A 125,449-nucleotide genomic window follows, 5' to 3' on the forward strand; every position below is an offset into this window, starting at 1 on the left:
GTCTTACCCAGGTTCCTGGACAGGCTGAGTGCCAGAGCCCATCTGTGCAGACCCGAACAGGTACCAACTTCTTCAAATGTCCAGACGCCAACACAAGGCCACAGGGATCACAGGAAATCATGGAAACATGACACCTTAATAAGAAGCCAAAAAATAAAATAAAAATGACAATGACTGACCCTAATGAAAGGGAGAGCCAGGAAACGTCTAGAGAGAATGCAGAATCATCTTCTCAAAGAAATCCAATAAACTACAAGAAAACACACATAAACAAATGAAATTTGGGAAACAATGTATGAACAACAGGAGAAAGAAATTCAGCAAAGAAATAGAAATCATTTTTCTAAAACTAGAAATCCTAACATTGAAGAATATCATGAGACAAACACTCTGCAGAAAGCTTCAGTGACAGACGGGTCCAGCAGGAGAGGCAGCAGTGGGCCAGAGACACGTCCCTTGACTCCTCCAGCAAGGGCAGCAAACAGGAAAGGGAAGGAAAACACGTGAAGAAACCCAACCAGAGCTCCAGGAGAACTTCCAGAGAAGCGATGTGCATGTTTGTCCGGGACAAATGGAGGGAGGTCATTACCGCAAACCTGTCTTACAAGAAGTGCTGAAAGGAGAGCTTCAGGTGGAGATGGACGGGTATGTGTTTAGTTAACACAAAACAGAGAAAACACAGGACTCACTGATGCTGGGAAGGATACAATCAAACTCAGAATACTCTAACGTGTGTTGATGTGCTCATCACTAACTCTAGCATAAAAGTAATAGATGTATTAAAAATAACTGTCTAGGGGCGCCTGGCTGGCTCAGTTGGAAGAGCATGTGACTCTTGACCTCAGGATCATGAGTTCAAGACCCATGCTGGGTGTAGTTTACTAAAAAAAAAACCACCTAGCTACAATATTTGTTAACGAATACACAATACAAAAAGATATATATCGTGACATCAAAAGCATAAAAAAGGGTAAGGATAAAGAGTAGTTAGTTGTTCATGTGATTGAAGTTGTTGTTGTCAAATTTAAAAATATGTTATGTTAAGGGATGCCTGGGTGGCTCAGCAGTTGAGTGTCTGCCTTCAGCTCAGGGCCTGATCCTGGGATCGAGTCCCCCATCAGGCTCTGCAGGGAGCCTGCTTCTCCCTCTGCCTACGTCTCTCTCTCTCTCTCTCTCTCTCTCTCTCTCTCTCTCTCTCTCACACATGAATAAATAAATAAATCTTTAAAAAAGGGGGGGGGGTGCCTGGGTGGCTTAGTGGTTGAGCGTCTGCCTCTGGCTCGGGTCATGGTCCTGGGGTCTTGGGATCCGGTCCCCATCAGGCTTCCCACAGGGAGTCTGCTTCTTGCTCTGCCTTATGTCTCTGTCTTTCTCTGTGTGTCTCTCACGAATAAATAAATAAAATCTTTTTAAAAAAATGTTATGTTAGCCTCACAGGAACAGTAAAGTAAAACCCTAGAGCAGATACACAAAATATAAAGGAAACGGCATCAAAGAGTAACACAGGAGAAAACCACCACTGGGATCCCTGGGTGGCACAGCGGTTTGGCGCCTGCCTTTGGCCCAGGGCGCGATCCTGGAGACTCGGGATCGAATCCCACGTCGGGCTCCTGGTGCATGGAGCCTGCTTCTCTCTCTCTGCCTATGTCTCTGCCTCTCTCTCTCTCTCTCTGTGTGACCATCATAAATAAATAAAAATTAAAAAAAAAAAAAAAGAAAACCACCACTTCACAGAGGAAGACAAGAATGGGGGAACAATTAATAAAATGGCATTAGTAATTCTCCTAATTACTTTAAATATAAATTGATTAAACTATTCAATCAAAATGCACAGTGTAGCTGAATGGATAAAAAACCAAGACTCAACTACATGCTTTCTAAAAAGAGACCCATTTCAGGGTGGGGTGACTGGGTGACGGGCACTGAGGTGGGCACTTGACGGGATGAGCACTGGGTGTTATTCTACATATATTGGCAAATTGAACACCAATAAAAAATAAATTTACAAAAAAAATAAAAAAAATAAAAAAATAAAAATGCCAGAGTTGCACGTTGCACCCGTTAAATAAACAACAAAAACTTACTTCAGAAAAAAAAAAAAAAAAAAGAGACCCATTTCAGCTTTAAGGACACACATAGGCTCACATAGTGAATGGATAGAAAAGACATTCCAGGCCAGTGGAAAACAGAACACAGCAGGGATAGCTATGCTTACATTTTAAAAAATGCACTTTAAGTCAAAAGCTGTAATAAGACAAAGAAGGTCCCTATATAATGATAAGGGGGTTAATTCACCAATACACTGAAGAGGTATTACAACTAAAAATGTATATACAGTGAGTGGTCCTGTTTTTTTTTGAAAAGAAACAAAATTGACAAACCTTTAGCCAGACTAAGAAGAAAAGAGAGACTCAAACATAATTGGGAATGAAAGAGGAGACATTACTACTGATACCACAGAAATGCAAAGGATTCTGAGAGATTACCCTGAGTATTTATGTGCCAACCAACTAGACAACCTGGAAGTAATGCACAAGTTCCTCGAAAATACAACCTACCACACTAACTCACAAAGAAACAAAATGTGAACAGACCAATAACAAGGACATTAAACAGTCATCAAAACCTCCAATGCAGAGAAGCCCAGGCCAGATGGCTTCACTGATGAATTCTTCAAAACATTTAAAGAAGAATTAATGCCAATCCTTCTCAAGCTGTCCCAAAAACCTTGAGAGAACACTCCTAAACTCATTTTACAAGGCCAGTATTACCCTGATACCAAAGCCAGATGAAAACACCATAGGAAAGGAAAGCTACAAGCTGGTATCCCAGATGACCATAGATGTGAAAATTCTTAATAAAATAACTAGCAAACCATACACCAGATCAAGTGTGGGGACACGAAGGATGCCAGGATGATTCAACATATACAAATCAATAAGCATGATACACTGTGTTAATAAAATGTAGGATAAAAATCATATGATCATCTCAATAGAGGCAGAAAAAGCATTTGGCAAAATACATCCTTTCAGGATAAAAAAGTCTCAATAAATAGGGTAGATAAGGGACATACTTCAACTTAGTAGAGGCCATATGTGACAAGCCCATAGCTAATATCACCTCAATGGTGAAAGGGTGAAAGCTTATCCTCTAAGATCAGGAACAAGATAAAGATACTCAGTCTTCTTTCTTCCAATTTTACTGAACAATAACTGATATACATCACTGTATAAGGAAAGCATACAGCATGATGGCTTGATTTACATATATTGTGAAAGAACTATCACAGTAGGTTCAGCTAACATCCACCTTCTCATATAAATACAAAAAAAAAAAAAAAGAAAAGAAAAGAAAAGAAAGAAGAAACAAGGGAAATTTCTTGTGTTGAAGACTCTTAGGATTTATCCTGTGTGTCATAAGCAGTGTTCACTGTAGTTATCATGTCTTACATCACACCCTTAGTACTTACTTGCCTTCTAACTGGAAGTCTGTACCTCTTGATGGCCTTCCTCCAGTTCCCCCTTCTCCTAACCTCCACGTCTGGTAACCACAAGTCTGAGCTCTCTCTCTCGGAGTCTGGTCTTTTGTTTTAGATTCCACATGTAAGTGATACCATATAGTATTTGTCTTTCTCTTATTTTACTTAGCATAATGCTTTCAAGGTCCATCCATATTGTTGCAAATGGTAGAATTTCCTTTTTACTGTGGCACAATAAGTAATTTCCACTGTGCACATACACCACATCTTCTCTATCCATTCATCCACCCATGGACACCTGTCTCCATGTCTTGACCATTGTAAATAATGCTGCTGTTAATATGGGGATGCAGATATCTTTTTGGGTTTTTGTTTCCTTTGGATATATTCCCATAAATGGAATTGCTGAATCATATGCCAGCTCTATTTTTTGAATCACTCTGGCTAGGACTTGCAGTAATGTGTTGAACAGAGATGGCAACAGTGGGGACCCTTCAAGAATACTCAACAGAGAAAAGATAATCTCTTCAGTAAGTGGTACTGGGGTAATTGGGTATTCATATGCCAAAGAATGAAACTGGATCCACATCTTACGCCACTCAAAAATATTAACATGAAATTGATTAAAGACTTAAATATAAGACCTGAAACCATGAAAGTCCTTGGAGAAAACAGGAGCAAAACTCCTTGACATGGGTAATGATTGTCTGGACAGGGCACCTATAGCACAGGCAACAAGATAAAAAATAAACAGTGGGACTATATGCAACTTAAAAGCTCCTGCACTGCAAAAGAAATCATCAACAAAGTGAAAAGACTACCTGCAGAATGGGAAAAAATATTTGCAAACCATCTCTATGATAAGAGATTAATACCCAAGAGACATAAAGAACTCGTACAACAGCAAAAAACCCCCAAATAACCCAATTAAAAAGTGGACAAAGGACCTCAATAAACATATCTCCAAAGATCTATGAAAGGCCAACAGGCACATGGAAAGGTGCATGACATCACTCATCCAGAGAAAAATGCAAATCAAAATCATGATGAGAAAAAAAAATCATGATAAGGGACACCTGGGTGGCTCAGTTGGTTAAGCTCTGGACTCTTGATTTTGGGTCAGGTTGTGATCTTAGGGTTGTGAGATGGAGAGCCATGTCTGGCTCTATGCTGGGCATAGAGCCTGCTTAAGAGTCTCTCTATCCTCCTAAAAAAAAAAAAAAAAAAAAAATCAAAACAAAACAAAACAAAGAGGTACCTCCTTAGACCTGCCAGAATGGCCATCAAGAGACAGGAGAACATAAATGCTGGTGAGAATGTAGAGAAAAGGGACCCCTTGTGCACTGCTTTGTAAACTGGTACAGGCACTACAGAAAACAAATGTGGAGGATCCTCAAAAAATTAAAAATAAAATTATCAAATGACCCACCAGCCCCACTTCTGGGAATACATCCGAAGGAAACAAATTTTTTCTAAGCACAACTTTCGACAAATTCTACAAGTTTTGATATGTCACTCTGTCATATTTAATTGGTAATTAAAAATACCTTTTCATTTTCATTTATTTGACTCATGGGCATTATTTAATCTGCAAACATTGACAAATGTACTCATTTTTTCTCATTATGTTTTAACTCAATCCCACTTGGTCAGAGTGCAGTCTGCAGGATCTCAGTCCTTTGATGTCTGTGGAGATCTTTACAATTTGGCATGTGGCCAATGTTGATAACGCTCCCAGGAGCACGTGAGAAACTTGAGCACTCTGTGTCTGCTGGACACGGCATTCTGCATGTCACCTGTGCCCAGTTCCTTGATCATGTCGTTCACATACCTGCCACCCTGACAATTTCTATATACCACATTTCATAACACTCGTCAAGGATGTTAAACCTGACATCTTGAAATTGTGCAGTATCTTGATCCCCTTTCTCCAGGGCAATAAAGAGTGGTTTTAAAAAAGTTTAGTTCCTTCCTGCTGGCCCCAACTTATCAATTTCTTCCAGTAGCTTATTGTACTTGAAAATTTTGATGTGAGGCAGCTTTAGGGCACAGCCCTTAGACAAACCTGTCCACCCACCTTTCTTCCTTTAAAACCTCCTCCTTGGAAGGGAGAAGAAATGTGTGGGAAATATCAGAAAGGGAGACAGAACATAGAGGCTCCTAACTCTGGGAAACGAACTAGGGGTGGTGGAAGGGGAGGAGGGCGGGGGGTGGGGGTGAATGGGTGACGGGCACTGAGGGGGGCACTTGAGGGGATGAGCACTGGGTGTTATTCTTTATGTTGGCAAATTGAACACCAATAAAAAAAATTTATTATAAAAATAAATAAATAAATAAATAAACAAACAAACAAACAAACAAACCTCCTCCTTGGGATGCCTGGGTGGCTCATTGGTTGAGCATCTGCCTTTGGCTCAGTACGTGATCCCAGGGTCCTGGGATCCAGTCCCGCATCAGGATCCCTGCATGGAGCCTGCTTCTCCCTCTACCTATGTCTCTGCCTCTCTTTGTGTGTGTCTCTCATGAATAAATAAAATCTAAAAAAAAAAAAGTCCAATAAATAAATAAAATCTCCTCCTGGATCCCAACTCCTGCTCTCAAAGAAATTCATTGCGAGTTTCTTTATAGGAGGGACGATCTGCAGGTGACACCCTCATTTTGTCTATAAAATGTTTCTGAAATATCCTTTAATTAATTTTGGGATGTGACTCATATGCCAAAAAATTGACGCTCTTCATAAGTGTGTATTTCAGCGACTTTTAGTGTATTTGCCAGCTGGGCCGACATCGTCATTTAATTCCAACACATTCTTGTGGCCTCAAACAAAACCCCACCCTTAGGGCCACTCCCCACTTGTCCTCTGCTAGCGGCTGCACCCACTAATCTGCTTCTCCTCAAGGCCTCTATGGGTTGGCCCCATCCTGAACATTTCACAGAAATAGGATTGTAACATATATGGCCTATCATGTCTGGCTTCCTTCACTCAGCACAAGGTTTTTGAGGTTCGTCTGTGTCATAGTGTTGTTAGAGCTTCGTTTCTTTTTATGCCAAATAATATTCCAAGTATGGGGATCCCTGGGTGGCTCAGCAATTCAGTGCCTGCCTTTGGCCCACATCGAGTCCCACATCGGGCTCCCTGCATGGAGCCTGCTTCTCCCTCTGCCTGTGTCTCTGCCTCTCATGAATAATAAAATCTTTAAAAATAATAATAATATTCCAAGTATGGATGGAGAGATTATATTTGGCTTACCCATTCATCTGCTGTAGATACTAGGTTGCTTCCGCTTTTTGGCTAATATGAATAATGCCACAATGACCATTTGTGCACAAGTTTATGTGTGGTCATGTGCTTTCAATTTCCTTGGGTAAATACATTACACCTAAGAGTGGAAATGCAGGATTCAATGGTAAGTGTCTCAAATATTCCTGAATAACAGTGTTCCCAAGCACTCAGATAGGAACTGAGAATTTCCTCCTCTCAACGCCTTCTCTCACTAGCCTGGGCTTCTGAGTCCTTGTGGTTGTGGAGAAGTCGGCGGTGCTTCTGCTGCTGTCCTTTTCTGGCTGCTTTCAGAATGAGCCTTGCCTTTAACACTGTGTGTGTGTTCAGGCATGATTTTATTTTTATATCTACTTGGGATCTGTTCTGTTTCTGGAATCCCTTACATGTCACCTTTCTTCTCTCCTTCTACGATTCCAGACACAGTCCTTGTTCCCATTTCCATCTACAGGAGAACAGCCCCTCCCAGGTTACTGCCCAGCCCTGGAGGGTAGATAGAGGCATGAGATACAGAGATGTCATCCCCCCTCTCAGGGGCTGCTCTCCCCGCCTGCCATTACCACTCACCCAGCCTGGTGACCCCGAATGGCATGGCATGGAGAGGTGCGGCTGCTGGGGAACAGCAACTTTGAATCCTTTCTGGAGAAAGCACTGAGTGGCCAGTACAAGTCAGTGAGCACAGTTTTGTGGCAGGTACCTCCCAGACCCCACTAACGTCACTGCCAGAACATGGCAGATGGGGAGGCCAGCCGGCGCCAGGCACAGGCCACACAAAACCACCTCTGGGATTTCTGTTTGGAGCTATCTTTCTTTTTAAAATTTCCCATGACAGGTATACATCTCTAGGTGTGCCTTTCCCTAGGAACCCCCAGGACTGTAACTATAGGGTGGGGAAAGGCATGTGCCACTCGAGGTCTGCTCGTGGGAGCTGCTGCACACTGGCATGGGCTCACACAGCATCAGGGGTGCTTGCATCCGAGAGGGCACACCACATCCAGCGCTCGGGTCCTGTTGCTGGGACTGGAAGACACAACCATAACCTTCTCATCAGCACGGCGGACTCCCCAGCACCCACCAGGAATGAGGCCGGCCTTGGGGAACCATCCCCTCTGGGGAAATGACACAAAGCTCTGTGGTCATAAATACATTTTATTTCATTAGAAATGCATAATTAACAGTGTTGAGAGCATTTCCCCCTAGAAAAGTAGGTAAGCAATATTTCCGTCAAAATCGTTAGTTGTCTTTTGCAAATACCTATTTTCATTACACTGAACAGAGCACACAGCAAAAGGCTTCTGCTACTCCACTTTTTTTTCAATTTTCTTTTTTTGTTATAAACACCATAGCAAATTAAAAAAAGCTGTTTGAACAGAGAAAAATATCAGTTCTTGATTTTCCGCATGTACTTAATGCAATCCACACTATGCTTCCCCGCTCTTTCTCTGGACGTCAACAGTGGGACTCAAGGGTCTTCTGGTGGGGACGGTGGTTGTTATTGTCACCTTCTATTCATTGGGACTCTCCCCCGCGGTGAGGCTCTCAGACGCACTTGAACAGAACATGTGCGGTCACCTCCGTGCAAAGCCGTGGGGCCAGGGCGCGTGTGGAACAGGGTGGTTGGCTGGAGCCAGCACTGAGCATGGCAGCAGCGGCTGTCTTAGGTCCTGTTGTGGATGGGCAGCCCGTCCTGCCTACTGGATCTGGATGGCTCCATGCTCAAGCTGCATTTCAGGCTGCAGGGTGGGCTGCAGGGTCTCAGCCGTCTGCAAGAGGAGAGAGACGAGGGCTTTCTATAAAAGTACCTACTAGTGCAAGTCCAGGCTGCTCACGGCTCATAAAACACCAAAGGCTTTCATGCCTGGAAGAAACCTACAGAGCGGAGCTGGGAGGGGCCAAGAGCCCTAGGCTCACCCCTGCTTTGGGAGAGGACTCTCAGGGGCCATGATCCTTCTGTTCAGAACTTCGGTTTGTCCATGCCTCCGCCACCCACCCTCCCTCACAGTGTCTGCAGCTCAGAGTCTCACCCCTGCTCACCCCTGGGGGATGCCTTCCAAGTGGCTGCACCATCCTATTTACCATTATGCCTTCTTATAAAATGTGTTCCACTGTTCCAAAAAAACCCGAGGGGCAGTTACCTTTTTCTCTTTAATGAAAGAAGTTCTAATCAACGAGTTACAGACAAAAGAATTTTAAATGTATATTTACAGTTTTAAAAGAAAGGGAAAAATTCTATTTAGAATAAGTCACCAACCATCCACGACCAGAATAGACCCTCAAACAGAGATTAACTGGGGGGTTTTCTTTAGGATCCCCCAAGCTGCCCTGGAAGGAAACCTGCTTGGGGGGCCAGGCGGGAAGACATGAGGGAAGAAGGGGCAGAAACCCAGAGCTGTAGGGCCGTGGTGGCAGCACACACTACGGCGTAAGGCTCTACTTCAGAGACACGGCACCCAGGATTGCACATGGGGCTTCGTAGAGCAGGGAGGGGTACTGCTGTTTCAGGGCGTAGTATGTGCGTCACCTGCGCAGCCTGCAGAGCCCTGGGCCGTGACCAGTAGGGGTTAGTTTAGGAGAGAAGATGAACCTGGGACACAGACAGCGGATGTTCCCTACAGATTTCCAGGGAGGTCAAGTGGAGTGAGCAGGGAGTGGCTGCAGCGGAGGGAGCAGGGGGTAACAGGCTGGGTAGAGAGCCCCTCCCCATGAACAACCAGAAAGGCAGCTTTGGACTCAGGCAAGCAGAAGGTGGCACACAGATGAGGTGGGCGCCTGCATCCTGGCCTCCTACTGAGGAGCAGCCCATCCTCTACAAAGCCAGACTCCCCCTATGGTTCCTGGGGCTCCTGGGAGGTTCTCGTCAGCCAGACCCGGCCTTCTCCAGAAATGACTTTAGGAACGTGACGCTGTCTGACCAGCAGACTGAAAGTGAACCCAACGAGAGTGGGGGGCCTGCATGCTGACAGAGACAAACATGGCCCCGTCTATAGGAGGCACCAGCGGGGATGAGATGGGAGGTGCAGGTCCTAGGGACACACGCTATGGGCCACACTGGGGGCTGCCCTGCTGCTCTATGGCCGGCTGTTTTGGAGTCCAGGCCAATGGGGTGTCCTCCACGGAAAGCACCCCTGTGGATGCAGATATTCTCTGGCCTGTTCCCATACACGCTCCAATAAGCAGGTCCCACAAACGTGCCAGGCAGGAAGAGACAAGGAATGCAGACAAGAAGCCAAGGTGGCAAGGGGTTAACATGGACACAGCCTTCCTCAATTCCAAAGTCTGTAGAATGATCACGAACTCACAGTCCAGTAACCACCACACAGCACCCCAGGTCTGAACATCCACTGTATGACCCATCCGTGCCCGCCAGGCAGCAGGGAAGAAAACCACCTCAGCACACTGACCCCACTTATGATGTGGGCATCAGATGCCAGCTACCCCGCGTGAGGAGAGCTGGGCCTGCAGGGGCCCTTCATTCCAGGACAAGCTATGCTCAAACCATCCCAGATGAGGCAGCCAGAGAGATTTCCCCTGCCCCGTGGTACTGCTGGCTCCAGTGGACTTCAGGGTGGAGTGGGCCTCTGTGGTCACTGCTGCACAAAAGCCACATAGGAGATGGACCCACACGTGCCCAGGCTGCAGTGGCCATTCACGTGGGAGTGGCCGAAGGAGTCTTGAGGGGACAGAGGGGCAACGCCTCACTACGAATGAGGAGATTAAGAAGCTCACACAGCTGGCCACCTGGTCCCAGGGTCACCTGGGGCACTCTCTTTGGCTACTCCAAGCTCATTCCTCAGCAGCCACCTCATGAGCAAGCAAAGGAGACTTTCCTTTCCTCCCAGCAGCGTGTGAGCCGAGAAAGGGGAGAGGCACTGCATGGAAATTTGGGGCTTCCATTCTGAGCATCACAAGCCAGTGGCATGGAGATACACGTGGCTCCCTGGTGCCGGGATGCAGAGGGGAGAGGGGTGGGGAGGAGCCACCAGCCTGGGTTAGAGCAGACGACAGCCCCTGCATCAGACCCCGGTCTCAGCAGGAAGGCCAGCGACTTACAGCAGCAGCCACAAGGTCTGAGAACACACAGGCAACAGGCACCTCTATTGCTCCCACCACCTACAGCCTGAGCTTTGTACCAAGGAAGACCCCCCACTCTCTCAGGACTCATCCTAGCTTACTCTCAGAGACAGGCCCCATTATTCTATAATCAACCTATGAGATGGAGAGTACACTGTCCCCTAAGGCGGCTTCTAGGAGGCTCTTCGCACTAGCATGGGGGGCCCGGGAGAGGGCATGCTGCTCGCTTGGCCAGGCACACCCACTAAGGGGCCACTCCAGACGCGTCATACCACAGAAGCAGCTCCTTATCTGACATCTCAGGAGGGGTCCAAACAGTGAGTGGATGCCAAGTGTCCCCATACTGTGGGAAAGCACGGTGGACAGGCAACGGGGACAAGACTCACAGTCCAGCAAAACCAGATGACAAGGGCTTCAGGGGCAAGGGCTCAGGGGGCAGCCGGTGCTCACCAGTCAGGTGGTGTGCTGAGGAAGCACACATGGAATGGAGGGGAAACTGCACCCCATGCACGAGCAGCCCCCAGCAAGGCCCTGTGGCTACCAGGTGGGAGGCTGGAAACCAGGCCTGAAAGGGCCCTCAGGACCAAGGGAGGTACCCCAGCCGCCCAGGGCTCTCCTGCACCTCCTCCACTTAGGGCAAGGACCCATGAGCTGCCCCTGGGAAAAGGATCAAGGCCGAGAGCTGGGGCGGGTGGGGGCTGGGGCTACACAGGCAGAGCCCGTGGTCTGCAGGAGCGCTGACCCTGGGATGGGCCCTGCTGTTCTCAGAGGAGCAATGAGGCCTCCGGTGAACGGGGACCCTCACGTTCCGCAGTTCCCAAGAGCTGGTTCTGAGGACATGGGTCGACACACCTTAATTCTTGCCTCTGAACTGAGATAAGACATGACCCAGAATATCTCCAGAATTGGCCTAACACTGGCATCTGGACGGGGATCTAACTCCTCACAGTAGGCTTTACAAAACATGAGGACTTCCTTGCCTTCCAATGATAATTTACTGTCCTTGTGGGAGAACATGAGAAGGAAAAACACCCAGGCTGTGTTCACACCTGCAAAAGCCGCAGGACCTGTCCACAGACAGGGCGTCCATTTCCAGAAAGAGGACCCACCTGAGCCGCAGTGGTGTGGTCAGTCACCGGTGCCAGCTGGACATACTGGACCTGGATGTCACTACCCTGGAGAGGCGAGCCGTCCACCCCAGCAGCAGCAGGGTCGGAAGAGGCCACGGCTATCAGCTGGGCCCCCTGCAGCACCTGGAGACACAAAGCAGACCACCATTGGCACAGACAGCAGAGGGCGGGGCGGGGGCGGGGGCTACTCTGTGGTGGACACGTGAACCAAGGGAGATCGCCCAGGACCACTTTCCACACCGTGGGGTCCACCTGTCTCACGAGTCACTTTGGAACCGCATCTGATTGGTAAGGGTACGCGCGTGAAGGTGTACACGTATGAATGCGCACGTGTGACCAAGCTGTTTTGCAACATCCACAGATCCACCTCCCTCCAACACAGACACCGTGGACAGAATGACGGCTTTTCACGCCTCTCAGGAAAAAGACCAACCAGCTCAAGCTTTCAAAGAGTAAGCTCAGAGACGGCCGAGAGGTGTCCAAGAAGGCTGGCAAGGAGACAGTGGGATGTGGGATGGAGAGGCTGAAGCACAGACACCCTTCTGGAAATCACTATTTGAGGTTCATTGGAGGAGAGACCCCAAGGGCAGCCTGGAGGTGGTATCACATCCTCAACCCATGCACGAGACACATTCACTGGCTCTTCCGGGGAGCCCCTGGAGCGCTTGACAGCCCGGGAGATGGGGAAGCCCCTGACAGTGGATGAACACAGTTAGGAAGCAAAGCAGAAATATGTGCAAGTTAGGGGACAGGGAGAGCTCAGGGTGAGGAGCTGCCGTCAGGAAGGCGGACACTCTGGTGGCTAGAGGGGAACCACCAGGGGACGGGAGAGACCGAGTCCCAGGGGGACTCCACCATGGACTGTGCCTAAAGGATGGGGCAGATAAGGACCCCGGAGACAGGCTCTGGATGACCTCACCACTCACAAGGCATCCCCACCTGGTGCTCCAATAGCAGGGCAGGTGGGTGGACACCCTGCTGCCCCGCAGGCCAGATAGGGAGGTGGGAGTGAAGGCATTCGAGGCTTGGCATTCGTAAGGGAGTTGCCACGAACTGTGGGGGTTTATACTTCGGGTTGCATCCACCACCCACCTCCAGATTCTTGTTGTTGGTCCACAGCAGGACAACGATGAGCATGCTTCCTGACCAGCCCAACCACTGCCTGCCCCCACAAAGCAAAGAGGGTGGGGGTACTCTGAGGGAGAAGGGGCTGTCCACTTTGGCAAAGGCGGGCCTGGGTACAAATCAACTGTGTATAAAAGAGTCTATAGTTTTAAAAGAGCATTATGGTCTTCCATGAGCAAAAGTTCTATTTCTCTAAAAACGAACGTTTCAGTGGAAAAAAAATACCCAGTAAATTCAAGTATTAGAATAGAAGAAAGTTACTAACTACTTTTCCTTTTGTGTCTTCAGAAACCATGTATAGACAGTTGCACATTCTAATACCAGCTAGCTGTGCTAGGAAGGCTAGCACCCCTGGACACGTACACAACCCTGGGCGAGTGGCGGGCCCAGCCTCACAAAGGCACCTGGAAAGGCAGAGAATCTTTCCTAGCTTCGGAGGAACGGAGATGCAATGTGAGAAGAGCCCTCTGGGCAACTGCTGGGTTGGAGGATGGAGGACGGGAAGGTCTGGAGGCTGGGGAAGCCAGGAAATGACCCTCCCCTGGGGCCTCCGGGTGGTGACACCCCTGTGACACCCCAACTTCAGCCCCGGAAGGCCCAAGCTGGAGGTGGACCTCCTGACCATGGAGCATGAGCGGGTGGCCACCAGTCCCTGCGGCCATAGGATACGCACATAGCATGCTTGCCTTTCCTCAGCTGCCACCTTCCAAGGAGCTGGCTTCTCGCTCCCCAAGGGCTAACCCAACAATAACAGCTCCTTTTCCATCATGAGCCATTTCTACCAATGAGTGTTTGAAAGAGAGGTTTGAAAAAACTAGAGAAAACTGAAGTCTCCTGTATTGCTCACATTTTCTTTTCCCCAAGACCTACTCTCCACCAACTTCTCGTGGTCATAAAATAAGACCCAGTCTCGCCCAGTTCTGTAGCTAGGCTTCTGCAGCCACAAGGCAGCCCCCACACGGCCCACGGGATGTCAGCCTCGGGCAGGGGCTGCCCCTGCTCCTCCCAGGTGGGCAGCCTTTCTCTCAGCTGGGGAGGGATCACGTGCGGCACGCTCCCACTGGGTGAGGTTTGGGGTGCAGGGCAGAGCTTGCACAGCGGCAGGAACTCTGCTCCATAGCACCAAGGAAAGATCAGGACAGGGGAAAGATAGAAAGGAAGGGGGTTCTCAAAAACCACACATGAATCTGCCTTTTGGTGGCTGAAGGAGGGAAAGGAGGGGCTGAACTGTCACTGGTACCCCGTGGTGAACCTCACTTGGCACAGTTTTGCTAGATCTTGGATTGAATGTAAAAGCCATGCAATGTCTTGAAACATGGGAGCAAAACGTTAGGCAATACAGTCATGGTTCTGTCACCACCACGTGCTGTGCAAGATCCCTTAATACGCTGATTTCAGGTCAAATTATCAACCATCTTTAATGAAAGCCATGCCTCCATGAAACGGTTTTCTGAGAAGGCTCTGCCTTCCTCTGTTTGGGCTGTGAGCCACAACCCCCGTGACATGGGGCATTTCATGGTGTCCTGGGGGTGAGCCGCTTCCTGTCAGAACCTACTAGTGACAAGACTTTTCACACGGTCCCCAGAGTTGATTAAATCCTGAGGACGAGAACGCCCGAAAGCTCAGAATCTCAACGTGCTACATTATGATAACGAAAGCAGGCACATTACCAGCCTGGCTGGCAAACGAAAATGAAAACGGGAAAATGTTTTCACCTGAGATTTCATCCCAACACACCTCCTCCCCATGTCCGCACTGGTTTGCTTTTGGCAATGGAAAGGAGTCAAAGTCAATGAGCGCACAGGACTGGCGGGAAAGGCCTTCCAGCCACCTTGTCAGTGCCCGTGCCCATCCTTGCACCCCGGACCCCACAGAGGAAACCCTCCCACGGGGCCCTCCCAGCGAGGACCGGGAGCATGACCAGAAGGTGACACCGTTCTTCAGGTGGGAACAGCGAGAGCCCTGAAGGGAGTCAGGCTTCTTGATGGGAGGCATGGTTTCCCCTTCAGCGGACGGAAAGCCCATTCAGACTAGACCCAGGCTGAGGCCGGTTGCAGCACAGGGAGCAGGGCCGGCTGTGGAGAGAGCTCAGCAGCTGAGACATAGGTCTCAGTGTCTTCTGTGACCTCCCGTGGCCCCGGCCTTGCCTGGCTTGCAGGCTTCCTCCTGTGGCTGCCCTCAGCTCCCCCGAAGGGCACATCCCCCCATCGCAGACACCTCTAGACACCCATTGGCAGTGACACCCTGACAGGGGCCTCGTGCTGCAGAGAGACAGCACTTCACAAATAGCAATTTGGGATGCTTTTCAGGTAGCCCTCAAAATTTGGAAAGCTCTTTTAAGGTGAGATTTTGTTAAAGTTCAGTTGTGGAAGAAGAAAGAGAGATGAAGCTGGCACTATTTCCCACTGAGCATCCTGCCCAGGGTCCCAGGCTCCCTGCCACTGAAGCTCCTCACTGGCAGAGCACCTCTTCATCTCTCTTTTTCTTTTTTTTTCTTCTCTTTTTCATTTTTACTTATTTCACATGTGTTAGCCTCGTAAAACACAGCTGACACCTTTCTCTGCCCACGTCCGCAGGAGGAGACACGGTCTCTTACCCTCATCCACAAAACAACATCAATAGCCTGCCTGAGGAGGCCTCCGGATGCGCACTGAACCTACACACAGCAGAGCCCGTTCTCACTCCGCTAAAGGGATGACACATGAAGGAGGAGTTCTAGAAGGTCAGACCAAGGGACAGCCGAGTAACAGGTCACTGGTTTCTCAGCGATTGGTACGTACTTACTAAGAGCAGGTGGTAAAGATGTGGCACTGCTCTGTGTTTAGAAGAACCTACAAGAGCTCAAGTATAGAGGGCACAGCAGCCACCACTGGCAGGCACCCCTGTGGGGTGAGGAGGAAAATCCACTCACTATCAGGCTTGTGGGGCAGTTTCTATTTTAGCCAGTGTCATCTGACAATAAAAGAATGAACCTTGTTACCTGGGTGGAGCTCAGTGCAGGATGACCTGGAAGCCCCAGCAGGATCCCTCCTTTCAAGCCCGCAGTCAGGGCAGAGAAAGGTGTCAGTGGCTGGCGCACAGCAGGCAGTGACTGGGGCATAAAGAGAGACATAGGCTAAGAGGTGAGGACCCGGTGGGTGTCGCCCCAGGGGGCCTCAGGGAGGCTCTGCAGCCTGAGCCACTCATAAGGCAGCCCGGAGGGAGTGGACATTCCAGGTATAGCTGTGCCTCCGCTCCAGCAATTATGTCCTTGAGGCAGCTGTGTTTTACGAGGCTAACACATGTGAAATAAGTAAAAATGAAAACAACACTACAAAAGTCAATCCCACAAGAATCTGATTTACTGCCTATGGTTTGAAAGCGCCTCAAAACTCTAAGCAGCCTCTTGAAATACACAGTAGGCTGGACACAATGTGTAGATTTGGACTTCATTTTAAACTAGTGAAGAATAAAACCAATTTACATCAAATCTGAAACGTAGAGCAGCAAAAAACGAGGTCACATGCTTTTGTGACATGGATCAGTATGTGCCCCGAGAAAAGCCCACTGAAAGTGCACAACCCATCCTTGATCTGCTGGGAGAACAGGAGGCCAGCACCCCACCTATTCCCTCCTGCTCTAGAATGAGCAAGAAGTCTCCAATGAGGAGTTTCCGGCTCCTTCCCACTCATTTGGGGTTTGCAACCTTCTCCCAACAGGCTCTGGAATGTAGAAAAATCTAACAGGAATGCAGTGGGCTCCCAGGTCAGCAGCCAGGAGCATCACCTCCAGGCTTCCAGCAGCCAGCAGCCTGTGGCTGACCTCAGGATGTGCCCCCCAGTCCCCCCAGAGGGCATGCATCTGAAGCAGCCCACTAAGCAAATACTAGATCTAAAAGCACTGGTTTTTTAAGTGCACACATCTGGTTTTCCTCGATATACTTCCAATTTTGAAACTCTGTTTGATACCCAACTGAAATAATGCAAAACTGGTGCAAAGCCTAAAATAAATGCAAGAAGTCCAAGGACTTTCCTGTAATGTTTAGATGTAAAATTTTGAATCCAACCAAGAATCTGCTCAGATGGAAAAAAACTGAAGCAAAACAAAAAAACCAAACCCAGACTCTCCTATCATCACAAGATACACTTTCAACACAGTTTAATTACGTGTGTGTGGCCAGGAACATAGATGAGACACGAACCTTGAAGGTGTCCTGGAACAGCGTGGTCACTCGTTCCTGACATCACCTTTTGCACCCAGCCTATTAAGGGAACAACATCAATGAAGCCAATCTTCTCAAATCTAGATGTTACTTCACGAGCAGCTTCCTCGTGACAAAAGCACAAGGCGTTGAGAGAGGGAAGCCCGTCCCAGGGATGCCCCAAATCACCACTGGCCAGGAGCTCCACCAGCCCCCAAATCTTCTTCATATATTTGCACAGCAAACGCCAAGAACGAGTTATCATTCTTAAGCTTTTAAACCGTCTGATGGGAAGAGCCATGTGTTTCCCAGGTTCTACTGCGAATGTTTTCATAAGGCAAGTCACTCATGAGCACATGGTCAGAAATGAGCACATACGGCCACTCCTCTGGGGTCGTTCCTCAGAGGTGCAGGGAACTGCCCCAGAGCCACCATCCAGATCCGCTCACAGAGAGATGCTGTGTGGCAAGCAGCAGTAACAGCAGTTTCTGCTGTCTGCTCTGGAGCTCATCCCAGCATCAGGGCACAAACCTCAAACATAATCTGGGGGAAAAGCAAACAAAACCTAAAAAAATACAATAAAGCAGAAGCGGAAGTCTGGAGATACTTGGTATTCATCTCCCATCATTCCAGATAAGGCAGCATTCCTGGGAACAAATCTTAACCATGTGCTTTAAGACCTTCCGGTAGATTGGGGTGGGGTTAATAATTCAGCCAAAATCAAATCCGAAGACCTTCAGTTTTTCCCAGGAGTTCCAGGCCCCTGGCTTCCAGAAGGGGCACAAGGGGTGGGTGGGGAGCAAGTGAGAAAGAACAGGAGGAAAATGAAAGCTCTGTGTCAGTAACGTGTGCTAGTGGGTCACCACCACTTGGGGAAGGGAGGGGTGGCTGGGGGCACCCAGCCTGCCAACCTGCACCGTCCAGGACTATGAGGAGCTGGAGGGCCAGCCACAGAAGTGCACGCTGCTTCAGCGCCCCATCCCATGGCTCTGGTCACTGCTCTAATTCAGAAAACTCACTGTTGCAGAACAAGAAAGCTTCTCGTGTTTGCTGTGTGGGGTCAAAGAAAGAACTTCTCCAAGGGGCAAGGCCATCTTTCCTAGAGTTCACCTCAGTAGGAAGTACTCGTAAGGTCTGTCTGTGCTCTAGGGACCACAGATGCCAGTGTACTTCCTCCCAGCGTGAGGGGAAGCCAGGAAATGTGAATGGCTGATCAGGCTGTAAAACACACACGGGTCTGCTGTTCATGTGGCCAGATATTCACAGTGAGCTGCTGGCTAACAGCGTCTGCGTGTTCCCTACACTGGGTGCTGTGTACTCAATCCGTGCACTGTTCCTATTCTACCCTGAGAAGAAAGGTTCAGAAATGGATTTCTATACTGAGCAAGATTAATCACACACCAGAGAAGGCCTAGCGAGGGATGACTTCCTTGCCTCTGGGATCAGTTCCAGAGGCGACTCTTGGCCCTACAGCCGAGGCTCAAAGTACACCCTGACGTACAGAAAACCGCCCCTTCCTATTCCACAATCTAAGGACAGCCAGAGCAACAGGGAGATAGGGGGTGGGTGCAGGCATCCCACCCAAGGCCCCTCCTTCACCAAGCACCTGTCACCTCAGAGCACCTTGCTCCCTGGTGCAGAGCTCGGGGCTCACCACACATCTCCGTGGCACGTGGGTCTGAGTAGGGGAGCTGTGCCTCCAACTGCATCCCCCTAAAGAAATGTCCACATCCTAACCCCTTGTACCTATATATGTGGAACCAGAGTCTGGGAGGATGAGATTAAGTTAAGCAGAAGTCACACAGGAGATGAGCCTAATCCAATGGCAACTGTCTTCCTAAGAAGACAGACATTTGGACAAGACATGGGAAGGCAGGTGCCACGTGACCACAGAGTGGAGGGATGCCACCACAGCCCAGGGTTGCCTGGAGAGGCAGGCAAGATGCCCCCCAGAACCTCCAGAAGGAATGCAGCCCCAAGAACCCTGATTTTGGACCTCTGGCCTCCCTACTGTGAGAGAACACATTTCTGTTGAAGCCAAGCAGTGGGGGTCACAGATTTTGGGATGATAGCTCAGGAAAAGACAACCCACTTTCAGACTCTCGGGTGGTTTGCCTTAACCCCACGCCGAGGGCCACCTGGTCAGTTTTCTAGTTGACTGAGCTCAGGCCTTTGGCTTCCAGAGAACATCCTGACAGCTCCTCCCCTCCCCCTCATCACGATTGGCTGCTCATACACAGGTCCTCCGGGTGGGCTCTAAGGGCAGCCTTCTCCTTATCCCCAACAGCAGGGATGTGTGCTCCCTGGATACCCTGACAGGTGTGGGGCTGAGTCTGGCTGGGTCCAGGCAGGCCTCAAGCATAGCCAGCGCACAAAAGATACCGCTGGGCGAAGCTCATGGGGAAGAACGTAGTCTGGGCCAGGCCGGGGAGAAGAGCAGCTGGACCCTGGCAGAAACCTGAAGACATGCACATCGCCTAAAGACCATCAACAGAAAGCTGCCAAAACTGAGACAAAACAAGTGAAGTTCTCTTAAAAAGCCAAATTCCCATTTTCTATTAAGAACTGGCCTCTTCTGGACCAACTCCTAATTAGTCTGCAGGAGAAAGGGAGCCTCCTCCCAACTGCTGATGGCATGCTCCTCACCCAAATCAGCACAGGGTACATGGTGACTGGACCCAACTCCCCGCTGGGGCTGTGCTGTCCCAGCACCTGCCTGTGTGTGGCAGTGTCTGAAAATCCATGGTGAGGGAGTAAGATACAGTAGGGTTACTGTCTACACAAAAGCTGTCTGGGACAAGAAGCCAAAAATGCTTCCAGGCCCAAACTCCCTTCCTGTGCCCATAGGAAAAATCGGTCACAGCAGCCCAATTCTTTCCAAGAAGAGACTGAGTGCTAGGAGTTGAATGTCTGTGTACACCCCCAAATCCCTGTGTGGAACCCCAAACCTCCAGTGTGACAGTCTGGAAATGAGGTCAGGAGGGTGAAAGCCTGGGATGTGACCAGCACCCTTCCAGAAGTGGGACACACATGGTGTCTGCACATGGGCACCAGGGAAGGCCGTGTGAGTACATCCCCAGGAAGGGGGTCCTCATCAGAAGCCCTCATGTCAACACCTGACATCAGGCCAACAGCCTCCAGGACCGTGAGAAATCAGGGGCTGCTGTGTAAGCTGCCCCATTTGCAGTCACCATTTTGGTGGTGAGAGCTGCTGGCATGCAGAGGCAGAGGACACACACGCCCTTCCTCCCAGTGACATGGGTAAGACATCCTTATAAGATGGGAGTTTCAGGAACCCTCCAATCACCATCCAATCACCACAAGGGCTGGCTCGGCAAGAGGGTGGCCAAGGCATGGATAAGTTCAGAGACAACTGGACAGATGGCGGTGAGAAAACACCCACCAGTGGACCCACAGGCACCTTGGATACATCAGTCTTGGGCTCAGACCCACTGGCACTCATTTTCTAGGATGTTCCAGTGGAATGGACCTCTGAGACATGCTGTGCACTCATGGATGGTCCTCAGAGACCTAGTCGTTTCAAGTTCAATTTTGGAAAAACCCCTCTAGTGAGGCCCTGGGTCCCAACTCCAGCAGGCACATCTCTCAGGGCACCTCAACCAGAGACTTTGCAGAGCGTTTGTTTTGGCCCTTGGATGGAGTGACACCTTGTTTCTAACCTCCAGGGTCCAGAAAGTAGAAAATAGACAGGCAAGGACATGGGCCCCCGGGCCAGGCATCCCAGGGATGGAGCAGGAGCCCAGCCCGGCATCCCAGCCCTCGTGTGCCCACACACAGGAGCAGCAGTGCCCACAGGTTTAAGGCACAGAGCACCGCTCTCAGACACGTTTGCACTGAGAACCACGTGGCCGCATGGTGCGCTCAAGGTGAGATGAATGGACTCCAGGCATCAGACACAGTGCAGACGTGTAACTTCAGGTGTAGAGAATGTCTTTCAACTTTGTCCAGAGACAAAGAGAGTAACACTTCACACTTGGCCAGTGGTGGGCTGCCTGTGGGAAGGAGCGTGTGGGCCGCTCAAGAGGCGGGAGTTCACATTTTACTTTCCAGTGTGCTCCAATATGGCCCATGGTATGCTCACGTTAGCACTGTGCCTAGAAAACGGGAAGCCAGCAGCACAAATAACCAGGTGGTAGGGCGGGGGACTTTCCTCCTGAAGGGGAGTCCATGCAGCTGAGCGGTGCCCCGGCTCAGGCTCCCGCCCCCTGCACCGTGTACTGGCCAAACCCACAGGAAGCCAGAGGAGAGTGGCCCAGACCCAGGCATGTCCTTCTCGCGCTCAGCCATAGCGGGTCTGCTCCAGAGAGCTGCCAATGGCGACGAGTATCAGGGTCACATATGTAATATTTTGGTCAATCATCATTCCACCTAAGTGTGAGCAGGACCGTCAGAGTCAAGGAGCCTGCTCGGGAGCAGCAGGACCGGCCGGGTCCTGGGGCCTCAGCCCAAGTCTGTAGCACTGGGCATCTGGCAGAGATGTCATGTTGTTTGTTGTCATTAGCTCCACTCTGCCAGGGAGGAAATGGAGCCTCAGAGGCTAACTTCTGAGCTGGGTCCACAGGCCAGTAAAAATACAAGCAAACAGAAGCAGCTCTGAGCACAGCCGTGCCAACTCCGGCCCAGCTAGCCCATAGCACATGGCCAGAGACTGTCCGTGAACAGTGAAGAGAGCGACCGCACACCAGCCACGGGGCTGGGAGCCCCCAGCACCCCCACTGGGCTTGAAACACTGAGGAAGACTGTTTAGGAGAAGCCTTGCCACCTCAGACTTCGTGGCGAGGAGAAAACAGCCGCAGGGCTCTGGTGTCTCTTAGGCCCACTCATCTCCTGCCAGAGCGCCTGCTGACCACTGCCCACGTCTCCTGTGGGTGCCGAGGAAGAGTCATCCTAGATGGACAGGCTTTCTCTCAGAGACCTGCCTGCTGGTTACACCACAAAGGCCTACTGCTACGACTTCAGCCAAGCTCCTGCTAACTGGGCCCCTCGCACAACCTCCTCAAGACACCTGTAGCTGGTGGCCTGAGTCCGGGCACATGACCTGGGAGGTTCGTGTGTCCCTCTGCCGGTGCCACTCCTGGAGGGGGGACACGTGCACGGACAGTTGGGGCAGCTATCACTGGACTGTGGGCCCCTGTCATTACTCCTCCAAAGGCTTCCATCATAAGATCGCCTGTGTGTGGTCATCTTCACCATCCTCCAGCTACAACGCCAAACGCAGAGCACAGGCCAACCCGAAGTGGCGAGCACAGGACTGTCCCTGACGCCAAGCGCACAGCGTCCAGTGCTATGCACACGTCTGGGACATAGAAACATGAAGTGAGAACAGATGCTGAAAGCAAATGCACAAGCTCACAGGAGTAGACGAAAAAGCAGAATTAAAAATCAGTCTGGGTCACTTTACAAGCTTTTTGTTTGTTTTGCTTTGGGAGTCCCCATGAAACAATGGCCTGAATTTTAAAAATAAGTGACAGTATGTGTTTGCATGTGAAAACCATTCCAAGATTATATTTCTACCCTTCACACGTGTCATGCAGAGAGCAGCCAACAGTCTGCTGGTGCCTCCCTCCTGCACACCGCACACTGGACGTCTCAGATTCTCTCTCTCTCTCTCTAGCCCAGAGCCAGGGGCACTCACGCTTCATTTGTGGACTACAAATCCTTCCAGGGAGGGTATCTCACCCAGGATTTCCAAGTACTCCCCTCAGTACCCAGGTGAGAGAAACAAGGAACCTCCTGGCTGCTCAGAACAGAGACCGTGTGATCTGTTCCTGGGTCAGAAACTGACCTCCGCTCCGCATCGCGTGACACGTCTTCATGTTGACATTTGCACCGTCCTGCTGTGGGCTGTTGCAGGTTTCTAAATGTCAATCCTCACAGAGTCCAGGACGGAGCTTCCTCCCTGCAGGTGCGTAAGTGCACACAGCACGGTATGGTCCTGTTGGGCCGTACCCTCTGTCCATGGGACACTTGTACTCAGCACAGGCTCCTGAGGAGGGACACTAGGACCTTCCCCTCCACCATCCTCCAGATTCCCCAGATCAGTGAGTGAGCGAAATCATGTAGTACGCTCTGAAGTCACTCACCAGCCCATTCACACAGCAGCGCTCCTTTGTTAACCAGGCTCCCAGGCACAATGAACCTATGATTTCTAAATAAAGATTCCTCATGAAAACACCATGAATTTAATACTCAGTGGTGCATTCTTGAAGCAGGTAAAAAGAAAAGTGGGAAGGTATCCTGGGCTTGAAAACATTTTATTCTGCTGTAATTGTCATGTGATGGTTCAAGGGCTCTGTGTGACATCACTTGGGCTCCTGTATCTTATCCATCAGGATTCAGCACATGGCATGCCTCTCACAAGTATGCTGGCCCTCCATGGCCCTCCCTGCTCGTTTCCCAAAGGACGACTACGTGTTTCCGAGGTCTCCAAACCTTAAAACCAATGTCACCCGCCTTCCCAGCCCTGACCCCCCAGTGCTTTCTCCACTGGCTACTGTCCCTTCTGTAGTATAAACCCCGAGGCTACATGGAGGGCGGGGAAGAGGCTTGGGTTTTATGCAGGGGGGGGCTGTCAGAGTGCCTGAGTTTGCACAAGGGAAGGGCCGGGTGTGATCAGAACAGGGATGAAATGGTGTTGCCTGGTTGGTTCAGTGGCTGAGCATCTGCCTTTGGCTCAGAGCATGATCCCGGGGTCCTGGGATTGAATCCCACAATGGGCTCCCCACGGGGAGCCTGCTTCTCCCTCTGCCTGTGTCTCTGCCTCTCTCTGTGTGATGAATGAATGAATGAAATCTTAAAAAAAAAAAAAGAACAGAGATGAAATGTCCTAAGAGATGACCTCTTTCATACCCTACCTCTGACAAAGGAAAAGTAAACTCCATGCAATGGCAAGGAGGCCCCCTTCCATCCACCCTCCCTCCATAAGCCAGAAACTCAGAAATCCCATTTCTGGGGCAGCAGGTTTCCTCTCAGCAGATGCCACCCAGGGGGGGATGGCTCCTGGAACAGAACCCTTGGGTGTAGAGAGCCCTTAGCTGCTCTGCGCCATCAGCCAAATCGCAGGCATGATGGCACAGGCTGTGGGCTCCCACTGTCCGTCCAGGCATGGGGATGCTCCCCCCATGACACACCAGGCTTACCTGCAAGAGACATGGACACATTTCAAAGACCATGGCAGAAAGGCCCAAGGAAATCAGTACACCTCCCTGGCACAGAGAGAGTTCAACTTGGATCCCACCAAAAAGAAATTCTGGAATTACTCAGAGGTCACTATTTTTCAGCCTACTGAGCTGTAAATTTTAAATAAGTACACCTCTATACATTTCTAGGCTGTCACTCATGATTAAAGTTACCAGGGAATACACGGCTGTGTTCCTAAATAGCTTCAAAATGAAGTGTTTCAAAATGCCTCCTACTTACATCTTACAAATAACCAACAGCTAATTTGGAATAATTATTGTTGTATTCATTTACCAACAATTATCAAGAACTGATAGCATGGTACTACACTGGGTTCTGTAAGGAACAGGAATGAATAAAATTTGTGGACCTAATGGTATTAAAACTATTTAGAGCTTAACCTTTTAAACATATTTGAAAATGATTTTAGGGTCTGCCCTTGATTTGAAGACTCCTCCTTGACTGGAGGCACCAGACCTGGATATGAATTCCACCCCAAGGAGCTCAGGCTGGGCCGTGGGTGCATGAGCAGCATAGAGTTTCTGTCCTAACAGCTGGGAGTACCTCTGAGGTAAAGCTCCTTCAGCCTCAACTATTCGTAACCCGCTCAAAGACAACCTCGTTCCAGCTACACACAATTCTGAAAACACACATTTAAGTAACCAGTGCATCCAACTTCTCTCAAGAAAGCATCATAATATCCTTCCCACCCTGTGTCCTGCATGAACCAGCCTGGTCTGCGACAACTGCAGGGAAACATGACAGGCTGTCCCCCTGAGACGACTGAAATGACTATCCTTGCTGCTCAGAGACCGAGACAGTCCAGAACCAGCTCCTGGTGCTCTGCACCCGCTTGCAGCCAGCCCATGTCACTTTGTATGACAAGCCTCTGCTGGAATCCAAGACGATTCCTGAGACCTGGAGCCAGCAGCAGGGCACACAGTGGCCCCTGTGTCCCATCCAGGCTAGCCGCCTCACATGGGGTGACCCACAGCCCTGTACACACTTGGGGCTAGCCAGAAGGCTAGGCTTCCTCAACCAGGCGACAGGAGATGCACACTTGTTTTTGTGACTTTTCTAGGATATTTTTGGAACTAATCAACACCAAACTCATTCTGCTCTGGCCTTTATAAGCTTAAATTATATTTTCCACCATCTCTAGTTAGGGAAGGCTTTTCCATAAGGGATTCATTCCCTGAACTACCTAGGTCCTCCAAGATTTCTGTTTGTGTCTGGCATGCAATGCAGAAACATATTTTCTTGAATGGAACGTTTTTATGAGAAGTGAAGTGACACAGTGTATGCTGTTGTGAGGTGGAGAATGCTCTGCCTGCTGTGGCAAACCATCTATCGTGGACCACACCTCGCAGAAATCCTACACTCCTTTACCGCCACAGACAACAACGGCCCCCACCACCCACACCTCCTGCACATACAACACATTCTCTACATATCCACGTCCTTCTTCTCACCCACTTCAAAAAGAGTCGTGCACATAAAATGCTGGATACTTCCTGTCTCTGCTAATCTCTTCCCCAGCTGAGTTTAGAAGGCCCCATTTCACGGAAAAAATTCTGAAAGCTACTAAAATTTACTTTCAAGTATAAGGAGGAATACAAATGCCAAAGAAGTCAAGAGAGGTTTAAAAGTTTAAAGAATGCCAAGCTATTGTTAAGTATTGGTAAAGTCACCTCACAAGGGCAGTGGGAGCAGCCTGGATTTATCGCTGTGTTGCTTAGCTTTGATACAAACAAATTGTGTGCCTGCCTGGTGCATTCGTCATTACAGAGATGGGCTTACTACCAGAACACACACAAAACTCTCCAGGTGTTCACATCAATGGAGACTGTTTAGCTTACAGACCTATTAAACTTTTCTCATACACATTTTAGAACATTAGGTACAGCTACTTAAAAAAAAAAAAATAGTATCACAACACACATCTAGCTGAAATAGTACTAAACCATTCTGTGATTCATGGTCTTAGCAACATGACTAAAGCCCAAGTTTTATGGATTTCCCATGTGGCTAAAAATCTCCCACATGTAGAGAAATAATTGACCCAGATTTCAATGTTTCAACAGATAGGATATTGCCTAGCAACAGAGTTTGGTACAAAGTGAGTGTTTAAACCTTTCTCAATCTGCAGCCCATAGCAGACATGCTGAGGAACTGTGCTAAAAGCCAAAAGGAAGTACTGCCGTTGTGGGGTCACCAAATAGGACTCAGAAGGTCCTATGTAGAGAGGATAGATCAGAACACAGCTCAAGAAAATAAAGAATCCCTCTCAACCCCAAGTGGTGGCGGCAGTGGCGGTGGCAACAGTAGCGGTGAGGCTGTTCTAGAGAACTGGAGGCAGTTTGGGGCTTCAGGGGTCATAGGATCCGTCCCGGGTTTTACCTCCCTGCATAATCCTGTCCCCACATGTAGAATAGGTACCAACACCCACCTAGTTCCTGAACCTCTCTCCTCACCTCCCCAGGAATGCCACAGGAGACGTTATGATGCAGGAGAAAACATGTCCAGCCCCAGAAAGGGGTGCCTGAAGCCCTGCGGGCAGGAGGCTCCCCACTCACGGTTGGGAAGCCTGCTACATGATGTCCAAGGTTAAAGTGACCTCTAGCTCCTTGTTCTTGGTTGTGTTTTGATCTTTAACAACAACTTAGGATCAACTACAAGAAAAAAAGGCCTTGGCGCCCTCTCAGGACTGAGTGCCTGTCCCTGGGTGAAGAGCCCAGCAAGCAGAGAAGAGCCGCGGATGCGGTGCTCCAACATGAACTGGAGGGCAGCCAGTGGCGGCCAGCTATCCAAAAACAGATCGCTCTTGGAGCATTATTTCTAGTCACATGAATACATGTTTAGGGCTGTGCTTTGCTTTCTTAAACTCCCAAAGAAATGACATAAATGGAATGAAAAGATATCTGAGAAATTATATAAGTTTAAATTTTAAAAATCTAAACTTTGTAAATGCAAAAAAGACTTTGTAAATGCAAAAAAGACTTCAGACTTTCAGCAGTTCAATGATTATTTCACAACATATAATTAGAAAAATGCATCCGACTTTGATCATCAGCCAAGCTGCCCCAACAAAGCACACCGTTAATAAATCCCATGAAGTTTCTTAATGTGGATTTGTGCCACATGGGTGGGCTGCTGTCTGCCTGAGGTCACGACACTGGTGCTGACAGACTTACCCTCAACCCATCAGCTCAAACAGGGAGGGTCATTTCTGGGGCCCGTAATGTGCTGTGTGATTCATCTAGTAAAGGTCTCCCTAAAAATACTTAGGTGTCCTTCACTGCAGTCCTGCCACTGCCGCCCATGCTTCCTGCACCCCAGCTGTACACGTGGGCTGAGCCCTCCCTGGCACAGCATGGGCCCCCCCCTTGAAGGAGCTCAGAGTCAAGGCACACTGGGCGCAGAGGGGATGCCGAGAGATGCTGTGACCCTCCTTGCCTCATCCTTTCCAGCTCCAGATGACAGCACAGACATTCCACACCACCCATAAAGAAGGCAGGGTCATCAAAGGGGCTGGCGGGTCTATAGCTTCAGTTATATCACCTCTTGGAACCCTGCCACCTTGTGCAAGGCCCGGGGCCACAAGGGGAGCCTGCACAAAGGAGGATGGCCTCACTGAGCCCCCGGGTGTGGCCCAGCCCAGCTCCAGCCCTGGATGTGGGCCCTACAACAGGCCAGACAGCTCAGACTCCAGATGACCCACCCCAGTGATGCCACTGCACCCAGCAAAACCATGGAGATAGGCGGGATAATGACTGGTTGTGGTCATCAGCCCTAGTTTTGGGGCAGTATGTTGCACATCAAGAGGTAACTAAAGCAAGAGTGACAGTTCAACTCCTTACACAGGGAAGCACCCCTGTGCCTACAGCCCTAGTAGTGTCTCCGTGCCTACAGCCCGACTAACATCCCTGTCCCATTGCCTACAGCCCGAGTAGCATTCCTGTCCCCAAGCCTACATTCCCTACTAGCATCCCCATCCCCATGCCTACAGCTCTACTATAAGGTTTTCAGCGCCTGCAACTTAGCATCAAATAGTTCTAATTACAACATACACACTGTTACCCAAACTTATGGATTTCTGCTTATTTGTACTTGCATGTAATTGAAGCATGACTCACTCATGACTGGTTCTAATTCAGGAAGATTTAGACTAGACTCTCCCACTCTACCATGCCAATGTCAATTAATGTCTGCCATCTTTAGAGATCTGGTCCCTTTCTGTCCAACCATCACTCCCACTTACATGACCAGTGGAGATGAGCCACTGGCAACACAAGATGCTCAAGCAATCAAGGAGTGGATGTGTCAAGAGCAGTAGATACACTAAATGAAAAGTATCTTGTCTGTATTTAACTCCCTTTACCCCAGTTGATCCTGCCTTAAAAATCCAAACAAACCCACAAGACAAGATTTATATTCTTGCTAACATGACTGAAATGCTCGGCTGGCAAAGACCCCACTCTGCCCTACACGGTGCTCTCAATCTGAGCACTATGACATTATGCTCTAATTCAAACAACACATTTCCTATGCCTTATGTAATCTAAACCCCCCCAAGAAAACAAGTACTTTAGAGAAGGAAGAGGGGAAAAAATAAAATATTTTCATTTTAGCAACATAATGAGTTACAGGAGATGTCTGGTCTTGATGTGAAGTCATGTGGCTGGGAGCTCCATGTCTCCAGCATGAGACCTCAGAGCACTCCTGCTTCCACCGTAGTCCCAGAGCCAGGCCCATCTCCTCCTGGGACCCCACACAACACCCACTGCAAAGCAGGGCACATCCTGCAGCTTTGTAACCACCTTCTGCCCCGCTTGTCACAACGATGCAAACTTTAATATCTTATGCTTTCATATCACAATTTGTTTTGTGGAAGCCAATTCAACACTGAGAGTATTTTCAGAATAAAAATCCTTTCTTTCTGGTCACTTCTTTCTTCCACTACTCAAACTGAACCTCTCTGCATGAAGTCCGTACTTCCACATGTAATTCTATGACTGCATCACCATCTCTTAAACAGAGTATAATTATTTAGTTGTTCTTCCAACTGATTAGATAAATCTGAAAAATTGTCAGTTGGCAAACCTTCAACTAGATAAAAGTAATCAGAATCAAAGCATGTATAGTATCTTTTGCTATCTAAACCCAGAGGGTCTAAATATTCCCTACAAAGACTTGGCAACATTTTTATCCAAAACTCACCATTCAAATTAAAAAACTGTTGTAACAAATTCACAATCAACTATGGTGTGGCATGTGATTTCTTGAGAGGCTGAAGCCTCTCCTGTAATTACATCTGAGCATACCCACCATTGTCACCTGTCAGCTTTCCCCCACCGTCCTAAGGGTTGCCCCCTTAAATCCCAGTGTCTGCTTCTGCCAACACCTGGGGACACTACTAATTGGTGTCAAATTTAGATGGTCTCTTTAAAATCACTTTCACTTAATTATAGCACACAGTCCTAGCCATGCAAAAAGAAAGCATAATTCACATCTGACACTTCAGCACAAAGTGCTGTGAGGGCACAAAACACCATGATAAGTTCACAAAGCACTACATCATCAGGACACCAGTGCCGGAAAGGCCCTGACTAAAACAGATATATCCCTGATCTGAGAGTGGATCATCTGGGATGGGCTGGAATGGACCATTGTTGTTCCTGCTTGGGGGATGAGACTGGAGAGCCACACACACATACTCAGAAGACCTGGAATCTGAACAGTGAGGGTGTTTCACTAAAGTCCAACTCTGACTCATAATCCCAGGGTACTGATCATCAGGCTCTAACAAGGGTTAACAGAGCAGAGGGGCACACTAGACCTTCCCTTACCAGATTCCATGATGCACAGAGCCAAGTCTACCTGCCCCACAGGTAAGGTGGCACAAGGACCAGCAAAGGCCCCATGGCGTGGAAATGGGGGGAGCAGCTGTAGGGTGGCAAGCCCCCGCCCAACTGCAGGGGAAGGAGCCACAGACCCCAGCGCTGTCCTCCTGTGGGTGGGGGTTGGGGCAGTGGGGTGGGAGCTGGGGGGTTAACTCAGAGCCCCTGCTCCCCGCACTGCTGTGCCCCACAGGCACCCCATCAACAACATTGAGTGGCGTGGCGGGTTCTGTGTCTTGCGAAACATCATTCTGTTCTGCGAATTTTCAGTTAACTTAAAAAATGCAGCTGTCACGAGCAGAGTAACTTCATAGGAACAAGAGCCAGCCAAGTGATAAAATGACACGGAATTTCCACAAAGGGAAAACAAAAAAGGATTAGCTAAACAGACTGACCAGGCAGCTTTACATAAACACATACTGTTTATTTAAATCAGAAAGCTGAGCTTCCTTTAAGGAAGCAAAAGGTGGCAGATACTACAACTCCTCCAGCCATGTCAGTGTGTGCTACCTCTTCCTGAGCTCTGACTGCACGTCCCACACACAGGATGGATGGCAGGACCCGGGCAGAGCTAGGGAAGGCAGGTGAGGCGGCACAAGCAACCTGAGCCAGATGATCAATAAATTATGATTTGTGTAGCACAGACGGCCATCAGCACAGGAGCTCTACTGCCCTTCTCAAGAGATGGTGAGAGAACAGGAGGAGCGTCTGTGAGAGCATGTTGCTCCCTAGGACAGGCCTTGGCAAGACCACCAACTTGGAGGAGGCAACCCTTGGTAAGTGTACACAAAACACCTTGGTTTTGCATCATTTTCAGAGACGGGCTCCTCTGATGGACATTCCAGGAGTCCTTCCTGGGTTGAAAGCTGTGCCACTGTCTCGGCCATGAGACTGGGCTCTCTGTTCTCATGATTTATTTAGGACATGCTGACTCTAGCCATACGTGGTAACAACAGTGCTAACATAATATAAAAACCTGATCCTTCTACTGTTCAAAAATCCCAAGTGGAATTCTCAGAAATAGAGACAAAGAAGAACAGCCATGTCCCACACTTTCTTTTCTTGTGAATTAGTATAAATACAAACCACTAAGTGGTCAAAGGCAGAGATCAGCTACAGACGATGACCTGACCTCTCCGACCCTAGCTAGGTGGGACATCTGCCTAGGAGATGAGAAACACACAACGACAACCTGCTGAGAACTGACCTCCACAGGTCCAGCCCAATGACCTTATCTCCAAGACAGGGTTCGGAAGCAATGAATGGGGACCGTGGGCTAACTCTGCACTGTTGCAGCTTTCAGGTGCTTCAGGGCTCTGATGAAAACCTCAAGTGTGTGTTTCCAGATGAAACTGAAAGCAGAGGAACTCCAATCTAAACAAGTGATTTAATCTAAGGTCTGCTACACTTCTCCCAAAGTGTTCAGGGGGTTCCAGATAAAACCCAAGAGGTGTGGTCGCTGACCCCTCATGTTTGAGCCCAGGAACACATTCCCCAGGCCCCCATGCAGGGCCGACACCAGGCCCCCACCAGTGGTGACAGACGTACACGGGTATTTCAGATGGGGGAGACCAGGTGGCTGGTCTCCAGGATACCAAGTACTATGGTCTTGAGAGTAAAGAGGCTCTATGTTTGTGGCTCCAGGTCATGTTCTATAAAAAAGGAAAATTCTCCAGACTCTCTTTCATAATTATTCAAAGATTATACATGTCTCTTTAACAGAAACTCTTCAGAAGGGCATAAAAATGTCAATCCTCAAATTCACCAGCAATTTCACTGGATCTTAGGAAGTAAATCCCTCCCTAGAAACTCTGATGGCTGGAATACTCGGCCTTGTAAAGATAGTTCATATCTGGTATGTACAATGACTATTTCAGTTATGCTTTTTGTCAGAGATTTTTTTAAAAGGCTGGTGATTGGCGTTTTGCAGTAAAATCCATGAAAAAAACCCTACCTTATCCTAATATATAGCTATTGTACAGACATGGCCATCAACAGCATTCACGTAAATTCACAGACAACAATGCTAAAGTGATAGTGGAGTGTCATCTACAAAGCAAAAAGCTACGTAAAATCCCACAAAGAAACAAATGTTGCCCTGAGACCCAACGTCCAGGTGTCCACACCCTTTGGGACGTCTGTGCCAGCAGGGGTAGAGCTAGCTTTTCCCTAAGGCTGACGCTGCACCACCGTCTTGCCCCCACTCCTCCCCATGGCAAGGCAAGGTCTGGTGACCCACACAGCAAGTAGGTATTAAGTGAGAGCAAGTGAGCACTTACCTGCCCATCCTGGCCTACGTGGTGTATCTGTAGATTGCCCTGCAGAATGGGTGAAAAAAGGAGAGATCAAGGACCAGAACAACTTCCAGATACAGTGACACAGAGGCAGGATTATCCCATGCCATCTGTGAATAACCAGCAAAGCCATAAGTGTCAGTTCTACAAAAACTCAACCCCTTATAGCAATAAAAAAACCCAAACAAAAGAAAAACTGAGTTTACAGATACTATTTTTTCTGATGAAAACAAACTGAAGAAAACACTATACCCACCCACCCCCACCCTGACACCAAATGAAAATGTCATTTCTTTCCCCACTTTTTAATTTTGAAACAATTTTAGATGGATGGGAAAAACCAGAAGTCACACAGGGAGGTCCCATGTACATAAGCCAGCACCCCTGACGGAGACGCCTTACACACATGGGGTGTGCTATCCCAACCCAGAAGCACACAGGACACAACACAACCAACCAGGTCACAGCCCCACTGGGTTCACCAGGGTATAAATGTATTTTCATTTGTTTAGGGAAAAACTATTGTTTTAGGTCTAACAGACTCTGTTAAAACTTCTTGCAGATACCTTCATCTTGCAAAATATTTAATTTTTAAATGAACATGGTAAAGTTTTATTGTGTTAAGAAGACAATCTCATAGGGGCGCCTGGGTGGTTCAGTGGTTGAGCATCTGCCTTTGGCTCAGGTATTGATCCTGGGGTCCTGGGATTGAGCTCAATACTGGGCTCCCCACAGGGAGCCTGCTTCTCCCTCTGCCGGTGTCTCTGCCTCTCTCTGTGTGTCTCTCATGAATAAATAAATAAAATCTTAAAAAGACAATCTCATATTGTAACTTATCACAAACTAATCATTAATGGCATCAGCAATTTCTTTTAATTCATTGCATTCTAATTTCAAAATTCTAATCTTCTAACCAAAACAAAAAAATGCTGGATTACATAGACAAGAGGGATGTGCTTATGAAATCTGGAAAAAAAAAGGCAAACCCATGAAATCCAAGAAATATTCAAATGATTTTTTAGTAAAAACAATACAAAAGCGGGCAGCCCAGGTGGCTCAGCGGTTTAGCACTGCCTTCGGCCCAGGGTGTGATCCTGGAGACCCAGGATCGAGTCCCACGTCGGGCTCCCTGCATGGAGCTTGCTTCTCCCTCTGCCTGTGTCTCTGCCTCTCTCTGCCCCTCCCCGCCCTCTGTGTCTCTCATAAATAAATAAAATATTTAAAAAATTCCAAAAGCAAATCTATATTGATTTTCCTCCAGGAGGCTACCAGCCAACCATGCGTGCCTTGTGCAGTGAAGGATCCTAGCAGACGTCTCAGGCCACTAGCTGGGCCTCACACTTCTCTTCACCCCTAAAAGGGAGCTTCCCCACCTCAAGGAAACACCATGCCCACAACCTCCTCCCACCTCACCATCTATTTTCCTTCCCCATCCAATGCTGCTGCTGCTCCAGCAAGCTTCCTGCCTTGGCTTGCCTGCCCGCCAACCCACCCATGAACTGACTATTCTTGAATGTCAGGCCCTCCCCTCAGGTGAACAAGCAAGGACTGATTCAGCAGGACATCTTCACCCACCCCCAGAGCCCCTGTGCCTCCTCCCTTTGGACATAGCCTCCAAGTGAAAGCACCTCTGTCCAGTAATAGGTCCCGAGGCCATCTCCCCATGGTCCCTCTCCCAACACAACCACCTCCTGAGGAAACAGGAGTCAGGTGGTCACTGCTGGACATCTGTGTCATCTGGCGACTGGCAGCCATCCACCTCATGTGACCAAGGTCAGAGTGGAGGAAGCCCAGGGACTCACCTCGCTGTCCTGCGTGATCTGCACCTGCTCCCCTTGTGGCACCTGCGCGATGTGGAGGTGGCCCTGTGGGATCCGCAGCAAGAGAAGACACCGAGAAGCATCAGAAGAAAATGAAAGCCACAGGAAACAAGAAATGCTTTCGGAAATTTTTGTCCTTGATTACCTGCTGACAATTCAAGACAACTAACTCCTAAATAGTATGACACAACACATATGTGGTATATACAGCCCCTTGAAGTCAAACTTTTGGTGTATAACACATACAGAAAGAACAGTTTGCAATGATTCTTAAAGAAACACTGGGGCCTAGGAAAGATCTGTTGAATCTTCAAATGTTACCAAACAGGGAAATTCAATAATGGGAAAGACATCTGGAAAAGAAGAGAAATAGAAATTTCCCAGAAAATTAAAAGAATCGTTTTTTTAAAACATACTATCAACTTGGAGGGACCAGAAACCCCAAGGAAGCAGCAGGTGGTCTCCTAGGGGCCTGGGAGTGCTGGAAGGCCACACAGCAGTGCGTGAGTGGTGGGAAGCCTATACATGAGTGTCTATGCTGAATATGTGTCAAGCAATGTGTCTTAAAGAAACACAAAATTATTTAAATAGGTGGGTAAACACCAATAAAGAACCCTACTAAAGCACACTTAGGTTTGCAAGGCAGCAGACAACTCCTATAAATGCAAAAGTGGCTCAACATCGCTGCAAAACTTTCTGTTGCTTTGGTTTTACTCTGTGCAAACTGGATCAATGTTATCTGTCCTGGGATTCCTTCAAAGACTTTCTTATACTAAGATAAGAGTATCTGCCTTTGTAACTGTCAATTAAACAGAGAATTCACCATTCATCACTGCTTTATCTCCTCTGGAAGATGAAGAAAACCCCCCTCTAAAAGCACTCGTTAGCGCTTTCTGGAAGCCCTCCCTTTACCAAGCAGCACTGTGAGTGCCATGTCAGACCTAAGGCCACCCTGAAACTTTCAGGAAAAATCCCTCCTGATGCGGGCATGCAGCGAAGCAGCTGGGTGGAACTAGAGCATCAACAGGAGCCCAGAGTATGCAGAAAGTGTGCAGCTCCCTAGCAAAGCTCCTGCCCTCGGGTTCTCCCCAGCCATAGGACCCAGGAAGGTTCTGGAGGAATTTCTACCTGGCCATGCCATGCAAAGCAGGGTGAGGCAGGTGTGTGTTGGCAAAATGCTGGGTTAACTGCCACACAAACTTAGTGCACATCACAAAGTTCCAAGGAAGTGCTTCACGCTACCCAAGGTCACTAGATTTCTCTACTGATCACAGAAAGAAATTATTGTTTTCTTCCCTCAGTAAAACGGTACCTATGTTCCTGAACTGAAAATCATCTATGGTGCATCTACACTGCCTCTCAGCAGGACAGACAAAAGCAGGGATGGTCGAACAGCCTGACTCTTAGAGCTGACAGTGCACGCAGGGCAGTACATGTTGGGGAACCATGACGGGCCACTACCAAGGACACAACCCTTCAGGAACTGCCCTCATTCATGAAATGCAAGAACTGGTACCCCTAACAACTTCTACTTTAAAATGGTACGTTGACCTCACCCCAAGCTACCACAGCATGACCCAGAAATGCAGGGGAGGCTGGTGGTGGCCCTCCCCACTGGCCATGCCCCAGCCCCACCCCAGCCTCCCCTGGCCTTCGTGGAGGCAGAATAGTGAGAAGGGTACATACTACTTGGACCTGTCCGTCTTCTCCGATCTGGTGGATCTGGACCTGCTGGGCATTGGCCAGGGCATAGTGCAGGGCCTGAGGCGGGGGCTGTGGCATCTCACTGGCGGGGGGCGGTGTGCTCAACACGGTCTCTGCAGGGAAGTACAGAAGGCTTTAGCAACCAGCCACGTGCACGCCTCTGGGCCTCCTGCCCTCCCCAGGCCCACACTCCCACGGAGAGGAAAGGACCAGACTCCAGTCGACAGGGCCCAACAGAGGAGCCCCAGCATTCTGTACACACCATTAGTTCTAAGTGCAAGGGAATGCAGATTTCTGACCTGTGGACAGAAAGAGAAAGAGTCTGAAGGACTGACTCCTGAGACAAAGGATTCCCATCTACTGGTTAAATGCAGTTGCTCAGGATTTATCGGCAAAAATGAAAAATAGGAATAAAATTGATAATAAAGTCTATTTTACACCGGCAGCAAATAATACTTGTTCTTGTACAATTAAACTCACTGGGGGGAAAGGGAAAAAATCCCCATCCACTTCTTTAAAGATACGTTTCCAATACGTTTCCAAACTTTACTTCCTTCATTTAATCCAAAATAAGACATTTGTGCTGACGTGCTATATATTAATTTTAGTTATAATGATATCTTAATAGAATTTTCTTAGACACTTAGAATATTAAGGCCTCAGAAAAACATTGATTTTGTGCACAGTTTTCAGCATAAAATCTGAACTACGGTGGACTGATGGTAAGAAAAACACATATCTCAGCAGGATGAAACTTGGTAAGAAGCAGACGCCTAACACGAATGTTAGGAGAAAAAAAACAAGGACGTAAAATGTCGGATTGCCCAGCAAAAGATTTTCATGTGTTTTTTAACAGCTCAATGGTGGTAATTAAACTGACATGGGATATTGACTCCATTGACTACGTGTGAAAAAATAATGTGGTGATGTGAAAACGTTAACACTTGTATTATGTCAGAAATTACATCCTTTTTAATGATTTCAGTGAACAATTTTAGGTGTCAATGTTTTAAAATATCAACTTAAAAAAATAAACAAATAAAAATAAAAAAATAAAGTCTACTCTGCTAGTAAATAAGAATTACATAACTTAATAAATTCCCAAATAATTTCTGCTCTAGTGTTAATAAAAAAAGAAATCAAGTGATCTTGCCAGTTCTCAAATGGTTCAAAAATACAGGAAGAATGATGGTCCCCAAGGTTCTAAAGAAACTACAGAACACAGGATATGTAGGTATGAAGTCAATGGTTTCCAAACCTAAGAATCAAACGTTTGCACCTACCAATTAATCAACAACTCCCTAAAAATCACACAATGTATGTAGACCAGTTTAAATTCATGTCTCATAACTTGTACTGATATCAAAGCCCAGTGCAAAAAAACATGTTGGTGACTTTTTTGTGATCAAGAATCCTTCAGAGCCGACAGTGCTGACGCTGGTGAAGGTTCCAGACCACAGCGCCCCACTGTCAGAGTGCACGTCAGGAAGGCAGGCCACTCCAAGGGCCCCCCTCTGCTGACCTGGCTCTTCTCTGCATCCAGAAGAAAGGCAGCTGCACACACAGACGGGCAGGCAGCAGACTGTTACAAGCTGGTCCTCCGCAAGCCTAAACTACAGGCACTGCACAGACACTCCCTCGAGGCTTTCAACTCACTGATGAGGGCTGCAGGGCGCGCAGAGGCAGCCTTCACAGGGAGATGCAGCCGTCTTTTTCACTTAAGCAGTACACAAGTTCACACGATACTACCAGACAGGAAAGCGCAACACAGATGTCTTAATGAACTGATTTTGTAAACATCCATTGGCACTAGTAATTTCACAGTCTGTGCTCACAGGGATAGCACTAATTCAGACTTAGAGGAACCTGGGCTCAGGATGTCTTTATAGCACGTATTTAGAAGTTCCTTTTTTTGTCTGCGGATAATTCAAAAGTAAACAAGGCACACAGCTGGAATCACTACCAATTCCAAATTAAGCCAGCCAGGAATCCAGGAATTTTACTGGGTTATTTCTGTCACCATCTCCGATTTGCCTTGGGAGGCTGGGAAGATGCCAACGGAGCAGTGAACCACCAGAGGCCCTTGAACTAACCACCTACTTTGCTCTATCTGATTTTAATGAAGAATGTGGCACAATAAACACAGAAACAAGGACAGCAAAGGAAATTTACAAAGCCATGTGCTTTTCAGGGGCGCCTGGATGGGGCAGTCCACGAAGTGTCCCACTCTTGGTTCCAGCTCAGGTGGTGATCTCAGGGTCAAGTGATCAAGCCCTGCAACAGGCTATGCACTCTGTGAGGACTCCACTTAAGTTTCTCTCTCCATTTCCCTCTCTCCCACCCCCAGCTCTCCCTTGCTCTCTCTCTCAAATAAACAAATATTTAAAAAACATAAAACCAGGGGCGCCTGGGTGGCTCAGTGGGTTAAGTGTCTGCCTTCAGATCATGATCTCAGGGTCCTAGGATCCAGTCCCGCATCGGCCTCCCTGTTCAGCGGGGAGCCTGCTTCTCCCTCTCTCTCTGCTCCTCCCCGTTCTCTCTCTCAAATAACTAAAATCTTTAAAAAAATATATATATATATAATAAAGCCATGTACTTTTTTAAAAAGTTTGATAAAATAAAAATACATTTTGTGTTTCTCTCAGAAATTCAATTCCAGTGCTCCCTGGGAAACCTGTGGCTGCTGGTGGACCGCACAGGAAGCAGCCCTTGTGACTAAAGAGCTAGAATGTGAGGCTGGGTGTCGCAGCTCAGAAGGGCAGTCCCAGTCCTCCCTCAACAGACACCTGGGGCCATAGGAATGTAATTATGCTCCTCACCCTCCTCCCTGCTCACAGCTGGGTGCAGAGACCATGGCAGAGGCAGCAAAGTTCTCTTGTGCAATGACACCCACTCCGAAGTCCTTGTGTCCCTGCCCCACGGGCACAAGTGTGGTAAGCTCCTGAGGAAAGGGCCGTGACGCAGGCCACGAAAAGTGCTGCTGTGTTCTGTGCTTGTTCCAAAGCCACCGGGCCGGTGTTTGAAACCATCCATTCCAAACAACACATCCTGAGACACTGGGCACACGTCCCCCAGGACTTGGGCATGGGACACACGCTCACGTGGTGGCTACTCACCGCCCACAAGACGCCAACAGCACCTGAGACTTACTCAAATCCAAAGCATCTCTGAAGAAATATGGACACATTTGTAAACAAAGGAAAAACAAGAAACTCATCTCTGGTTAAACTGAATTATTGTCACTCAGTTTAAAGAAACGCTAACGACTGGAAGAGCGATGAACAGTTCCAAACAAACAAGCATGAAACTAAGTCCTATAATCTCCAACCACATAACACGACCCACACCTGAGTAGGAGGTAAAGACCGCTCAAGTCTCATTGAGGCGAGCAGCAGAGCGGCCCAAGCCCTGCTCGGACGGACAGCTTCCACACTCCAGGGTGATCCGCAGCAGCTCAAGGGCATCACCTGCCCCTTGTCAGAAACACCGCCTCAGCCACTGCCTGGACATCCTGAGTCCGAATCTGAACACGATCCCCAACAGCCACACTGCCTCGCCAGAACCTCCAGAGATGGGCTCCATCTTGCCATTCCTCCCCATGTATTCAGGACACACACGGTGCTGATCGTGGGTCCAGCTCTGGCCAGGCCACACGGATTCCCAGGGCGAGGACGACAAAACCCCGTTCTGCCTAAAGCCCACCTCCCTGAACCCACGCTGCCCTCGCCTGCCCTCCCAGGACCCACAGAGACGGTCTAGTTCCTCGAGGAGTCACTGTGTCAGCACGTCCCACAACCGCTACCTCCTGACGCTCCCGAGCCAGAACTGCTAACTGTAACAGAAAGGCCTACATTCCTCAGAAGATTCTTCCATACAGCAGCTCACAAAAGCAGGGCTTTGGGGCACAACTTGTGTGGCCACCTCCCATCTTCAGGAATTGCTGGCAAGTTACTGCCAAGATGACGGGAGGAAAACGGCATCCTGAGGTCTGCCTCAGAAAGACAAAACCCTGTGAGGACTCCAGGTGACCCGGTCACCACAGGGCTCCGGAATAAGAGTTCTGGCCGACCCTGCTGGGGCTGCCCTGAGATCCTGACCCTAGCTCAGGTTCGAAGAGCCATCGCCGAGGGAGCCACTGTGGAGATTTTTTTTTTTTTAATGTTTTTGTTAAAATATTTTGAGATGTGTGGGGTGAAAGGCAATACTAAAATCACACTGCTGTTCCTAGTGAACATTTTCCTCAGGAAAAAAATAGTCGCCAGCCATGCCGGCGAGGAAAGTCTAGAATGTCCCCCACCTGTGCTGGGGAAGTCTCACTAAGGCCCTGCTCTCAGAGCAGTAGTGATGAGCACTACAACCTGGCACTGCTGCTCCCTCCCTCTGCAGTCCCCACACCAGCACTGTGCTCAGGGACTGGGTGGAGGGACACACAGCACAGAGGCTCACAGAGACCAAGCAGTCCCAACCTTGCTCCTCCTCCCAGCATCAGGCCTCCTCAGAGGTCTGGCTCTCGAAGCCCTCCATCTGGAAATCTTCTAGGAGGGCCTGGAGGTAACCCACCCTGCAGGGGGCACAGAACGGGGCTCCAGTCACTGCGCTCTGACCCGGTGGGTGGCCCGGTACGTGGCCGTGGATGGTGGCAGGCCCGCGGGCTCACTCTGGACCACCGCCCTCGAGTCCCACAGGGGGAATGCTCTGCGCGGCTGAACGAAGCATACCTGAAGTGCTGTACGAGGACGACGACGGCGTTCTCCTTGAGAAGCTCTTGACGGCCAGGCTCTGGCCTCGCTGTTTTCGCCGCCAGGCCGTCCGACACTTGGAGTCGATGCTCTGTTTGATTCGGTACCAGTCAGACTCCGTGATTCCAAATTTATAGAAAAGGTGACCTGAAAGCACACACCCATGTGGAAGGATATGAGATAAAGGCCTCTCCTTGCATCCTGGTCATGTGGGAGCAACTGGAACACAAAATGTGATTGGGGTTGAGAGTCTCCCCTACAGGTGCACCTGGAATGTTAAAAAGTCCTTGTCTAATGAACTTTCACAGGCCCCCAGGACGCCCACACTCAACTCTGACCACTCCGTACCTCACACAGGGCACTGTAGCTATCCTGAACCCTGAGAATAGAACCAGGGCCCATGACTCTACTGGAGCCCTGTTTCCAATCACCAACTCACCTCCTCCTGTGCCTCTGTGTCTGCAGCTGCAGCTGTCCCCCCTTTCCCGAGTCTTTGCTCAGACACAACCTCAGCCTAAGGGCCGCCCTTAACCAGCCCATCGGACCCCAGGCCCCCCTGCACCCCAGGCACCTCTCTAGCACCTCAGAAAACTGATATATTTACTGTGTTTGGTACACCACAGAGCCCAGATGACCCAGGCACATGGCAGATGCTCCAGCACCAACCAGTGCACTAAAGGGTGGTGACAATTCAGCTGAAGACATTCTTCCAGCCCAAGTCAGAGGGTGGCTTATGTGACTCAGTGTGCCCTCCCTCTGCTTGTCCATCAGGAAGAAAACCACCTTAGGGCACATCAGTCTTCATTCTCAAGAACCCTGCACACCCCGTGGAAGGGCATCTCCTCCACTCTGCCGCCAGCCATGGGTACATGCAGCCTTGCCGTGGTTCTCCAGCCACCCAGGGGAGCAACTTATTGGCACCCACATTGGTTAACCACTTCCGCAACACAGGCCTCTCGGGACATGCCTTTGGTCCCCAGCGACCTCCTCACCAACAAGGAAACCCGGCATCAGGGAGGCCACCAAGGGATGGTGGCAGATGGAGACCCTCACTAGACACTTCACCTCTTCCTGGTGTCAAGTCAACAGAAAGTAACAGTCATGAGCCTGGGAACCACAAGAAACACTCTTCAAGGGGGTGACCTCTTTTGGAGCTGGCTCGTGAAACTTCACTGATAAACGGGAAAATAAATGAATGGAATTCAAATCTTCAATTAAAAAAAAAAAAAAGGAGCTGAACAACATCCTGTTCTGAATGCTAGGAGGGCTGAGTTTCCACCATCCACGGAGTTTAACAGACACATGATCCCTAAAACCTCCCACCAAGACCACTACACAGAGATCATCACCAGAGTGAGCACCTGTTTTCCAAATTCTATATAAGTGTTGAGTTTCTTTCCTCTTGGAAAGACACTTCTTGATTTTATGAGCACATGCTTAAGACCAATCTGACTCTAAACATGACGACCAAAATTTCTATAACTTAGAGAAAAGGAATTAGGTTGAGGAGGAGGAGGATTTACAGGATCAGAAAGAAAAACAATCCAAAGTATTTTAGCAGCCCTTCATAATCCTCGTACACAAAAGGAAATACACACATGAAGTGGCAATTCTTTGCTAATTTTCAGGTCATCTCTAAAATAACCACAGATTATTAATCAGTATTTGCTGCGCACTTGCCACATGCCACGTGCGGCTTTGAGTACAGGGGCTAACTCAGAATGTTCTGGGCTAGTTACCAATTCTGGTGACAGGAGCCCAACTACGGGCTGCGGTCATTCAGGAGCCAAGGGCAGCAGTGGTCCCCAAGGGAGAAACAGCAGTCACGCATCCCAGAAGGCCCTCCAGGGACGCGCTTCAATGAAACGTTTTACACCGTCCTCCTATTCTCCCACCTTCAACTCAGGGAGAAACCTTTCAGATGCCTCCAGGGATTAATGATATCAGTGAAATTGGGATAAATGACATTGTGTGGAACTTTAAAAACTTGTTAATAACAGAAATGAATATCTACAACACCTACAAGGAATATAAATGTAATAAGCGAAAATGCTGATATTTAAATTTAACTTTGTAAAAACCAATTTGCCAGTTCAACCAGTTCAAAACCTGGCTTCCATCCTTTGAAGAAAAAACATACATTCACACAGTTACACATTCTCCCAAGACCTCCCATCACGTATTCCTTCCAAAAGCAAGCCTGGACTCTACCTGGACAGCAAAAGCCACCCTGCCCGCTGCCAGGAAACCATATGGAGTCCACAGCACAGCCCCCTCCCCTCGCAGAAGGCACTGAACTAAGGTGGGGAGTGCACCCCTAGGTGCATGCCATTCTGGCTTCAGCTCTGCCTTGGCCTGGGAACCTGACACTGCTGCTTTCTCTAACAGCACCCAAGCAACCTCAGCTTAATGAACAGAGGAGGAAAAATCTTAATGAGAAACTTATTTTGATTTTAACTTTTTTCACACTTGTTGAAGCATCTTCTCTCATGTTATCTGATGCTTACAAGAAAACCTCACGAAATAAGAATGCCAATACCCTAGCTTCAGTTTCTGTCCAATTATTAGTTAGGAGTGAGAAATGATCATAAAATCCAGGCCTCCTGGCACCCACCCAGATAAAACAGCAATGGTGCCTCCCTCTGCCCTGCATCCAAGCCCCCCACCCCATGCACGCACAGGAGACCAGCGCCTCCTCTCCTGACCTCCCTGCACTAGGCTGCCACCCTGGCTGCCCCATGCAAGACACACAACCTGAACGCAGCTTCCAGGGCCCTGCCCCAGCATACAGGGTCCCCAGACACCTGTAGGGCTTGTGTCCTCTGCAAGGCAAGCCACTTGTCCCCTCACCATCTTGAAGGAGAGTGCTCAGGAGGCAAGCACCTCACCACCACCCCCAAAGACTGCCCCTGGAGCCTCTTCCCCAGGTCCCCTGGCAAGCTGTCTGGCCACCCTCCCACCCCCCACCAAAGAGCTGCAGCTCCATCTGCTGCACCGTTAACTGCCTTCCAACTTCCTGGAATGCCTATCCTGACACTGGTGGTTCAACCCATAAAACCAGATTCCCACTCCTGCACCCACAAGCCCCACAGAGGGGCTGAGACTCACTGTGGGAAAAAGGAACAAAACTGGTAATCTCATGTCCTTGGTGGGTGGCAAATGGCTTATCATACACAGAGGAATGAAAACACCATCACTGTTAATGTAATCTCAAGTTCAAGCAGAAAGAAAAGCAGAAAACTGAGTGTGAGAAATTTATTTCTTAAAATTAGTCCTGACTTGATAGTGGCTAATGCAGAAAAACAACAGAACTCTTCAGCCCCCGAGTGAGGGGGACTAGCCGATATGTCTCTCCATGCACCGTTTGTCTGTGTCCTAGTGTCAGAGCCAGGTAAGCCTCCATTCTCCAAGCAGCGGAGGCCTCAACAACTGAGAAGCATGATGGGAGTAGAGCCTGAGGACCTCCCTGTGGCTGGGCAACCTATGAACAAGGGCTCCGATGGTCTCTCACCTATGCTCACCAACCCGGCCTCCCAGCTCTGCACTCCCACTGGCCATCTCAGTGTCCCTAAACACATGTGTTGGGTACCTCCACCCTAAATAAGCTGTATCAGACACTACTACATCTGATCACCAAGTTTCCAGCAACCCAGGCCCTATCTGTGCACTGTCGAGTGTCCCCCATAATGCATGTCCTTCCCAGGACCTCAGAATGTGACCTCCCTTGGAAACAGGGTCTTTGCAGATGTGATTAATTAAGATGAGGTCATATGAGGAGTCTAGTGGGCTCTAGATCCAACACGACTGGTGTCCTTATAAGGAGAGAAGAGAAACATATCCACAGGGAGGAGACGCAAGTGTCAGCACAGGCAGTGATGGGAGCTGTGTTGTCACAAACTGCCAGCCACCACCAGAAGCTCCTGGAAGGGGCAGAGCTCAGCGCGTGGCCCTGCCGGCGCGTGGGCTGAGCCAGCAAATTCCTGCTGCGTGAGTCCCCTCGGGGTGAAGGGCTCCACTACAGCTGCCCCAGGGCGCTCCTGCACCCCACAGCCCAGGGCAGCACAGTCAGCACACCCAAACTCATACAAGCAAGAGCAGTCCTGAAGCACGGCCTTCTGCCAGCGTGGCTGACGAGACTGAATGGGCTGACTGCAGTCCTCTGTATGCAGAAGCCTCGTGAGTATCTCTCCTCCACGTCTGCAGGCTTCCAGATGCCTTCAGAGACCCAGAGTGGTCTATCTGACATGCGATTTCATTTCCTTCCTAGCAACTCGCACAACTTGCTCCAGCACCCAGTCTAAGCAGAGGCTCACGTGATTTGCTAGGATGAACCCAGGAACAAAAGCCATACTATACTCTCAATTCGAGGGGAGAAAAGCAACTGCTTGCATTCTTAGGTGACATCCCTCAGGAAAGTGTTCCCAATTTTTAAAGTTACAATAATATGCTACTTAGGCATTGAGCACACAAACGGTAGGGTCAAGTTATCCAAATCTGGGGAAAGCCCAACAGTCCTGGAGAGCCCTAAACAAGCTGACACCCTGAAAAGCAAACATGCTTTTCATGGAATATTTTATGCACTATTTCTCGCTTTCAAAAAAACCTCCTTGTTCCCTCATTAGAAAGGCAGTTCTTAGAAACACAGCCTATTGTATATTTTAAAATGGTAATTTTTTTCCCCAGTAAGACTGGGATAGGAGTCAAGGGGAGTGGGACACGGCCAGGGCCTACTGTATGCAGGGGGGGAGGCTGTTGGCCCCAAGTCTGCTCTCTCTGTACGAGTGAGGGGCAAGGGGGAACTGGCACGAAGTCACATGATTAATTCTCCAAAGTCCTGACTGAAACCCGGCCTGACTGCACTGCTCTACCCCAGGATGATGCCTTGGTGCACCCGCCCCCTGCTGCTGAGGGCTTGGGGGAGCCCAGGCTTCGGAGAACCCACAGGCAAGCGCCTGTGCAACCAGACCGGGTGCTCTGCTCTCCTGCCCATCTCGTCCCGGAGCTTCACCCAGGCCAACAGCCGCTCCCTGCTTCCAAACGAAGACGCCAAACCAGCACCTACTCTGAACATGACAGAGCTGGATGCTCAGGAATTCACGTCCTGCCTGATGGCCTCTGTTGTTGAGGGTGCAGCAACCTGCACATGATAAGCTGCTGAGCGTCACCCACAGGCGCAGCCCTCACCAGATGTGCAGTGCTACAGGCCCCAACCCTCTGCTCTTCTGCTGGGAAGCGGTGGACATGGGGCACACATGGTGAACGGGCGTGCATGCTGCAGACCCAGAGCCACGGTTAGATGGCTAGTTCCAGGACACAGCTGCTACCTACCAACAGGACTCCTCGCCCACTCCCTCAGCAGTGGCCTTGGAGGAATGGAAGCTCAGTGAGGGCAGGCCCTGCCTCTTAGGGGACACTCCCTGTAGATGGTCCATCTCAATTCCAGTGATTTTCTTTTTAAAAGATACTTCATTCTTTACACATTACACATGAAAAAGAACAAATGTACATAGTCTGGGTCAGGAAGGACCCACAGGTTTCCCCTGCATGAAAGACACATGGCCAAGTTTGCCTGCTTACGGAAAGCAGCTATCCACAGCAGCCCTCCACCAGCCCCGGACAGCCTGATCCCCAGAACCCTTCTGTCCCCCCTGTTCTCCCACAAGAGGACACAGGTGGCCCATTCTCCTGCCATTGTGCTCACAGGGTCCTGCCACCTGGCTTCAATGCAAATGCAACCATTCTGCTGGTAAGTCAGAGGTTTATGAGAGTAAATTAGTCATCTGCTATATAGAAAGTGGGCCATCTTCCTCAGCATGCAGTGATAAAGCCGACCTTCTGAGTTTCTGTTTAGCCAAGCCTTGCTCATGTTTCCAGAATCCCTGGAATCCATCAGCACCCCTCTGCTTCCACTGCTGCAGACCTCGGCTGGACACCCTCATCAGTCTCCCAACATGGCCTAAGATGCCACCATCCTTCTTCTGTCTCCCCAAAAGCCAGCCAGCCCAAGACCCTCCCTCCCCAGAGCTCGTTTACCAAAGCTACACTACCCACACAGCACGGTGGTACTGGTCACATGGACATGGACTCAGGAGCACTCCCATCCCACAGGAGGTCATGACCAGAGGCCTTCTAGGGGGACTCATACCTGCAGGGCATTACCTTCTGGGGTGGAGGGTTCAGCCCAGTTGGCATGGGTGCATGTGGTGCCATGATTGGTGAGCACAGCCAGCAACCCCCTGTTGCTGAGCACTGTCCCCCCAGGGGGACACGCCCTGAAGTCTGCAGAGCTAGGAGAAAACAGATGCTCCCTTGCTAAGCTGCTGCTATGTGGCAGCTACCAGGCAAGATGCTTACCTCATGCTTCCTGATACCCTGGGAAGGCGGCAGTGCTTCCCAGATGGTCATGATAAGCTCACAGGCAGGCCAACCTCTCTACACACAGGAAACAGGGCTGGCCCTTTTGGTCAGTTCAGCACATTCCCCCACACCACACAGTCTCTCTGGGCATGAGCATGTCGATCCCATCACCATGTGCTTCTGCTCATTGTCCCACACCACCTGGCTTCTCCACCCCTCTCCAGAACCTCTTCCAAGCTTCTAACAACCCACAAGTCACAGCCTGTACGCAGGGAGCCCATACTCCTTGACAGATGCTCTGAGGGACATCTCCAAATGAGAGGCAACCATGCTCCAGCTTCAGGTTCTGGGAGCTGTCAACTCCCCATGGGAAGAGCAGTCCACCCCCCAGAGGCCATCATGCCTACACAGCCTGGGCCTGGGCCTGGTCCAAGCCGCTCACGGAGCCTCCCCATTAGGGCTGCCTCTTCTAACCTCCCAAGCACACTGCCAGCCAGGGCTTTGGCCATTGACAAACACCGACCACACGTGGAGTCTACTGGGAATCGTGGACCAATCTCACTCATCTTCACAAACCTCCTGCATGAGGCACTATGGATCATGAAATCACACACCACCGCACAGCACCCTGTCAACACACAACCATGTGTTCTCGGGCTGCACGCACACCACGTGCCTCGTCACAGAACGGAGAGATGTGAGCGAGTGCACTGGAGGGTTCTGGTCAGCATCCTGCTCCAGAGCAGGGGCTGCCAGTTGGTAGCAGCCCACTACCTGCATTTAAGATAACGTTTTGTTCAAATACAAGCAGGTCTGTTTGTGTTTGGCCTGTGGCTGCTTCCAGAGCTAAGCAGTCACAAGAGACCCCAAGGCCCATGGAGCCTAACACATCCACTGCTGTGGCCCTCCTGCAATTCTCTGCTCATCCCTGAACCACTCTGGCCCCATCTGAGGAGCTGCCATCACCTGGCCACACGAACAGTCTCCCAGAAAAACAGACGAGGGGGCCCTGAGGGTCTGTGACAGACCTCCCCACCCCCCAGTGGTTCAGACAGGAGTGGGAGAAAGCCCAGGGCCAAGAGACAGGGAAACCAGGATAATGAGCCATTTTAGCGTGAGCAGGGAGCTAGATTCCATGTCTCAGACATAACCAGATGATTCAGCAGTCAGCAGGAAACCCTCAGTTTTAATCAAAAGTCTGTATAAGTGGCCATAGAGAAAAATACTCCCGCTAGTCTTACAATAACTGTGGAAAAGCCAGCCTGTTTCTCTGTGTTCCTAACAGGAGACTCGGGGATCACACTAGAGTTTCCGGTGACAAACACAGCTCTTTCCCAATGGGACAGCACCCTCTCTGCTCTGAGATGGTGAACTTGGGTGAACTCGTTCCCCCTGTGCCAGCTCAGACTTAAACTCGACATTCAAGCACAGTGGCTCTCCAGAATCCGTGTCTCACACCCGGCTACCCAGCCCTTCCATTAGAAATCTCGGGTCTCCTAAGTCCACTGCTTCGTTTCACGTTGGATCATAAGCCACAGCAATGTCTCCCAGAGTCAGGCAGGCTCGTGGAGTGGACAAGCCCAGGGCAGAGAGGCATGTGGGTGCTGCCGAGAAAGACATGGGTCACCTGCCCCCCCTTAAATGTCACCAACAGGAATATAGGGATTACTGATTTGAGGTGGGGCACTGTTCAGAGAGGAGGAACACCACGGAGGCTGTGAGGACATCAGGACCAGTACTATATGCTAGCTAGTCGGGGAGGTCAGCCCCTAACTACACAGCCCTCTCTCGAAGGAGGAAGCAGATGGCACCCTGCTTGTGCCACCGGGAAGCCCAGGAAAGGCCATGTTCAGTGGAGGGCAGGGAATACTCTGGCTCTGCTCCTCCCCGACCTCCAGAGAGGCCCAAGGACAGGTGGAGCCAGGGTCTGAAAGGCCCACGTCCCCATGTTTCCCACGGCAGGCACCAGCGCTATTTACTGAAGGGGATGCTCCACCCGGAGCCTCTGTGGCTAGCACCAAGGCCAGCAGGCCCTCCAACCCCAGAGCGTAGGCTCAGCCAGCCGTGGCCTGTGACCAGACACCCAGGAAGGCCACACTTACAGCGGATCCCATAGATGGTGAGGGGGTCGAGCTGCTTCTTGCCGTGCTTGCCCTGGCCAGAGAGGTTGGACACAGCCTGCACCTCCCGGTGGAACAGGTAGTCGAGCAGCGTCAGTGCCATCTTCTCAGCTGTGCGGCAGTTGGTGCTGATGTGGAGCATGTCGGAGGGGATGATGGCACAGCGCACCCGCATCTCGGGGTTGTTCTCGTCGCCCAGCCACGTGCCATTGGGGTAGTCCTCTGAAAGAGAGGAGGCGCAATCTCATGTAAGTTCACAAGCCCAAGCGCCCTGAGCTCAGCTCAAATACGTTCAACACAGATCCTGCATGGTGGTTGCTGGTGAACAGCTCCCCCAATTTCCAAAGCGTGGCTGGGAGCACAGGAGGCGGCCCCCAGGGTCACAAAGGGCATGTGATGAACAGAAACTGGCACACCGTTCCAACGAGAGTCACCTTGGTTCCCACCGCCCACCCTTTAGAGACGGACAGCAGACTTGCTGCCACGTGGAAACGTCCTCTCGCCTCCCAGGCTGGCTCGCACGCCGCCCCCCCACCCCCGCCCCAGCTCAGTTCAGAGCAAACACAAGGCAGAGCGCCTGCCCTGGGGCCAGGCCGTGCCGGGGAGCCAGGCCTGCCCCCCACTCTTGCCAGTCTAACAGGAGGCCCCACAGCACCAGCCGCGCGTGCCACCCAGACCCACATGCTGGCCCGCAAGTCTGGAAGAGGTGACACCAGGCATGCACTCGCCTCGAACAACAGATTCTCCTCACATCTTGGCAGGGAAAGCACCACAAATAACCTAAGATAACTGTATTTGTTTTAGGTTTGCTGGCATCTGGCAGGGTGGTGAACAACAGCAGGCTGAGCCCTCTGGCGCCCGGGGCAGGGGATGGTTCCAATGGCCATTCTGGAGGCCCTGAGAGGCAGGACCGCCTCTCAAACCTACTCGCAACCCTGTCCCTCAGGCCTCTCCTCAGCAATGCTCTGAGAAGAAGCCTCAGGAAGGCCAGGCACATCCTAGCTGAGACGAAGGATGTTACTGGCACTGCCCCACACTGTGGAGGAGGCAGCTGGCAACTCAGCGGGACAGAGGGCTCCAGGTGTGGGCTGACCAGCCCATGCTCTCCTCCTTGCTGTGGAGTCCTTCCATGAGGATGGGGCGCTTCCTTGCCCAGCTTTGTGGATGCCCCCTGCCCCCCACTCCCTTCCCCTCTCTGGCCTCTCAGAGTGAACCGAGAAGTCTATCAATTTAAAGCACCTCTAACCTCCTCCTCAGAGCACTGTGATCTCCCTCCCTGTCTTGTGGAAACTTCATTCCCTGCCACACATGCTTTCCTGAACACGAAGGAGTGCACCATCTGTGCTTTTAAAATCTCAAAGGTACTACCTGCAGAATGAAACCCCCCGAGCCTTGCTTGATCACAGAAGCAGAGTCCCTAGGAGGAGCAGGGGTCCCAGGAAGAGCAGGGTCCCCAGGAGAGGTGGGGTTCCCAGGAAAGGCAGGGTCCCCAGGAGGAGCGGGGTCCCCTGGAGGAGCAGGGTCCCCAGGAGGAGCGGGGTCTCCTGGAGGAGTGGGATCTCCAGGAAGAGCAGGGTTCCCAGGGAGGAGCAGGGTCCCCTGGAGAGGAGGGGGGCCAGGAGGAGCGGGGTCCCCAGGAGGAGCGGGGTGCCCTGGAGGAGCAGGGCCCCAGAAGGACCAGGATCTGGTGCCTGGTGAGTTGCAGGTCTCCAGGACCTGGGTACCCAGGGTGCTGCATGCTCTGCTGGGACCTGACCTCTGACTCAGCAGACCTGACATCCTTAAATGTGTCTGGAAGCAGGTGATGCTCCACAGGGTGCCATGTGCTCCAGCTACTTCTAGCATCATTTATTCTTCCAGGTCCCCTCACACCCAGACTAGCTACCCCATCTAGCCGCCTAGTCTGATCTCTGGCCATTGCCCACAGGAGAGCACTTTGGGAGGAGGGCTCCAGAATCAGCAGATGGCAGAGCCACCCCCCGCCCCGCCAGCAATCGATTCCAGCCTCTCCTGTGCAAACTGAAAATCACTGCACACCCCAAACTCTGGCTTTCTCAAGGACGGTGTGAGATGCAAACACCCAGAGCTCAGCGTTCACGGTAGGGGGGAGGGGGATCCTCATCTTCTCAACTTTTAGCAAAGCCACAGCAATGATCATGAGACAGGCACAAGGCTGATGTAGGGAGAGATGGGGGCAGGCAGTGGGGAAAACCTCTCTACCAGGGCCATGCCGGCCACACATCCACTGGCACCTATCCAGCTCTCCGGAGGAAGTGAGGACACCATGAGGCAGAGACCAGGCTGGCAGCCAGTCCCTGGTTCCGAGCTAGACCCTTAGAGCAAAGGGGTTGGCTTTGCTAGACCATGGATTCCATCTCCCTGGAACAGCTTTCCAGCCATGGTAGTGACCCAGTCTATATGTGAAAGGGCTTCAAATACACACTAACTTAAAGGAGCCTCAACCTTTGGCAGAAGGAAACAAACCAAGAGAATCATCGATTCTGCCAGGAAACCTCGCAGCTTCCCAACCTCTTCTGACCCCAACACTGAAGCCAGTTAGGGTGTGAGCATGCCCCTGCATAAACAGGCCACCAGGGGAGAGAAGGGACGCTCATAGGGAGGGACAAAACCTCCCCTGGGCAGCTGGGATGCAAGAGGGACACCAGCTTTCTGTCAAGTGGCTGTTAGATCACGCCACAGCCAGGTCATCACCACTTCAGGATTTCTCATGAGCTTTGTTTCGAATGTCCTGATGTTTACATTCCAACCTCCACACACAGGAAGAAGTCCCCACAAAGGGCAGCCTACCCCGCCCTGCTTTGCCGAAGGCCTGGAGCAGAGCAAGTGGCCAGCCCAGCGGTGACTCACACACCCAGCCCCTCACGGGGAGCCCCTCCCAGCTGAGCTCCTGCATCACGAGATTTGCATGAACATCAGGCGAGCCTCAGCAACTCTGTCCAGAGGACCACGTCGCCATCGGGGCGGACCTGCAGCTGGAAGTACTGCTTAGCTGGGGTTGACACTAGGCTCCTGACTTTTCCTAAGGATGGAAAACAAAACACAAATCTGACTTCTGCAATTCAGAATAGGCCACAAGGAAGCAGTATCATTTCTGAGAAACATCAGTGTATGAGCACGTGCTCAGTAGATATGTGTTTCTGAACATCAATCAGCTACTATCACACGGTTAGTCTAGTCTACCCACAGAAAAACAAAACGGACAAGTAACCTAAGTACAGATGGGATGGGACTTGAAGGGGGCTGTCTCGAAGTCATATCTGGAATATCAAAAAAGCTGCAACTTCTCAGGCATTTATTGATTCACCTATAAATACTTACTGGCCAATTCTATCTATGCCTGGCACCGGGTCTAATGCTCAGGATGTAAACCCTCAGTAAACCCAGTCTTCACTACACCACACAGAGTGGAAAGATTTCCCTCCACCTGCAGCAATCAAGCCACAAAGCAAGTAGGGGAAATAGGAAGGACAGGGGAGTGACCTGGTGTATGCTGAGGACTGAAGGGTAGGGGATGTTCGGGGGGAGGGCAGTGACAGAGGACACACATGACTGCTGATGGGGCTACTCATCAGTCCATGAAGCACCAGGGCTCAGTTCAGGACCTGTGGTGTTGAAACCTTCCCACATTCCAACACTCACTGCTGATTTAACTGTAACTACGGTCGAACCAGAGGTCTGGTGGCTAGTGACACCAAGCAGCATCTCTGGACCTAAGTATTTGAACAGGAGGATCCATGTGAGCCTGCAGGGAGGGGTGGTGGCATCCTGAGCCACAGGGGTCCCAGGGCAACACTGCGCCTGCATTCCAAAAGTGTAAATGCGAGTATTTTCAAAGTGATTCCATAGGAAGGAATGAAAAAGTGATTTCATCTATGTGAAAGCAAAATACGATGTTAAATGAGTGAGAAAATTTACAAATGACAGTTAAACCTCATTTTTTCTCATGTCAAAAATAATCATCAGTAAGAGTGATCAGCAATGGGTAGGTCTGTATTCGCCATGGGTAGGTCTGTATTCGCCAATTGGTCTCTGCTAAGTGGTGCCGCAGAACAGGACATGGAAGGCACTACATGAACCCAGCACCTCTGCTGCAGCTGAAGGTGCTCCAACAGAAGCAGGAGAATGCGGGAGATCCCTCACCAAGTCAACAAAGGACACTGGCTTCAATGTCCAGCTAGGGCCCTGCTCCATGCTGACACCTGCCCATGGACAAAGGAGCCTGTCCTCCATGCCAAGCACAAAGAATATTCTGGAGGATGAAAGAGGTCAGTCTAGACCCCTATAGTAAGTATTATTTCAGGAGATGCTTTTCCCTCTCCCAAAAGTAAATGAGGCTGGGATCCCTGGGTGGTGCAGCGGTTGGGCGCCTGCCTTTGGCCTTTGGCCCAGGGCACGATCCTGGAGACCCAGGATCGAATCCCACGTCGGGCTCCCGGTGTATGGAGCCTGCTTTTCCCTCTGCCTATGTCTCTGCCTCTCTCTCTCTCTGTGTGTGACTATCATAAATAAATAAATTAAAAAATTTTTTAAAAAAGTAAATGAGGCTAAAACTTAACTTTCCTTATCCCCTGCTCCCTTATCACTCCTGAAAATAATAGTTTAAATTTCTCTGACAACACAGAATATGATCCAGAAACTTTATTCCAATCGAACATCTCAAACTTTTACAAGGCATTTTATGACCTGTTTATAACTTATTCGTCCCTAACTTCACTAGATGCCCTGTGAATGACAGGTGCATACTCATCTCTAAAGCGAGTAGTCAAACTAGGCAGACAAGGACTACACCCTGAGTAACACTGACCAACCACACAATGAAATATCCCCACCATGGAAGCATCCCTGTGGGAATGGGGACTGGGGCTCCACCACCACCATCACCACTATCCTCCAGGAGATGGGCAGCACCTCCATGACCCTGTGGCAAGAGGACAGGCCTCAGGTGCAGGTCCCTCACAGGTCATATTGGCTGACCCCTGGCTCAGCTCTGCTCCCCTTGGAAATACTCAGTTGTTTCTAACTCACTTCCAACTTGGGAGCAAGAAGCCAGGCTAGACTCTAGCTTCTCACCAGTGACAATGAATCACGTCTTTTAAATGGGAAAGATAATGAAAACACCTTCCCACATAAATATTTAAGAAATTCACCTCTTGACAATTCAAAAAAGGATATGTTTATTTTACTAAAATAGCCTGGTCATTTTGGGCATCTGAAATAACAGAAATACTCCACTGGCCTTATTTAAAAACTACCAAATTATAAGAAAAATAAACTTACCTTCTATTCTAATTATTTAAACCTTCAATGAAATTAACTAGCACTTCTGAAAAACCTAATATAATAGTAAAAAAAAAAAAAAACCTTCAGCAGTAACTTGAATGTTCTTCCCACTAAACACACACTTCAGTTCAAATATCTGTTCTGAGGTTCTACTTCAGCACCAGGAAGATGAAATGAGCAGAAAAAGAGCCCCAAGATGCAAGGGCGGCTGTGCGGCCACCATCGGCCAGGCTAAAGAGAGAAGGGCCAACTTCTCTGCATGAACCTCTCTTCCCAAACAGCATCAACGTGACCTACCCCGTGCCAGCACAGGGCTGGCTCCCTGCTGAGCTGCCTTGATCCAGAGGCGCCATGACTCACGGCACTGCTGCACGTACCTGTGTGTCACCTCGGAGCGGCATGGCAGGGGACAATCCAGCAGGTGAGCGGCCACTCCGGATGCCGTGAGGCTTTGCCCATGGTGATCCACCTGCCAGCACAGCATCCCACATGTCCGCAGCTCCCAAAGAGGGAAGGCCAGGGGTCTCAGCTCTACCCCCGGAGGCCCCACATGCTCACTGACAGCCGCCTGTCACAGTGGTGTCTGCTGGCTATTACTGAGACTCCACATACTCAGTTCTCCAGAGTCGTGAGAGGGGACACTACCCACAGGACAGAGACCAAACCAAAAGAAGGCAACACTTTGTGATTCACCCAGGGCCCCAAGATTGTTCAAAGACAGAGAACATGGTGCCAGCTCCCCAACACAGCAAACTTCCTGTCAACCTCATTCAAGGTCAGTTCCCTCCCATGTCCGGGCAAGTCTTCAAAGAACAGATTCGTGGTCAGGACTGGTGTCAGGCTGTATCCTCCATCTATATCAAAAATTCACTTTCATCTGGCTTTTGTACAGGACTGCCCAAACTGTTCATGAATTTCAAAAGCAGCATGCCACAGCAAATGGAAGAGATGGTCCCGGGCAGGAATGCCACCACAGGGTAAACCCACAGAGTTCACAGGGCAGGTGATGGCAGGCCAGTGCCAGCAGCCTTCAGGCTGCTCTGCTTCACACGAGTATCATGGCTCCGTGTTTCCGGGGACCGAACAAGGACTGACTGCACCTGAAATCATGAATTTCTTCCACCTGAGGCAGAAAATACCAAATGGGGGGGTGGAGGTGCTTGGGCAGCTCGGTCAATGAAGCACCCGGCTCTTGGTTTCAGCTCAGGTCATGACCTCAGGGTCAACACAGATTCTGCTTGGGATTCTCTCTCCCTCTACTTTCCCCCCATCGTGTGTATGCATGCATCCTCTCTCTCAAAAGAATAAAATCTTAAAAAAAAAAAAAAAAAAAGAATTCTGCATGTAATACATGCAACAGTTGATCATTGTGCTACCTACAATTATCTGTTCCATAAAAAATCATGTGCCAGGATATTCCAGGATCCTGGAACCTATTTTTATGCAAAAATAAAGCACACTTGTCACAACTTGTCAGTTGTGGCCATCTGCTAGCTAAACTTCTATGAAGACCACATGCAGATGTTTCAAAAGCATCCTCATGTATCAGTGGATATTTAATGAACACTTGGCATGAGAAGAGGGTCTCAGAGGGAAGATCTAAAGAGAAAGGTCTTAAATGGCATGAATGGCCGCAGGCCCAGAGGACAGCAGCGGGGGCCAGGTGGCCCCCAACGGGTTGTCCTTCCTTCAAAACCAGGGCTTTTACAATCACATGAAACAGAATTGGAGAATTTCCAAATCCATAAAATTGACATTCAACAAACTACAACAAATGACACAGATTCTGATTCAGAACTGGTACATCCTACCACTTTCTTTCAAAGTGCTTTTTCGGAATGGATTATTTCTGTTTTGTTGTTGTTGAGTGGAAAGTTTTATTTATTTATTTATTTATTTATTTATTTATTTACTTACTTACTTACTTACTTACTTATTTATAAAGATTTTATTTATGTATTCATGAGAAACACACAGAGAAAGGCAGAGACATAGGTAGGGGGAGAAGCAGGCTCCCTTCAGGGAGCCCGATGTGGGACCTGATCCCAGGACCCAGGGATCACGACCTGAGCCAAAGGCAGATGCTCAACCACCGAGCCACCCAGGTGTCCCGAGTAGAAAGTTTTAAATCAATTTTATCATTACAAAATTTTTTACCAAGGACACTCAAAACTTTCTTAAGGTGAAAATATGATTCTACTCAACCATGCCTGAAGCAGTCTGCACCCAGCCGGCCACATGCTGAGCTTCCCATGGGAAGATCTACACCACAACCTCCCTGTGCCTCAAGCCCACCATCCCATCCTGCCCTGCACAACCCCCCATCCTTCTACATGTCTGAGGAGGGAAGGGGCCGCAGTTTAACTAATGTGCCCATTTCTCTGCCATCACAGCTTGGGAACAGGCCGAGAGCCTCCAGAGAGAAGGAAGCCTGGCACAGGCAACACCCCGACGAAGGCCTTATGAGGTGCTGGGCGGGACCTGTGCCCTCGGGGCTGAGGGAACAGAGGGGGCCTTCCCGCTACCAAGAGGGTGGCAACCTTGTCCTGCAGTGCGGCAAACGCACACCCTGTCACACACCCAAGCTGAAGTCCAACCGCTTCTGTATATTTAAAAAGGACCAAACAGAAAAAGCTACCTGGGAGCCTCTGCTCATTTCCCCTAATGCCCTCTGAGCTATGAGGCCACAGAACCCCGCTCCACCGTCCACTCCTGCTTTCAGAGGCTGCGAGGCCTGGTCAGAGTCACAGAAGCTACTTTAGGAAATGTGTGGGATCAGCAGTAATACATGGACCATAAGGTACTTAAGAGTTTCTTCCAAGCTGGTACAACTCCATGCCCAGGCCCATCACTGCACTGCCCTGCCCGCTCTACCCTCACCTAGAGGGTGCCAACCACTCCTCCAGAGGCTCCACTCTCACCTCTCCCCTGGCCCTCACTCCCCGCTGCATCCAACTCACCACGTCTCCCTGAACCAGAGAGTTCCAGGAGCAAACATCATCAGCTTCCGGAGTAGGGACTGATGCAGTATGGCGTTCTCCATGCCCTGTGGAGGGGGGACAGTGGGGACAAGGAGGCCCACAGGCTGGGGAGGGGAACCAGAGGCTCAGCTATGCTCATGGAGAACAGCCCTAGGAACGAGCTGACCAAGGCTTTCCAAAACATGCCCTCCCAACACTGGATCACACGTGACACAACTGGGCATGTTCTGATCGTGCCCATTATTCACGTGTGTCACCTGAAATGAGCACCAAGAACACTCCACCCTTAGATCAACCTAAACAACCAGACGGCCTGCCTTTCTGGAACTAGGCACAGTCAACTCTGTACCTGTAGCCCAAACAACCATGCTCATCTGGGAGTGATGTGACATCTGTAAGCTATAAACAGATTGATAATTTGGGGTTTTTAAATGGGCTACTCAAGGGGGTCGAGTTACATATAAGATAATAAGGAAAAGGGAAAAAAACAAACGGTCTTTGGTACTGAAGCCAACACTTTCCCCCACAACTCTAAGCACATTCCACAGAAACCACATGAGCACACACTGAGTGAGGGACAAGGCCACAGACCAGGGCCTGGTCACCTACTGAGCACAAGTCATCATGATCTCAATCGGGACTAGAGCACATCCTCCTGGGCATGAATGAGTGGGAACCATGGGGCACAGACAGGGTATCACAAATCAGTATCACATGCCACCCATTCTGGAACTCTGTGAGATGGGCCAAACAGCAGAGCCCTGCTGACCAGTCACACTCAAAGACCCACTGGCATTCTTCTTCCAGTCATCTTCACTAACTTGGTATTAACTGGTCACTAACCTGTCTGTGATCCCCCTCTTCTCAGGACCCCATTTATGTTCACCAATAAAATGTTTTTTAATGTCATGACAACATAAAGAATTTATGTCAGGGGCACCTGGGGGGCTCAATCAGTTAAGCATCTGTCTTCAGCTAGGTCATGATCCTGGGGTCCTGGGATTGAGCCCCACATCGGGCTCCCTGCTCCGTGGGAAGTCTGCTTCTCCCTCTGTCTCACCCCCTCTCCCTGCTCCTGTTCCCTCTCACGCTCTAATAAATAAAATATATATAAAAAACAAAAAAAGAACACATGACATAATTTATCTGCATCTCAGGAATGTTTTCACCTTAGCCCATTATAACCTGACTTTCAAGGGGAACAAATTTCAATTCGGAAATCCAAAATATTTAGACTCTGATTTAGAAAAACAAAAAACAAAAAAACTGGTCCAGCACTGACTGGGTACCCTTGGAAAATAACTCTTACCTCACACAGTAGGATTACGTTTACCTGAGGGCAACCTTAGGAAATTTAACCTTTTTAAACATAAATCTAGCTATTGACACCATGGGAGGTCATGTTCATTTCTGACCCACAATTCTAGCACATTCTAATCACATTGCATCGACACTTGCAACTAAGGATCTGAGCAGACCTCAGAAAGAGCTAGCATTCTGTCTCTTTACTGAGGCCTCTCGTTCCTCTCCCAACAGAAGGGCAGAAGGAAATGGTTATTCAGAGGGATTTTCATCAACAATTAATTCACACTTTTGATTTTACTGAACTTGTAGTTTGTAAGGAATGTGGGCCTAATTTATGATTACATGTGCTGGGGAAAAATATCCTTGGGGAAAAACAGATTCATCAAAGTGTATAAAAGAGTCCCTTTATCTTTCTCACACTTAGTACTTTCCAAAGGCAGGAGTAAATGGACCAAACAGCCACAAGATGAGAGGAGCAAGAACCCAGGTGAGCGAGGTGCCCATGGCAGTTAGACTCCTCCCTCACTCTGAGGAGCTAGGAACATGGGCATCACATGATTTGGCCCGGGGTACCTGTGGCAGTGGGTCGAGCATCCACTTCTGGATTTCAGCTCAGGTCATGACCTTGGGGTCGAGTACCACCTTGGGCTTCAGGCTGGCTCGCTCAGCAGGGAGTTTGCTTCAAATCCTCGCTCAGTCTGCCTCTCCCCCGCCGCCCCCCACATGCTCACTTGCACTCTCTTAAGAAAAAAAAAGATATGGTGCCTTGGAGTAAATAATGGGCTCCAAATTGATATAAAACACACATCAATTCGTGTAAACCATTTGGAATTCTTAAGAAATAACCATTTTGAAACCTGTGGTTTTTTAGAACTGCAGCCACTTAAATACTGTTCTAAGAACAATCTGTCTAGTTGCAGCTCTGGGCCATTATCAGGAATTCAATGATTCCACAAACAAACGCCAAGCCCAGGGCCCTTCAGAGCTCTGCATGTGAACAGAGCTTCCCTAACATAAACTAGCTGACCTGACACTGTCTCCGGCTGAGCCATGCAGGTCTCAGGGAGGATGAGGCAGGGAAAGTGCTAATCCACCTCTCAGCACACTCGTCTATCTCAGAGGACTAAACCCATGATGCCACTACAGGTCAACAGTAAATCTCATACAAGAGACACAAATGGATGAGCTTTTTTCCTCAATGTTTCCATACACGGCAACCACATGAAGAGGACCCTGTCCACCTCCATGTCCTTTCACCCTGACCATGGTGGTGGCTGGGGCAGCACTCCTCACAGCAGTCAAACTTCTGGGGGAGACCCTCCAAGGGCAGAGTCAGCAGGATGCACACAACACAGCATGCTTCCTCCTCGTGAGACAAACAGAATGGTCCTGAATTATGATCCCCCCAAAGTAAAATTCATCATCAGAGAAATTTCTCTAGCTTGCCCCAATCCTAACAACAGGCATTCTCCATCCATCATGCCCAATGGACACAGTCCGCTAGAAAGCAATGCTTTCCACAAAGTGCGTCAGCTCATCAAGAGCTCAGACTCAGATAAAAAAGAAAATCTGTATTTTGTCTCCCAGATGTTACTAACCTCAAAGCTGGACTCTTCTGTGTTCACTTAGCAGCATTCTGCAGTTTCCCCAAATGAAATATATCTTACATTAATCACATCACAGTAAGACACATAAAAAGCTGAAATATTTTGTTTTTATGATACTCACTGAGAAACTCACAGAACTACTGGGTGCTATGCTCCCTAACTGATGCAGTTTAAACCAAACAAACATGAAGCTTTGAGTGGCCAGCCAGACCTATGTGGGCATCTACCCAGAATCCACGTGCACAGACAGGAAGAACACGTAGTTACAGATGCCATCTCTACTATGGATGGTAAATCTCCATTAGCTGAGATTGATGGCATCCCTCTCTTCCTCAAACTTAATGTGTAAAAAAACTAAGTGATTCCCCTCCCAGGTGCCTACGAAGAGGAACAAAAACACATGTTCTCGCAAACTACCTAGATAGGCATTGTCATCACAGTTAAAAACTGGAAGCACTTCAAGTGTCCACTGACAAATGAACAGATGGGTGGACAAAATGTGGTGCATCCACATGATGGAGCAGGACCTGGCCACAGAAGGGATGGCGTGCTCTACACGGCTCCCCCGTGTGTGAAGCGCCTGCAACACATAATTCCGGGGATGGAGAGTGGACTGGTGAATACCAGGGAGAATGGCCAGTGACTGTAGCAGGGCCTCCTTCCTGACAGAAATGTTCTGGAATTAGCCTGGGCAATGGCTGCACAACCATGTGAATGTACTAAAAACCACTGAATTGGATGCTTATTTAAAATGGTCAACCTTATGGTATTTAAATTCGATCTCAGTTTCTATTTTTTAATTTTATTTTTTTTTTAAGATTTTATTTATTTATTCATGAGAGAAACAGAGAAAGAGAGAGAGAGAGAGAGGGGCAGAGACACAGGCAGAGGGAGAAGCAGGCTCCATGCAGGGAGCCCGACGTGGGACTCGGTCCCGGGTCTCCAGGATCAGCCCCTGGGCTGAAGGCGGCGCTAAACCACAGAGCCACCCGGGCTGCCCTCGATCTAAGTTTTTAAAAAACGCTGTCCCTAAACCCTGATTCTCTCCTCACTCCTGCTGTGCTGTCCCAATCCTAGCAATTTATGTCAGAATTGAGCAAAACTTTGAGAAAAACACTGTCTTCAGTCTTTCAGATATGGTAACCTGTCTAACAGGAAAATCTTTGCTCAGTAAATCTACATCACTGCCTTTAGGAATCGATATTGTGCTTCTGGTAATAATCAACAACTCAGACATAAAACCAATAAACCTGACAAGTTTACTAGTAAATGAAACAAGAGGCTTTAGAAGTCAGTAACACAGCGCTAAACCATCAATCTGCCCTCTTCCCCATGCTATGAAAAGCCATGTGGGAAGCCGAGGTTGGCCCACAAAGGCAGGGCAAAGGTGCCAGGCAGCAGGGAGCCTCTGAGAGGCACATCAGGCCAGCAGCAGGGACCAGGGCCAGTCGAGAGCATACATCAGACCCTGGCAGGAGAGACGGGGGGACAGGAGCCCTGGTGTGGGTGAAAGAGGCTCACGTCCAGGCTCACATCCAGCCAGCAGAGCAGCTCCCTCTACATCTCGTGGAAGGTTGTACAATCCCCTCTGAGCACCTGTGTCTGGTCTTCAACAGAGACGTGGATAGGCCTATGGTCAAAGGCAGTGACCAGCTACTAGTTATAGAAGCACAATGCCTGTCATTAGAAAGCCTCCAGAAGCTGACTAGACGTGCATGAATGAGGTCTGTGTCACACCATGAATCATACCATGTTTATGCTCACATGGAAAAAGCCCACAGGATTCTACAGAGCTCTCTGGACATGAAATTTTATGTTTTTCTCACTTTCTTCTACCACTTTTTAAAAACAGTAAACATGTACAGATCTTCCTCAACTGGGGATGGGGCTATGTCCCAAGAAACCTATCATAGGTTGAAAAAATCTTAAGTCACAAATTCATCTAACACCCCTAACCTACCAAGTATCACATGTTCGCCCAGCCCACCCTAGATGTGCTCAGAACATCCACGTTAGCCTATAGCTGGGCAAAATCATGTCACACAAATACCGTGCGAGAGAGCTCATGGAACTTACCGAACACAGTGCTGAAAGGGGCAAACAGAAGGGCTTGCAGGGGATGCGGAACAGTGGTCGGCCTGGTGGCTACTGACTGCATGACTACGGGCTGATTGGGAGCCGCTACCTCACATCACCAAGACCAGACTGCACGCTGCCAGCCTGGGGACAAGACCCCAATTCAAAATTTGAAGTACAGTTTCTACCAAGCATGGATTGGTTGTGAGCCATCATCAAGTTGAAACACTGTGAGGCTGACCGCTTTGCTTTCCTCCGCGGCAAACACACAGAACAGGACAGGAAGCCGTACCTACCGCCTCTCAGGCAAAGGAAAGAAGCTTTGCGGGCGCACCTTCTGAGTTGAGGGTGATGAGGGTGACGTTGTTGCCAATGTTCTGACTTCCTGACTGTCCACAGTTGGAAAAGGAGTCGCTGGCCTCGGACCCGCTCTCCCCGTCCTCGTTGTGGCTGTCCTCTTGACCCGGCACCTTCACCACAATGGTGTTCTGTCGTCGCCCGGGCACCGCGCTGAGCGGGAAACAAAAACACCAGCCAATGTTGTGAGCGTGCCATGAGCAACAAGCAGACACTAGCACTGAGGCACTGCCATGTTCTTCTCACCTTCATTTATCAGAGACTCTAAGCTGCGCATGGAGCAGCAGCTCACAAGTCTCCCCATACAGCTCTCCCTACCAAGATTAACAGCAACTGAGCAGCACGAAATAGTCTGGGGTTGGAAAGAAACCGTATGAAATTGCAAAGTTTACAATCATGTTTGTATCACAAGAGAAAAAAAATCACAACCCACTGTGACTCAAGGCCTAGAATGCAACTCTCTGATCACAGAGGTGATCCTGCAAAACGTGGACATTTGAGTAACTTTTTAGACTATGCAAAGGAAAGACTGGATTAAGAGAAAGTGAACCTGGAGACTTTTCACTGATCCAATCCACTCCCTACTTAGACCTACCAGAAGCAACTAGACTCTGTTAATGGCCATTATCACTCCCAACTATTCCCACCAACAAAATCCACTGAAATGGATCTAAAAAGCCAGCCAAGAACTTCCTAAGGGACAGTTTCACCACCCTAAGGGGTCCTGATATGGGGCTGTAAGATACTGCCAGGAAAACAGGACATAAGTCACCAGCTCCAAAAAAGGCCCAAAGCATCTGTATTTATTGCCTGGAGACATGCTACGCAGCTCTTCCAAGACCGCCTCAACAACATCCCTTCGCGGGCACTGGTGGGCACAAAGAAAGTGGAAGAAATGCCACCTCCCTGCTTACAGAGACAAAACATGCTTCCTATCCTGGCTGTGCCACGGGGAGGGGGCTCCACCTTCTGGACTCGATTCACAGCAGCCTGCTCAAGCTGCCCTGGCTCCTAATCGCTCGGGGTCAGCCCCTGGCATGCCTGACCCTGTGTCTCACCACTGGCAAGAGCTCCCTGGCCCCCAAGCATCTAGCCAGGCCTTCTCCTGCCCCCCAGCGCAGCAGGCCGCGGCACTATGGGGCCCTCAGGAGTGGCTAGAACAACAAAGGGCACAGGACACAGCTGGGGGAGGAACGATCTGCAGACAGGACCCAGAGAAGAGGCCAAATGGAGCTCTGTGAACACACAGAGGGGAGCCACAAACAGAGGGGCCCTCTCGGGGCACGTTACCAGGCCACGCTGGGCCCAGAGCCCTACACAGGGGCACCCGCGGTGGCCTCCATCATCGCATGATGCCTTTTGTGCACTCCCGTGTCTGACCAAGGTTGCATTTACAAAGTCTCAAGAGAAAAAGGTGGGAGGAAAAACATCGTCACCCTGAAGGGCCTCCATCACTTAGCACACTAAGGCCGTGCATTGGCCTGACACGCTGCTAGACAGACAGGTGAGAACACGTGGTGGTCGGGGGGGGACGCAGCAGAGCCGTCTCCCCGGCCGAGTCACCCCCCTGTGGCGGACGCGGCACCGCCCCGACCACACAGAACCGTGGGCCGTGCCCCGCGTGGAACGTCGACTGGTCCTCGGGGGGACTCATCGCGGTGGCAGTGGCAGTGAGAGGTGCTGGGGTTGGTGTGGTGGCTACTGACTTGCTAATGATATTTTCCAGGGAATCCGGCGCCCTGTTGCTCAAGGGGTCGTCCATCTTGGCTACAGTGGCGGTCTGCCGATCACTGTTGAGTATTACTGTGGTCTGGGGGACGACGCTACGGAACAAAAGAATCACAAAGAAAAAAGAAGACCTTAACACAACAACATTCATTTGAAGAGCACATAAGAGTCATTCAATACAGTCAGCTCCCAATGACCTGCACTAGGGGAGGGGGGGCCCCCCGCGGGGCTCACGCGGCATTTACGGTTGACACTGGGCAGGGAGTGGCCGGGATGGGCCTTTCTTTCTCCTTTCCCTCTGCTTGCTTTCTTCCTAGGAGAGAGTTTACCGACCCTCGACCCTCGCTGCTGGTAGTCCCAGGTGGGCGGAGAAAGGAACACGGACACCCTCATACAGAAGGCAGCGGGGGTCCCGGGGTCTTCTGCAGTTAGTAGGGTTTCTGAAGTCGGGTGTTTGCATGAAACACAGCTTGACATTGTTACTCACTCCGCCCCTACGTGACAAATCAAGGCTTTCATAACCACCATGCTTGTCGACATCATTCCAGAACATTAGTTAGCTCTGGAAGGACAGGGGCAAATGTGACAGGAAGACTGCAGGCAAAACCACACCATTTATCACCTCGTGTTCTACTAGTGGGGTGCACCAACCACAGAGGGCCTTGGGTCTCTGAAGGAACATGATTATGTGAAGGAAAAGAGCCCCCATCCAGAGGCCTTCCTAGAGGCGGCATGGTATGGTCAAATAAGCAGTGGCCAACAGCTTATCTCAAGGCACGTACTCCTGGAGATGCTCAGTCATTAAGCTTCTGGCCAGTGGTGCTATGGCCATAGGAAATTTGAGCATGCTGTGTCATGAGGTGGCCGGGAGCACTGGGAATACCATGCATGGACTGGTATTCCCATGGAATGCATGGGAATCTGACCTGAGAAGGTGTCATTCTTGAATTTCACAACTCTGGGAAAAGATTTCATAGAACCAAAAGCACATATGAAAATGGAGCCCTGTGTCACAGCCACACAGCTGTTAAATGCCCCCTCCCAAAATGAGAGACACAAACAGTGCCATTCCATGCCCAAGTACATCACAGGACCATGGGGTGTTTTTCTAAAATAAAAGCAAAATCAACTCCATTTCATTCCAATGTAGTATTTTTTCAGGGATTCTACTTGTTCTTTGGTGATAGTGAAAGTAACCCACCAAATCCCTGCAGCCTATCCACAGGGCAGGCATCACAAGTGGCCTGGGTGACCTCAGCTTGGTACTGTGGTCACACGCAGGCTTTCAAGATTTCAGGTCTCACGTATCACAACAGGAGATGACAGGTTTGCACGCATTTGGTATTTTCGTGAAGTATATTCCAAGGAACCCTGCTGTCCCCCAGGGTCCCACATGTGCCTCTCCACCTCTCTCCCTCCATGAGCAGCTAAGTGGAGCCACCCTGGGGCTTACAGGGCCCCCTAATGGGACTCCACCCAGATGGCAGCACATGAGCGGTCTCAGAAGTTCCAAAGGAAACAGACTGAAACTTACTCATGGCACCATCTAGCAAAATTGTTTGACTAAATATACCTTCTCTCCCTAACAGTTCTCATTAAGGTCAAAGAAGTAACATTCTTAAGCAACAAGCTTCAATGTAAACAGGTAGCCCTAGAGGTCCACCAAGATGCCCAGGGGGTTCCTGGGCATGGACAGCTCTCAGCAGCGCATCGTCCGAATTCCCACACTGCGTACTCCTTCCTAACAACGTTTTCCCCTTGAAAGAGCACCTGGTTGGTCTCTGTTCCCTCTCCCAAAGCCCCTTTCCCACCTTAAAAGAAAATGACCTGTCCCTGCAAATGCATAGATGTGCACTGTCCATCCGGAATATCAACACCCCAGGGGACACCAGGCTGGGCGTGAGAAAGCCATAGAGACACCTCCATCGACCAACGAAGCACCCCAGAGCATGTGAATGCTTTAGCGTTCTCTGCTTTCAATAAAACCGACAGAGGACCTACTGGCCTTTTCAGCTCAGAGGTCATCAAAAATCATTTTTGACAGCAGCTTACAAAGACCTTTGACACAACCTGAGGAGCTGAGAGGTACTTACTTCTCCTCCCACGTAGTTATTTCTGTGAACAAGGCTTCTCAGCATTTAAAACCTTAAAAACACTGGAAGCAGGAACAGGGCTGAACCTTGTCTCACTTTAAGTGATAAGTCATGATCACCGGCGGATTCAAAAACTAGCCAAAACAAAAGCCCCATCCATCTCAAGACCACATTCACAACACTGGATTATTAAGAATTAGTTATACACATATTCTGTTTTATTCAAAAGTGTACTAATGACTGTCAGGAGAACTCAATCCAAAAGACCTTTTTAAGGCTTGGGGCCTGTGGCAACAGGAAGTACATTTTTCAGCTCCAATTTTTGTGTTCCCATTGCACAGGGAGGGGATGAGATGGGAATGAACTGTCAAAAAGCAAAGGAATAAGGTGAAATCCAACGGTGGAAAGCTCATTCGTGGGGTACTTTTAAGCAGATGATGGTATTTAGACTACAATGCAAACATCTGAGAAAGCAATAAATCAACATTACAATGTACCAGAAATTACACCCTTTTGACTAATCAAATGCATTTATATCAACATCAAATTGTATTAAAAAAATTTCATTTTTCAAAAATTAAGGAACATCCATGTCACATTAATAAGATGAAATAGTCATCTAAAGGTTGCTATGGGAAAACTGGTACAATAGTATAAGTGTGTTTTGCCTGGGCTGAATTACACTCTCCAATTATTCAATCAGGCACTAATCTGCACATGCTATGAAGCAATTATTCTGCAGGGGTGATTAAAAGTCCTATCCTAGGTGAGCCTGGCCTGATGAGGTGGGAAGTTTAGGCTCTCTTTCCCGGTCTTGGAGACACCAACTGGCTCCTTCCTCTGATCCTGCTCTCCCCTTCCTGCCCTGGACTAGAAACATGCTTGGCTGCCCTCACAACCGTGTGAGCCAACTCCAAGTAACAAACCCTCACCGGGTGTACTGTGGCCGTCCCTCCTCTCCTATCACACACACGGGAATGTATCCCCTCCCAATTCTGCTTTGAAATCACTATAGAAATAATAAAAGTAGTACATAAAGTCCCATGTCCCCAGGGGTGGCATCCTATAACCCCTGTCATACAGCACAGCATCAAAAACAGGATTTCACCCTGGAATACTTCGGTTAATGAGTCTACAGTCCTTACTCAGATTTCATGAGTTCTACATGCCTCCTGTATGCATGTGTGGTTCTGGGTGGATTGACCCCATGGGTAGACCTGTGTTGCTGCCAAGGAGCAGCCTCGTGCTGCCCCCTTAGAAAAACCCACCCTCCCAGCCTCATTCCTGTCCCCCAACAACTGCTAACCTGCTCTCACCTATGGTTCTTACACTTCGGCAAGGTTAGGTATGTGGACTCACACATCTCATGACCTTCAAGACTGGCTTCTGTGCTCAGCAGAATCCCCAAGATCTTGCTAGCACCCACCTTCAGTTTCACTGGCGTTGCTGCCAAGGACTTTCCTATTGCACAGAGCTTTATTTACGGGCAGCCCAGGCTTTTTAATCTTTAACACCAGAAGGGCACATGGGGTATTACAGGTTTGGGTTATTACAACTAATGCTGCCACGACATTCATGCAGAGGTTGTGAACACACATTTTCAATTCTCCGGGCTAAACACCCAGGAATGGGACTGCTGGGCCACACAGTAAGTCCTGCCAGACTTTTCCAGAGCAGCTGACCCATTTTACATTCCCACCAGCTGTGGATGAGAGACCCAGTTTCTCCACATCCTCGCCAGCATGTGGTGGTGTTACTATTTCTCATTTCATCATTCTGACCGATGTGGAGCCACACGCTGTGTGGTTTGGACTTACGTGCCTTTCCCTGATGACTAATGATCATGTGCTCACTTGCCATCCAAATCTCCTCTTGGGCAACCTATCTGTTCACATTTCCTGCCCACTCTCTAACTGGGCTGCTCTCCTGCAGGTGAGCAAGCCATCCATCCCTGTCAGGTGTATGGTGTGCAAGCCTTCCCCCCACCCCGTATGTAGCCTGTTTCCTTCATCTTCCTCATCGGTCTCTAGAGGAGCCTAAGTTCAGCATTTTCATCACGGTTTTCATGGGCAGTGCATTCAGTATCAAGTCTCCTACAGCTGCATCGGCAAGTCTCACAGCTTTGCACTGACATCTATGCTCCATTTCAAATTAATTTCTGTTCCAGGTGTGACATGACACCAAGGGTCCTTTCTCTCATTCTGCTGCGGATGTCCAAGCCCTGGCTCCAGGTGTTCAGGGGCTGCACTTCCCCCACTCCCTGGCCTCTGCACTTGTCAAAGCTCAGTGGGCCTAGTTCTAGGCTCTCTGTGATATTCCTTCCACTCATCTCTCATCTTGTTTTCTAAAAACGATGTGCTCAATTCACTCTTTAGCAATCTTAAATCATGTCCTATACCTTTAATTATGTTTGCCATTTTGCTTTTTCAGTTCCTATTAAATAAAAACCAAAATTAAGGAAAAGTGGGAAAGACTAGCTTCACAGACTATCCTGATTGTTTTAATTCTAAGATATGCTAATTACCCATCAAAATGGTATCATTCAGAAGAGCTACTCTGTGATGTGGCCCAGTGACCTGTGACTAAGGGTCACAAGAACCACTCTCTCTCTACGGACAGTGAGTATGGGGCCTCCAGCGACCCCCCCAGGGGCAGCCAAAGGACAGCACTGCCCCCAGGGATCCCGGTGGTAGAGACACACTCAATCCTCGAAGCGTGCCTTACACCTTCCCTGTGCAGACGGGCAGCCCACCGCTCAGAAAGGCTAATGTAATAATCTGCCCAAGCTCACACAGCCAAGTTCGATTTGAGCTCAAATCCTCCAGAGACTAACAACCAACACCAACAAAGCAACAGTCCATAGCCCACTACTTTCCGAACATCAGACTTTCCTGGGGGATCCAGGGGCCACCCCCAGAGAGCTCAAGGCTTTTGTTTTTTAACCATTTTCCCTGGTGATTCTGATGGGTGTCCCTGGTTTCAAACAACAAACAAAATCACACACATATTCAACCCTGTGTAAGAAGCACAAATCCACTCCATTCGCTGTTTCCCCACAATGCTAACTTATTACGTGGCTCACTTCCTACAGCTTAACTTGTCATGTGGCCATCCCCCACACAAGCAATCTGTCCGTTTCTCAAGGAGGTACCCCAGCTACTTAGGTGAGTGCACAGTACAGGCAACCCTGCATGTTTGACACATGAATAAATTCAACAATAAGTTCCATGACTGTTCAGTGCTCTGGCTCTTGCCTCTAGCTAGATTCCTCGATCTCATGATGCTGGGCCACGTGCTCAAAGAGACCAAGAGTCAAGAGCCAGGACAGAAACCCAACAAAACGACACCCAAAGGACAGCCTAGGGCGCTGCAATCCACTCAGTGTGACCATGAGGCCTGGATGGTATTAGACCCTCAGTGAACAAGAAGCCTTAACAGGATTAATCTCTTAAACCTCACAGGGGTGTTGAGGGTCAAAGTACACCAAGCGCTTATAGGCAGGACCTCAAGGACCGTGATCCTTACATCTTATTTTATTCTCACTGTACTGAGGAGACCGGAGCTTGGCAAGGGTATGAATGTGCCCAAGGTCTCCCACTTATGGGTAATAGAGCCTGTCATGCTCCTTGTCACCTGTTAGCCAAGACCAGAAAGGATCTGATGTCAATCATTGCTAACACTTACCCCTTCAGTGTTGGGTGTTGAAATTATTTTATTTTGATGGATTTAAAACAAGACCTCTTCAGCTGTCAGAGGCATCATGCTAACATTTTCCAAGGTACACTTACAACGTGGTCTTCAATGTCTCCTCTGTTTCGGGAAACTGCTTGGTGACCATGTTAGAGGTACCTGTACTAGAATTTAGAACACAAATGGTTCTGTCCCCTTTGTCCATCACTCACATAAAACATGACTACCATTTGTATATATGCCAAGGGGCTCTGTTGAAGACTATTCAAAAATTAACAAACCACAAGAACAGAAGACCTAAATATTTTCTTGAAAAATGCTGGATTTAAACTATTTTTCACAAGTCAGTATTTTCCACTTTTTATTACAAAAAAATAGAAAAGAAGCTGGTTTAACACAGAGAGCTTTAGGACCACACCATGGTCAATGCAGGCAGGGACCCAGGGAGGAGGAAGGGCAGGGGCACCCAGGACAAAACCCAGCCGACAAAAGAGGAGCTCAGCATATGGCATGCAGAGTGCCCAGCAAGAAACACAGATCTTGGGCAAAGAGAAGACGACAAATTACATCAAGTCAGGTGAACCCAGAGTTTTCAACAGTTATTTGGAAGAGCTTCATGTCAGATCTCTGTAAGCTTAGAGAACTTGATAGAAATTCTAACTGAATTAGCTAACTCCTCACACAGATTTCAGGGGCACATAACTGGATTCTGAATGTACACGTGTACATGCAGACACACGTGTGCATGCATACACCCAAATCTACATTGTGTCCTAACACAAGAACCCCTTCAACATGGATGACAAGAGAGCTTAAGGCTTGCAGCCAGCTCCATCCTAGTGAAACAGCACGCTGACTGGAGTTTGAAGCTGTTGTGAGCTCAGAGGGGACAAGCAGCCATCAACCTGCCAGTCTGCCACAGACATGGTGGGGCAAGGGGTTGACTTCCTCCCAACCCAAGAATTCCGGTGCACTGGGAGTACCCAGGAGAATGCCTCTTAAGCTCCCCTGCAGCATGGGGCGCCCCTGGAAAGTCAGGTTCATATGAGCAGCATAAGCGGTCTGTCCTTGCTTCCAGGTCCTAATGACCAAAGGAAACGTCCACTGGCACTGCCTGCTTTTACTCCACACTAGTGTTCATCCAGGAAATAAGAAGCCAACTGCCAGCAAGTCTGATTAATCATCAACAGAGGCATGCCCGTGGATGTTCAGCGAACCAACTTTCATGGCTGGGGTGACACAGATACCCTTCATCAGCCGCAAGGCAGGAAAGAAAGGCCACAACTGTGTTCTCGGCCTCAACCTCACCTTATGCAGGCAGGGGCTAAGAACATGACCATCCTAGGAGAAACTAACCTTCCAGACACACATTTAAATAACTTAAAATACTCACAGCAAGTGCCTCTGAATGTTATGAGAGTTCAGTGAAGTGAGAGCCCTGCTCCCGGCCCAGAAGAAATGCCCCACCCTCAGGGTGCTCCCAGTTACCATGTGTACTAACCCGAACCTGGCAGGGACCTTGCTGACAAGGTCTTCTCACAGCGCTGGCTAATTTACCATGCCTCCCTCTCTCCACCCGTGTGAGGCAGGCAGCTCAGGTATGGCTTCTATTCACACACTGATATCCAGCTTTGTGTTTCATGGCTGGGGGAGGAGGAATCCTGCTAGAACATTGGAAAAACATATGGAAACTTCTCTGCCTCCCTCCCCCCTACACCGAAGTCTCTCTGCACCACACTCTGCTGACAGCTGATCCTTTTGCAATTCAAAGTAACATTTGTGAAGTTCAGTTGGGTAAAGCTGATATAATACAAATTTTTTTATAGAAAAAAAAATCTCAATTAACAAAAGAGAGCTAGCAAAAATCTCAAGTAATTCCACTTTCTATTCATAAGAAAACAGGTTTGCAGATTCTTCTGAAACTCCACAGATATGCATACGTTCCCTAAGCACATATATCTCTTACCAGCTTTCACAAACGTACTCCTGAATGGCACACAGGAACCTGGGTCATACAAACATTATATGGTTGCATTCATTCGAGGAATATAAAAAATAGTGAAAAGGATTAAAGAGGAAAGGAGAGAAAGTGAGTGGGAAATATCAGAGAGGGTGATAGAACATGAGAGACTCCTAACTCTGGGAACGAACAAGGGGTAGTGGAAGGGGAGGTGGGCGGGGGGAAGGGGTGACTGGGTAATGGGCACTGGGGGAGGCACTTGACAGAATGAGCACTGGGTGTTATACTGTATGTTGGCAAATCAAACTCCAATAAAAAAATATACAAAAAATAATAATAAAGGAGATGTCGTCCCCCCCCAAAAAAGAAACTCATAACACACTATGTTAATTAATTTAACTTAATTTATATTTTTAAAAAGCTCATATATTGTAAATACTTTTTACATAAAGTTGGATATTGTTGTTTAGTTTTTTCAATAGAGTTATATTTTGCCAAAAAAAAAAAAAAAAGGAATCTGAGTCATAATAAAACATACTATGTGCAGTGCATTGTCCTTACAAACACTGAACTATTCACCAGGGGAGCAACCCTTACTTACACAGTAACTGAGGTCTCTAAGCCCCAGAGAGGCAAGAGGGCTACTCCCCTACCTTCCACATAGGGTGGTTCCATTCCTGGGAGCCACGATGCAGTCAGGCTACATTCCCAGGTCCCCACGAAGCAAACAGAGCCCCGAGACAGGTGTTCACGGATGGGAGGTAAACGGGAGCAAGGCTCCACTTCTAGAAACAGGATGTGCCAACCTGCAACTGTCATCCCACAGATTCAGAGGATCCCATATCAGAGCAGCTCGTGCCCCCAACATATACACCAAGCATTCAAATGAAATACTCACTGAAATTTGTTTTACAGGGTTTAGTTCCATTCTTTGCAGGTTAAAGATTAAAGTCATAAAAAAAACAGGACTCAAAACAATATTCTTGGGGATAAGGATAAATTAGCATTAAAAATTTACTTCAAAAAATTATTTTCAATATCTAATGAGATGAGCAAGATACAGTAAAAAACCAAATCCCCCAAAATAACCAAGTGCAACAGAGAAGTGGGGATAGCCAAACACAACAAATTTCAACCACTAGCAGCTTAAGAGAGAAGATTCTGGAGCAGATAGACCCTGGAGGGGTCGAGTTCTAATCCCAAAGAAGTCATGCTATATGGTGACAAAATCCTCTGGATGCACGCTCACAGTCCCAAATCAGAAGAGCACCTTGGTTAGGAATGCATATTCTTTCTTCTCCCTTGCAAGGAGCTACAGAAATGACTACCAAAGAAAAAAAGTAGGAAGGGAAAAACTGAATGACAAGAGGGACTCCTGGGTGGAGCAGGTACTCTGTAACCACATAGAGGGCGTGGGGTTGCAGGTGACCACAGCAGTGAGACCTAGCACCCAGACCCTGGCCTCTAATGCCATCTTCCAATAAAGAAGAAATGACAGACTCTAGGGCTGGTACAGGGAGCATGCAAACTGAGCCTGGAGCATCTTATGGCACTAGGAAGGAAGGAAGTACTCAAGACAAACAAAAACCCCAAAATGATGGGGGAGGGGCATGTCAAAGGACAAAGGGGCCACCTAAGAGCACTCCCAATGGCCAAAGCTGGTACATCTGAGCAACAAAATATAGGAGTATTGGATTCTAACCCAAAGTATACAATAAATATCCCTGAGTCAACACTGATATACATAAGTAAATGGTTCAATCAATAAAAGGGGAAGAAGAGACAAATCTCCTGTGCAGAAGCACAACAATATATCCAGGAGGTAGAGCATGACACCACCACCACCACCACCCTGCCACCAAAGCTGGGGCTGAGCTCATGATGTCCTTCCCAAGAGCACGGGATGGCAGTGGGTGGAACTTGACAGCAGAGAAATCTGAAGACTGTCACCTCAGCCCACTGACATAGGGCAACAGAGGCTGGTCATGGGGACAGCATGTGCCCTCAGTGAGGTGTAATCAAAGAGGCACATCACCTCTGAGGTCATCCTCTCAAACCCCACAATCCCAGTCCAATCATGAGAAAAGCACCAGATGAATCCCAATCAAGGGACATTCTACAAAAGACCTGACCAGCACTCCTCACAGTTATAACAACCAGGAAAGTCTATAAGACCATCGTAGACCAGAGGAGCCCAAGGACACAGGGCAACTAAATGTCCTGTGGACCTACCCACAACACGATGACACTATGAAAAGCATTATGCTAGTAAATTCCAGAATTTAGATGAAAAAAAAAATCCCACAAGAATACAAATTAAACAATACTGACTCAAGTTCCACATTTAAAAAAAAAAAACTGAATTCATAAATCTCTGGCAAAGTGGATCAAACATTTAAGGAAAAAATAAAACATCCTATAGAAACATTTTCAGGGGCACCTGAGTTGTGAAGTTGGTTGAGTGTCTGACTCCTGATTTCTGTTCAGGTCGTGATCTCAGGGTCCCAGGATCCAGCCCCATGTCAGGCTCCTCACTGGGTATGGAGTCTGCTTGGGATCCTCTCTCTTTCTCTCTCCTCCCACCCCTCCCGCTACCACTGGCAACAAAGACAGTTCAAGAAAAACAAACAACAGACTAACATCCCCTATATAAAGGGAGATGCAAAAACCCTTAACTACATATTAGCAAATCAATCCAAAAATACATAAAAAGCATAATATACACTATGACCATCAGGCCTATTGTGACAGAAATGCAGTGTAACTCACTCTAACAATATAACCAAGAAGAAAAGCCACACGACAGTCTCAAGGAGATAAAGAGTACGTGAAAATTCAATGCCTGCTCACGATTTAAAAAAAAAAAAAAAAAAAAAAAAAAAAACCATGATATCAAGAATAGGATTTCTTCAATCAGATAAAGAACAAAAGATTTACAGCTAACACCACACTTAATGGTGAAAGATTGGATGCTTTCATGCAAAGATCAGAAATAAGGTAAAAATACAAAAAAGTATGCACTGAAATGGGAGATCCTAGCCACCAAAGTAAAGTAAGAAAGGGTAGGGAAATCTGATGAGAAATAAAACTTTCTTTATGTAAAAAAAAAAAAAAAAAAAAGTATGACCACATACATTCCACTTGCTTTTAAATTCCACATAAAAGCTACATAACAAGTGAATTTAGAAACAGTACAGGATAAAGGTCGGTCGTCAAAAACCTACTGTACGCCTAAATGCTAACAATAAACAACTGAAAACTGGGATTTAAAATACAGTACCATCGGGCAGCCCCGGTGGCGCAGCGGTTTAGCGCCGCCTGCAGCCCGGGGCATGATCCTGGAGACCCTGGCTCGAGTCCCACATCAGGCTCTCTGCATGGAGCCTGCTTCTCCCTCTGCCTTTGTCTCTGCCCCCCCACCCTGCATCTCAATAAATAAATAAATAAATAAATAAATAAATAAATAAATAAATAAATCTTAAAAAAATAAATAAAATAAGATAAAATACAGTACCATCAACAACAGCATCTACAATTAGGGTGTACTTAGAGAAAAATTTAACAAGATAGGAGTAAGAGCTGCACACTAAAACCGAGACATTAGACACTTGTGTAAGGAGAAGACACCATGGTGGTAAGGTGGCAATTCTCTCCACATTGATCCACAGACCCCAATCAATGAGGTATGAGTCATTCTAACACTAGAGAAGTACTCCAAATCCTGAGAACAGGCATGATCTATGAAAACGTTTGGCCGTGTGTTTCTTATCTGCTTTGGTTATCAGATTGTATCTGAGTCATCAGACTATGCTAAGGATTCCACAAATCATATGTGCATAAGCTGTGTGTTTTCCTTGGCTCATATTTAGCCCTGTCACGCACAGGTATCGTGATTAGGTCACTACGAGTGTGCAGCTGTATAGGTAGTGGGAAAGAGAAACCTATGTATAGAAATTAAGTAGAAACGTCAAAAATTCAAAATTTGTAAACAAGTTCATCATGGCTGAGACCAAACCATTTCTTCACGATTCAAACAGCCTCATCTGGAGTTTGTCACATTCCCAAACCTACTAAATGCTACCCTGCTGATTAGAAAGGTCAACGGCCCAGAGTAGAGACACTCTGAACACAGATGTCTGCTAGTGCCCCAACACGCGAGAGAAGCATGTTCAGAAGGGGACCCCCTCTACCCACAAGCCACAAGGGCCCCAAGCGACTTTCCACAAATATCCATCAACACTGAAAACAAAAGGTCCTCTGGGAAATAAAGACCCAGCAACCAGCAGAGCAGAGGGAATTTAAATAATTCTTGATCAAATGTTTCAGTTCTCTGTGGGTAATCAGCCTAAAGGAAAATAAAACAATTTTCCTCCTCCATATGTCTTGTATGACATAGCTCTCTAAAGGAAAAGATGATTTTGAAGAGAAACCACTTTTATGTCTGAGTATTATAAAGAGTCCACGGACTTACCGCAACTGTTTTAAAACTGTAGAAACAGAGGTGCCTGGGTGGCTCAGCTGGTTAAGTATCTGCCTTCAGCTCAGGTCATAATTTCAGGGTCCTGGGATCAAGCCCCACGTCGGGGTCCCTGCTCAACGGGGAGCCTGCTTCTCCCTCTCCCTCTGCCCCAACCCCTGCTCATGCTCTCTCTATGTGTCTCTCTCTAACAAATAAAATCTTTAAAAATAAATAAATAAAATTGTAGAAACACACTAAAACTCTAAAAAAAAAAATTAAGTTTTTAAAAATAAACTGTTGTAGGGCAATTACATCTCAATAAAAATAAACCATCTGTACACAAAAATATAAAAACATTCTGCTTTTAAAAGAAACACACAAAGTAAGAAACACAAGCATTTTTCTAATTAGTCAGTACATCCATTAATGAAAACAAACCTGGAACACCCAGGTCTGTGTTGCTGTCTGACCCATCCCTACAAGACACCGCTGGACAAGCAGGTACCCTGTCCCGTGAGCTGGGCACTGCTTGGCACAGTCCTGCCAGCCTTCGAGCAGCCATCCACAGGGGCAGAGCCACACTCAGCCATGTCCTGCTCACTACACTCTCTTCCAATAGCTGTGTCTAGCTTCAAAGAAGTGCCAAGGAGGAATTTCTATACCCATCTATGTAAGCATCCCTGTCCATACACCTGATCCCTCCAGTCCACACTGTAAGACAGAAAAGTCCCTGAGAGGATGAGCCTCCGTACAGGGACTGCACAGCTCGTGATGGGGCTCTCCAGCCATCTGCCACTTTCAGCACCAGCGTGAAGGCAGCCTCAGAGGTCAAGCCTTGGAGGTTATGCAAAATCCGAATCTGTGGTGCCCCTTCAAGGAACTAAAGCATCTACCTGCAATGATCCAAGTCCATCTCCTTCTCCCCCAGGGAGGGCATCATCCTTGCATGGAACCCCTCCAAACACCCTCACAGACATTTGTAGTACAATGAGTAAGCTTTAGCATCAAAGAAAAATATTTTCTTTATTTCACTGCTTTTTCTTGAATTTATATGGTAAATCTCATTCAGGTGCAGAATCGGAAAATCTGGATCCTAGATGGCAGGTGAGGTTGGCTGCATTCTGTTGCCTTCTGTGTTCCAGGGAGTAAGGAGATGTAAGGAACTCTTAGAGTTAAGAGGTCAGTCCTGTGTGGGCCTGCAGTCAGCAGACACCAGCAGTGAGTGGGTCTTGGAGTGTGGAGGGCCTGAGCTGCACACCGGGGTGTCGGGGCTGACCTGGGCCACAGGCAGCCTCACTGAATGGATGGGCAACTGTTTGAGGGGACAGCTTCTCATGTACTACCCAGAATCTTTTGTACCTGAAGAAACCTCTACCATACCTCCATCTGTCTGCCGCAATTATACTCAGACTCCCCACCAATCATGCACAACAAATACAAATGGGCCTAAGGGATCTTAAGTTCTTCTTAAAAGCATATGGTTTGCACATAAAATTATCCAGAACTTATATACCTCTAATTTTTATCTTAAATACCTGAGGCCAAATAAGTATTTGGTAAAAGTACTTCATTACTCAGAATGTTAAGTGATTTTTAGTTTGTTTTGGAAACTTCCCTCTTTGTCCCACTCACCATCCACACTTGATACATACAATTTTCAATGATTTCTGTGTTCACAAATGAGTAACTTGCTAATTAAACTATACATTTCTTCACTGATATACTGGGATTAAATTCTTATCTATTCTCCCCAAAATTTTATGTTAGCAGTTTGCAACTCTCATTTCTTTAAAGATCATATGTATACATCCTATTTAAAACCATGCCTTGGAGAGAACAGAGAAGGGACTGTCGTCCCTTTTATCACTCTCCTGTCAGTTTCTGTATGTAATCATTTCACTAACGATATTGAGACCTTGTGCCAAGACATAGTAAATGCATTCTATGATGGTTTGATTTTGTCACCAGGACAATTCTTTAAAGGTAGAAAACCTAATTGACAATGGATTGACGAGATTAGACATCTGAGTCAGTATCTGAAAACTTTCCTTTTACTCTACCTCTTGTTACTCCATGAAATCTTACACGGAGAACACCATAGCAGGTCTAAGCCATAGCTGGCAGCAGGAAGCACAGTGGAATTTCTACTGATGGGGTGTCCCCACTAGCCCTGCAATCACAAAAATGCTGAAGAGAGCCGAAAAAGCCGGTTGCTTCCTGCAGCCTGGAAATGCCTTTATCCAAGTGAGCCACTCCGTCATCAGACAACCCAAAGCCCAGAGGAATATGGCACACCAGTCTAGAGGCACAAGCCCAAAAGAAGCAGGGCCGCTTCCTCCCCCACCCATTAGCTGCATCCTTTAAACTATAGGAGAGGCCAAAAGAGCCCGAAGGCAGGCCTAGGTCACCTTCATCTTGTCCTGTTTTTCAAGATGAGGAAAGTGGAAATGGACAGTTGATAAAACTATGTGACCTAGCCCAGGTCACCCCAAGGCTTCAGACCAGGGCAGCCTGTGTGGCACGAAGAGGCCTGTTCTCCCAAGAATATGGGGGCCCTGCTCTGGACACAGAAGGAATCCCAAAAGAAGGTGCTTGCCAGGTCCAAACCACACCTGCAACAGCACTCTTCAGACCTTGAACTCGTCCACGTGACCCTGCTGGAACTGTCACAAATATTCAACAGCGGGATGTGGATGGATGTACTTTGTCTACATGTCTCCCAAATCATGAAGAGTAGCTCTTTCAAGCACAGGTAAGAAAGTGACAAACTAAGGAGACCATCGTCCACACACACCAGCTTCGTGCCTATGAGATGGAAGCTGCAGGTCGTTCTTTCCCTTCTCACTCCTCAGAGTAGCAGTTCCCAAGAGAGGTTCTGGGGGTGGGGTGGGCCGGGGGCTCTGAAATCCAGTGCAACACACTGGTCATCACATTTACGAGACACTACTGGGATTTAGTGAGTGTGGGCCAAGAAGATTAAAATATCCTTCAGCACATGACAGAGTCTCATCTAACAAAAAGTCTTGCTGCACAAACTTCAAATGTCCCAGATGCTCATATGAGGAAAAACAGGATTGTTAACAACTTTCTGAGCCTAAAATCTTACTCTATTCAATGTTTATACACAAAATACTTTTGGATAGTTCTACTATAACAAATTTTCCAGGAATTCAAGTGTAGAAAAAATTACATTTTGCATTATTTGGAACTTCATTCAAGCATTGCTCATCACTTTGTAAGATTCCATTTCTACCTGGTACCTGAGTTCCCAGCATTGTGTGGTCAAGCACAACAGCTCTCCCTGTCACTACAGCTCCACATACGAGGTTTGGGCATCTGGCCTACTCACTGCCTCCTTATGTACTTCACCCAATAGTTTACAAGTCAAAAACACATATTATTTTATTATACCTTCTACCCTTTTATTTCTCTTCACATTACACCTAAGACATTATGCTCATTTTTCCATTAAAAATATTTTCTAAACATCATATTTTAGGGTAAGAAGGCATCACAGAAAAACTATTCTGTATGGAAGATGCTGGTTCTGATAGGGTTGAGTGTCCCTGCCTGCAGAGAGCAAGTTCAACAAATGTCTGCTGGCAGACACACAGGGCCAGAGGCCTGTCTCAGAGCAACACCGTGGACTATCCCCTCTTCCCTCAGGCCCAGAGAGGAGGTGTGGGGCCATGCAGTGTGGCAAACACATGAGGACACTCCGGAGTCCTTGGAGACACTGCTAGTTATACCCACACAGCAGGTGTCATCCACAGCTGTCCCAGACAAACCAGGACAGGTGGCTACCATGAAAGTGAAGCATGTGGCATCCCCAAAGCACACCAGGAACCCCTCCTCCACCCCCACATCCCCCTGAAAAAGTCCACCAGGCCCCTAATGCTGCTCCTGACTCTGGAGCATTGGAACAGGGTAGACTCTGCAGACACTGCAGCAAGGCCAGGACAGAAGGGGCCTGTCAGCAAAAATGCTTCAAGCTCTCATCAACTACAAAGACAAATTCTGCCACCACCATAGACAGGACTTCTTAGGAGCCAGCTGTGGGAGAAGAGAAGGATACCAAGACTGACAGAGCTCACGTCAGGAGCGCCAGCACCTCACAGGTCCCAAGGACGAACGATACGTGAACAGGCCGATACATGAACACTCTGAGGAACCCCTTCATCTAAGTAAATTCTTATCAAGTCTCTACTCAAACAGTACAGAGACTACTACACCCATCACTGACATGAGATTCTAAAGGGTTTTTTTAAAGGCACAATAAAAACTACTGCTATAAATGGAAAATCTGGTATCTCCAATAAAATTGATAAACACTACCTATGTGTACACAAGCCATGCAGAACAGAAAAAAAAGAGAGAGATGCACATCTTCAAAGACCTGATAGCTCAGTTCCAGAGAGAAGATGCATTAGGTGGCTTCTGCCCAACAGAAACCACGGGAACGACTTCAAGGCAGTCGGGCTGGGTGTCACGTGTCAAGGTTGCGGCTAACTAAACTCAGAGCCACAGAGCCACATGCAAGGCGACTCCAGCGGCCAGGCCAGGCCGGGAAGCCTGGTGAGCAGGAGGCCCGCCCTCCATACCACTCTTACCATCGCACTTTGTTGCACGTCTGGGTCGCACCGAGTGGCGAGCCTGCCACCATGGGGACCTGGATGGGGCTGTGCTGCTTGTTCGTGACCAGGTCCAGTTTCTCTTCTAATGATTTGCAAGTAGCCTCCAGAGCCTGCAGCTTGGCTTCGATACTATCCAACCGTAAGCAGATTGTCTGGTTAATGGAGTACAGGAATGACTGCAAATGGAAAAAAGAAACTGCTCAGAAGGGATGCTGTGATTGCAGGGTGACTGCCCAATTCCAAATGCATCTACAGCAACAGAAGTGGCCCTGCATTTTGGCTCCTTTGTTTCAGCAGAAGCACGCGCAGAGACCAGGACAGGCGCTCCCACTGAGCCAGGGTCACTGTGGAACACCATCCCCAGGCGGGAGCCCAGCCCACAGCAGAACACACAACAGTAGTTCAGGGTGCCACTTGTGCACGGCAAGCCTGCCACCCAGTGGCCAGCACGCCATCTCCAGCTGCCACTCTGAGGGCTCAGGTACTCTGCACTGGCCCACTTTCTCCCCTGCTTCCTCCCAGCAAGGTCCCTGGCAGCCCACCCTCAGCCTGGAGAGCCCCTTGTTTCCTGTGACAGTCACAGCCACCCCCACCCCCGGCCCCCACCTCCAGGCTGAGCCAACCAGCCACGCACCCACACCTGCACCCAGGAATGCCTCGCACTGGTCCTCACAGCTGGCCACAGCCTGGGCAATGCTCAACAAATGGGAATTTGCTTGTCCTCTTCTCTCCCACCCTCAACTTTGGGGGGGGGGAAGGGGAGGAATGCCCGTAGCAGACACCTTGGGGGGTGTGGGGACAGGGAGCGGGGCTGTGGGAGCCGTGAGTGCACGTGTAGCCAACTGAGCTTCTCAAGAACCAACATGCTTGTGTCTTGGCCAGCCCACCGCATGGGGCAGCCATGGGTTGATCACAGCCCTGTGATAGCAGTGGCCCCCAGCCCAAGTGGATTCCTCACCACAGAGCTGCAAAGGCACAGGGAAGTCCCGTCTTCACCAACTCTGAGAGGGCCATGTGGGAAACCCCTCCGGGTCGGGGGACCACCCTCTGTGGGGCCCCAGGTACAAGGGTGCGGGCAGCCCTGGCAGCTCTCACCTTGATGGAGGGGTCCTGGCAGTTGATCTCCAGGCGCTGGCGCTTCAGGGCCGGCTCGTCGTCGTCTGCCACCACATGGTTCTCTAGCACGACTGCAAACCGACGCAGACACAGCAAGTGTGAGCACTGCGGCTGCCGCCACCCTGCACCCACGTGGCTCAGCCTCCCATCCCCAGGCACCAGACTCTGTCCTAGCTCCTGCCACTCTGAGACTCCGCACACAGGAGCCAGCGCCTCTGCCCCAGGGCTTCCAGCTTCACAAAACCCAAGAACAGTGAGGCCTTCTCTTCAGTTCAAGGCCTGTCCATTGGCTACCTCATTTGAAAATCAAACCCACAGTGTGCATATCACCTTCCTAGGCTCAGACGTGACATGGCCATACGGCAAGCACTCCCTGCCAGGGTGCTGCTTCGCCCAGCTCCTGCCCCCCCACAGTGGTTCCACCCACGGTCAGGGCCGGCCCCCTCCCCTCTATCCCAAGTTCACTACAAGCACAGCACCAAAGATAAACACAAACACCAGAACTGTCCACAATCACATCATCTCTGTGAACCACACTTCTCTCCATTCCTGAACCTTGGCCCCAGATCGCCAACCCAGAAACAGACTTGCAGTTGTGGACAGAATGTCCCATTCAGCATTTGTCCTCAGGGATTACCATGAGGACCTTCCCACATCACTGCAGTATTTTCCCTTGTCCTCTCCTTGCCTGGAGTTGTCAGTGTCCACTGCACAGAGTATTTCTCCTTCATCCTGCACTGCCACACGTGGACATCTGTCACTTGGCCCTCCTGCTTAGTGGCTTCAACTCACTTTCTGATGGTCATACGAGTTTGGGAATGTATTCTACAGAGTGAGTACTGGTGAGTGGGACCATACCAGTGTACATGTGGAACATGAGCAGAAGCATGTTTGCCATGGCATTCATGGGAATAAGCCAGTGCGCACATACACTTTGGGGCATCATTCATCCCACCTTTCAAGTGCACCCCACATTACAGTCAAGCAGGACAGACTGGCTGTGACAGGTACCACCATCTGCCTTGCTCAGACAATGCTGTCTGAGCACATCCCTGCTCCTCCACAGCCCTCCCAGAACCATCAAATGCCCAGCCACCTCCACTCAGGGAGACTGAGTCACCTTCCCTGCAGCCCCGTGTGGATGCTAGAACTCAAACCAGCTCCCACTGTGATCCCAGCTGTGGCACAATGCCTCTCCCCTGCCCCCTTCACACAAAGCTGTCCACATCTCTCCTCCTTATCTGTTGAGGGAAGCTTCAGGGAGAGCCAGGTGCCCTGTCCCCACCTCGATCAAAGCATTACAGGTTGACAGGTTGTGCACACTGAGGTTCCAAATCAGAATCTCGATTTGTTTTGTGCCAATGCCTTAAAGCCTGTACGTACTAGATGACTCATCACAAAACCCCAAAATTTAAAGATGATGATTAGTCCTGTGGCTCAAACACAAACCCTTCATGCATCCTAGATAAGAGCTGTAAACTGATTTCCTAGAGGTAAATTATCTATATCTGCAGAAACAAGCCAAGGACCAACAAAACAAGAATTACCCTGCCTACCAAAAGGTTTGGCGTCACACACTGTGGGTCATGGGCAGCAGGGAATGCTCAACCACCTCCACAGAAATGTGTGGAAATCAATGCCCATTTAATTAAGTAAAAGGAAAAATCCATGCCTACAAGTGTTTGTGGTTAGCAAAACACAAGTTCTCAAAAACTTTCATCTATTTACTACCATTGGAAACTGGTGAACTGTCCCAGGACTGGAAGACAGAGATCCTGGCAGTCATTATTCCAGTTCTTTTAATTTGCTGAATAGGAAGCAAGTCCAGTGAGGTTCAGCAACTTGTCCAGAGCCACACAGCTAGTTCCTATAATTATGGAAAAGATGACCTGCAGCAGCATGAAGTACTTCCAGCTTTAAGCAAAGGGCAGCAGAGCGACGTGTCAAAGGAAGTGTGTCCACGGCGGATGATGGAGGAGGACATGCCAGCGTTCCAGCAACAACCTTCTATGGGTGGTACAGTTGCAAATATACTTCCCTCTTCATCCTTTGCTATATTTACACACATTGCCTGCATTGCTTTTTATAATTTTGCACACATTACTTTTAGAATTAGATAAAAGAACTCAATGTTCGTTTTAAAGCCAGACCAATCAACTAGAAGGCCAGGCCTGATAAAGTCTGCAAACCTACATCCATGCTAGATAGGTTAAGAGAGTGCAGCTACATGGGGAGGATGTGCAGATGCAGAGAAACCTACACATCTTTGTTTTAAGTGGAAATCAGAAAAAAAGTAGATGTCCATGTCAATAAGCAGTTCTACTGCTAGGATCATGGGACACTTTTATTTCTCCTACTTGTTTAACTACTTCTAAATTTTAGAAGTCTGTATTTTAGAAATGAAGGACAAAATCATCTCCATCTTAAGCCCACTCTGAAGGCAAACACATGTATGCACCATGGTATTTGCTGGGTGTGCGCAAGCTCTTCTGGACCAGGTATTGGAAGCTTTCTGTGTACGAAGGCCTCAGAGAGCCATGCACATAATGGTCTCATCAAACAGTCAATAAACTATAGTCCCCAGTTATGTAAGGAACACAGACTGGACAAAACCAAGGTTAGAAATGGTTTTTCTAAGCCTTATTTGAACTATAATCTCCAGAGAAACAATTTATTCAGAAAGTTAACAGTCCAGAATTCTAATTGTTCTAAAAAGGTTTAAAATTTATGTAATTGAAACATTTTTATTTTATAACATCTCAGTGTATGTTTTCTAAAGGAACAGTCATTCACCTACCAAAATATGAAGTTATTTTTTAAATTTTTATGGGCAGTGATAGTGGTTCTCTTATGTATGCATGTATGTATGTATGTATGTATGTATTTATCTCAATGGCATCTAAGGCATGGTGCTAATGAGGCCAAGGCTGCAAGTTCTCACTCTCAACAAATTGGTCAGCTTTCACAAAGACTGGTCACACAGCTACACTCACAGGCCCTAACTTTGTCCAATGACTTGACAGGCTCTTGATCTCACCAGCCAATAGGTGACAGCAGTTCTTATAAACAAAGTAGAGGCAAAATAAGGAAAAAGGCACAGCATTTCTGAAGGAGTGCCTCTATTTCTTTGTGACCGCTCGTTTAATTCTAAAATCATTTACACTTCTCTCCCTTCCAGACTACAACTAAGTTCCAAATGAAGTTTTTTCTCTTATTTTTCAAATGAATTTTTTTCAGTTAATATATCAAACAGATCATAAAAGATACACATCTTCCTACTTTCTTACAAGATTTCTAAATCCTCTTTTCTGTGGGGAAAAAAAAGTCAGCATTTCAATCCTACTATTCCAAAAATAATAACCAGGCAACTGTAAGACCCAGTGATTTTGTTGTGTGCACTTCTCACCTCAAACATTAAAAAAGAGAAGAAAGAAAAAGAAATTTACAAAGAAATCTTCTAAAATAAATGTATAGACAAAGCTTTTTCATAGATTGAATTCCTCAATTTTACAGTTTCTTTTATAAAGAGTCTTCTCAAAACAAATATTTAAAGTTTCAAAGTAGATGTGTGCTGTTAGCATTATTAAGAAAAATTACCAGCCTTAACAAAAGTACAGGAATAAAGTTGTTCTCACACACAGTCAATGAAAGAATCAATAAACATTTCTGGGAAATCTGTCAGTGTCTTATCAAAATTTTGAACATACAGAGCAATTCTACTTCTGGGAACTTACCCTACAAAAATATTTGCCAAGAGATCCCAGCAAGGCTCTCTGCTGCAGGGCATACAGGGAGGGAAAACAGTGCACACAAGGTAAATGGTGTGTATGGGAAAGAGGTCCAGCGGTTGGGCTACACCTGAGGCAGATTTGTCCACACCAACAAAGCAAGGTTTCTAATGTGCATTACAGAAATGGATTGTAAAGGCAGGAAGCTGTAAGGAGGAAAGCTGTGGAAGCCTGAGTGTCACAGGACTGCTGCAGGCGGGTGCTGGAGGGCTGCCCCTCAGGATGGATGGATGCGGTGCTGATATGTCCACCCTCCATGCCTAGCACATGTATCACTTCTTCTCTTGCTTTACTTTTAAAGGAAAGAAAATTTCTGGAAGTGCTTCTGGATTTGTGAAGAAGAGAGTATAAGAATTCACCTACTGTCCCACAGCGCCGTACCTGGGTGACCAGGACTCAGGTCTTCCACAGCAATCTGCACCACATCCGCCAGATCCTGTTCTGACATCATCCAGAGAGAGAAGAGAGTGGCCGGTGAGGGGGCAGGAATCAGATTCACGGAGGACTGGGTTTCTGCCACCTACAAAATCAAGACAAACAGGGAGATCACGATCGTGACCTGGGACATGAGACAAACTACTAAGCAGGTGTATCTCAGAGCACGTCAGGTGCTGCGCAAGGTTTAATACAGGGCTCTCCTGGCTTCAGACCACCACATGGCAGTGTTCTCTGAGAAGCCAGAAGCAGTTCGCAAACCCTGCTCACTGTCTCCATCTTTGCCCACTAGACCAGCCCCTTCCTGATCGTCTCCCACTTCCTTGGTCCACTCCCTACGCTACCTCCCAAGCCAGCTTCTTATGATGGCCTGACCAGGCCATCCCCATGCTGGTAGTCTCAGTGGGCCCCTGCCTTCCGCAGAAGTACACTTGCCCATCATCAACCTGTATCGCACCCGGGAGGACTACTGCATGCCCACTGCTGTTCTCCAACTGGAACACACACCCCCACTTCCTGGATTTTACCTGAGTGGACCCTTCCTCTCCAAGGGTGCTCCCATATTCCCTTTCTGCTACTCAAAGTGCCCCCCCCGCCCAACTAAGTGCCTCTGTTTTGCTTTCCTCTGGCTTCCAGAGCAGACCCAAACCACAGCACCACCTCACAACCATGGCCCTGGGAGCACTGCTGTCCTGTCACCCTCTAGGGCAGGGGTTTGAGCCGTCATCCCTGAGCCAAAAACCATATCTGGAACAGGCAGTTCCTTTCTTCTTGCTCCTGAAACACTTTGATTAGGTCAAGAAGGACCTTATCTTCCAAAACAAAAATGAGTTCACGTTATGCCAGATATGGGCTATCTATACACAGATCTAAACATACTACTTAAAAACAGGATGTCCTGGAGATCTTTAGGATCAATGTCACCATAATATTTTCACATATTATACTTTATGTTTTAATTATTTGTAAATAAATATTTTTAAAATAAACCATTTATTGATCTTTCCACAACCTGGCTCCATGTTCTTTGGGGGCAGGGGCAATGGCCTCCATTCTGTGGCACAGTTCCTCTCACCGCTGAAGTGCTCACAGCCCCCAGTCACCATTCCTGTGGGGCAGGAGGAGTCAAATTAACTTTCAGATCACCTACTTTCAACTAGGGGCCTAATGACATCTCCTTTTAATAAGTAAGTCCAAGAGGCATGAAGTTAAATTTGGAGGTGTCACACACATTCTTATATCCTTTAAATAGTGTGGCTCTTCTCCTTCAACCAGATTTAAAATTTATAGAACTTCTTAGAGACAAAATTTGTAAAAGGAGGAACTCATATGTTAAGCTCCTACGTTAAACCTTCCTTTACAGAGTATGTGTAACATTTTTACATAAATGCACGATCAAATATAAGATCGCAAAGGCATTTTTATTCACAGCTAATACACCTGACACAACACTGAATGAAGTACTCAAGCACCAACGGTCCTCAACAAAGGAGAAACTGATGACACACTATGGGGAAGGGAAAGGAGGCCTCCCCAGGCACCAGGACAGAGTGCCGTAGGTTTCCAACCCTCCCCAACGCCCCCACCCATAAAAACATATGAGCAACTAGGATAGTAAGAACAAACTCCAGGTCAACATCCACAACAAGATTGAGTGATGAGGTGTTCCTAATGAGCCCCAAAATACCAGCAAGTTGGGATAAACCACTGAGAGCTACAAGATCACTGTGGTGGAAGCAGGGATGAAGCAGAAAGCAGAAAGAAGCAATCGGTCCACCTGATGACAGCAGCTGCAACCAGGAGGTGAGCAGAGTCCAAGGGCAGAAAACTGCAAAGGCCTTTGCAGAAGCATCCAGAAGGCCTAGAATAGTCTGGGCCCCAGGAACTCTCAGAGCTAATTATCCTCCCTTCTAGGCTAAATACACTAAAAAGAAATGACTAGGAATAGAATACCAGATGTATAGGACAGGGAAAAGTGAGAGGAAAATGAAAGTCTGATTGGTGGGAATGAAATGAAAGGTGGGAGAGAAAGGGGCACCTGGCTGGTTCAGCTGGTATAGCATGTGACTCTTGATCTCAGTGTTGTAAGTTCAAGCCCCATGTTAGGTGTAGAGCCTACTTTAAAAAGGGGGGGGGGGGGGGGGATGGGGGATGGGGGAGAAAATCAAAGCTAGGAGAGCTCAGAAAATAAACTGCTGCATTTTAAAACTTTCTAAAATCAATAGGATATAGAGCTCTAGAACAATGAAATTAGAAAAAACTATTCTAAATCATGCTTGCCTTCTAAATATTCAGGAAAAGTAATTCCACATGAAAATGAACAACAGAAAACACTGAAGTCCAATCTCATGCAAAGATAATATATTTTAAAAGAGAATAAAGAGGAAAATAATGCTACTAAAGACCATGAAAGCATGCTTTGAGGGACAAGGTTCACGGTGAACCCTAAGCCAGCATTACAAAGTACAAAAGTGCAGGGATAGAACCCAAGAGGGTCAGAGATGAAGGAAACCAAAAGGAACCAGGCACAGGAAATGAGAAGTGGAGGAAAACTTTAAGAATAAGGATGAAAGAAAATAGTTCAAGAAAGAGGAGCACAAACAGTGGGCAAAGATGGCCCAGTGGATGTGGAGGCGGCGGCTCTAGGAGGGAAAAGCAGGGCAAAACCCAAGGACACAGAGTGCCCAAGAGTGTGAGTCAAGGCAACTCCCTGGAAGGGGGAAACTCTGAAACTACTTACGAAAGAGACACATCACAAACTTGGGGCGGGGGGGAGGTGAAGACGGATACCCAATCCCAAGATACATTCTAATGAAAACATTATTGAGAGAAAAGAGAGAAATTTCTTTACACATCCAAGCTAAAAGACCAGGTGACTTAAAGTAGGGGGAAAAATTAATTATCAAACTACAACAACAAAAAAATAGACTAACATATCTAAGATACTCTAAGAAACATGAGGCAAGAATTTTATATCCAGACAAAATGACTTTCAAGTGTAAAGGCAACAAACATTTATCAACATCTAGTACTCAGGAGGGTATTCCATAAACCCTTCCTGAAAAAACTGCGAGAAAACAAACCTTAGAAAACCAAAATCACTTGAAGAGACAACATAAGAACTGGTTAGTGGCAAGAATTACAGACTCACAAGCAGAACTAAGTGAAGAATATAAAGGAAAAGCACTGTACACAAGAGTTCTATGCCCATTGATATACATATAATTTTAACTGTTTAAAATGGGGAGAAAAATTGGAAGAATGTACACAAAATAAATACCAACAACCTTCTGTGATCACACTGACTGGTGGCATTGGAATTCCTTCCTGAGAACACCCTATGTGCAGATAAGGACTTCCGGGATATTCCAACTCTATCATTCTTTGACTCCTTGGGAACCAGGAAAGCGGACCCAGAGGTCAGACAACACCCTGGGGCTGTGCATTGGGTCGCAAGTACGAACAAATGTGCTGTATGTCTGCACACGCACTCTAATTCTCTAAAAAGAAAGAATTCACCAAAAAGGCAAAGAAACAGTGGTCGAATCAGGAGCAATGTGTGTCCCGAGAGCCCACACTGTGATGCTTAAATACCACTTTTCACCAGAAGAAATCCGGGCTTCCAGGACTACTGAGTCCAGGTCTGGGACAAGGATGACGCAGAGTGAGCCTGGAACACCTGGCCAGGCCAGAGGTAAGGAAGCTATGACAGACATTGGGGTCGTCGCAGAGGGCGCAGAGTCAACATGAAGCAGCTCCTCCTCGCCAAAGAGGAAAGAAACACTGACCATCAACAAGGTTACCCATGTCAGTGGGCTCAAAAAACTATTTTTAAGTTCATGACCTCATGCTACTAACAACACAGAAGGTCACCCTCGGAAGGTGCTATGAACCCAGTCATTAACTATTAACATTGATGATAAAAACAAAGAATTGGACACTTATCCTGCTTTCTACCTAAACTGTGCCACAGAGAAAACAGTCCCATGGTAAGAAGCATCTCTGCATGGAAGTATTGCCACTAAGAAACGAAGGAGTGACTTTGCAAGAAATGGAACCAATAAACCTAATGAAAAATGAGCATATAAAATGAGAGGGAATTTACAGAAAAAAGAAGGCACAAGGCTTTTGAACACGAGAACTCAACCCTTCACGCAATTTATAAACTGCAAAGTTAAACAAGACATCATCTTCCACCATCAGACAGGGGAGCACCACTGTGTGTCCCAGGAGGGTGAGGGGTGGGCGCGCTCCAATGTTTCCAGGGCCAACGTAGATGGGTATGGCTCCTTCCAGGGCAGCAGGCGAGGGCAATTACGATGCCAATGGCCATGGCCTAGACCCCACATACCACTCAGGAATCCTTCCAGCACCCACATTCATATCCACGTGCAGAGATCTGCAGACCCACAGAACCCGTAACAATGGAGGCATTGCTTTAGATGCAAAAGAGGGACTGTGGACTATGTGTCCATCAACAGGGAGTTTTTAAAACAAGGCACACACAATGGACACACCAAGCAGTTGTGTGTAAGAACTAGGCGGATGCCTCTAAGAAACACCTCCCAAGACGTGGAATTACGTGAACATAAGCAGGGCAGAAGTGTATAGCATGCTTTTTTCTTAAAGACATAGGCTAAGTATGCACAGACTATTCCTGGGACATACAAGGGACAGGAAATTATTTTTCCCTTTTCACCTTTTTATAATATCTGCATTTTTATCCTGTGCATTTATCACCTTTTTAGAAATAAAAAGCACTTTTTAAAAATGGTCAAATAGGGGCACATGGATGGCTCAGTCAGTTAAGCATCCTGCTCGATCTCAGCTCGGGTCTTGATCTCAGGGTTATGAGTTCGAGCCCCACACCAAGTGTGGAGCCTACTTGAAAAAAAAGAAGAAAAAAATATTGGTCATCTAAACATATGGGCATAAACTGCTAGGGATTCCCCATTCCCGCCTCAATTGCAGAGTAGAGTTCTGAACGCTGCTGCCTGTGCTCATCCGTGGGAGGGAGATCTAGTGGGCAGAGCGGACATGGGAGCCTGTCAGATGTGAAGAAACAGGTGTTGTGCTACCTCTGTGTCCTCTGAAGATGACCTCTAAGAGCTCCTCATGCCATAAACTCGGTCTTCCTTTGTCCAAATCAAGAACCTAAGCGAAGACAGTTAAAGGACACAGTGAATCGCTTAATGTAGGCAGTAAGACCTCAGTGAGATAATACCACCCACCCAACCTTTGAGGGGTGGATTTAAACGTTTTCAGGTCGCAGACTGCTTTCAAAATCTAAAACAAAACAAAACGCTATGAGCTCTTTTCCAGGAAAAAAAAAAAAGAAAAAAAGCACAGAGAGACAAAATTCTGCCAAGTTTCAGAGCTTCACCCACACCAACCATAGCTGCCTATCCCAGAAGCTGTTCTCCTGATGCTCGGGGTAAGAGTCCTCATTTCCTGGGACATGAGGCCACCAGGCAGACACCCCCCACCCCCTACCCCAGCTACTCCTGCAGCATGCTGTACTCAAGTGACCAGTTCTCGCCGATGGGATTTAAGTGCAGACATGGTGCATGGCAGCTTCCAGGACACCTCTTTACAGGGCAGCTGGCATGTGGCCACGGCCCTCCCACTTGTCCTCCTGCTGCTGGACTCCAGAGATGAGGGTGGGACAGAAAGAACTAGAAGAGCAGAGCAAAGAACAAGACGGAAGCTGCCACATGTCCCAGGACTACCAGCCTCAAACTTCCCTCATCGGAAAATAACCAACCACCTGCTCTAAAACAGCATATTCTGGAACCTGTCACATGCAGCCAGCCTTAACCTTAAGTGTGGCACCCTCAAATCCGTTCAGATGGCCCTGGGTTCACAGGTTCCAGGTTAAATAGCATCCCTCACGAAGGGCTAATGGAAAGTTTTCAAACACCTAGTTCAAGCTTTTTCCTGGTCTCTGAAAGTTCTATGAGCGGCTCAAGAAAATCCTCCAAGCTCACCATAAAAATCCTCAATCCCAAGCTCTTCCCAATGAGGACGCCACACACTATCCAAGTCGTTTACTCAAAACGGTTCAGCTGCCAGGAGAGAGTCATTTAAAATTCTGCTAACAGTGAAGGTTTGAATAGGAAAAACTAGGGCAACAGGCCCAAGAAAACTGGAGCAGAGTACTACATGCGGCTGCCATTTTGGCAAATTAAATTTACCATTTCTCAGAAGTCCTGGAGGTAGTCCAGTCTTAATACAATAAAGCAGCTGAGCTGAGATTAATGTCAATAATGTCTCTGATGGAAATGACCAGTTCGACCCTAGCAAGCCCATGAAGAGAGCATCTCCCCTGGGGCACATGAATAAAGGACCCACCAACCCAAATCAACAACCGAAGTGCTCGATCTCAGGAGAATGGTGGAATAAACAATGGCACACCACACTGCGAAACACTACACTCATTAATGTGAGCGAGACTGGCTTAATATGTGAACCAAATTGAAAGATCTCCAGAATATAATACTAACAGAAATATATATATATATATGGAAATATATATACATATATATGGAAAATTATAGAACAGTACATATATGATCCCAATCCCGTTTTCTAATAACTGCGTGCCTGTGGAGTCACAGGTCCATGTGCACGTGTAAAGGCGTCATGGTGAACTTCCTGGTATCTGGCAGGGAGGGGGAGTACAGACAACTCTCATCCTTTATCCTCCCTCAGCTGAGTGCTGAGTCTTCTGTAAGCACGTATTATTATCACTATGAAACTGTCCCTCTAAAACCGGTAAGTATTTAGACAAGTCCAACCACATCAAATCCTGACAAATACCAGGCAACTGCCTCAGCCGGCCATGTGCTCGAATCCACACAGCTCTGGGGGCTCCCGAAGCGCCATTGCCCCGGGCCCTCCCCACCTCACCTCCCTCTCTGCTCCCCCTTCCACATCACAGCCCCTCCTTCCCAGGGCTCAGCTGGCCATCTTGCTCCTCCCCTTCAGGGCAAACCACCTCCCTAAGAGCTGCCTAGACTTGCTGCCTCCATTCCCTGTAGAACCTAGCCCAATTAGACCAACCAGGTGGGTCCATGCTCCCCGCCAGCAACACCGGCACAGGCTTGCTCCCACCTCCTCCACCTGCCTCTCTCTTGCCTTCCCTTCTATGGGGGTGCTCATCATCTTCCTGACTTGGCGGGATGCCCAGGCTCAGTGGAGGACCTCTTCTCACTCAGTAGCACTGGAACACCACCTGTGGCTGACGACGCAGGCCCACCCTTCAACTCAGACCTCTCACGTGAACTCCAGATCCACGTAGCCAACAGCGTCCTGGACACCATCCCTGGGTGTCTGGTCTCAGTTTCAACATACCTGAACTGCACTCAATACCCACCCCACAACCACCCTGCTCCTCCGACTCTCCATGTCAAAACCTTCAGTCCTTGGCTCTTGTCCCTCTTACAGCCAAGCTGTGGGCATATCTCTCACTTCATGCACTCTGGCCTCATCTTCTCACATCTGGATTTGTGCACTGGCCTCTGCATAATCTCCCTGCTCTGTCTTTGCCCTATAATTATTCCCAATACCTAGTTAAAAAGCCATGCAGATCACATTAAAATACATGTCAGACCACGTCCCTCATCTATTCAAAGCCCACCAAAGGCTTCTTCCTAACTCATGAGCTTCCTGGCACTCTGAAGACAACTGTGTACCAGCTGGCACCCTCCGGTGCCCCTCAGGCTCTCCCCACGGCTCCTTGCTGGACCTGTCCAAGCTCAGAGCCCCAGCCCTCCAACATCCACTGGGCCCTCTGCCACCTAATGCCTCTGCCCAACACCATCTTCCCAGAGACAGAACTACACCCATTCAAAACCCACCATCAGCACCTGCATGGCTCCTTGCTCCCCTCTTCTGCTTTGTCACAAGGCACTGAGAGCTTAACTCACTACATACGCACCTGTCTCCCCTAACTGGAAGAGAAGCTCCGTTCAGGCAGGAATTTCAATCACTTTGCTCCCTGCCTAGCACAGGGCCTGGCACACACTGGGCCACGACAAGCACCTGGATGATAAATCCACTGGACTTATCGGTGGGGTCACACATCAATGCAGAACTAGGACTGTCAGCATGTCTACTTAAGAGCCAGAGAGTAAAGTCTTCAAAGTACTGGATCTATATCTTGGTTCCAATAAAGACTAGACTATAATTAAGTCCCAACTCTGTTTAGTTTATGACAGCGACCTTCATGTGAACGGCACATTCCGTTGTTAACAATGAAAATACAGCAAACTGCTCATCAGTTGTCAGCAGCAGACACTAGCAGCTGTTCATCAGCTGAAATACAGAACCACAAATTTATTTTTAATTTTGCTAATTTTTAAATATTTTGGATACCCAAAAAATAAAACCACAAGGCCATTAAAACAGGAATAAAAGAAAAGCTACTGTAATTGAGCATGCAACTTGACTTTAGCAGCAAAGGTTAAAGCACAAATGCTATGGACAGACTATCAGCTTTTTTTTTTTTTAAAGATTTTATTCATTTATGAGAGACAGAGAGAGAGAGAGAGAGAGAGAGAGAGAGATGCAGAGAAAAATGCAGAGGGAGAAGCAGGCTCCATACAGGGAGCCTGATGTGGGACTCGATCCTGGGACTCCAGGATCATGCCCTGTGCCAAAGGCAGATGCTCAACCGCTGAGCCACCCAGGCGTCCCGGACTATCAGCTTTCATTAGGAAAAAGGAAGCAAGAAAAAAATAAGCAAAACAAAGAAAGCCTCCTTGTGTCTACACTGGGATCTTCTGCCACCACAAGAACATCACTCGGTCTGTCTCAGGGATGTCACATGTACAGGTTTCTTTTTCCCACCAGTTTTTTTAGGGCAGAAATTCTTTGCAAAGCTGTTTTTTTTTTTAATATTTTATTTATTTATTCATAGAGACACACAGAGAGAGAGAGAGAGAGAGAGGCAGAGACACAGGCAGAAGGAGAAGCAGGCACCATGCAGGGAGCCAGACGTGGGACTCGATCCAGGGTCTCCAGGATCACGCCCTGGGCTGCAGGCAGTGCTAAACCACCAAGCCACCAGGGCTGCCCGTAAAGCGGTTTCTTATATTAACCCCTAAACAAAGCTCTGATGCTGAATCTGTCTTGGATGAGGGTCTTTCCACACAACCTCCCACAGCAGCGAAGTGACTCTGTGCTACTACTGTAAGCTACCCACCATCAGATACACACAGCGTGGCCAGCGGAAGAGGCACAGTTACGGAGGAGAAAGTCAGGCATGACCCTAGCTTGGAGGGGCCTCAAAATAGACAACTGGTGTGACTTCACACTGTCCATGAAGAAGATGTGAACTGAATGAACAACTCTGAGGGTAGGTGCGTCCCTACATGAGTCCAAGAGTCTCAGGGTGCCACCACCCGAATGGATGCTGAGCCCTGAAACGGCAGTGCAGACAAGGACCGCCAGCACAGAGCTCCTACAGCCTGCCCAGTGCCCCTAGAGCCACCGCCTCTCATCTTGCATGGCTCCTGCTGGGGGTTCTGTGTGCACCTGAGCAGGAATGTCAAGCCCACACCATAAAAATCACAACAATTATTTCCATTCCCACGTGAAGAAGTGGCTAAGTAGAACCTGAAGCTGAATCTCCAGAAAAAGGGAAACCTCCACGAAACCAAAGATCATTCCATTAGGTCAAATTCTTTTGGATCTAAGTGTAGTAAGAACATAATTAAGATAATTATGTGAAAAAGACGCAGCTTGCTTATTTTTTTTCTCTGAAATCAATGCAGGGTGGGAAGGCAGTATACAAAAGACAAACTGGGGAAGGAAGGGAACATATAACTATCAACACCCTGTCTGGGGACAGGTAAACAAGGAAATTGGGAAGTAGGAAACCCTTCTTCCTATGGTTTCCCCTTCTTCCTGGGAAAAGCCAGCCACACCATTCCTTGGTTAAGACAGCTGGCCCAGATGTGTTTACATTTAAAATTAGAAAAAGAATGCCAAATGGGCCTCAGATGCAGGTCCTTCCCCTTAGGGTTCATGTTTGATTAACTTTGCCACTTTTACTCATTTTTTCCAAAAGGTACACACCTCCTCAAATACCAACCATGATGCAGGAAAGAAAAGTGGCTGCATTGAAACTGGTCCCACAGCACCTACTGCCCCAGTTCACATGCATCCTGGGCTCAGCACCCCTTTACCATCGTAAAGTGGGTGAGGTCCAAGAAGCCTGTGCTTGTATAGGTATATCTATCAGTAGTTACCATATTTGAAATTAGAACAGAAAATGTTTGAATACTTCTTTATTCATTTAAAAATTATAGAAATCAACAAAAAATTATAAAAATCAACATATTATATGTAAAATATTTTTTACGATAAACAACTATAGTTTCCAAAACAGCAGCAGCAAAATCTTAGCAAGAAGCAGGACGTAGTTTGGCATTTTCACACAGCTCCTTCATGTCAGACTTAATGGAAAACAAGTGGATTTTCATATCTGTCAGCTTTCATTCTTACATTAGGAAATATGTTAGTTGATGCACACAAAGAAAACCCACCCTCACAAAGAAGTCCTGTGGGGACAATATTTTACCAGCCAATTCAGAAAACTGCGGGTACTCTTTGTTAAGACAATACCAACACTCGACAGGTGTTTTATTTTTCCCTGAAATCTTGTTGCAGTGTGCAATCTAAAACCTTATCGGTAAACTTTTTACTTTATTACTTTCAAATTATTACTTTCAAATCCATTGGTCTGTCTTGAACTTTCAATGGATCTTCCACCCAAATGCAACTTTGCAACATCGTGCATTGATCATGTGGAAAATACTGGTTTATTGAGTCATTCAAGTTTTCCAAACGCAGTTCATTATGTATTATCAGCATTACATTCATTAATATTAACACTGATATCAGAAACATCTTTAAGTATTGAGAAGCTGTCAGGATCACAGTGACAGAGGCATACTTTGCAAAATTCCAATTCCACTTGAAAGCTCAAATTTTCTCTTCAGCAATAGCATTAGTTGCTTTCCTTGAAGTAACAGGCTTTGTTCAATTAGTAAGAAATAATTGTAGTTTATCAATTATTCTTTCATATTGGTCCATGAAAAAACAGGGCTAGTTCAGCTAGCAACTTAAGTGCAGAAAAGCTTGTCCTCCAGGCAATGCTCCAACTCTGAAATGCAGAAGTGTTTTCCACAAACTTCCTGTTTTGTCCCACTGAGTATTAAAAAGAGTTGTACTCAAACGTTGAGACCTAATAAACGAATTTTTACTACTTCATCAGGGTCATTTTTAGGTGAAAATGGCTTTTTTTAATTGCAGTGAAGAATAGAAGGACCCAACTGCAGCCAGGCGGCAGCAGCTTTGACACATCAACCCCACACCATCAGTGCAAATGTCAACACACAAAAAAAGCAAATGACCTCTTATGATCATTATGACAACCGTCTGATCTCACAGACCCCCCTGTCAAGGTCTCAAGGACACCCATGGGGTTCCTTGGACCACACTTTTAACAACCACTGCTTTCAGGTATTGTATATCCAGAAAGAAAGCATAAGAACCATGTATGACTTAAAGTGAATTTCAGATAACTTCTGGTATAAAATACAAACCATAAACAATTACAAGCAACTTTTATTTGATTAACCAACTGCCAAAGATAAATGTAAATACACTAGAGAAGCTTGTGTTTACCTTGCAATAAAATTTTTGGTGTTTACTATTATAATACCCATATTTTAATTCTTCCCTGGTAGCTATAAATTGTTCACGACGTTAAGTATTTACTCTGACAACATAAAATACTACCTCTGCCAAAGATACAGGAGTACGTTAATGTACACCCACCTGCAGATTTAAATATTTCAGCCTTATTTCTTCATTCTAGGAGGAATTTTAGTCTCTGTGAACTCTTTCACACAATATTAAGTGATCTTCCTGCGTTCATTCCCACATTCTTCAAAAAATAACCACTGGGCACTGCGCCCGACAGATGCTACAAAGAAAGAGAACATGACCCTGCCCTTAAGATACTCAATAAAATAGTGACCAAGTACAAGTGACAATTGGGATCCACCTGGGATCTACTGCTTAGCTAGAGCTAAGAAGAGGCCTAGCTAGGGGAACACAGGTTGAGGCAGCTACCCCACAGCCTTCGTAAAGATCTGGGGAGTTGGCAGAAAGAAGGGGATAAAGGTACAGGTCTACTGGCCAGGACCATGGAAAAGCCCACAGCATAAAACTAGCAGAGGCTCGCTCTCAATTAACGAAACCTAAGGAGATCTGCCAGAGGCAGTGAGGTCCTAGTGGTGGGGGTCATCAGCCATAAACAAATTTGGGGGGACATTTAAATATGGACAATATCTTCAGTGACACTTAATATATTCATTTTTTAGAGGTTATGTGAATGTTCTTGTTCTCAGGACGTGAGCATCAAGCATTTAGTGGTGAAATACAGTGATCTCTGCAACTAATTTTCAAAAGCAGAAAAAATTACAGGTTAGCAAAAATTACCAAAATGTGTAATTCTCACAGTATTTCAAACTTTTTCATTATTACTTGTTGTGCTGATCTGTGATCAGTAATTATGATTCACTGAAAGCAAAGATGATGATTAGCATTTTTTAACAGTAAAGTGTTTTTAAACAAGGTAGGTGTACTGCTTTTTTAGACATAACGCACACTATTGCACACTTAATCAACTATAGTGTAAACATGTATATACACTGGGAAACCGTAAGACTCATTTGACTCACTTTATTGCAATATTTGCTTTGTTGCAGAGGTTTGGAACCAAACCCACAGTATCTCCAAGGGGTGCCTGTACACATGGATGAAGCAATGCCCCAAAATACTAATCCTTTTTGAGTCTAGATGGAGGACACACACCTGTGAACTCACTGCTGTCTTCTAGCAACTTTTCTCTGGATTAAGGGGAGGAAGGGCAGCACAGAACCACTGACTCCACAGAACCTGCTCATGCTGACAGGCCAAGCAGTGCCTGGAGTGCTCCCTGTCGCGGCCCTGGCCCCACATCATGCTGGTGTGTGTTGACGATACAGGGAGAAACTGGGTGTGGATACACAAGAACAACCTATACTACTCTGCAATGTATCTGATAAAAGCTCTTAAGTAAATGTTTAGAAAAAAAACAAAAATAATAAAACTCTCAATCCACTAGCTGCTCACTAGCTGCCATGACATCCCTCCTGTGCCAAACTCTTAAGGCATGTTCTAGAACCCTCATCCACAACGTCTCTTCCCTCTCCCTCTGAATCTCAAACAATACTGTTTCCAAACTCAGTGTCAGACTGGAGCTTTTCTCCAAGGGACCAGACAAGAGCCCTGTATCAATGACTGAGTACCTTTGGGCCCTAGCCCTTCCATTTCTCCCTCCTTCTCCCAGTACCTCTGCCCTCCTGCAAACGCTCCCCCCTTCATCTGCGGAGCATTCATCCACCTGGTTCCAAATGACCCACACGCTGTGGGGCACTAGTGAGGCCCCTTCCCCGCTCCCAGGATATAGCCCTGGGATGCTAGATGGATGGATGGTCTCCCAGGACTGCCAGCAGGCTCACACATCAATGACTGGGAGTAATCCCCATCTCCCACCTTGCCCTCTCACCCCGTATTTCAAACACACTATGGCCTTTAACAATAAAATCCACTCCAACACTTTCAAAGCTGAACTCTTCCTGCACCAGCACTAATCTTCCCCCAAGAAAGCTCAAGGAGATACCACCAATCTCCCGACCCCTCCCACAAAGAACTCTGCAGACTTTTTTGAACTTCTTCTGCTCTGCTACCCTTAAGTATCCAACCATTACCAAACCCCACGGCTTCTTTATGCTTGCTGATTTTGACCTGACTGACTTCCTTCCTTCCTTTCCTTCCTTCCTTCCTTCCTTCCTTCCTTCCTTCCTCCCTTCCTTCCTCCCTTCCTTCCTCCCTTCCTTCCTCCCTTCCTTCCTTCCATCTTCCCTCCCTCCCTCCCTCCTCCTCTTCCTCCTCCTCCTCCACTTCCTCCTTCTGCTTCCTTCCATTGCACCTGGTCTGCTGGGTGCCCCATCATCCTTGAACTGGCCTCTCACCAATTCCTCCTCTAGCCCCTGACACACAGCACCATCTCCCTGTAACACAATCTGAATTTGAGTCCATTGATCTGGCAGGCTGAGTGTCCCCTTGGTCCATCCCAAAGCCACAGAGGGCTCAGGCAAGAAACCAATCCTCTCTCATCCACCCGTAGACAAGTTGCACATTAACATTCTTCCAAAGAAAGCTCATCCTCTCAAAGCCTAGCTTAAGTACCTTCCATGCCCTCCTCTGCTTATAGTGTTACATCCAAATTTCTCCCTAGGTTTCAAACCTTCCCCAATCTGGCTCTGCCCCGTCTGCCTCTTGATAGCCTCCTTTTATTCATCCATTTAACAAATGTATTCTAAGCCAAATGCAACTCTCCACCTGTTTTTGTACATGAGCCAAAAGAAAAAAAAAAGATGCTATTTTGTGACATGAAATTACATGAAACTCAATTTCAGTGTCCATGAATAAAGTTTTATTGGAACACAGCCATGCCCAGCTGTTTGCATGCTGTCTATGGCTGCTTTGGGGCTGTAAGGATTTGTCCGGTGCCTGAAAGTCTCCCTTTAATGTTAAAACCATTGCAGTAGGCATTGGGTGACCAATGTTGCCAAGAATCATGCTGGGCATGTGGAAGTCATCCACAAATACTAGTTGAGTAAAGGAATGACCCTGCAGTTCAAATGTTCCTGTAAACAAAGATAATCCTGAAACCCACGCTTCAGGTCTTGGGCCTGACAGGTCTTTCAACCCTTCAGCTATAGGACAGTAGAAATCTTGGTTTTATCTCATTAAAAAAAAAAAAAAAAAGCATTCAATACTTGGAGACTGCAGTTGAAAGTCAACCTCTCTCCTATACACTTGATGTACTTGTACCTCTATTTTTTCAGTTAAGATGGAAGACATTCAGAAGTGTGGAAATGCATGAGATGACATGGGCCAATTCTTCCACCTCTAGAGAAGAAAGCTATGTTTCAAAGAAACATTGTATTGATTGTTATGATCATATACCTAAATCCAGAGATAGCTCATTCTATGACTGAATTAAAGACAAATTAAACACTTTCTCCACAGACATATGTTCATATAAGAAATATTGACCCTAAGATTATAAGAATTCATACTATTGCAAACTGTCTAAAATCATCTAATAAGATTTAAAATTCTCAACAAAGTAGGGGATCCCTGGGTGGCTCAGCGGTTTGGTGCCTGCCTTCAGCCCAGGGGGTGATCCTGGAGTCCTGCGATCAAGTCCCACATCGGGCTCCCTATGGGGAGCCTGCTTCTCCCTCTGCCTGTGTCTCTGCCTCTCTCTCTCTGTGTCTCTCATGAATACATTTTTTTTAAATCTTTAAAAAAAATATTCTCAACGACATATCACTGAATAACAACACAAATTACAGCACTGTGTAGTTACAGCATCTACCACAATTTACAATAAAAAGTGCAAGAGAAGTCACTTCCCTGGAGAGAACAAGAGGGTATCTGAAACCTAATGTCTATCAAGGAGGGTTGCTGGGACAGTGTTCGGTGGAGCACATACTGATCAGTCCCTCACAGCAGAAACACAAAAGTCATTGCAGGTTCTTGTACTTACAATAAATGTGTACTTTACACGCATGGCCAAGCTTTTCCTTAGCAAGTTTACTAATTTAAAACACCTCTAAGTTTCTGGCCAGTTCTAAAATTTCAAGATTCTATGATGTAAGTTTACCACAAACAAAATTCTGACTACAAAAAAAAAGGGGGGGGGGGGGGCAGCCCTGGTGGTTCAGCAGTTTAGCGCCGCCTACAGCCATCCTGTGTCCCTGCCTCTCTCTCTTTCCTCTCTGTGTATTCTCATGAATAAATAAATAAAATCTTAAAAAAAAAATTCTGGCTACATGCACATTTCTATCAATTAAGCTAGCACCTTACAAGCTTGACAAGCATAAGATGACCCAGGACCTGGAAGGTGATGCTGATAACAGTAATTACAGGAGTTGCCATGTATTAAGCATCATATCATTCAGTCTTCACAATAATGGATGGGGGCCGTTGTGCCCCCATTTTACAGACAGGCCCATCCCTAAACACTCCCCTTAGATGCAACACAGTATGAATGTTTACTAAGGGAAATGAGACCAGAGTACCCTGAAGAAAAGGGGGGTGGGGATTGGGAGGAAGCAGAGCATGCTCCACAGTCAAACCTCTGTGTCCTGCTAACAGGGCCCATATGTTATCCATCACCCATGCTTGCTCTTCCTCCCTGGCGTCTGCCCAACCATCTATCCTGTAGCTCCCTCCGGAAACTGAAAGCCTTTTATCACCCATCTGTTTCTCCTGCTCAATGCCACATACTGCAAAGCCAAGGGAGGAGGGTGGTCAGCAGTCCAAGGGTAAGGATACTACAGTGTCCTAATCTGCTTTTTCCACCTCGCAGTTTCACAGAAACCAAACGAAACAACTAGCACGTGCCAAAATGTTAAGGGGATTTGTAATCCTAACCAGGCAACACAAAAACAAAAGATTAACTCCCAACTCGAGCAGTCATTAAAATAAGTAACAATGACAGGTAGCAGATGCAGGGACAGTTCTAGAGGTTTCTGATCCACACAACACGTCAAGCAAGTGCAACCCCTCAGAGGCACAGCTGATAACCAAGGAGAAGTAATTAATATGATCTACAACAGAAAACAGAGTCTAGGAAGACTTGCTAAGGTCATGTCAGGGACACTGGCTGACCCATGCACAGCTCTCACACGGGTTCAAGGGTGGTAGACACATCCCATGCCACTATCGTCACAGGGCCCAGGGATCTAAGTTTATGGTCTCTCAGTATGGTCTGTCAAGCTCAGAGTTCTCATTATGTAGTCCAAACTCAGTCATGAAAACAATACAAAAAGTAAAGAAACCACTTGGAACCCCAAAATTAACTGGTTCAGGTAGAAGATTGAAAGTTCATGCCAACAAAAATGTCCATGTAAAGCATGTATCTACAGTTTAATTTTTTAAAGCCACTTTAGTAGTCAAATATCTTCTTCAAACTAGTAGGCCTTCCTATTGGGGCTCGAGAACATCAGGAAGCCTGTGTGCGGTGGGATGAGGACTTGAGAGTCCAGGTTGCAAGCCTGGTAAATGCTGAGCTGAGGGTTTCAGGAGTGCTCCCCACCATACCACCTGGCATGTGGGGCCAGGGCTGCCCGTCCCTGCAGGAGCCAAACAGCCAGCACAAGGAGCTCTGGGTCTCAGGCCCCAACACTCTCCTAGCCCACATAACATTAAGACAATCTTATGGGCAACAGAGCTGAAACGCCTCTCTGGAGAGGACTACTCCACCCAAACCCAGAAACATCTCAATACCTGCTACCTGGAGCACAGAACTCTAGTCTAGACTTAAGTGGGGGAACCAAACAAGGGGGCCAAGCAAACCAGGACTCCAGGCACAACTTCAGACTGGACAGCAGCAAAGGGGCCCAGAACTATTACAGGTTAAGATCATTTCCAGATGATATTTAAATTTTAAGAAAATTTGTTTGCTACACCAAATAATTCACTTTGATTAAAGACACATGACATAGGGGTGCCTGGGTGGCTCAGTCAGTTGAGTGTCTGCTTTCCACTCAGGTCATGATCCTGGGGTCCTGGGATCAAGCCCCACCTTGGGCTCCCTGATCCATGGGACTGTCTGCTTCTCCTTCTCCCTCACCCCCTCTCCCTGTTCCTGCTCCCTCACATGCTCTAATAAATAAAATCTTAAAAAAAAAAAAAAAAGACACATGACATAATTTATCTGCATCTCAAAAATGTTTTCACCTTAGCCCATTAACCTGACTTTCAAGGGGGACAAATTTCAACTTGGAAACCCAAAATATTTAGACTCTTATTTAAAAAACAAACAAACAAAAAAACGGTCCAGCACTAACCAGGTACCCTTGGAAAAGAACTCTTACCTAGCCCAATAGGATAACATCTACCTGAAAGCAACCTTAGGAAATTTTAAGTTTTTAAAAAATAAATCTAGGTAATGACACCATGGGAGGTCATGTTCATTTCTGACCCACAATTCTAGTACATTCTAATCACAATGCATCGATACATGCAGCTAAGGATCTGAGCAGACCTTAGAAAGAGCTAGCATTCTGTCTCTTTACTGAGTCCTCCCATTCCTCTCTCAACAGAAGGGCAGAAAGAAATGGTTATTCAGTGATTTTCATCAACAGTTCACACTTTTGATTTTACTGAACTTGTAGTTTGTAAGGAGTGTGGACCTAATTTATGATTACGTATGCCAGGGAAAATATCCTTGAGGAAAAACAGATGCATCAAAGTGTATGAGTCCCTTTTTCTTTTACTAAGGACATCACTGGAATAACTAGTAAAATCGAATTAAATCTGTTGCTCAGATAATAGAGTTGTATCAATGAGAAACTCTGAATTTTAATAATTATGTTGTGGTTGTATAAAAGAATATCCCTGGAATATAGAAAACAGCCTCTTAAGGATTTAAGACCAAAGGGGCATCATATCTTACATTGTTCAGGGAAAAAATACACACACACAGATTTGTAGAGAGGAGAGAAAACCTAAAAATCTAGAAGACTGTCACAATTCTTTGTAATATTCCTGCAACTTCTAAGTCTGAAAACACCCAATTCCTACGAAGAGATGCTGAGGCTTTTTCTCCATGGAACAGCAGTGAGGATGGATGGAAGCATTCTCATTTGAAGGCAACTTTGTCATCACTCGTTCTACTTCTGAAAGGCTGCCACTGCCACTTCCTTTCCAAGATTACCCTAAAATGAACTAAATTTCTGACCTACACTCTCAGCACCTTCAGGAGGTGAATGAGACAGCTCAGTGGCCTTCTTCCAGATTGCCCCAAGTCTCGACGTCTGTAATTAAGAGCGTGATGCTGCTGGCGAGCAGCACCACCACCCGTAAGGGGAGGACACACTCTGAACGGTACTTGGCATCAGTCGAAGTATTCCTACCATCTCACTGTTACTGAACCCCCAACTTTGATTTATTTCTCCACCTTGCATTAGTATTTTTAGTTTAGAGCTTGGGGAACTCACAAACTATAGCCCAGGGGCTAAATCCTGCTATTTTGTAGAGTTCTACCAGAAAACAACTACACCCATGCTGGCTTCCACCCTAAAGGGCACAGCTGAGCAGTTATGACAGAGACACCAGAGTCAAAAATATTCACTTATCTGGCCCTTTACAGAAAAAGTTTATTGAGACTTCTGCCCTAGAGCTCAAAAGTGTTTATGAAGACATTGGTGGCATCTTCAGATCTTGAAACTGCCTCAAGACTGAAGAATAAAGAAATCAGGACCTATTACCGTAGAACAGGGATGTTGAGCTCTGAAAGAGGTGGCTGCACTATTATTACAGGGCGGTTCAACTGTCTCCAGGTCTCCACTGGCTCTTCTTGCTCCACCTCTTGTCAGCCGTAGAGAGTGGCTTCTGATTCGTTATAATTGGATCCATAGAAATCCCAATAAGGAAAAGCAGGCTTACGGAGTTCTTGAATGATCCCCAGAACTCAAGAACCAAGTCTAACTGCACTTTTCATTAGCAGCTGTGTTTGAAGGGAACCCCAAGCATTACATACTTGTTATTATTTTATGTGGCCCCTTCCACTTTTTCTCCTCCCTAACACAGGATGATTGCATTGTACAAGTTTGAATTACACAAGTCTAAAATAACATACTAAATCCTCACTTTGCAAAAAAATGTGAAAATTACTTGAATGTCACAAATCTTAAAAATTCACAAGATGTTTAATTACAAAGCTAAGAAGACCAATTCACTGCCAACAGGCAGCTGCCACTTTTAGCTAGTCAACAGGACACTAGGCCTTCTCTGTCCAATTCAGTGTAAAAGCACAAGGGGTGTGAATTACACAGCATCTCCAGGGAAGCGTTCTGGCAGACAAGGAAGCCTAATGCAGCACTTTGCTCCTGAGGCCCAGTCTCGGCTCCTGCCGACGAGAGTTCACAGGAGGATGGTGTAACAGCAGACAGGTACATCTTGGCCATCCACCTGCCGACGGAATCACAGGGCTGCACCATGGTGACAGCAGGAACCGCAGCCTGAGTCCATCCGTCCCTGCTCTGTGAGGTTCAGATGCCTGGAGCTCTGGCCACAACACTGGACACAGTTGACAGCAGGGAGGGAGTGCCGGCAGTACACACACCAAGTTTTCCCTGCTAGCTTCATCCAAACCCCCTTCCAGCTCAGAAAGGTTAAACTTTGCTTCAAATTATTTGATGATTTTCTACCTTGTGAAAAAAGGAAAAATCACTACAAACCACAAACAGCACTTTTTGAAGCACAGAATATAAATCTTTATTACTAAACAGTTTGTCAGTACAGGGTTCTGCCCACAGATGCTGAGGCCTCAGCTTGATAGGCTCAACGTAGTCTTGGTTTCCTGACCACACTCCCACCCTCGTGGCCAGACCTCTGTCTAACCGGGGGTCCTGTCCAACCCACCTTCACTTCCAGTGCTCTACGTGTGCTCAATTCTTTTATATGCGAATACAAGGCAAGGAAATGGCAATTTCCACATACGCATCCATTCCACCTACTACTTTGTCAGCGATCTAATTAACACACGTTCTCATCTCTGCCTTCTCTGGACCTTTGTTGGATATTGTTCTTCCATTACTTATGCACTGGGAGCAATCTGAGCTCACGGGTTATTCACCAGTCATCCACCATCACCACCACCTCTCCCCCCCAATGTGACACTTCTTACAGTCAGAAAGTGAATCTTACTGTCCACTCTACTATGGAGGTATATGGCTCCAAAATATTTAATGAAATCATACAGTTCTTGACTATGGATAGAAATGAAAGGTGCAGAAAAATTAATTCAAAAGAGGAATCAATTTCATGCGATATCACAATATTTTGGGCATACTATCTGCTTGTGGCTTAATATTTCCATCACATTTTAATTCAACAACATCCACAGGTTTCAAGCAATGGGAGGCTCCAGGTGCTGATCCCCAGTTCTGCTTCCTCTTAGAGGTGTACTCTGGAGCATTGTGAGGAGGCCATACCTTCACCACTGCACTGGGGGTGAGGAGTCAAGAACTTTCTCCCGGAAAAGCCAGGCATAGTCCTGGACAATGAACAGAGCCAAAAGGCGAGGCAAAGATAGTGTATTAGCTAAAGCTCTAATTTTTAACTGGTTTCACAGCCTGTACAAAAGTGGAAAACCGAAGGGTTAGAAAAAAAAGGGAAAAGTAGGGGTGACTGCTAATTCTAATTCTCCGCCATGAGCTAAATAACCTCCAGGTACTGGCCCCCCCAAAAAAAACAAGTGTAGCTTTTTAAGAGCAAATTCCAGTCATATGATCCCACTCAGTACTTGGCTCTCAAATTCCCTAAAACTCCTCCTCACGTCCCAAGAAAATGAACATTTCAGAATGGTTCAGAGTACTTCCAATGAACAATCCATTATGTGATTTTGTTATGACCATCATATACGTGAAGTCAGAGAACACAGTAACGATCTTTATTTACCTATTATAGGGAGGACTTTTTAAAGCTTTTATCTGAGACGTTCTCATTGAAAACCTTAATGTGTTATTTTCCCCCAGGAGCTCCTTCAAAATGAGAAAAATGTTTATTTTTCCCAGACTTAAGTAGCTAAACTGATAGTTATGTGTACATTTTAAAGTTAGTCTTGTGGGTCATGTATTTAACCATACAGCTAAAGTTGTCAGGATTTATACAATGTAGACAAAGATCTTAAAGATGATGGCTTTCTCAGCTATACTGGGTGCTATCACTAAACCATTACCACAGCTCACCCAGAACCTGTGCCCGAAGCACCCAAGTAGCAATCCACAAAACAAGACTGTTCTTTATCTTATTTCCTTGGTGACCATCTAGCACAGGAAGTATTTCTTCTGCATCAAAGGACATATATACCACACCCAGCAATCTTTTTACATGCAAATTGAGTCTTTCCCTGTTTTTTCAAGACCTGGATACTTTTTGAGGAGCACCAGTTAAGATTTTGGTGAGTGACCCTCAATTTGGGTTTTCTCGTGACTGAACAATGTAAGCATTTGTCTCAGTGTATCACACTGGGGTACGTGATATCATATGTCTTATTACTGGTGATGTTAAGGTGGTATTTGTAGGTTTTTCCACTGTGAAGTTACCATTTTTCCCTTTGTAATTTATAAATATCTTTAGAGAGATACTTTGGGGCTATGTAAAGATCACAGATTGGAGACTTCAGGAGACATGACAACTAAATGCAGAGTGGGATCCTGGATTAGATCCTGAAACAGAAAAAGGATATTAATGGAAAACTTACGAAATTCAGTTAAGTCTGTACTTTAGTTAACAGTACTGTGCCGATGTTAATTTCCTGATTTTCATATGGATATCTGGTTATGTAAGAAGTCAGCATTACGGGAAGCGGGTGACGGGAACAGGGAAGCTCTGTGAACTATTTTTGCAACTTTTCTGTAAATCTAAAATTAAAAGTCTCAAAATTAAAAGTTTACAAAGCTGCAGATTCTGATCCCATGTCTGGTGGGGGCCTGAGAGTTTGCCTTTCTCTCAAACACCCAGTGATGGTAATGTCACTGGCCCATGAACCACCTCATGTGAGCCTTGCTAGGCCCTGACAGATATAGCTGACATATTTCACTGTACACAACTTTCGAAGGACAGCTGACTAAAATGCACCAAGATTACACTTCATGTACAGTAATCACTGCTTAACTAGAGGCGATCCTTAAACTTGGCACACTGAAGTGCTACCTTAGTACAATGACATGGTATAAGAAGCCAGTGTGATAAGACAACCTTAAGAGTCTGAAATCACAACCTTTGCTACACTTGTCTATGGTTGGCCTTCCCCAGCTGAGCTTGGCATGCCTCCAAGGCTGCAGAGCCAGAACCTCCAGGAGGAACACACGACATCCGCCCACACTGCAACGCGGAGATGACCACGGGGACAATGCTCAGGGCATCGGTTCCACTGACGGATGGCATCCATTACCAAGAGAGGCAGCAGAGCAGAAAGACAAGAACGGGCTCTGTAATTCCTGCTCACAAGGAGCAACTTGCCACAAAGGTGATCTCTGCTCATCCCATTAAATTAATTTTTAATTGCATATAACAATCCCACAAGAAAGAAAATATGACACAGACAAGATACTTTGCAAATTTCTGGGAGACTGATAGGATCTAATGGAGGCAAAGGAAACCACAATCTGGGGCATACAGGAGTGGGTACAGCCAAAGTGGGTAAGCCTGTGGCAGGCCAGAACACTCAGCAGAGCACAGGCCGTTTCTGCTCACACCCTCCCTAGACCAGGTAGACCAATCCCAAATCAAAGGGATCTGGTCTTAAGCTGTAAGACCCACAGAAAAAGTCTCTGCAATCTGGCACTCAAAGTCCCACACAGTAACAAGTTCCCAATGACTTGAGGGGAGACCCACACATTTTCAAAACCAGCCCCACAGACTCAGAGCTCTCTGCCCATTTCCTCTTGCTTTAAACAACAATTACCAATATTTAAGGAATATTTGCCACATGAAGTATGAAGCCAATATTTTTTAAAAGGCAACAATGGCACTAGAGGAAATAAGAAATCAAAGAACAAAAGAATTGAAAAAAATCCCATGTTGGTATCCTCAAAATCAAGAATATGTTCACAAGTAGCTACTGGGGGGGGGGGGGGGGCGGGGAGAACACATAAGTTTTTGATCAATTTTCAACTGTGGAAATAAAAAATTTTAAACAGGATTGGAAGATAACTTGAAGCCCTCTCCCAAAAAAGAGAAGAAAATGACAAAAGAGGATAAAGACACAAGATTCAGTGGGTCAATCCAAGATGTCCATCATCAAAATAAAAGAGTAAATGCAGGGGAAATTGTCAGATACAAGAGGATTTCCCAGAGCTGAAGGGCAAGCGCCCAGAAGCACTGAACATCCACAGTGAGACTCCACATCCTAGGGCACTCTGGAAATGTCCTAACACCAAAGCGGATTGTAAGGAGTTACTCAAAACGAATAAGACTATTTGGCAGAAATGATATTGAAATGAAGAAAGCCAAGATTAAAACATGGAATCCTGTACAAACTGGGATGTATAATAAAGGAAAATATCAGAAGAATACTTGTACTGGCCTGAGTAATCAATCCAGATTAGAAAAAGAGGACAGAGGGCTGAGGAGGATGGGGGGGAGGGAGGAGTGGGGAGTTGGAGAGATGACCTTATCCCTTGATAATTTACAACGTAAAGAGTCAATGGGAACAGAGAATGCAAAGAAAAAGAAAGGCCACTACAAACAACAGAAAAAAACAGAAAGCTGTAGAAGTGAAAAACAGTATTTGCTCGGTCTTAAACAATCTGAGTCAAGTGAACACAGTGAATTAAGGGGATAGAAAAGGTGGGATATGATAGGAAGGGCTCAATCATCGTATGATAACAGAATGTCAACAATGTGTAAGACTAATAAAATACCAAGGTACTCTCCAGAGCTACGGAGACCTTCCCCAAGAGCAAAAAGATGTTAAGTCTTTGAGGAGTAAGACGGGGCTGTTGCTCTTCAACCTAAGTTTTCCCCTGAGGGTTTACCGTGTGCATGACTGCTAGATGTATTATTATTTAAGAGCACGGACCTCGGAGAGAGGAGTTCAAGGCCTTGGCTCCCCGCGTCTTGGACGAGTGTCCTAACCCCGGTGGCCGGTCACCTCTCTAGATGGCTGCGATGAGAAGCCCTGGGAGTGGTCCGCAGGCCCAGCCACAGCACAGAGCGCGGGCACGGCAGCCACTTCCAGACCCTAAGGCCACGGGATGTCCACGGAATCCAACATCCTGAGCACATGTTCTCACTTTAGTGCAACACAAGGGAGAACGAAGCTAAACAGAGACGACTCATCTCGGGGGCTGTTCCGCGGTCTCCCCGCCGCTAGATCCTCCAGATCCTCTAGATCCTCGTATGCAGGGCGGTCCGGAAGCGGAGTAATGGGCGGGCGGTCCCCCGGGTCCCTCACCTGGGGCGACCCCTGGACTACCCCGACCTTGGCGAGGCCGGGGGGTGCAGCCGGTGCAGAGGGCGCCAGGGGCGGCCAGCCCCGAGCCCCCCGAGCCCCCCGGCAGCCCCCGAGCCCCCGCGTCCTCGAGGAGCGCCCGGTGCAGGGCGCCCACCGGGGGCGGGGCGGGGCGGGGGTCTCGAGGCAAACCCCAGGCCGCACTCCCCAAGCCTGAGCGCTCCCCTCCCCTCCCCTCCCCTCCCCGTGAGCCCTCGGCCCCGCGGGGCGGGCACACCGGGCGCAGGGCGGCCTGCCCGCGGGCCCCGGGCGCCGACTGACAGGGGAGGCCTGTGCCCGGGTCCGTCCGGGGCGCGGCGCGGGGCCCTCGCGGGGGGCGGGGGCGGCTGGCGGGGGCGGCGGCGGCGGCGGCGGCCGGGGGAGCCAGAGCGGGCGGGGAGGGCGCCGGGAGCGGGGCGCGCCGGCGGGGCCGAAGGCGGCGGGCCGTTGGGCGGCCGCGCAGGGCGTCCCGGGCGGGGGCGGCGGGCGCGGGCGCGGCGGCCGGAGGAGGGCGCAGGGAGGAGGGAGGAGGGGAGATCTCGCTCTCGCTCTCGCTCTCGCCCCGCGGGAAGGGGGAGGTGGAGACGCGACCGGCTGCGGGAGCTGCAATTACCGTGTGGGCTGCGGAATTCTCGTGGTGTTTGTCGGGGAGATGCGATAATGGCGTCCGTCCTCGCGAGAGAAGCCGCCGCTCTGCGCAGGCGCCGCGAGTCCCTCCCCGCGGCCCTCCGCCCCGCCCCGTCTGCGCAGGCTCCTCACGCGGGGCGCGCCGGGCCCGGGGACCGGGCCAGGGGGCGGGGCCTGCCGCTCCAGGCCTCCCGCGCGCGCCTTCGCCGGCGCCGGCGACCGCCGAGCATGCGCACGCGTCGTCCGGCCGCGCCACGGTTGGGGCCTGGAATCTTTCCTTTCCCGGCGCGCGCTCCGTCTCCTCGCTAGCCCCGTGAGAAGTCGCGTCGGTGGACCGCGAGAGGAATTTACGTTTCTTCAGAGGCTGAATGAATAGGAATTAGGTGCGCGCGACGACTACATATCCCGGAGGGCTCTGCGCGAGCCGCGAGCTGAGGTTCCTGGGAATCGTAGTCCCGGCGTGTGCGCCAAGCCTGCTGGTACTTGTAGTCTCTCCGGACTCCGGCCTCCCGTCGGCGCCCGCGCCCGCCACTGCTGGGACTTGTAGTTGGAGACGGGGGGCCTGAGGCCGCTGCGACTCCGAAGGGGTGCCCCCGAGTAATAGCTGGTGCTCCGGGTCCCCGGAGTCTGACCACACTTCCCAGGGCTCACGCGTGGGGGAAAATGTGTGTTCGTGGTGTGACCTGTCCCGTGTGGAAGTAATCTCTGTGTGTGCGTATGTACACGAACATGCGGTGTGCATGTGGCTGTGTTACACGTGTGTAGCATAAGTGCTGGTCTGTTGGTGCTCGTGGGGAAAAACCACTGGCTGTACACACCATCCGGCAATGTTACTCCTGCTCACTGGTATCACTGTTGCTCTTCTTGTGCGTTGGGGTTACCCTGCTTTTTGTTTTCTTCTTTACACTTGCCTTTGTTTTCTGAGTTGTTTACAACGGGCAAGAATTTCTTCGGTCGTCCAAAAACAAGACTGTGGAGCTATTTTCATTTGGAAAAGAAAATGCTCTACTGTTTCTGTAACTTTCCTGCCTACTTCCCTTTTTGCCGATGATAAAAACCTGATTCTTGGAGGCAGTAACGAGCTGCTTGCCCTTGGGCAACCTTGCTAGTAATAGTCTCTTCCAGAATGCACACTTGGGGGATCTACCGAGGCTGATCTTTGGCTTAGCTTTACAGGAAAGGTGCCTTGAAGAAATTACAGAGAACAATCACAGAAGATCGGTGCTGGAAAAGATGCTCGCATTGAAATGAGAATTGTCCTGGGAGGAAGGGAAATTGCTCAGCAAGGTCACACTGCTGGAAGAAGACAAAACCAGGGTTTAGAAACCAAAACACTCTGGTCTAGAGTGTGCTCATAGTGGGGAAGAGGATGGCAGAAGCTAAACGTGCAAATCCTGAGAGATAAGTGAGGGCAATGTCTTCTATCCCCACCTCTGCCTCAACCGTAGCCAAAACTAAACACTTAACTAAGAATTCTTAACATGGACATGCAAATATCTGAGTACAGAGTAGATAAATGTAGACTGATCTTTTTGTTTTTGTTTTGTTTTTTTGTTTTGTTTTGTTTTTTGTAGACTGATCTTTTTCATGTTATTTCAAAATCTCAACAAAGCTTTTGTCTGTAGCTCTGTTGTGGATATGGGTTGCTGGCTCCTTCCTGGCGAGGCCTAGCACACTACTGGGTTCTATACCAGTGCTAAGTCATCATCAGGAATTAAGCCAATCAAAATTATAATTATACTTATGCCAGAGTCATGGACTTCTCTTTTACGTTTTTGATTATTCAGATTAATTTATTTTTCATTTTGCTGCCCAGAAAGCTCAAATAGAGGAGAATGTTACTTTGTATTGACATCTAGCTGATTAGCCATGGTTTTAAAAATAATTCAATATCTGGAAACTGACAAAGACAGTTATCTACCAATGGAGGGTTTCTTCTTTATTGCAGAGGGTCCTCTTCCTTGCCCGTCAATCCATACAAGGATCCAGTCCAGGAATGTCTGGGTGCTCAGTGGGTTGAACATCTGACTCTTGATTTCAGCTCAAGTCATGATCTCAGGGTTGTGCAATTAAGTTCCACATCCACTGCTTTAGATTCTCTCTCTGCCCCTCCCATTCTCTCTCTCCCTCTCAAAGAAAAAAAAAAATCCAGTTCAGTTCTGGAGTTAATGAGACTGGTGTCACATTAGTGGGGGATTTATGACTTTACGAGAAGAGAAGGAGGTGCACTCTGGCCTGAATGGCACCAGAAATGGGGGACCCCTTCCATATGCGTGCATTGGGCATTTGCAAAGATCTCAAAACTGTGCATTGCTCACTTCAAGTAAACCATAGAATTCTCCAGAAGGGTCCTATTCATGAAGATGTCACTAGGATGGAGAGAACTCTTATTCATGAAACTCTCAGTTGCAGAAGAAAAGCCTAGAAAACAGTGCTATTGTCTACAAGAGCAAGGACATTGAGTTGGCCTGACCTGGGCTTGGAATCCAAGCTTTTCTGTAGCAAACTGCATGCTGAGGCCTTGTGAGCCTCGGACATCTCCTCTGGAAACTGTTATTTCACAGTTAGAGCTCATGGGGATATCAGGAGGATTCAGTGAAGTAGAGTTTGTAAAGAGTTTAGCAGAAGGTCTGACTCAAGAAATGATCATATTACCCTGTGTTAAGTTGCCATGCCTTCAGCTAAACACATAATCTCTGTTCTTTGTGAAGAACATGAAGTTCAGAGAGGTTAAGCAACACATCCAGGGTCACAAAGCCAAGGCAGTGCTAGAGCTTTGAGGAGAAAGATTGTGAGATATGGCAGGAAGGGCAGCTAGGCTGTGGCCTATGCAGGTCCTTGTTGGCCAAGAGATAGGTTTGGTTTTGATCCTAAAATAATGGAAAGCCTTTATAAGGTTTGGGACAAGGGTAGATAAGATCTGATTTGCATTTCAAAAGTCACTCTAGCTAGAATGTTGAAAATAAATTGGGGGTGGAGGGGAGAATTTCTAAGTGGATTGGGGAGAGCACTTGCGGAGGCTGTGGCAAGGGTCCTGGCAAGAGATGATGGAGGCCTGAACTGGGGTGATCACAATGGAGACTGAGACGCAGAGAAGTGGACAGTATCAAGAGATGTCATGGGGTGAAATCAACAGGACTTGACCATAAACCCGATACTGGGGGCAGAGATAAGGGAGAGGGGCATCTGAGATGCTGTCTGGGTCTGCAAATATGGATAACCAGATGGATGGAATCACCATTCCCTGATATGGGAAAGTCTGGGCACTACCAGCCACTGACCATCACCCATGGCTGTGGAGACAACCTTGAACAGCGTCTCTTTGTAATTGTCCACCTAAGGGGGCTATTTTGTAATTCCTCTCCTACTCCAGGATTCCTTTTCCTGCTTCATACAAAAGCACTTGCTGGGAAGAGATCAAGTTTGAGGATGAAGGGGAATTCATCCTGGAGTCCTGGAGGTAAAGCCCATAGGATAATTCCAGGGAAATGGAAAGAAGTAGCACTGAGATCCAACTGTAGCCTCATTCCCCACTGGCATAGTTCCACTACAGCCACATATTCTGGTCCATCAAGAGGTTTAAAGACCAGGAAGTCCATCAGCAACGTGGTGGAATAGGAGGTTCTCTCATCACATCTCCCCTCAGCAACGACAATTTAACAGCCATCCATGGCTGAGGCCTTCCTGAAACCACCTTGAGACCCAGCTCTAGCCACTTGTAACTGGTGTAGTCCCACCCACCCAGGAACACAGAGGGAAACATACCCATAATGTGATACATTGCATTAATAAAATTGATACTATATGATCATCTCAATAGATGCAGAAAAATCATTTGACAAAATTCACCATCCTTTGTGATAAAAACTTTCAACATAATAAAGGCCATGTATGACAAGCTTACAGCTTACATCACACTCCATGATGAAAAGTTGAAAGCTTTTCCTCTGAGACCAAAAATGAGATAAAGGTAGAGTCCACATTCCACAGAGTCCTGGAAGTCCTAGCCATGAAAATTAGGCAAGAAGTCCACCAAATCAGAAAGGAAGAAGTTAAATTTTCTATTTGCAAATAACATGATCTTACACATAGAAAACCCTGAAGACCACCAAAAAAAACTCTCAGAACTTACAAACAATATGCAAAAACCTATACACTAACAAAAATAATCTGAAGAGAAAATGAAGAAAACAATCCCATTAACAATAAAATAGTTAAGAATAAGTTTAACCAAGGAGAAGAAAGAGCTGTACACTGAAAACTATAAGACATTGATAAAAGGAACAGAAGAAGACACACAGGAAAATGGAAAGACATCCCATGTTTATGGATCAGAAGATTTAATATTGTTAAAATGTCCATATTACCCAAAACAATCTATATATTTGATTCAATCCTTAACAAAATTCCAATGGTATTTTCCACAAGAATAAAAGAAACAATTCTAAGATGCATATGGAACCACAAAAGACTCTGAATAGACAAAGCAATCCTAAGAGAAAATAACAAAACTGGAGGCATCACACTTTCTGATCTCAAACTACTATCACAAAGCTATCATAATCAAAACAGTATGATACTGGCATAAAAACAGACACACAGACCATTGGAACAGAATAGAGAGCCCAGAGATAAACCCATGCACAATCGGTCAACTAATCTTGGACAAAGACATCAAGAACACAATGGAGGAAAGACAGTCTCTTCAACAAATAGTGTCAGGGAAAATGAGCATTCACATGCAAAAGAATGAAATTTGACCCCCATTTTACACCATACATAAAAATCAACTCGAAGTGGATTAAAAACTTAAATGTAAGACCTAAAACCATGGAACTCCTAGCAAGAAACATAGGAAAAAAGCTCCTTGATATGGGTCTCGGTGAGAATTCTTTTGATATAACACCAGAATCACAACAAAGGCAAAACAAACAAATGTGAGACTACGACCAACTAAAAAGATTTTGTATGTCACACTGAAAAGGCATCCTAAAGATGGGAGAAAATATTTACAAACCATGCATCTGAAAATCAGTTAATACTCAAAATGTATAAGGAGTTCACATAACTCAATAGCCAAAAAAGAAAGAGATTTTAAAATGGGCAGAAACCTGAATAAACATTTTTCCCAAGAAGACATACAAGTGCCTGAAACATCACTGGTCACCAGGAAGATGCAAATCAAACCCACGAGGTATGTCCCAACTCTTAAAATGGCTGTCATCAAAAGCACAATTGATAACAAGTGTCAGTAAGGGTGGAGGAAAAGGAAGCCTCATGCACTGTTGGTGGGAATTCAAACTGGTGCAGTCACTGTGGAAAACAGTACAGAGCGTCCTCAAAAAATTGATACAGAACTACTATATGATCTAGCAGCCACTTCTGGGTAAATATCCAAAAGAAATGAGAACAAAGGATGTCTGCATGCTGTAGCATTCTTCTCAACAGGAAGAATGGAAATGAGCTAAGCGTCCATCGACGGTTGAACAAATAGAGAAATTATGACATAGATAAAGAATGGAATATTATTCGGCTTTAAGAAAGAAGGATGTCCTGCCATTTGTAACAATGTGGACAAACCTGGAAGGCATGGTACTGAGCGAAGTAAGCCTGGCCGCCACAGACAGATACAGCATGGTCTCACTTAGATGTAGAATCTAAAAAAGTCAAACCAATAGAAGCAGAGAGTACCTATGTGTGGTTAGCAGGGCCCAGGGGGTGGGGGAAATAGGATCCTTTGGTCACAGTGTACAGGCTTCCAGTTTTAAGTTGAATGCATTTGGGGATCTAATGTACAGCATGGGGACCACAGCCAGTAGCGCTGCACTGTGCAGAGTTGTTAATTAACCTGACTGTGGCAGCACTTCCAAAATGTAGACATGTATCAAACTATCATGCTGTTTGTCAGTTATACCTCAATAAAGCTGAAAAATGTCTTGTTAAAATTTTTTTTTGAAAGATAAGGAGTCTACTCAATCGCCGCCATGTGACTATGATGTCCTGTGAATCTGGGAATGCTACCAAAACTATACTATGACTTTGTCTCCGCCCCTGGAAAGTGGGGTGGTGAGACCTCACAAAAGTCACCTGTGAGATCACCTGCCTTTGAGCTCAGCCTGATATGCATTCCACTTCCAGCTCACATTCCTCTGTGTGGCTCCAGACCAGTAACAAGACCTCCTTGGCCTCTATGTCCTCATCTGTGAAGTGGAACAATAGAATCTACTTTGCAGAGGTGTGTCTAAATTTTGAAATTGACCAGGGAAAGTGTTCACCACAGCATTTGGCACAAAGCGGACACTTACCAGAGTTTTTTTTTTTTTTTTTGTAAAATTTTGTATCCATGCCAAGGACTTGGACACCACTACTATCGCCAATAAAGCATTAACAGCCACCATTGTTGCCTGCTCTGTAGGTGCCGATGCTGTGCCTATGCGGAAATCACATAGTAACTTGCCGGTCTGCCTACACGTTGCCAAACCTGCTTGACTGCTTTTCCCCCCTCTTTTTTTCTTATTTATTTATTTATTTATTCATTCATTTATTTATTTATTTAGATTTTATTTATTCATGAGAAACACAGAAAGAGGCAGAGACAGAGGCAGAGGGAGAAGCAGGCCCATGCAGGGAGCCCAGGATCATGCCCTGAGCCAAAGGCAGACACGCAACCACTGAGCCACCCAAGCGTCCTCCTTTTTCTTTTTTATAGTGGTTAAATACACATCACAAAACTTTCCCATTTTAACCATTTAAATGTATAATCCAGTAGCATTAAGTACATTCACAGTGTTCTGCAGCCACCACCACTAACTCATTCTAGAACTTTCTCATCTTCCCCAAAGGCAGCTGCATTCCCATTATCAGTCACTCCCCCACCTCCAGCCCTTTCAACCCCTCGTCTACTTTCCATGTCTACAGATTTGCCTGTCCAGACATTTCATATAAATGGCATCCTACAATATGTGGCCTTTTGAGCCTGGCTCCCCTCAATGAATGTGATGTTGTCTGGGCTCCTCCATCCCTGGTGTAGCATGTCAGTGCTACATGTCTTTCTTTCTTTTTTCTTTCTTTTTTTCTTTCTTTCTTTTTTTCTTTCTTTTTTTCTTTTTTTCTTTCTTTCTTTCTTTCTTTCTTTCTTTCTTTCTTTCTTTCTTCTTTCTTTCTTCTTTCTTTTTGATTAATAAACTTTGGTATTTAGAGCAGTTTTCAGTTCACAGCAAAGTTGATCAGAAAAGTACAGAGAAGGCAGCCCGGGTGGCTCAGTGGCCCTTCAGCCCAGAGCATGATCCTGGAGACCCGGGATGGAGTCCCACGTCGGGATCTCTGCATGGAGCCTGCTTCTCCCTCTGTCTGTATCTCTGCCACTCTCTCTCTCTCTCTCTCTCTCTTTCTGTGTCTCTCTCAAGAATAAAAAAATAAATAAATAAAATCTTTAAAAAGGAAAGAAAAGTACAGAGACATTGCGCATACTCCCTTCCCCTCCACATACACACAGCCTCCCCCATGAGCAGCATCCCCCAGCAGAGTGGGATATTTGGACAGCTCATCACACGGTGACAAATCACTGTCACCTGGAGTCCAGAGTTCATCCCGAGTTCACTTTGGTGATGTACCTTCTTTCTATCTTTAGCAAATATTTTGTCCCAGTCCGGGGCTTATCTTCTCATCCTCTTGACAGTGTCTTTCACAGAACAGATGTTTCTCATTTCAGGGAAGTCTCACTGATTGTGATCTCTTTCCTGGACCGCACCTTCAATGCTGAGTCTGAGAAGTCGTCACCACACCCAAGGTCACCTGGATTTTCCCCATGTCGTCTTGGAGGAGTTTTTGGGTTTGCATTTTACATTTAGGTCTGTGATCCATTTTGAGTTAACTGTTGGGAAGGCGGTGAGGTCTGTGTCTAGATTCATTTTTTGGTATGGGGATGCCCAGTTGTTCAGCGCCATTTGTTGAAAAGACTGGTTTTGCTCCATTGTACACCTCGACTCTTCCGTCATTGACAAGTTCACTATATTCATGGGGGTCTGTTTCTTGGCTCTCTGTCTTGTCCCATGGACTGATCTGGGTATTCTTCGGCCAGTACCACACAGCCTTGATTACCATCACTGTGATCCTTTTTGTGACTGAATAATTGCATTTTGTGACACTGTTTTTTTTTTTTTAATCCATTCATCCATTGGTGAACATTTTGATAATTTCTACTTTTTGGTAGTTACAAATAATCTCTGTGAGCATTCGCATACAAGTGTTCTCGTGGACATATGTTTTCATTTCTCTTGGGTATGTACCTAGGGACAGAATTGCTGAGTCTCATATTACCTCCGCATTTGACTTTATTGAAGAACCTGCCTGACTTCCTAAATGACACTGTTCTGGGTGAACAAATGCTGACTTCTTGACTCAGAGAGGCACACAAAGAGAGGAACTGACAGCCCACTCCATCTCGCCAGAGTTGTGGGTGCACCGCCTGGGAAGTGGGTCCTCCAACCCCAAATGGGCTATGCCAGTGGATGCCTCCTGGGGCAGAGACAGGCTCTTTCCACTGAGCCCTGCCCAGATTGCAGATGTGAAGCTCAGTAAATGTCTTCAGCCACCACACCTTGGAGTGATTTGTCAGGCAGTAGCAGGTAATTGGTGTAGCCTTCCATGCACACTGTTTATTCCAAACCAAAAATCTCCTTGCACGAGGTAAGAATTTGGAAAGGGTGATTGGCCATTTCTCTGCAATTCAGCATGCACTGATTACGCACTTCATGGGTAGGCTCTTAGAAGCAAAGAGGAGCCGCGAGACGAGGCTCAATGAGATCATGAGCTTACAGCTGCATATGTGAGCCCTGCCTCTGCCACTTCCCAGCAAGGCAGAACTTAGGCAATATGTATCACTGCTCTGAACTTTGGTTCCTTCAGCTGTAGGATGGAAACCAAGGTGCCTACTAAGTTAGGGCTCTTTGGAATTCAGAGGAAGTGTATAGTAGCTGAATAAAATAAAAGGAACTCATTGAGTCACAGAACTGAAAAGTTTGGAAGTGCACTTCAGGATAGAGGAATAGTAATCACTTAGATAAAACAATGTCATTCTCTCTCTCTCTCTCTCTCTCTCTCTCTCTCTCTCTCTCTCTCCCCTTCTCCAACCTTCTCATCCCTGGATTCAGTTTTCTCTCCATTCTTGGGCAAGATCTGAGGAAGGGTTCCCAGCAACTGCATACAGTGCATATCTTACCAGTTTAATGATCATCACGGAGAGATGGTGCCTCTTTCCCTATAATTGCAGCAAAACCCCCAGGGCTAATGCTCACTGGCAAGCTAAGCTTACCTGTAAATTCCTTTCTCTCTGATTGGTCAAACATGAGGTACATCAGGGACAGGGGTCAGCTTGAGCATGGACAGCCACTCAGGGAGGGCTAGTGTCCCAGGGAAAACTCTGGCGATTGTCAGGTGTTATTAGAGGAAAGTGGCCAGGTGTCAGGCAGGCATACACAGCATTTGCCCCCAGCGCGTGTGACACAGGGCTCTCACAAGACCCAAAAGAGACACCGAGCACATGTGAGCAGTGATGTCAACATTGATGTCTGACTAGTGGTGCAACTTTGTCCCCTGGAAGCTCTTGATTCATACTTTCTGAAGGAGAGGCTGAATATGTTTAAGCAAAGGAAGAGAAAATGTTTCTTTTGGGCTCCCAGGCAGTCGTGATTCATTCTTTTCATCTGACTCAGAATATAGAGTAATTAAGCCAGGCAGGTGATGAATATCACAAAGCACTGCTGGGTCTTAACATCCTTATGAACAAGAGGTTTCCACTACAAAACATCCCCTTGGGCTCTTTGGGTCAGGGAAACAGGTTTATAAATCCATTAGATCAATAAAAGTGTGTGCCCAAAACTGTACTATGAAAAATCCATGGAGAACAAAAGAAATTGCTGCGAATGAAATGCACATTGAAACGTACATATATTTTCAATATTTTTGTCCAGAGTTTCTCCTATCTCCTCTTTTTTTTTCTACTGGAATAGAATTTCTTTATGGACAGTGTCTGTATCATTTGGAGATCTTAAAGTAGTTTGGAGAGCGTTCAGTTGCATTTAGGAATGGATTTGAATTTCTATCATGTAAGAATAAAGCCCTATTTGGCAAGAGTGATGCCAAGAAATCTGAGGGGTCTCACAGAACAGCGAGCTCCACACTCTGATCACACACTCAGTTCAGTAAAAAACTTTTGGCATGCCCTTGCAACACATGTATACTTATGAATAAATCATACTTTTGTATTAGGTATGACACTGTGTGCTCTATGAAACATGTAAAATAGACACTATAACTGGTGTGAGAGAAAATAAAGTTAGAAATCCCTACCTTTTCTTCCTCCATCTTGAAGGACAGTCTGGAATTGGCTCATGTGGCTGGAGGCTTTACAAGTCCAAAATCTGAGGGGGTGGGGCGTGGGGAGATCGGCAGGTTAGAGACCTAAGGGAGACCTACAAAGCCCAGAGGCAGAGTGCTGACAGAACTACCTATTGCTCAGGGGAGGTCAGTCTTTGTTCTAGCCAGCCCTTCAGCTGATTTGGTGAGGCCCACCCACACGTGGAGGATGATCTGCTTTACTTACAGTCCACTGATTTAAGTATTAATCACATCCAAAAAACACCTACACTGAAACATCCAGAATAATGTTTGACCAAACATCTTGGCACTGTGGCTCGGCCAAATTGACACAAAATTAACCATCATGACTCTCGTGAAAAATGTTCAGTTCTAGCGGATAATTACAGATCATATGGAGCCCACCGATTGGGCTCATGTGCAAGGGAGATACTAAGGAATTAGAAGGTGTTGGGTTGAATAAACGTGAGGCTCTTTGGCTCAAAATACAAGAAGCATGAGCAAGAATAGAATAGAACATGGTACACTGTCTCAAGAGAGCAAGTTGGCACATGTATCCTCTATTCTAATACATGTATCCATTAACCCATAGATGTCAGACCTGGGAATTCCATTCAAAGATGCTCAGTGCAGTGTTATTTATGAGACAAAAAAAAAAAAAGAGGCCATCTGTAAGGGGAGTGATTGATAAATTATGGTATATCTTTTAATGGAATATTCTAAAGTTCAAAAAAAGAGCAAAAAACACTGATGTAGGGGTTCCTGGGTGGCTCAGTTGGTTGAGCATCTTCACGAAGCCCAAGTGATCTCAGGGTCCTGGATCGAGCCCTGCATCATGCTCCCTGCTCAGCGGGGACCCTGCTTCCCCCTGCTCCCGCTGCTTGTACTCTGTCGTCCTCGCTCTGTTAAATAAATAAATAAAATATTTTTTAAAAAACACTGATGTAAAAACTTCTTCATCATAATTATTAAGTGACTATACGTATATACATATAAAAATATATATACCCTTTACATGATATATGATTATTTCCTGTATTCAATTAATGAAATATATATGTAGGATTATTTGTCATGGAAATTTCCAGAAAGAGCCACAAGAAACTGCTATTAGCAGTTCACTCTAAGATACTCATTTTTCACCTTGGACCTGCTTCAAGTATTTTCCATAACTTGCATATAGATGGCTTTTTAATTTCTTTTAATGGCAGAGATTTCAGTTTGTACATAAAGTGATTGAAGCAATGTTTGTCAGCTGTGAGGTATATGCTGGCAATATTCTCTAAATAAATCTCTAAAGAGCCCCGCCATGTGGCTGTGGGGGGGATGGGGAGACCCTCAAACTGCAGGGCTGGCCAGCCAGGCAATCACTGTAAAATAGGTGGAGAAGATGGCAGAGCAGCCAAGGATTGCCCTTGAGAGCACAGTGGGGCAGGAGGCCACCTGCAGGGTGTCACAAACTGGCCCACTGATGCCAGGAATCTGCGTGCATCCAGGGCTCAGCCAGGGCTTGGAACGCTGAGCTGGGCGTGCAGTGATGGAAATGCCTCTATCCTAAGAGCTTCATTGGCATCAGGGCATTGAACACTGACAACAATACACAGAGCTGGAGCTCTTGTTCTCCTACCTTACAGATGAGGAGACTGAGGCAAAAGTCAACAAATGAATGAATGAATGAATGAATGAGTGGATGAAGCTACCCCAGGGTGGATCCATCTAACATAACTCTGGGGAAGACAAGCACGTATACTCCAGAGTTGGTCTCGGATGCTTGTAGGTGAGGCAGCCAAACCCTCAGGCCATCAGAGAATTGGCTCCGGCTCCAGAGCAATCTGAGCATGGGACCCACAGGGTCCTCGGAGCCCACACGTGGACCCAAGGTTCATGACCCCTCTTCTGAGGGCGGGGTGGGGGGGTGCTTCCCAGATCTAAGATTCCAGGATTCTATGATAAGTCATGACATCCCTGACCCTTTGAAGTATATAAGCTTAAACCTCACAAACACACACACACACACACACACACACAAATTAAAATCATTCTGTATAAACCGTCCAGTGTCCATTTCACAAACAAAAGTGCATCTGGAATAATAAACTACTGCTTGGTGCAAAGTAGGGTGTTTTTGTTATCTGGCACTTGGGAGTATTGCCAGTTGTATAGTCAGGGTGACCACGTGATTCTTTGTCCAAATGTGGACACTTTGGGCATGAAAGGAGCACCGTCAATACTTACAGTGAGGCAAGAGCCGCCTCCTGGGCATGCCCCAGGCCAGCCGGGACTTCTCATGCACAATAAATTTGTATCAAATCACGTCTGTTTGTGGCAAGCGGGCAGTGGCTGCTATTCCAGGAGCCCCAGGGCAGAGAAGGGCCA

The 125,449-nt window shown here is 47.5% G+C and overlaps 1 protein-coding gene across 10 annotated transcripts; it reads right to left on the reverse strand.

Annotated features, from left to right (window-relative positions):
* Positions 1–7,892: 7,892 nt before the first annotated feature.
* BANP (BTG3 associated nuclear protein) lies at positions 7,893–112,806 on the reverse strand. 10 transcript variants are annotated; one of them, XM_038538079.1, is made up of 14 exons: positions 112,683–112,763; positions 92,010–92,085; positions 86,878–87,016; positions 82,688–82,779; positions 81,569–81,768; positions 64,735–64,851; positions 63,006–63,181; positions 49,384–49,623; positions 40,904–41,071; positions 36,168–36,298; positions 34,464–34,535; positions 32,647–32,685; positions 11,942–12,085; positions 7,893–8,524 (listed from the first exon to the last, which is right to left on the reverse strand). In XM_038538079.1, the coding sequence occupies exons 3-14, from the start codon at positions 86,945–86,947 to the stop codon at positions 8,453–8,455; spliced, it is 1,521 nt and encodes a 506-aa protein (XP_038394007.1). In that variant the 5' UTR covers positions 86,948–87,016; positions 92,010–92,085; positions 112,683–112,763; the 3' UTR covers positions 7,893–8,452. The 10 variants fall into 10 exon arrangements, with proteins under 10 accessions (XP_038394007.1, XP_038394009.1, XP_038394006.1 ...); XM_038538081.1 differs by lacking the exon at positions 92,010–92,085 and having other exon boundaries at positions 34,464–34,526; positions 112,683–112,806; XM_038538078.1 differs by lacking the exon at positions 92,010–92,085 and having other exon boundaries at positions 112,683–112,806.
* Between the last annotated feature and the right edge of the window lie 12,643 nt (positions 112,807–125,449).

Source organism: Canis lupus, chromosome 5, assembly GCF_011100685.1.
Source record: "Canis lupus familiaris isolate Mischka breed German Shepherd chromosome 5, alternate assembly UU_Cfam_GSD_1.0, whole genome shotgun sequence".
NCBI classification, from domain to species: Eukaryota; Metazoa; Chordata; class Mammalia; order Carnivora; family Canidae; genus Canis; species Canis lupus.

Coding starts and splice junctions, on each gene's coding strand:
- BANP (XM_038538078.1), bottom strand. CDS start 86,947: ATGATGTCAGAACAGGATCTGGCGGATGTGGTGCAGATTGCTGTGGAA. Junction 36,299..40,903: donor GTCCTCGTACAGCACTTCAG/GTATGCTTCGTT, acceptor ACTTCCCTGCAG/AGACCGTGTTGAGCACACCG. Junction 8,525..11,941: donor ACCACACCACTGCGGCTCAG/GTGGGTCCTCTT, acceptor CTCCTCTTGCAG/ACGGCTGAGACCCTGCAGCC.